Source organism: Pecten maximus, chromosome 2, assembly GCF_902652985.1.
Source record: "Pecten maximus chromosome 2, xPecMax1.1, whole genome shotgun sequence".
NCBI lineage: Eukaryota > Metazoa > Mollusca > Bivalvia > Pectinida > Pectinidae > Pecten > Pecten maximus.
Window position 1 is genome coordinate 30541242 of NC_047016.1, and position 144179 is coordinate 30685420.

General features: G+C 34.5%; 1 protein-coding gene across 1 annotated transcript; it reads left to right on the top strand.

Moving 5' to 3' along the window:
• Positions 1-16539: 16539 nt before the first annotated feature.
• LOC117321764 (homeobox protein Hox-D9-like) lies at positions 16540-81770 on the top strand. The gene is made up of 2 exons (XM_033876282.1): positions 16540-17473; positions 78686-81770. Exons 1-2 carry the CDS (start codon positions 17002-17004, stop codon positions 78979-78981), a joined length of 768 nt encoding a protein of 255 aa, XP_033732173.1. The 5' UTR covers positions 16540-17001; the 3' UTR covers positions 78982-81770.
• The last annotated feature ends 62409 nt before the right edge of the window (positions 81771-144179 follow it).

The window sequence follows — 144179 nt, forward strand, 5'->3', positions numbered from 1 at the left end:
TGGACTTTCTACTTTTTTTATTCTAATGACAATATTCAGAACCATCATTGTCCATTGCCATCAACCTTTTACTATACTGCCCTAGTTGGGAACACTTTTGTCCGTATATGATGAAATCTTTTGTCTCTAGCCCTTATTGGGAACAAGTGCCTTCGTATCTGTGTTGGCTGTTTGTCTTCTCTTTTGTTTCTAACCTAAGTGCCCTGGTTACAATACATGTATATTTTACATTTTTCCTTTTCGAAATTTTATTATTCATATAATTGATATGAATTTTGTCCATTTTTTCCTGTTACGTACTTTTCGACTGTTCCTGCAATCTCAGAATTATATGTATAAATTGCTAAAAAGTAGCTCGTTAAAAAGATCTTTGACTAATTTAAAGTGATACGAGAAAGTTAAGTTCAATAAACCTGAAATAAACCTTAGTTTCCATTGTAGGTTTAATCAATAATCAGAATTATGTATACATCATTGATGATATAAATAGACTATTCGTGAATACTTATCTTCAACGGAATATTATTGCTTTATTGGATTGGTTCTTACTCAAGATACTTGCAAAAGTATAGCAACCTTGTTAAAATTCTAGTCATTCAATTAACTGAGAAGTACGTCTAATGACATGTATCCATCGCTATCTTACAAAGAATTCAAAGTACAACATCAAAGTTGAAGCTATCTAACAAAATATATTTAACAGAACAATATTTAATTTAGGTGAAAGATCCTCAAACGAAGCGCATAGTGCTGATTTAATTCCATTTGATCTGGTACTGACGATTCCACGAAGGGATGGGAACCTGATACACATCATTGTACAATATTCATTAGATTTACAGCGTAACAAAGTATCTCTCGGTCTTTTTAACCTACATCTAAGGCATGTCGTAATAAAATCAATATTTTATTATCTTTAAAAATCTATTACACATGCGTTTTAAAAAGAATTTTAAATAAACACCTAATATCGAATACTTAGAAAACAAAACTATACCTCTCTTTAGATTTTATTATCAATAATTCCATACAAAAAAACTTTTCTGTCCATTATCAAGAGCAAATTCGTTTGATTTTTTAATAAGACCAAATTAAAACTATTATTAATTTTTGATTAATTAACGGAGGTATGTATTTTAGAATTTGCATTTCAAATGTATTTTACTGTGAATATCTAGTGTTTGTTGTTATATTTTGAGATTATTCAAACGCAAAAAGCAAGATTATATTTTTACATAAATATTGTATGCTCTGTCATTAGTACAAGTACTAATTGCAGTTTAATTGTTAAAAAGATAATGTCGCTAAGATTGATTGTATCAAAAGAAATCTAAGTTTTTTTCACAGGTACTAGATCAACAAATATCTAACAAAAAACAACAAACTATACTAGTAATATTAAAATGTAGGCGATAGCATATTTTGATTTTAAAAAGGGGGAGGGGTTACTACACTACTCAACGTTCAATTGGAATATTTGTAGATACAATGTAGGAAACTTAACATTCCGTTAAAGTAAAGATGACGATAATAATATATAATATATCAGTATTTAGTATACAATGCAGATTAATAATCACTTGTAACATTAAAACATATCATGATCATCACCGAATTTTCAATGTAACAAATAACTCAACTTTCAAAATTAGATGTACATGTAGGTTTTTACTTTATAACAAGCATGTTTTTGCATTGTTTTCTGAATAGTTTGTGTAGACAGAATAAAAAGTTATGGAGTATAATATCTCACTGGGACAACGTTTACATGCATTGCTATCAATATAAACCGAGTAACCATATTTGCAGTTTTAAAAAAACTTTAACATCAGTCCAAATGATTTTTTTTCGAGTTGGACGATGGGGCATAGATCAGAACTATTTTCTGCCGATATAATTTTACCTTATGCAGATGAATCTGGTCTAAGACCCATCAAAAAGCACACCAGAACATTTTCTAACTAGTCACAATGGGAAAGAAGTCTTTCATTAATATTTAAGGTATTTATTATACGATAAACACTGCTCATTTGTGTTTTTATATTCAATGTGAGAGGAATTAAATAAAAACCCGGCTTTCTGTTTCTATATTAAAATGAGATTCAAATATATTCCATAAAAGTATTAAAAATGCAACAACTGTTCAATAATTGATAACCGCCAATTTGTACGTTTGTGTTAAACTACAAAGATCCGTGTAATTAATATACTACTATAATATTAATTGTGTCGTTATGTCATAAATCAAGCTACAAACGGAAAGCTGTAACCTGCGCAAATGCCACCAAAGTGTCAGAAGAAAGAAGAACAATAGAATTCAAAGACAAAGCATTCCAGTAAAGTCTAGATAATCGGCCCATTTGTATTGCAGTCAATAGACTGACATGTAGCATTTAAATCGTTCTTTAGATTAACATAAAGTAATATCTAGGGTTTTCACTCATTATAATGTTTTGACGTATTGTCGTATTACAGAAGTTGTTGACCATGCTTTATGGAATGTGTATTGATAAATGCATTGTCGTCATTCATATTAATTTATTGTCGATTAATAAAGTGTCAAATGTGTAATTGTCTGCATGAATTAAGTCACATATGTAATCATTGGTTGATGAAACAGCAAATAACCAAAACAATACCGAGAGACCTCCCAAATACCGTGCTCTCGACCAAAATATTTACTCAAATTAAACCATAGTATAGTTCATAGATTATCAATATAACGGTCTGATTCCTAACTCCTATATTGGTAATTGGAGCCACGCGTCTTAACATAATTACATGTCATTGTTGTAGTTTACTTGAAATCATGTATTACAGCATTTTCTCTTCATCTGAAACCCTATCAACATAGAACAATCGATTTACATCATATGATTGGTCAAATGTGTCCCTTTACCGCGTACAAGTCTTTATGGATTCCAAATTAACTACATAAGATTAATGCAATTTATGAAATGTGTCTTGTACATTAACTTGGCGGATAGATTGTAATTCAATTATGTTAAGTTAACGCCTTTCCACTTCCGAATCGACAACTATACACCTGCCCTGTCATATATATGATATTCTTCTTGTGCGAATCTGCCTGATTGAGTTCTTTTACGGCTCAAACATCAAAGCTGTTTCCAATTCCCCTCCTCCTGGTTGTTAAGGTTTAATCTGATAAATGGGGTTTCATACGTAATATTTGGTCATGTAAATCAGTAAAACTGTTTACTTATCTTCTTTAAAAGCTGCGCCTTCCCTGCCGAGCATCTGCACCACTTACCAGTATCTATTATAGCTCGTGTGTACTATGCATATTATTATGATATTTTGTGAAGCAATAAAATTAGGATATATGACATAGCGATATTTGTCATCTGTTGAACACTTTTTGTACTCAATCAGGGTAATATTCAATTTAGGTTTACAATGCAGGCTCCATCACCGATATCAATCGTACCTTTGAAAGTGCAAACACAGATTCAGAAGAGAAGATACCTTTCAGAGCCAAACGTGAAGGATTGCTTTATGTCGTATTTAATGCTCTTTCCGAAATACCACACACATGCAAGCTGAATATAAGAAAAGTTTTATTTCCGGTAGGGTCTACAGAATACAACAAACACAACCCACAGTGTGACGACTGTGCTTTTTACCGCTCCAAGTTTGATCAACTTAAAGTCCTGGAATACATTGTGTGTAGTAACGTTAATCACACCAATTATCAAATGTTAATTTTAAAATCTTCTTTAATAACATTCATAGTAACTAGCGCTTTTATTGTTTTAAGAAAAAAAAACTGTGTTGGCTGAAACATCACCAAGCAACCCACAATCGGCATTGCAATGTATACAAACAAAACTTTCTACGGATTTGTGCAAACAATCCTTCGAATGAGTTCCTGACTTTTTACCCCTTTGATGTCCACGAGTTTACCAAATATAATCAAGGGAAAAGGCTTGGACTGAACACGGCCGCGATTATTTCCTCTTAACTCTATGTATGTAATGATATGTGAAATAACATCGTATAAAATGCATGGTGTAGATGATTAAATAAAAGTAAGGAGTTCCTCTTTTGGATTTTCAATCATTTCGTTATGGCATCAATACAATAATGTGTGTCCTTCCAACGATAATGTTTATTTAACTTCAGTTATTTTTGTTGTTGCATTAGATACCATAGCAACAAATTGTAATTATCAAACTACAACTCAAATGTTAGGTTGACAACAAATGTTGTAAATGTCGATCCTATATCCTGCACGTGAACTAAATATAGCACATTTGCCTACTATGTTACAATGCAATTTGAATATTACAAATGTTCTTAATCTTTCGTGGGATTGGATGTTATTTGGTATTCTTTCAGCTATTAAAATGCGTCATAACTCGTAACGAAGTGATATCACATGTACGCGAAGATGTATATTCAAATATTCCTATATTGCCCAGTACATGGGATATAACCTTTGCATAGCTGCCATTGTGAACCTCCATTCTTTCTTTTCAGTCACGTGTATGCCTTCTCTCTGTGTCATTTTGTTCGCCTTTCTGGCCTGCCAATTGTATTCTTGATTCTGTGACGCTTTGTATCCCATTTAAGCACATAATGGTACCTATACTATATCTATAGTTATGTCGGCCTTAACTGAATATCTACATTCGGGAGTGGTCAACGTTGTCCTTTTCACTTTGCATTGACAAAATAAGAACATATATTTCTTGGTCGCAGATATAGCCAAACAAAACCTTAATTATGACTAAATCAGATTCCAACGAATAGGAAGTTTTACATTCATAACTAACTACGACATGATAACATTGACGTCATGACATTTAATAAGGTAGTGCACCAGACAGCTCACTCGCCTGCTGCCAGTTAGATGGAGTTTTGATTCGAAAAGTTGCCGGGTGACCTGCTCGATCTTTTCGTTTTCTCGTTTCTCCGATTTCATCCCAAATTTGACCTCTTGACATTGCCTCCTGAACTATCAAGTATGATAAACGTTTTATATGGTTGCTTTTAATATCACGTATTCCTGATTGATCCTCTTTTTTTACCAGTTTCTTCCACTGTATCCTGGATAGGCAGTGCCATACATACCAGGGTAAATCGCCCGTGGGCTTCTTTACAACCAGACGTTTGTATACTTATACTAATTTCTTTCCTTTTTTTTTTCTTTTTTTTAAGCTCTAGAAATTGTATATTGCTATCATGTACATATGACTTTTTCCACAACTAATGTCTATAGGATTCCGTGTTTCAAGAGTTTCACGCCAACATAGTTTCCAGAATTTGACAAAATAGATGGTTTGAAAGTGATGACAGAGGTGATAATGCTGACGATCCTTACTTCAAGTCGTTGGTATTTATGTAACATTCCTTTGTTTTAATCGGCGAAGAGTTTGCTTGAATGGTGCTGTATGACGCACTTTAACTCGATTTCGGCTCCACTTTATCTAACTCTGAATTTGTATTGAAAGGAGCTAATATCTCGTGTCTATTCTACAAGGTTTTGTTTATATTGTTTCTAGCATTATTTTGTGGCGCATTCTTGATGACATTAACACTTTTGTATAGAGCATTACTATATAGCTGTTTTACTAAAATTAAAGTTATAAGTATTAATTTTACTCTGACTTATTGTATATTAACTATAACATCAAAGGGACAACTTTAACTGGATATCTTCTTAATAAACCAGACAGTCTGATATACTACACGAAATATATTGTTACAATGTCTTCCCTTTGTCAATACTGCATTAGTGCAATACTGTAACCTACACTTAAATGCGTTTAATGGCTTAGTTTTAAATCAAATTAATGAAAAATACGACGGTGGAGTTGTGACTCCAAAAAAACCGACAAAGGATACCGACCTTATACAGAACCATTACTCAAATCAATATGCAGAAACAGATATTAACATGGAGACTCATGGAAAAGTGCAAGTAGGTTAAGACCAGGTTCTCCAATAAAGTAAGCGTCTTCTGTTTTATCTACGACATCCCTAATACAACTCTAGATCCGGGTTAATTCACAATCTCAAAATGAGGATTACAGTGGTAACAATCAAACCTCACTAAGCATTTTAACAAGTATAACACGCGTCTGACCTCACGTCGCATAAAGAAAATTGTATAATCCGATGAAGGAATTTGTTCAAAAAAAGAGATTCATAATTAATAACAGGTTTTTTTATAGAGCCTATATATTATTGGGTATCTATTGTCCGTTGATGAATTTAAGTCGTACTTATATATCAATTATTTTTAATTTGAAAATGAAATGAAACTTAATGGAAACAGTACAAATTTGCAACAAACCCTGATAAATCGTAATATGATACCGTCAGAAAGGAGAAAACACTTAAAATGGCAGTTCATTGATCGAGTAAATGACGCTTGCTGTCATTATCAATATTTAATTGTTTCTTAATAGTTTAAAGTCCATTTACGTGTAGTATTGCACATACATGTTTGTCTGTCCCTCCAAGTAAACAGTTCAAAACAAAACCCGATGAAACTCAGTTTTGTACCTTCTCAATATTTTCTCTCGTGTTTATGATTGCTTTAATAAGGTCGTTTTCTGAAACGCCATAAATATCTATTACATTAAAATACTCTTGTGTTTGCAATAAAGATGCATTTAGATCAGACTGACTGTAAGAAAAATACTATTTACATAGATAATTGAAGTTTTCGTGTAACAATCTTTTAAATTCTGAGGTTTAACTTTACATTTTTATTATGTGTAAAGTTAAGTATCTAGATTGACTACTACCAAAACCTAAAGGAAAAAGATTTTATCTCAAACTTAAAGGGTTAATAGTATATTATATTATATACGCTTCTGTAAGCGTTTAACAGCTACTGGTTAGTGGACTTGTGAGGAATTTAGTTTTAAATGAATATCCATGTCAAGTTTGTATTTTGCGCCTAGAAATACGATATAAAACACCATGCCAAACACATACACAAGCATTATAATTATGTTTAAACATGTAAATAATCTAAATATGTATTTTCATAAATAATAAAATAATTTTCAAATTATAAAACAATACTTTTCTCAGTGAAATTAAATAAGTTCCGTTGTATAAAAAGATTTTGAATACTTTTAAATATTTGACCAACATTTGTATTGTACCTACTTATGAATTGTTTCATCTAATTTTCTATGCATTAAACGAACATCTGGTTCGGTAGCGTTCTGTGTCTCAACATTGGTTAATTTTATGGCAGATTTGTCAACTTTTCAATTATCAAATCGAGAATACTCTAATCAAATGTTAATATGATACTGAGGCACAGTGACACCACTTGTGATTCCCAGTCAAATGCATTAAAATCAAGCTCTATATGACGTTACGTTTATAATCATGATGTTGATTTCCGATTATTTTTACTTTATGTGTGGTGATCACTTTCAAATACAAAGAACATGTATCCTTATTTAGGAAAAGAAACTGATCTTTTACGTTTTATATTTCACAGTTGAATATTAATGAAGAATGATTTGGCATCTTAACGTAGAAGATAGATATAGCTGATCATATCCGAAGTCTTTGAATTATATTTTGATTGGAGGGCTTTCGAATAGTATCATTGGAGGTTGTTCGTAGTGACGAATATGAACTCCCGTGATGACAACTCACGGAACTGGTATATTGGAAAACCACCTTAAGATAAAAGCCAAATCCTTACATTGTCTCCAAAAGTTTGGCGATACTTTTATTTAAAATTTCGTATAAAGGCCTGATAAAATTAAACGTTGAAGCAAATATATTCTGACTGGTACATACCATCATTATCGAGTAAATTTATATAAATGCTATTCACCATGTGACTACAATTCTTATAAGTTATAGCTTCTTCAACAGATGCAGAAATTCGGATGCATTGCAATAATATATGTTAATTTAATTTATTTGAACCCATGCGGATCGGCTTGACTGTCAAATAATTTTGAAGTATTTGTTGAAATTTGTATGGTGTTGCATATTCTATAAGTTCAGCTTTATAAATCAAGCTATGATTAAGCAACTGCTTTTCCGTGTGTTTGTGGTATTTCATGTAGATTTCAACATTGTTCTGAAGCGGAGATATCCCTTATAATCTAAAAATTAGTTTACTCCAATCACAATATCCTCCCAGAATTTCAAGATGCAGTCATGAAATAAAAGCTCCCAAAAAGACAAATTAACGAGTGAAGTCATAGCCCGAAGTATAACATTAAGACTTATTAATAATATGCAATAGTTAGTAAAATGATATCCCATATCATGTTTTTGTATTATAATGACATCTGATATGACGTCATACCTAGAATTTTAGAATGCGATCCCCTGACGACATACACAAAATAGTTATTCTAACTCTCAAAAGGAGACTTAAATATCACATTACAAACCTCTTACATTAGTATGTATGGGAGTGTTTTGTATTTGGTATATATTTAATATGTATTTATGATGTCACCAAATTCGTCGTAGGTAACTGAGGAGAGGAAGGTTGATACCACGTGATATCACAATACCTTACTTGTATATATTGCATCCGCTTGGTTTCAATTGTTTTAGTATTTAATTACACAATACAGATTATGTGATCACGATGATTAATATCATCCCCGTTATATCGTTTTAATTTGTTAAGGCGATCAATATTTTCCAAAATTTCATTCTAGATCAAGACAATTTGACCGTTGGCTTTTCAGGAAAGTTCTAGAAGGATGACAAACTGTAAAGTTTAATAAATGTATTTCAATCATATACTTAACGATTAATAAATTCATATTAAAATGCGATATTTGCATGTTTATGTATTTCAATCATATACTTAACGATTAATAAATTCATATTAAAATGCAATATTTGCATGTTTATGTATTTTAATCATATACTTAACGATTAATAAATTCATATTAAAATGCGATATTTGCATGTGTGTGTATTTTAATCATATACTTAACGATTCATAAATTCATATTGAAATGCGATATTTGCATGTGTATGTATTTTTCTCGGCACATTGAATATGTCATTTTGTCTCAATTTCGTATGTTAACATTATAATTACGTCATGTAATCAAGCAATCGATTAGCATGGCGTGTTTGGTATTTTATTACAATTCAAACCTCCGTCGAATGATCCGAAACATCGTTACATTTAATCAATTATTATATATGATTTCATTGGAATTTGCTTCTTCGCTGTTGAAGATTGCTAGGTTTTGCTTCTAGCAGCAAACCTATTAAGGAATGAATATTTATGAACAATCAGTCGGTCTTAGTCATAACATGATACTTTGTACCAGTATAACATGGTACTGCATAACATGCAAGTATCCTCTCTACCCGTCTACCTTGTAAAAGTTCCGTGATACCGGCATCAATAATGTATTAACCTTAACTTGCATTTGAAGCAAAAATAGATGTTTAAAGGAAAATTAATATTGTAAAATAATATACATAATTGAAAGGGATTATTCTTCATATTGTATGTTTGAATTAAACGAAATATTTGGACATACGGATCAGACGAAATTCTAAAATGTAGATTTTACTAATTATATATGTGTTATTGTTTAATAATCTTTCTTTGTTTTATGGTAATAAGAATTTCATAGATATGTCATTCTGTTGGATGCTTATAAGTTAATTGTATATTAGTTATATTTTAAAAATCTTATATATATTCGTTTTACTATTTTAGACGGTTTGATAGTGAAATATAATAACAAAGTATCTATGATTTGAAACAGCCTATCTTCTTTTGCATAAGTTAGCTTAACCCGATATACATTTCGTAAAATGTATATGGGATATAGCAATGTTTTACAGGAAAATACAAAATAACGCCGTGATATGATTAAAATATCCCATTCTTATTATCTAATTAACTTTTATATGTCATGTACTCATTTTAGATATATCTTGATGTGTTTATCATGTGATTATTACAAGATCATGATTGAAGTAAGAATGGATATTGGTTCAACAATGCAATTTTTTCATAGTGCCTATGTAAATTTCATGAGGTTTGCTGTGAACTAATTTGGATAGATGTATGAAGTTTGCCCAAATCTCAATAACTTGTTTAAAATTAGTATTATCATTATCGTGTCATAGCTGACAACAAGGAAAAATTAATGAATTCATGTATATAGCAATAGCTTTATAAATGTTGAAGCTTTACTCTAGTTTCGTATTCCTTTAGTTCCGCCTTATCAACTAAATAGCAATACTCGTCAGAAGAATCTACCAACAACATTAATCTATACTGGCTTCAGTTAAAGATGGAAGTCATATAGCTAATAGGTGCTCTATTTCGATATTGCTTGAGCATCTCTTTTAGGCAATAGACATTCGATCAAACCGAGGAAACATTACCTTTACTGAAATATTACTGAAATATGACTAATGAAATATAATGTAAATCTCTATTCGAAATAAAAATGTATTAAAGCTAACAACACTGCAAGTAAACTGCTACTTCCATAGATCTCTGACGGTGAATCCTGTTGCAGTGTATCTTCACAAGTATCACAACAAGATGTAAAAAGCCGTTAATTAGTAGTTCTAGTGTAATTAACTGTCTTCTAAAGACTCACGGATATGCATTAGTTCATGGCCTTGAGTATTGATCATGTTTCAAACGTAAATTCTGTTTGAATAATATTTCAAGAAACTGATTCCCTCTTTTGCAAACAATATAAAAGGATCATTTATATTATTTATATTAGTTAAACATGACCAGGAGGTATCAACAGATCTGTCTTTACTTGGTTAGCTTGATATAATTAAGTGGTATTGGACATTCATCTTTTGACTCAAATCACTCACCTTGGATAAAATTCCACACAGTTCAAATGGACACCATTTTGAAAACCAACACGAATAAGATTGAAAGACGTGTTCACTTTCAGATCTCCAAATCAATGTAAATTTCTCCATTTTCCTTTAGATTTCATTATACTTTTTATAATATCGTCGTGTGTGGTTCGAGTTTCTTTTTTAAACTTAATCCTAATAAAACCGCAAAGATAGTATTGAATTTGTGAGACAACGAAGGAGGGCGAGCATGATATGAGGGTGATTGCAGCCGAACATTAAATGCAAGCATTAAGATAAAAATGTCCTACCTGAAATTCTAAATTGATAATATGCACATTTCAGTATAACATAAAAAGCCTTTAAGAATATCACTTTGCAAAATTTATCGTCGATGGCCTCCTCGTGTAACGGTGATCTGTATAAATAAATACAATAGCCGTTAAGTATACTTTTAAATATTTCTGAAGTGATCATCCCGACACTGTATGATAGTATCCAGATTTTAACTTTCCTTGAATATTGCAAGATTTATGTAGTAGCTCCATAGATACTATATATCTATGTATTTAAATATATATAACTGAGCACCTACCATTATTTACACCAATTTAAACACATACTTTTTGTTAGTTACATTTAATTCTGTAACAAATAAACAATAGAAACAATTGGTAACTAGAATTAAGGATTTATTTAGATCTCGCAAAACTGTGTTGATTGTTGATACCGAGATGTGGGGAGGATGCTGCTGAATTTCAAAACGTATAACACATCATTCTATTCGAAATTAATCTGAGTTAATAAAGAGACGAATCATTTTCTTATACTAAATCAAGACATCAACTCCAAAAACAAAAAGATATAACGAATTTATTTTATCCACAATTACCATTTCACAATTTTTAGAAATATAATTACAAACGTACAGTTTCTTAAATATTTAGTAGCACTGACATCTTAAGTTTTAATAACCTTTCTTTGCATATACAACAACATAATTTATATCAAAAATGTTAAACATTTATAAATTTGAAATGATTATAATTTTCGGAAAAGATAATGTGCAGATTATATCGTCGTTAAATTATAAAAACCATCAATTCGTACGGAATATCTTAATGATAGTAGCTAGTTAAAGAGCATATTTTAATGGTCAAGAATAAAGTAATGCTAACATAAAAGATTATATAACTCTCAGTATGTCTTGAGAAACTAATTATGGCAGTGAACAATAAAATTCACCAGTTATTAATGCCGACACTTGTAATTAAAATTGATAAATATGCTAGTCTAGTTTGCTAACTGAACAGCCATAATTTCTTCGAAAAATGATTATTTATATGAATTAAGTTGGTACGAATACCAATTAATATTACTTTTTCTGCTGGAAATTCTATGAAATGTGACATATAATATATATACATTGTATAAGATGTCTTTGCAACGTTGTTAGGTTGTACATGTACACATCACATTAGGATAAAGTAACATTAGCATATTATTATGATTGCTGGCATGCGGGCTATAATTTAAATATGACAACTTATGTGACATTTATTGTATTTGCATATTAATATTTCCCTTGTTTTAGAGATATGAATATACTATCAATTTAAATTGCTTTCAGTGGTATATATATCTATGATATCCGTCGATGTTACGTTGAAATGATATGTTTATAAAACAGTAGCAATAGAATGAATACGTTTAAAACAGTTAATACTACAATACAATAAGTACAATAAAAGATTGGATTTATATTAAGGCGACATTAAAATCTACTATGCATATTTAATTGATTTATATCTTTTCAGTGTTAAGTCATTTTGACGATATTAATATTAATATTTATTTTAATATAAGTAAAATATAGTGTGCATATACATTTTTTGGATTTTTCTTGAATAATTATATCAATTTAAGTGTCGCTTTTGACAACACTTCAACACTTGTAGAATATTATATCTTCATTAATTAAAAGGCAACGCATTGCAAACAGCTTCATCCATTTCATTTGTACAGTTGAAAATTATCTGCATTAGGTTTCATATTGTTTATAAAACCAATACTGTTCGAGAAAGATTCACACGATGTGTGTGGATTCAAATCCTTTTAAGGTAATGTCTTTTAAGAATTGACTATTCTAATATATTCACATTTAATGTCCTTCTAGTATTTCCATATCTGCACTTTTTTCTAGATATTAGTATTCAGTATCTTGTTTTGATAATATCGACTGTTATTTCTCTATGGCCACCCAAGTGTAAGATAACTTACACAATGCGAGGTAAAGATGTTTCAATGTTCAATGGCCTATCAACGCACTGTATCTTTTTAGGGTTAAACTATAAAGTACCTCATTTTAGTTTAATTTGTGCTCCAACTTTTGTCTACGGTCTCCGACATAGAGGAGCGGAATACGAAGATATAAACTATACGTGTGTTAATCAGATGTTTAACATGATTTTAGTTTGGGAATAAAACAACTTATTTTGTTCGTCAACTTCGCTTTATTATCTTATTTTTGTTTTGTTTGTGTTATAACATTTTAGTTTTGAATTATCAAAGGATTTTGTTCTTTATTTGCTCATGAAATCCTAAAATTTATAAATAATATCATAAACACAAATTTAAGGATTGCAATACGCGAGAAGTTTTATGATGTCTATATTATTTAGATAATTTAGAAATAATGATAGCTCTTGAATATATATTCAGCTTTAAAAAGTAATTTTCAAATTGTGAAATTGTTTGTAATAACAATTTGGTATATTTTCTTCTATTTTTTAGCTGCATTCTGAATAGATATTTACCATCGGAGAAATACATGTTTTGTTCACAATAATCATAACAAATTTTACATCAACACATTATTGCCATTTAGGAGAATGCTAATTTTGTGTATTTCATTTTCGTATTGGTTTCCTTGTTAAAAGATGTAACAGATCGATAATACTTACACAAATAAAATTATATGTCCATGTATTTTATTGTCCATAACTTGAGTTTTTGTGAGATTCCGTTATCGAAATATCAGTTTAAGGCCAAATATGATATTATTTAGTGTTACTAGTTATATATCAACACTGCAAACTACCTATTTACTTGATATCCGACATCATTCTGTTGCGGTGAACAGTAGGCAGAAAGAATATATCTATAATAGTAATTTGGTATTTATAACGAAAGGATCCCCAGCACACACGGGCAGTGATATGATTCCATATTATAACATACTATCATAGCACGAGAAGAAACCGAATACTTATAGCCAGGGTTTCTGATTGATTACCCTCAGCTTTAACGACTCTCCCTGTTGTACTGTAATTCATTAACCATAGTTAAACTGATCAGGAAAATTTAGGCAGACAATGAGTGAACTATATTTGTATGTATTACCGACAGATTAACCCACAATACCTACCATAAAGGAAGTATATGGCTAATGGCACTGTCCACAAAACTAATGTAAACTATTAAAACATATCGCGGGGAAGGAAACTGAAATTAAGTGTAATAACGAAAACATGACGTATGATAACAAATAAACATTCTTTAATCAAACAAAAAATAGTACTCACTGTTTTACTAGTATATGTTTATATAAACATCACTGAACAACGTATACAAAGCACCGTGTGATTAAAGACAATTAGTAAAATTAATTTAAAATAATCAAGAACGATATTTCTATGTTGAAGATATAAGATATACCTTAAAACTACCCGTTACCTATATATTCTATTTCTATATCATCTTATACAACCACCTAAGGAAAACAATATATAACCTGACGACAAATGTCAACATTTGTATTCTATTATAATATACTACTTATGATATTTCTTTTGTTTCGTCTATCAATCGTTACTCTAACAAGTGATAAAGCAAAGAGAGCGGCAATTTTAACCAAAGATACATAATTTAAATTAGTTAATTAAATATCAGACAGCATTACAACCTGACCGATTTTGTATCAAGTTTGTATCAATTTCTACGTATTTTCTCTCGCGTCATATCATTCAAACAATATGAGGTATAACATCAAAGTAGTGTTTAATTTTGAAGAGTTAATGCGCAGACATAATGTTATAAGGGGCCACCCAAGAACCAATACGATCTGTGAGGGTGCACGAGAGGAAGCAGATAAGTTAATAATAAAACAAATAGATTAGTATAGATTTAAATATTAAATTGATTTTGACATGTTTTGTTCTTGGACGGAAAGAATTGAAGCTATTAAAATAGATAACATTTTAATTGGATAAAGGAAAATATCTATTTATTTACCAACGTTTTGCTATAAATTATCATTTAAAATTTCTCTTAGCTAAAATACTGATGACGGCTTATATAAAAATTATTTTTTAGGGTTTCGGTATATTTTGAAAACAAAAGTAAGATAATGATTTTATAATTTTGTATTAAAACTTATCATAATTTCAGACATAAATCTGTCTTTCATAACAAAAAGGCTTCTTAAAATAGTCTTTTAAATCATATATACCAAAAGTAGTTAATTATAATGTCACATTGAATTAATAAGTTATTTTAAAATATTATCTGAGAAAACGTGATCAAAATAGTCAATCGTGCTGATGTCTCAAATTCTTTCTAGCTGTAATATATTGACAAAGAATTATCGATTAATTTTTAGATATCTTATATTTCTGGTTTGGTGTCCGTTATGTGTTATGTTTTATATACATACTTCACATATTGTATTTCTTTATTACCGTTTGTGTATGGATCTATACAAACCTCGAGATAATATATGTAGCGATGGTGTACCAGTTATTTTGCGATAAAAACTACTACAGATCTGTTCCCTATAATCCATCGAATTGCGACATTGATGACAAACAGTTCAGTATCGTATTGCCACTCTATGACTTTTTATTAGTCACAAAATAAAATTCATCATGCAATGTCTGCAAAGCTCTGTTCATCTCCCGTGATCCTATATACAAACGTAGTCTGCTAGTATTTACTTAAATAAAGAATGTATAACACTAGTCAGTAGCAATTAGCATGGTTCGCTCTTATCTGGGCACCGGCCGGCATGAAAATCTATCTCAGAACCTTCATAAAGTGTCTACAGTACAAGAATTTTGCAGCAGTGTATACAACTTAAAGCCCTTTACTGGTACATAAAATCTAAATAAGAAATATCCCTCTGTCATCCTGAGTAAAAGTCAGTGATTAAAATAGTAATGATCCGACAAGTTCCTTTGAAGATAAAACAACATTTTCTTTTTTCCACAAAAATTAATTTCTTCTACAACGAGAAAAGAGCACTTTCTTCCTTAACACTCAGTAAAAGGGAAGACCGGTAAATCTTAAGGGGTAGTCTCACCTCCAACACGGTTAGTATGGCAACAACACCAATATCTTAGGTCCGGACGCATTTGTGGTTGTTCAGAAGCACTTGTGGAAAATTATCAAATTGAAAGAAAGCTTGAGTATCCGTACGTCTCTACAGAATTGTTTTCAGTGGCAGTAGGTGGTCTGCCTCGGAGCTGATGTATCGAATTTTAAATTAGCCGCTCAAATAGATTTATAATAGAAAAACAAAAGCAATTTAGCTATTCAGTGTGTTATATCTTCAACTGGATGGTTGTTTTTTCCTAGTTTTATGCACGAGCAAGCTAGCGAATCAGTGTTGCGTGACGACAGCGGGAGCCGTACGGTGACCTGACTGGGCCTACCTAGAGCACAGTCGACATACGCCATCACTCCGCATTCATAGGGACCAATCAATTGATCGCCTGCTATCGATGTGTAGTTATTATTTTAATGAGTTGGTTTGACAAAAAGAAACGGACCGATAGGCACTATCTATGTCGTCCCCACGGTTGGCTGGTGGAATACCTCAGTCGCTCCACGATCACAGGATACTGAGGAGGGAAAGTTACATTGGTGGTAACTGTTGATGTAGCGAGCACACAGTTAGTAGTTGTGAGACAAGCAAGCAGAAGCGGAATTGAGAAAAGCAATAGAATTTTACGGTCGGTAGTGAAAGAGCTATCAGACGTCACAGATATCTAACGCCGTTACATTGTGTAGTGGCAGCATTAAGTGTAGAGCAAGTTATTCTCTACAACATTGATATTAAGACTATCACAACTACATATAATCACACGGAGATATTACAGCACGTGTGGACGAACTATGGCAGCGATGAACCCATATGCTTTTCGTGGGTGGCACTTGCCTTCTTATGCGGACGGGGCCAACTGCGACCGTAACTACCACATGTATGGATCCTGGCCCCACTCGGGGTACTTTCCACCCGGGTCTATGTACTCACTACAGACAGACACACCCAAACAACACGGAAATGCCGACTGGAAATTGCAATCTATCTGCACCACATCGTCGGAAGGTACGTCCCCTCGTGATCCATCGTTAATGAAGTCTGGCTATGAAAGTTTGATTTATAAAGCTTCGAGTAACAGGAATGAATGTGAAAATTCATGTCGCGAGGACCCTCAAAGGAGTTGTTGTGCAATTTCGTGCACGTGCAACAGTCATCAGCGTTTGAACGTGCTAGACAATAGCTGGCGGGGTTCAGAGGTACCCTCAGCCTTGGACCTTAACAAAGCGTCATCAGTTACAGCATACCCCTCGTTTTGCCAAAGAGGTAAGGGATAAAACGATGACAGGTTATCATATAGACCTCTCACCTGTCTGTAAACACTTTCCTGTCATTACATAACTCGTCAACAATAAACAAACTAAACATATCTAATAACAAATATAAAAATTTCAAAACACTAACTTTTTACGACCACAGGTAAACTTTGTTTTAACGTTGGTAAATATTTATGATTTAAATCAAAGTGATGTATAAGCATACGTATCACTCATTGTGAGAAAAAATTATTTTGAAATCATATAAATCTCGTTAACTCGTCAATCATTAATGATACATATCGAAATAGGAAACAATAATATTATTTCTAATCTTCCATGTCGCTTTCCTTGTATTAGATGTTAAATCTATATTATGTTAGGCGCAGTATCATGCAGATAAGTTATTACCTCATTAAACTTACCTTTAAATTCTAGTTATCAAAAACTTATAATAAAAATTTAAGAACAGATTAAATTATTTTATTATATTCAGATATTCCACAATTCTAGAAGATATCAATTCGGTGAAAATGGTTTATACCAATGGCAAATAACTCAAATGGAACATTTAGCAAAAAAAAGATTCATTTCTGTTCGTGTTATAGTCTGATATAGCTCATATATTTCAATAGTAATGGACTCTCTCAAATTGTATCAATGGTATATACTAGTCAAACGCATGCCTCACGCAACACTGTAAGGTAACACCGCATCATATATTGATGATGAAACTGCTAGGAACAGGAAAGACAATACCCTAAATGATGCTGAAGATAAAATTTGTATTAAATGGAAATCGTTATTTCTAGTTTAATGACCAAAGCTCACATGGATTAACAAAACATTACCGTCGCCATCTATTCCACGGAAGACTGGCGGTTTTCATCTCTTCCGTATGTTAATTTTATTTTACTAAGATATTTTGACTAATATATTGATACGTGTTATCAGTGGAAGGCAAACTTTTTCATAGCTGCTCAGTAAAGATAAAGATTATAAACCCTTTGAAGATTTTTACCACTCTGTGATATATTCTAATGATATCACACAGCTCATAACTGTTTCGTTAAATGTATTTCAGTTTCCGTTCATACAAAAACATTGTGGTACTGTAATTTTCCTTTTCATTACGACACAAAAAAAGTCACATCAATATAAATTTCTTTTTTACCCTTTTAAAAGCTAATGCTATTTTTTATTTCTAGTTTGACGACTATTTATGTTACATAAATGAATAAAGGAAGTATAGAGTAAAACAGACAGGATATGTAGGCACAGCTCTAAGTCTGTTTTATCATTTAAGTTGCTATGTCCTCTGAATGTGCTGTCTGACTAGTACAGGGATTTGTAATATCTGATAAGTTTGACGGAGACGTATTGAGAGATTTCACTGATTCAGTGTCGCGACATTCATCTGGGAGAACGATAACAGTTAATTGTCAATGCCCATAGGTAGAAATGTTTCTCTGCTACTTTAAAGGTAAATCCAACAGTGAACATTTCACTTAGCTCTCAGTTCTTTACGCATAAACAGACATGGGATGTAAGATGTTTAAACGTATTCTAGATAATAATGATTTATGGAAAAATTAAAACATGAATGGCAATTCACACCATTTGGAGTAAAGTAAAAAAAAAGTTTTGATCAGAAGATTTCCCCCTCAAAACGTTAACATATAAATAGTAATTCAGACGCGGTAACCGTAGCGTTGTATAGAAAAGGTAGCGAAAAATTGACATAATGGAAAAGTCGATAACGAAAAATTTAACTCCACATTTATATATTTCATTGATATCGGCGCTAATGTATCAAACATGAGGTTATATCTTCTATTTTGAATGACAGTATAGTACCTACCTCTCTAAGTAGTATTTGTGGTCTATTTACAATATCTTTATTGTTATGTTGTAGGCAGTAGATGTCTAAATATTTAATACACTATAGTATTGGCATAAAACATAATAGTGGTTTTAGTTTAATTTCTCTATGAAACCGAGTACTGAATAAAACTCTTATGGCATCCCTACCAGTCAAAGGGAGATAATTTGTGATGTTCCTCCCTCTGGGCGGAGCATTATGTTATATATATGCTTAGAGGGAAGTGTATTATTGAAAGAAAATGTTCTTAAAATTAAATCTTGACTGAAGACTTGAATTTCGAAACTAGAATGTTCGTGTTCAATTGTGATTAGGATAAATTAATCAATAGAAGAGTATATATGAAGGAAAACATTGAAAATAATTGCATCATTACCTATAAGAAAAACATTATATAAAAACAGTTTATACCTATTAATGCTTAAAATATGGATGTACAAGGTGTACACAAAATGTATCATATGCAATACATTTTACTTTATCATTGAGTGTATACTAAGTCATTTATATTTCAAAAAATAGTTAATACATCATCACAAATGTAAATTACATGATAAGCAAAAGCCTTAGAATATGTATACAGAGGAAACTATAAAACAAAATGTTCCACGTGTTCATGGAATATGCATCTGTTGCTAAAGCAACACCTTGATTACCTTTTACACGGTAATAATATTATATACGAATGTATAACGCACTCCGAAAGGCGACTCGAAGTCTACATTCTGTATATTGTGTTTGATCTTGTACAGATGTCAATTTAACAGAATTTCAATTGATATGAGGAGTTTAAGTATACACTAGATTCACCACTGAGTCGTGGACTTCATATCTCACACATTGTTTCGTAGTTTGTTGGGTTTTTTTTATAAAACACAGTTAAGTCATAATTTAGAGGTAACTATATATAATGTACACAAATAATATATATGTTTAGGTTACATTCATAGAGTAAACTCTTGCTGTTCATGGTGAAATCAAATCCCTGACCGTTAAAAATATATTGTCAATATTATATCAAATAAATACTCCGTAAATCAAATTTCATTTATTATTCACATTCTGAACTTATTATGTCTGCCATTGTTTACTTGTATTTTTTGCTAGTCAATGAAATGAAAAACCGGCAATTATAAAAATTAAAATCTTTATTGATAAATTTAAATGCACGGCAAATTACTATGTCATAATAAGTGCCAGCATAACAGAGTTTATCAGTTTTGAATAATGATAAACACTTTCGTTATACAATTTATCCTTCTTAACGATAATACGACTTAAGCATTATTTATAAATCAAATTTAGTAAATTTATACTTATAATAAGATATCATAATTATAATACTTTTGATTAAATTTAGAGATAATAAAACATCCTAATCATAATATTAACGCAAAACAGATTATTTGCCACAGGTCGTTTTTTTATCCGGATATCTGAAAGTAACTTATAATGTTTAGGTATACCTGAATATTTATTGTTAAAAGATATAAAAAAAATAAAGCGTAAAATGAGATAAAGTATCTAAGTTTAAATGGATACATTATCTACGAAGTAAAGCGACATCTGATAAGTAATACTTTATATTTTGGAATGATATACATTGTGGCGTTAATACGAAAACAGGAACGGAGTCAATATGATAAGATATGTATATACAATAATATGGATGACTAATTCTTAGAGATTCTCTTTGTTCAAACAATAGTATTAGCATGTTTTATTGTTATATAGTCCTGTACTTAGTGGTTTCTACCGATGATAACCACAACAGCGGGTCCTAATTCTTCGTGCTAATTTATCGATGACACGTGTTTGGTTAGTTAGTGTAAAAACAAAGGCTTGCAATGATAAATGTACATTAATCTCCCTATAAATCTTCGTTATAGATACGTCTAATGTCAAAGGTCGACTCAATCTAAGATGTGTTTAGCATTAGAAATAACAAAATTATACCTGTTCTCAGTAAAGTGTATGATAGATTTATACATCATGTTTATATATATATGTCCTTACATTTGGAAGACATACTTCATTATGTAAACAATATAACTGGATATACAACAATATATAAGCAATGCATACGTATGTAATAGATGTGTGTATCTGCTGCCGATTGTGTTTTATAGAAAAGTATTCTTATTTCATATGAAGTATAGTATAAAATTAGCTCGATGACAACAGCGTGTCGGCCATGGCTGATACCTGCTATAATATTCTCAGGTAAGACCTGATGGCCGGACCACCCACGTGTGCTATTTTATTATCATACGGAATACAATTATAGTAAGACTTTGACTTACAAAAATATCTACATATTCCCATTTGTAAGATAAAGTCAGCCAGACGACTAAGTTAATTATATTTGTGTTGATAATCATAACACTATGGCTATGGAATAAGCATTCCATCGTTACTTTTATTATTACTGGTATAAAAAATATATAGTTAAGGACATTGAAAAATATAGCACATCACAATGATGGATTGGTCAGCTTCAAGTTGCTCTGTGGTAATAGAAATTTATTTTTTTTGTTTAAGTTGATCGTTTCAATTTGATCTACATGGAAAAAGGATTAAAAGTTTTTTAACGAACACAACAATTACATATTCATTTCAATTAAAGTATATTTCTTGGATTTGATAAAGATTGAACATAAACTGAATACAAGTTTTTCACTTGCATAATTTTATTCCGTATTAATGTCTTTTAATTTTCCTTGTATTCGTAACGAAACGTGTTTTACATTTAAATAGTATCTGGTAATGAATACGATAAAAAAAATAAATTGCTACTTGTCTTGTCTTTATAACATGTATATGCATGCATTATGAAATAAAAAAACAAGTAGCGATGTGAATATTTTATGTAAATAAATCAATCATTTTGATTTGAGTTTAAAAGGATTTAATTGTTATAGCACATAAGTGATGCTAGATAAGAAAGCATTCTATTAAATATCTTTTTACATATGCATGAACTAAGAACGTTAACATAAGCTATATATTGATACATTTCTTTCTAATCTAAATATATCCAATTGACTTTAATAAGTTATCTAAATTATTAGTATCAAACAGGTTTATTTATCAAGGCAAGAAAATTATTTTTGTACATAGATTCAACGTATGAAATACGTTTCTTTGCAAAATATAAACAATACATTTTCAAATAATTCAGAGTTTGCTAACATAAAATGCCGTGTGTATTTTCGGCGATATCTAACAAAGCGTTAACATCCTACGGCTAGCTACATTTCCGTACCAAAACAAGACTGAATGATTGATTCGTGTAATGTCCCTTAGCCTCAAGATATAGCTACAACAATCGAGTCACATGCATTGAATATGAATTTAACCAGCTCTAAATGTAATTAGTATTAACCGTTGTCTGTTGTTAATCTCAGAAGTAACGTGATGCCACACACATACCAAGCACCAAGCCTTACTGGGCATGTGTGTATGTGTTCCCATCATACCACACGCATTCTCATATAAAATCACTGACTTTTTTACGACAAAATGGTCGTTTTATATGATCCCCGATCGTCACAAGAGTTCCCTCGAGTAGATACCGTCGTACATTCATATAACGACTATTAACCACCAACAGTTCTTTTAAGCTTCTCGGCACTATCGATTTTCTCTCTTCGTAAACAGAACGTGACTTCTACTTTTTTAAGACACAAATTAAGCGTATTGTTTCTGTTCCCTTTGATCTTTGGTGTAATTTTGATAACATTTTGACATTTAAATTATCATATTTTGGTATTAGTTTCGGCAAGAAAGTCTTATGAAGCATTATAATCACCATGTAATTTTACAGTATATGCAGTTAGAATCAACATGTATCTATTAATAGTTTAATTCAAATCATAACACAATGAAACATTAACAATACTTAATAATATAAAATATTATTGAGATGTATCCGCCAACAAAGATAAAAAAATGTTATATACCGGACAGTCTAGTAGAATGATCTTAAACTAAGGCTATAATGAAGGTTTAGGTATACAGTGCTAATAATCTTTATTTACAAAACATTTTATATATACATCTATTTAATACTGGTACAAAAGAGGAATATTGATTTTAATATATTTATCGTGTTTCCTTTACTACAATTTAATACGTGTGTTTAATAAGTATTCTTTTCCATTAGTACTTTAAACTGAAAGAGATTTATTTTATTACAGTGCGAAATATTGATTATGTTTGGTTTAGAAATTATTACAACAAAACAATACCATATGCTTCCTCGTTTATAAAAAAATATTTACACACACACGTAGACAGAAAATAAAAAACAGCGTAAAACAGAATTACTAAAGCGTTTATTACCATGGTATCATTTTGTGATCTATATATACTTACTGTGTGGTCAGTTAATGTGTTGTGGCCAGTGGGAGCGAGTCTGTTTATCGGACCACTAAATAAATGTGAGTTTCGTGGGAGGTGTTTATCTATCGACTACCTTCCATTAGACAATTTTTGGACTAAATAAGAGCAATTACAAAATAAAAAAAAAATGCGTTTACATATCGTTCTAAATATAGATTTTGCATATCGCTGTTGAACAGGTATTCCATCTTTCAAATGTGATTTATTGCAAATTGAAAACTTCATAAACAGAATAAGATACATTAAGTTAGCAGTATTCTTTATATATAAACATCAATTAATTGATAATATGTTGGTAAATGTCAAATATCTAATAATATGAAAAAAGACAGTTTATAAGAAAAACGCTTACAATTCTTAGATATTCTTCTATAGAAACGTTAACACACAAGGCATTACAGAAAGATACACATTAAATAGATAGTAGATAGTTATTATAATATTCATAAATCAAATATTGACCCGATATCACCAGATTTCGAATGTTAGATATCACCATCGTAAAATACTATAAACCAAACATTCTACCGATATCCGCAGTTGAAATTTTCCGAAATAATTACATAGTAAATAAGATATCGAGCCCGTTATATTTGTATAGAAGAACCCTCCAGTAAGTAGAATAACACGATTTATTGCATTGATTACTTTGAATCTAAAAATATTGTGATTACCTAATAACTAGCTATTGGCTTTTTTATCGATTCAGTTTAATTCTAATCGTATATTTTAATAAAAAGGTGATTGCAAATATATTCTCAGATGTAAAAAGAAATGGCATTGATGCTTTTGAAACTTAATACATGTTATACTTTTTTTAATCCATTATCTGTGAAAATTATTTTGATTATTTCTCTAACAGATAAAATCGAAATTTAGAGTCTTGTGTTCATTTCTATCAATTTATCGTTAAAGCTAATCAAAAGAAATACAATAGTTTTGATGTTGTATGACTTCGGACTATAAATTATCAGCGTTCAACCCGTGTGTATTGAGCTCGCACACATCGAAGTGGTTCCCAGCAAGGCCACACACGCCTCCATGGACTCTGATTTTACAAATTTTGCACAAGATGTAAACTCTCTTTCGGCATCTTATCTGCACATAATGTCGCCTGCGTGATGGACACAATCAATGTTCCTTGTTTATCACACGAGACAGCTAAAGACGACGAAGCTTTGATCGTTTTCCCGCGGAAATTATGCACAAGGATTACAAATAAATCGACCAAGTGAATATGGAAACACGGATGTGTTAGTTTTGTCAAGTTGTTGTTGAAGATTGTCTTCGTTGGCTTTGTGTCGTTTTCCAGTATGTTCTTTAAAGCAATTCTCTTCTTTAGATTTGAATATATTTAAATCGAAATCAGTTAATAGAGCAAACTGCTTTAGTACGTATATACAATAGATTTTCTCCAAAATACATTTATTTGCAAAAGATAACATGCAATGTGATTTCAGTAACTACTTATCATTAAAAAATTACATCAACACAAATCTGTTTACATAACGAAAATAATGACATTGACATACAAAATAATCGTTTAAGTTTGCTCTTCGTCTGCCTATGGCGGAAGCCATTGATTATTGACTTATATTATTAATTGTGGTAATAAATGACTCGTACGCCTCATCGCGATGCAATATGATTTTGCTTATGGCATCGCATGGTTTCCATACAAATCCTCCTGTGATATAGTTTGTGGAATGACGATTGCTCACGAATCCAATAGCTATATCGCTAAAGAAAAGCTACATTAATATTTCATTGCAATATCTTTAGACTAATAATTATTCCCAATCTTATTAAATCAAGTACTTAAGTTGAAATCTTATATTTCCTGTTCTTAATGAGTTGTGTAAATAGCACCTCTTTGAATCCATAGTTTATGTTGTCTCTTGCAGATGACAATTAATCAATATTATTTTTCTTAAAGCATGCCTTTCTTTAATTCAAGAATTTATAGTTTGAATAATCATACTTCAAAGACATAATTTAAAAAATCTTTATATTTTCAATACAGAAATATCATACTAGAAAGAGGGAAATGTCCATACATAACTTATCTAAAGGCTAAATCTGTAATGCGTTAATATGTTTTGTTTGTTTGTTGTTTTTTTAACGAAATTTTCGTTGAATATTTAATGTACAAAAGGACACCAATGTACTTTTTCTTTGTTGAATTGTGTTTTGATACATATTCGCGATAAAAGGGACCTTCTGAAATACAAATCTAAGAAATAAGATATTACCATTGCAGATACCGAAAAAGCATTGATATATAACCTTACCACAAACTTATGTTTAAATAATTATTCTGGATGAGTAATAAAATTTAGTGTCATCATTTATAACGCCTGTAGTAACGTGCGCGAACATGATCAGCAAATCATTGTGAAAACATTTATTAAATGGCATGTATGAACATGATAAGTAGGTCATTTATAATAATATGTTTTGATAGTTTCCTTCGTTATTTTATTTAATAAGTAAGTAATTCGGTACATGTATCTTAAGAAATTATTTGCTTTAACCAAATTTGTGAAGTTTTTCAATATAAACTTAAATGTTATTCATGATGAATCCTTGTATCTTGAATTAATATTGTGTCAAAATAAAGCAGGTTAGCATCAAACATTGTCGTAGTTTAATAATCGGTTCGAATTGTTAGCAGTAAGAGAAAATGAATGTGTTAGAGGTTATAACACAGAATATTGTTATTGAAATTAGAAAGTTCTTACTGAAATAGGAAGTTCACGATTCTAATTATTTTATACCATGTGTGAATATATTGTTTGATGTTTTACTCATAAGAGGGATTAATAATTTAGAATGGATTACACCGGCAAGAAACCGTTTTGTTTATGACTTTTGAGTATCACATCGAGTCTTAATAATTCGCTTTATTTATAGCTGGTTTTGACATTAACCCTTTCCGATAGTTATGTACCCATCCAAATCGATATGTCAATACTGATATCACACCTGAAATTATAAATAAAAAAATAATGATTTATCATATAACGACTAATTGATATATAGTTCTATACATCAGGTTTTTATACCTACAATAAGTTCTGCTTTACGGCTAAATAGATTTATGGTATTGTATAACACTTGTGTAATGTTATCAATCTACCAATCGTGTTGGTAGTGTATAACCAACATAAGCTCTCTTGGTCATACAATAAGACGCTAATCAGATGTTTTCTGTTATCTCAAGGAGCAAATATTAATAAAATCCTAAAATCGCACAACAACAAACCATTAAGTGCTGCATCTTACATAAAGCGAGCATTTACTGCAACCAGAAGAGATAAAGTTTAACTTAAAACATATCTTTACAATGCATGGAACCTGTTTTCAGGTTTATCTTACAGATAATACATTTGCAAAGCAAAATAGTTTAATTAATACTTTTTTCAGATGTAGAAATACTTCCTGAAGGATAAGCCCTGTACACATTGGCTAAAACTCACATGAAGATAGCAAGTGGTAAAGATAAAGAGTATAATTAGCTTAGGGCACTGGTGTAAAAATAGTACATTGTTCTAGGAACAGATTTATCTTTGGATGTGTTTTGTTTTTTCGCCAATGAAAGTCATGATGAATCATGTTGATAACAACACACCAGCAATGTATATTATTAATTAATTGCAATGTTAGTTATTTCATTATGAATATGACATCTCGTTTTGAAGAAACGACGACAAAATTATATGAAATATATTAGCAATCATGATAATATATAAAATTTCATATAGCATGCAGCTTCTCAATAGCTGTAAGCATATAAAATATAATATTCATTTCAACAGCCCTATATTATATATATATATTAGTTTGACATTCATTAGTCTCAAATCTAAGAAAAATTTCGATCACACGAAATATATATATATATATAATAGCTGATCATATAAATCAAAGAATACCGACGTAATAACGAGACCATAACTCGATCTCAAAACGTACAGGAAGAATAAGACCGTGTGTTCCGCAAAAGTAAGCGACGTCTGCTTTATAATATTCATCCCAATACATTATTTTTTCTATTCCAAAATAAAAAGTTTTGAAATATAAAGCTTATCACATATAGCCTTTAACAGGTTAGTACATGAAATTGACTAGTCCTTTATACATAATATATAAAGCTGATAACGTTCAACTCAAGTCAAATATATAAATATCTGTAGCTGATCAGATTGAATTCAAATGCCGTGTAAATAACAGACAGAGTATATACAGCTACCCTTATGAAACTCAACTTACGGAAGTATTACTTACACAATACACATTATCTCGAAATTGTCATAAATTGTACGTCACAAAACATCAGGCTCGCAGGTATACAGCAACTATCAAACACAGAACTAAAACGGTTAGTACATCAAGTCACTACATAAAACATTTAACCATTTTACAACAAAGACGCAGAAAAGTGAGCTCATTCTAAAGTTCATTTATCTGAGAATGTTTGTGCTTCAACTTTTCAGTGAAATCAGAACATACCATGTTTATATGTTAATACATGTTTTCCTACAAACATGAGTTGATCAAAAAAGGGATGAGAATATATTTTTAATTTTCGTGTTAGAAACCATTCCATTCTGGAGTATATAATATTTTTGAGATATTAGCATGAATTGTTATATGAAAGGAAACATCTTTTAACGTTAGCACTTAGGTTAATTAGTTAACAATCAAATCATGGACTTTTGTTAAGTTTGTTATATTGTTTATTTATTGTTTGAAAGCAAAATCTAAATTAAGTTTACAAATGTGTCCAATAAAGATGTGTTTTTATTTAAAATTTAACATTTTTTTAATTATATCTGACTTGATACTAAGATACTGCCATAGATCTTATTACCCAATCCAAAGGTATTATCATAAATAATGCTAATAAGATGGTACTCACATATGGTGCTTGCGTAAAGAACTACAGTACACAAAAAATAGGTGTGTCACCCAGTCATTGCCTTCTTTACCCATCTCTATTGCCTGAATTATCCCAAATTATGTGTTCCGTCTCTGCACTTTGAAGTATGATCAGGATATGCTGCCAAAAAAACCAGAAACCAATTTTAGATGAAAACATGTTTTGATGCTTCTCTCATTGATCTCTTAATCAAAAGCGTTGAAATGCATTAAATCTCTTAATGGTGTTTATTTTATACGTTCGGAAACAATACAATTCTTTAAACTTCCCGATCAAGTAAAGCGAAGATTTTAATTACCGATTGAAATGAACCCTGAAACGGTAATCAACAATGTAATTAATTGCAAAAATGTATTATGTTTGCATTTCGAATTCTTCATGAAGCTTTCGGCTTTAATTTAGGACTATTTTGAGACTTATAGAGTGCGTTCTTCATGGTATATTTATTTAATTATTCATGAAAAATGAAAGCAAGGAATACGTATAAAGAATATTTAATAGGGACATGTATTTATTAACAGTAATAAAAACTGATAATGGTACACGTTCATGTAAATTACCTCATTCTACCATGTTGCTTCTCCAATTAACTAAATCCGTGTAGTGTAATTGTGATGTTGATTTCATTGTCTTCTGATGTCCGTGATTTTTAACATTAAAGGTACTAAGCTTAGTGTATACAGGGATGTTTGATTAGTATATACTGTATATATATATGTCCAACGTAACGTAAATAGTGGGTTGATATATAGCTCGAATTTACTTATCAACCTAAAATACATTTTGATATCTGGTCTTTTTCTAATCTTGTATTTCTTCAAGGATCTTCATACAGATTTTAAGTTCCTGTTTTGCCATCGTTTCATCGGTTTGAGCTAGAATTATGCTGTTTTATACATAGGTGAACATTTGTATTTAATGACAATTTGTTTGCCTTTAACATTACTCTTTTAAAAGAGAAAATAACGTATCAGATACTTTTGACAAAATGTCGGAAAATCTTCACTAGCGATAAATATAAACATTCCCGCTGTCTTCGATTCAATGTTCTGCGACACAATTAACTTTTTTTCATATGAATTACATGTAGATCAATGTTGATAAGGAGTACACTTGGAGTTCATACAAATATGTTATATTGCGATTTAAAAGATTTAAAAGATTTATTAATGACAGTCGAGTCATACCTTTGATCTTACGTATTTATGAATAACGTTTGGAATACCTTTTCGGGTTGTCGCACAGTGCTGAATCAGTGACTGTCTCACAATACTGAATGAGTGACTATTTGTCACAATACTGAATGAGTGACTATTTGTCACAATACAATATTGTCACAATACTGAATTAGTGGTTGTACATCACAGTACTGAATTAGTGGTTGTATATCACAGTACTGAATTAGTGGTTGTATATCACAGTGCTGAATTAGAGGCTGTATACATTTATCTCAGTACTGAATTAGTGAATATGTCTTACAGTACTGAATTGGTGTTTGTATATCACTGTACTGAATTAGAGGCTGTATATCTCAATACTGAATTAGTGGTTGTATATCACAGTACTGAATTAGTGGTTGTATATCACAGTACTGAATTAGTTGTTGTATATAACAGTACTGAATTAGTGGTTGTATATCACAGTACTGAATTAGTGGTTGTATATAACAGTACTGAATTAGTGGTTGTATATCTCAGTACTGAATTAGTGAATATGTCTTACAGTACTGAATTAGTGGTTGTATATCTCAGTACTGAATTAGTGGTTGTATATCACAGTACTGAATTAGTGGTGGTATATCACAGTGCTGAATTAGAGGCTGTATATCTCAGTACTGAATTAGTGGTTGTATATCTCAGTACTGAATTAGTGAATATGTCTTACAGTACTGAATTAGTGGTTGTATATCTCAGTACTGAATTAGTGGTTGTATATCTCAGTACTGAATTAGTGGTTGTATATCTCAGTACTGAATTAGTGAATATGTCTTACAGTACTGAATTAGTGGTTGTATATCTCAGTACTGAATTAGTGGTTGTATATCTCAGTACTGAATTAGTGGTTGTATATCTCAGTACTGAATTAGTGAATATGTCTTACAGTACTGAATTAGTGGTTGTATATCTCAGTACTGAATTAGTGGTTGTATATTACAGTACTGAATTGGTGGCTGTATATCACTGTACTGAATTAGTGGTTGTATATCACTGTACTGAATTGGTGGTTGTATATCTCAGTACTGAATTAGTGAATATGTCTTACAGTACTGAATTAGTGGTTGTATATCTCAGTACTGAATTAGTGGTTGTATATCTCAGTACTGAATTAGTGGTTGTATATCTCAGTACTGAATTAGTGAATATGTCTTACAGTACTGAATTAGTGGTTGTATATCTCAGTACTGAATTAGTGGTTGTATATTACAGTACTGAATTGGTGGTTGTATATCACTGTACTGAATTAGTGGTTGTATATCACAGTACTGAATTGGTGGTTGTATATCACTGTACTGAATTAGAGGCTGCATATCTCAGTACTGAATTAGTGGTTGTATATTACAGTACTGAATTGGTGGTTGTATATCACTGTACTGAATTAGAGGCTTTATATCTCAGTACTGAATTAGTGGTTGTATATTACAGAACTAAATTGGTGGTTGTATATCACTGTACTGAATTAGAGGCTGTATATCTCAGTACTGAATTAGTGGTTGTATATTACAGTACTGAATTAGTGGTTGTATATCACAGTGCTGAATTAGAGGCTGTATATCTCAGTACTGAATTAGTGGTTGTATATCTCAGTACTGAATTAGTGGTTGTATATCTCAGTACTGAATTAGTGGTTGTATATCACTACTGAATTAGTGGTTGTATATCTCAGTACTGAATTAGTGGTTGTATATTACAGTACTGAATTAGTGGTTGTATATCACTGTACTGAATTAGAGGCTGTATCACTCATTACTGAATTAATGTCTTAAAGTCTTACAGTACTTAATCAGTGGGTGTATCTTACAGAACTAAATTATTGGCATTGCCTTACTATACTGAATTAGTCGCATAACCTAAATACACTGAATTATTGGCATGATCCAACTATAATGAACTAGTGGCATTGTCTGACTATACTGAACTAGTGGCATTGTCTGACTATACTGAACTAGTCCCATTACATAACTACGCTGAATTATTGGCATGATCCAGCTATACTGAACTAGTGGCATTGTCTGACTATACTGAAATAGTCCCATTACATAACTACGCTGAATTATTGGCATGACCTAACTACGCTGAATTATTGGCATGATTCAACTATACTGAACTAGTGGCATTGTCTGACTAAACTGAATTACTGGTTATGAAGAACTGACTTATTATTTGTTTCTGACAGTAAAAAGATATGTCCTAATTAATAGCTGTCTGTGGCAATGACGGAAATGTCATTATACGTCGCTGCAGGCTTGTTTTAATTACCCTTGTAAAACACATCCAGACCTCCAAATTTAGAGTACAACTATAATGCATTTTAAACGTCAATGTACATGTATAAATCCGAGAATTAGATAGGACTTCTCGCGACTAAATCGGACACTATCATCTGTGACGATAGAAAACACAGCAGCGCCCCCTATCTTTTTGGTGTTTCTTTACAAGCGGTCTGATACATGCCTTTGCCATATGTTCAGTCCGTATAGTTTTAACCGTTATCGTGTGTTAATGGGCTAGCCTAATATGATGTAGGACAGGACTGACTTCGTTTGTAATATTCTGTATCAGATCCCTTCTAAGCCCTAGGGTGCCATTTACTAGGGAGATGATTATTTGAAATTGTCTCTTTCATTTCTAACTAACGAGACAAGATGGCGGGATTTCTAACTGTAATTTTACAGGTAGCACATGCTGTCTGGGGTAGGATGTTTGAATGTTTCAATGTCATACAAAATTTCGACGGAGGACTTTATTGTAAGATTAAACCCATTGTGCAGATTCGTAAAAACTGTACGAGCTGTTAAAACTGGTTTGTTGCTTTCCTTTCTCACCCGTTCATTTGGAAATACGACTGTGATTAGCATGGTAATTAACTTGATATATTTATTTTACATATGAAACACATATACATAATGCAGGTGTCGTTCTGCATGCAATATTATGTCAATATATAGTTGTATATAGAACAGCTATACAAAGTGATATTGTTATTCAAATTCTAACAAATATCAAATTAGTTGAAAGGTAGCAGGCGGTAATTAATTTGTTTTTTTTTCTGGTTTACTGACGACTATTGAGATACGGATGACAGGTAGCAACTGAGTTAGGATTACCAGTCTCATAGGAGCCTCTGTCTAAACATTAAATGTAGACATAGAACGGTGTCTTATGTCCAATATCCATATGTTGTAGGTCTTAAAGAGTCAAACACCTCCCAGTTTAGGCGTCCGTAGATACGACAATGAAGGGCTATAATTGTTGTAGACTGCCCGTGGTAAACAAGCCACTTATCCAGACATGGAAACGGTTCTGCGTTCTCTGTAATCCTTCATTTTTCAAAAACACCAGAACAGCTTGATTTATAATGGCATTGAAGAAAACTTAAGTTTCTGATAAATGTTAATGAAACAATCTGATGAAGCGCTGGCTATATCACGTAAACTTAGTGATGTCGTCTGCTGTTACTACGGAATGTGAAATCATCATGGCGCGTTTTAAATTACATCGCACTTTTAGCCTGGATCAAGGTTCAGGCATGTCCTTAACTGCACAAATAGCTTTTAAAAATAATAAAACAGCATTATAAAAACAAAAACTCCGCGGTATATGCAATTTTCAAATGCTATGTTATCATTTTAAGAAAGTCACAGAAAAGCATGTTTGACTCCGAGATATTCAGCGTAGATTTTCTTACGAAAACAATTCATACAAGATATAAGCCTATCATGACAATCGTTTACTGTATTTTTTAATTTGTAATTGAGGATTATACTTATATAACAGACGTATATTGTTGCAAAAATGAGGATGGGAACTAACATTAAATTACATACAGTCAGACAGATCTTATTTCAATGAGATATTACACTGCATTGTCAAACCTCAATGAGATATTACACTGCACTGTCAAACTTCAATGAGATATTACACTGCACTGTCAACCCTCAATGAGATATTACACTGCACTGTCAAACCTCAATGAGATAGTACACTGCATTGTCAAACCTCAATGAGATATTACACTGCACTGTCAAACCTCAATGAGATATTACACTGCACTGTCAAACCTCAATGAGATATTACGCTGCATTGTCAAACCTCAATGAGATATTTCACTTCATTGTCAAACCTCAATGAGATATTGCACTGCATTGTCAAACCTCAATGAGATATTACACTGCACTGTCAAACCTGAACGAGATATATTCCAATGCATTGTCAAACCAAAAATGTCATGATGGTAACTTATTCGTAGTGTCATCTTTCACGCCACTGCCAATATAAGAATAACAATCCTATGTGATCGTATTAGTTGTTAAGGCTAGTGGGCGATAACACAAATATTTTGAGGGGCATAACTTTAATATATCAATAATAATATATTGTATAACTAATTATATATTATATTACTAATTAATAATTATATATTATATTTAATTACACAATAAAAAGAAAAGCAGGTTGCAGACAATGCCTCTAAGACATTCTGACTAAGTTATAAGTATATGGCACAAAACAATCTACCGCAGTATGAAGCATAAAAACGCGATGTATGTAATAATTTGGGAAATTAATTACAGATAATGCCGAAACAAACAGTCTTCTGTTGATAATGCCAAAGGCAATCCTAGTATGTTGAACCCATGACTTCACTTACTATATAGTATCTACTAATAATTAAAGCAGTGTGATTTTGCTATTCCGAGGGTGTGAATCTCTTAACCAATAAACGCATGCTATATGACAAACACGTAAATGATCAGATAAAGGACATTTCTCACTGTCTATAAGGAAAGTAAACATTACGTAAGTGTAGTTTTGTGGTTAGGCAGACCGCTCCTCGCCTGAGTGTATTTATAACCCAGGAAGATTTCTTACTCATCCCTACAGTAGTCAAGCAATGTAGTATATCGATATCTTCAAACTACAAACATTTACTGTGTTCAACAAGGCATGCAAATGATTAACAAATAAATTAGGGTAGATTTTGTTTTGGATATTAAAATGTTCAATAACCATGTCGCTGGTTTATCTAAATTGATCCTCGTAAAGATCATTCTCTGTGAAGCATACAACACTAAAAGCTTCCAATCCCCTTCAAGTTGCCAATATTTCATACGTGCTTAGCTAATTGTGGAAATGTTTTAAGTATATATTAAAAATTATTATATTACTCCCTCTGAATATGTATTCTTTGTCAAGACGCTCACTGAAAATAGTAACATAACCGATTTCGTCACTTAGCAGTTGTTTTCTACACAGAAGACATTGTTGTAGCTATTCTAAACAATTCCCAATCTATCTAAAGGTTCGCACGTTGAGCTATTTGACGAGCTGACAAACACTACACTGGGACTAAACATTTTCACGGTGACTCTAGACTTACTGAAGAGACCATTACTCTACAGCAATGACTTGTTTAAGACACTTCTATTGTATGAAAACAGAACGTTAGAAAACATTTTCTGAAGACGCTAACATTTTACGGAAACGTCAGTGGTCTGAAGACTAATATTTTATGAATACAACACTCTCTAGCGACACTACATTTACTGAAGACCCTTCCATTTTGCAACAACCGCCACATTTTCCGAAGAGGCATTTTCAGCGAAAAATAGGTACTTTTTACATCCCCACACTTCTATGTACAACCACATCACACTTTCTGAAGATTTTAAATATTTCCAGCGCTACCATTTCACAACTCATACACTTAGTGGAGATACTGTTTTACGACAACACTACTGAATGAACGAGAAGCCCTTGTTGTACTAAAGGAACTTATATTACTGTATAAATACATCTACTGACGGGTACCTGACCACAGCAATTTCATGTGACGGTGATACCTACCTGGGCGCTTTGTTACCTATTTATTTCATCACACTTGAGATAAAGATCAGCATCTTATGACAACAAGATCACTTTAATGCTAGACCGACGTTGCGACCCGACTATACATTACAGAATCACCGAAGCGAGTTTAAATATATTGCTCTCGGGACGTAGCTAAACGGGCTGTATTTATGCGCATTTAATAGAAAAGCTCCATCTTAAGGAGTTTAAATGTAAACGGTTATGGCTTCTAATTGTTTCTAAGTAGTCAATAAACTTTTTTTCCTTTTGACATAGTTCGACGTTTTTCATTTTGAATTGTCGGATTAAGAAATTGCTTGAATAGCTAGTTATGACCATATTATACAAACGACATTCACAAATATCAAAAGAGCTTGTTTTTAATAAACATTGACAGCTGAAATTTTAATGGCTGTTTTTTTCTGAATATGATTTCATATCCTGATGAGCGATAATCTTATGAGTTCACACTCGGATGAGTCTCATGAGTCAATATGATGAGTTAATATTAAAATGAGTTCATAATCCGATTAGTTAATAATATCCTTGAGTTATTATTCTGAGGTGTTAGTAGTGTAATGAGTAAATATGTGAGTAGATATTCCTGAGTTGATCAAATATTTTATGCTTTTTCTGATGGGCTAACACCTTGACGAGTTGATATTCCCATGAGTCAATATCCTGGTTAATATAATGAGGAGTTGAGTTAATATTTTGATGAGTGAATGTTCTCATGAATTAATATTCTGATGAGTTAATATGTTTATGAGTACATGAGTACTTTGAATGATTTATGAAGTCGTTTAACCTCAATAATCATTCGACAAAAGAGTCTTTGTCGATTGTCTCCGATTACCTCCTTAGATCAACCGTCAATGTATAATTCTGCCCACCTAAAATAGAGATGTGACAATATTTACCATGCATTTTTAATGATTTGACACTTCCTCTGTGAATGAGCCGTCATGCTTACCCTCGGAGGCGTCAGAAGTCGTGTAGTCTCGTGCCGGTGCTATTTTGATTCTTTTGGGAAAATGCATATTTGATCACGTATCATAAGTGACATTACATGATATTTTAAATGCGCAAGACAGACAGAAAAGGTCCTGTCTTTGTTGGTATGTCAATAACGCATTGACCTTGATCTTTTGTCCAAAGAGAGTGCATGAAAGAAGTGAAGCTTATAACACCAAAAACGTTTGACATTTGAAAATTGATAATTTCGACTTCGAGTAATAAATAATAAAGTAGAATTAATATATGCTAGTTGATGAGGGACAAAATAATATATTGAGCCAATTCACACTGATCAATTCTAATCTTGAAACCATGGCCATTGATTGTGTTGAATTCAAACTTCGTGATACACCGGTCGGTTTTACCCTCGAACTCTTACTCATTGTTTAGGGTAGAAAACCTTTTATCACGTACACATTACAATTCACCCCTGAGCCAATGTACACGGGCCAACATCTTGTTGTAAATGGTGACCTATGTTTAGCTTCTCTGTAGTTCCTTGACCTCTGACCTTGACGATATCAGTACACACTTCCGGGGGATCCCATCTTATTTACGTTATCAGATCTCGGGTGAAGGGACCTTACCTCGCTGTTATCGAGTGAATGTCTATAAACCACATTTATGTCTGGCCATCGTCTCGACTTCATAAACATCCCCAGGGCCACTGGTCATTAAATCGTCACTTTACATCTCTGGACAACATAATTCTTGACCACAACTTCTGACCATCGCCCCTTGATCTTTGTCCACAACGTTGACCACTGTCATGCCTGGTTAGAGTGCACAAAGTGGACATAACGTAAGGAGTAGATAAGATTATTATCTAGTTAAAACTGTCCCAGTCTTAGCCAGTCTCTCCTGTAAGATTTAGATAAAAATATGTTCATTAACCTCATCTACTTCATATTCATATAAATGTTTGATACATGTTACTAGTTCAAATACTGACATCACGCCTAGCTGTATCAAATGTATCTCTATATATACACATTACCTGAAATGGGTTTTGATGCAAGAAAGTACATATTCAGTGATAAAATCACAAAGTTTTTATTTTTTCATTTATATTTTTTTAATTTGCCCCCTCATTACATATATACAATTACATATCGGTAAATGGGTGTTTTTATTAACAGAGGTTGATTTCTTAATGTCCAATTAAGAAAAGATTTATCATTCTCCATCTCGTAATGCTACAAAAACACGAAAATTACCCACATCTCATTGATACTGCATTTAAATTTATTGCGCTATAGAAGCACCAAATTACATTTATGACGTAGATAACGCGGTTTCTTGTACTCTTAAATTATTTAAACAGACCTTGTCAAAAATCTTTAGAGTGAGACGAATATGTTGGTGTGCGACGCTTAGCGCACGTTCGTTTCACGACTGGGATTTATGGCAGAATAGACATATTCTAAACATGCATAATGCATGTAGGTTTTTTTTAGCAAGGTTAACGACATGGGATTTAATATAGAACGACTAAATAACACACCTTTAGGGACCGACATCGGGAATTTAAACCATAACTAAACTATCATTATATCATCGAGATATTTCAGGAAATTTCTCATACGCTCGTTCCGTTCTGACTACGGTATTATGTGATATGAAGTTGTGTGTAGCTTATCCAGGGTATGGTGAACAGTCAGGTTTAAAGGGTAATATTGTGAAGCGTAGTGAAGTTTGAATGAAAGATGCTGTACTATACGGGGTCATCGTGTACAAACTTGATGAGCAGTGAAATATATATAAATGTCATCAAAATTTACGTGTGGCATAGGGATCACATTATTATTGGTTAAAATCTTAGTTGTGGTTCGATTTATCAATAACCGTTATCTTTTGATGGAAATTCATTTCACTTTTTTCTTCGTTAAAGATTTGTCCTCAAATAAATGTACTTAAAACCTTTTTTTCTCACGCTTCAATTGTTCTTCTTTGTCGTTTCAGTCAAATTGTGATTCCCTAAGGCTAGATACCGTATCTATATATACAAGTTTGTCTATATCGCCAGGATATATAGTCGGTAGATCCATGCGTAAAATTAAGCGATGAAAAGATTACGATTTTCTGTGTGACTCGATCACATTGACGCTTGTGCCACCGTGTTTGTGACGTTCTGGCCGATGAAGTAAAGTGATACTCGTACAGGTTAAAATGACGAAAATATAGAAAAAAAAAAGTATTTAATGTTTTTCTAATGGAAATTTAAGCTTAAAATATGCAAGCTGAGGGATATTTAAAATCTTGAACTGCACATGTTACATATAACCTTTTATCGTGCACATCCGACTTCGGAGATATATAACGAAACGAAATGTTGACACTTTTTTTAGTTTAGTCAGGAGAAATGAATGAACCACTTTGTATGCAGATGTTCTTGGCAAATCGTTATTGTGCCACGTTATTTAAAGTCTATTATTGACACGATATCAAAACTTGTGATATCTTCATTTGATATTTCCTTTATTACTTCCGGTTCTTTTCACGTGTATCGTTACAATGGACGATGTGTCAACGACGTCTTTATCATCAATGATCATCTCTGTCCTCACTATCCGAATAGATACCTTACCGCTCCATCTGGGGGAAATAATGTGAGAATAAGGTCTTACAAATGCGTATGACCATTTATATATATATAAACTCCCTGTAATATTGCGTGTGTGTGTGTGGGAGGGGGGGGGGGGGGTATACGACGTATTAGGCAGGCAGATTGTTGTTGTTTGTAAGGTGTTTGATAATAATATTTAATAGAACGGTTTTAAAGAGAACTTCAACGATTATAAAGATGTTGATAGAAGAAAGAGTCTACAAAACCAGTCTAGGTCACAAACGTCCCCCGATGTCCTAAGGACGCCCTTCATCCACGAATATTGACTTCGAGTGTCATCTACGCGGAGAACTATTTATGGTGGTTCTTCAACGTTGATTATGGATGTCAATCGTTAACATGCTAATAATTCAAATAAAAAGGCATATGTATGACAGCTTTGTCTGAATGTATGAATAAGATCGTTATCAATCGCCCAGGGGACAGTTTCAGAATATGCAAACATATGTATGCACCATTAAAAAAAAAATGCTATAATTTAAATTTTGGTTTTTGTTGTGGCGAACAGAACAACGAATGGATACCCTTCTCTGCCATTCCTGCTAAGCTTCTAACCACTCCATATTTCATGAACTTTGACGTTTATTAAATGATTGCCAGAAAGATAACAATTTAATAACTAACATTTTATAAAACATTCTAGATTACGATGGGATAATTCTAATATCAAAGTGTATTTATTTCTGGTGATCTACATCCGGATTATAGATCACAATGATTCAAATTCACAAATAAAATACACAAAACAAATGACGCGATGGTTTTGGCTTTGAAAATAGGAATAATCAATGCTGACATTTCTTCAGATAAATTTATGATAGGTTGAGATGTCGTGATATTATGTATAACTTTGATTTAAACATATTTATTGCGATGCAATTATTAACCAAACGGCAAGGGCACATGCTATGTTCAACATTCCAAATGGCCTCTCTATAATACATTTTGTATGACAATTCGGACTTTTTTCAGAACATAGAATGAAACAAGAACCATTTGCGTTAAGTTGAACAAGTGCGTCGTCGTCGAGTTCTGCTAACATCTCTGACCTGCTTCTACCCTTCTGTTGTCCCTCTGTCCTTCCGTCTATCTTCTTCATTGTTAAGCAAACACTCGGAGATCTGACTACTCTCGGCCATGTTCCTTGCTATCATGACGTCATTCTGATGGCGGGAGGGGTCATTGAGTTGACCTCATACACCACAGCTATGGTAATTATTACGATTATGCCTTTCATCCTTCTGTACGAACACTCGGTCTGTGTGTGATCCACACGTACCACACGAGCATTCGTCCAGAATGTCGTATTAACAGGTATATCGTCTTTGATAATGCAGTAAAACTATTCCACCACCCACAATGTCACGTTATTTACGGTATTAATGTGTAATTGAAACAATAAGGAATTATGCAGATTTTTACAATATGCATCTTTGGAAACGGCAAATAACAAATGTTTCCCGTTCTATAAAATCGAGTTTTGTTAAGAAGAATATCGGTACGATATATGTATTAGTTTATCATTTTTATGACATCCAATTTCATTTTTTTTTTTTTTTTTGAGAAGTTACCAATACCTGTGTGCATGAATATCTTTCGGACTGTATACAGTATCTATGCTGTATTGTAGCTGTATTTAGCAGTGCGATAATTTCGATAGACGATTATCTTAATTTGGTACTAGGAAATTTACATGATGCTGTAAATAGACCTAGCGATATTGGCAATAGGGGCTGATTTAAGGTGCTTTTAATGAAGAATTGATCCGGGTGTTTATTGTCACAAGCATTATGTAAAATATATATGTACACGTATATAAAAAAAATGAAAACACAAAACCGACATGTTTAGAAGTGACATAGACTTTGGGGAAACCCCACAAAACTTAATCAAGAATTACCATAGATAAGAGAGGAAGATTATTTATATATTTAATGTTCAATACGTTATTGATAGGTAAATTCCAAAGGTAATCGTACATGTTATTCCACGTGACAAATAAACACATAATTATCAATAAAGTCCATGTAGTTGTTTACGATGTCGACTCTATCTGGGACAAACTGTTTTCAACAATACCTTGACCTTTACGCTCGTGACATTGGCTCAGTCATCCTCAGTTGACGGAGAAACCCTATACCCCTCACGTGAAATTAAAACACTTCTTAACAAATCAAAACTGTCAACATTATCATTGAATATATCTCCTAAAAGCATATTTACATTAAAATATGGCATTATGTTGTTTTTTTCTGATGTATGAAATGTACTTATTAACTCAAGCAGGTGTCTATCTATCATATTATTGAATGAGGTAGGCCTAGCTTACATCAACACTATACTCCCCACCTTCTTTTGGCGATATTGTAGTTGGTATTGATCTACATTACAAAATACCTTACATTGATCCCTTTGACCCCATTTTAATTCGTAGTTAACCTTTTTATCAACCCCTAACTTTACGTAAGGGATTGTGCAGCTAAATAGTTTGAAAACTTGGGATCCCTAGAGTTAGACAAAGGAATAGACGAAAATTATAAAACTCTATTTTATTCATATCTTTATGTATATATTCCAAAAATCAGAGACAGGTCATACATGCACCGAGACTAAACCCAATGTCCCAATGATCTCAACATGTAACAACCAGGTGTGAAAAGCTCGCTAACGCCAAACCTTTAAGATACATGTATACACTTCTGTGTACAGTTTGATAACGTTATATAACTGTATGACTACAAGAATGGCCTGGCTTACCGAGACGGTTTCTACATTCCCCAGTATGAGACGTGATATCGCCATCTCACATTTCTTAACTCGACGTGATCGCTTCAATTAATAGTTGTTGTTTTTTTACACTCCTTGAAATTCTTCCTTATTGTCAGTCAAATCGCTTGTACATGTACACAGAACGCCTCCGATGTTATGACTTTGCAAAATTTAAACGTTTAACTGAATATATGTTAGTAGATAAAGTTTTTATAAAAGATTAACGTTGAACAAACAAAAATATTTAATAAAAAAAATAAAATATGATTCAGATACCGTATTTTAGCATGAAGAATTTAGATGTGTCTGGACATGCATTACACTCGCAGGTAGATCTACATATATCTTTTCAGATTTATACACCTCTAGCTCGGTTGTATGTCTGTTTAAAATACGTTATTGTGAGGGTGTTTCTATTTATGTAAAGATATCATATGTCAGGAGGGATAGAGGTGATATTGGATTGTTACGCCGACTACTCGATCGTGTTGGGTTTTTTTCCAGGGAGGTAACTCTCTAAGAAATGCATAACCACATGATACATTCATCATCATGTCCTGATTTCTGGATACTATATAATGAGACACAGATTCACCTTTGCATGTTAAAAATGTCGTTATGTGTAAATGCTGTCGGTTATTTTCACTTTCGGTAATCTAGCATCAATCAATATTTGATATAATAGTAATGCACGGTGTAGGTAATTGTAGGTGAATAGCAAGACAAACCACTGATTTCCATCTCCGGGCAAAGTTGATCAGTATAGTACTAAATCCCATTTACCTGATAAAACACATACATGTTACGTCCCGTTTATCTTTATAACATCCTAGCATGCGTTGTCCGATTTTACTTTTATTATATATATATACCAGTATCCAGGTCTCGCCTATCTAATCATGTAAAGATTTTCTATAAGACTACTTAAAATACTCTACCAACTACATCTAATTCAGCTTCAAACTACGTCTAATTCAGCTACAAACTACGTCTAATTCACAAGTGAAAAAAACTGAGTTCAATTACCCTGATAGACATGTAGACTTTGTGGACCACCAGGTACGATATCATGTAATTAATGGCGCGTTAAATGCAATTGTTTGATGTGACGGCCCCGGGGTCTGACTCGCGCGGCGGATACCTGGCTGATCATAGTCGCTACTCTTTTACTCATTGTTTAGCTAGACTTCCGGGACTGTTAAGCGCACCCCTGACTCCGATTGGTACTCGAATCAAGATGGTACCGATGGTTGACGCAGTATTTTTCTAATATAGTGTCTTTTTTTTATCTATCAGTCAAAAGTTTGATGGCTGCAGGAACAAACTCTATCAAGATCTTGCTTAGATATTAATTGTCTCGTTTATAGAGTAATAAACATGGTTGTTGTGAGTTTGTGTGCCTCGGTAAATTGTAAAAAAAAAAATAACTTTCTGTATGTAAACATGGCCTTGGGAATAATTACATAATCTCCAGGTGATATACTTCTGACAATACGTGTGTGTACTATACTCTATTTCCATAAAAATGTCATGCACAGAAATTATATATAAAAAAATCAACTAATGCATCCGGCTTTTATCTGAATAAAATAAATTTGTCAATTATCATTTTAAAGGAAATCTTGAATTTAGACTTGCAAATTTTTAAAATTGTCACTGAAGTCATCTTTCAATTCCACAAAATTTCCATTATATGTAAAATACCTAATAATCTCTTTTGCAAAAATCTATAAATATTCCTACTTCATTTTTTGCAGGGCTCTTTCTCAAGATCTTCATTAAGATTGCTCTGCTCATTATCTATTTATTTATTTATTATTCATTTCATATCAACGTAAAGCTGAACAAGTTCTATAAAACTATAAAATAAAATGAAAGTTTTAAAATTTTATTCCAAATTTAATGTAAAGAAAAATGTCAAACGTTGATTCAACAATTAGTTCTTATACATATAGATCGTACTGTATGTTTCGAAGGCCTGGGTATTCTACAGAAGATTTTTATAGAAGAGTTGTGAACTTTTCTATCATAAGATCACAGTTAAATTGTATACAACTAGTGTGTTGACAGTGACATAAAAACTTACGACAAGCAGACTTCATTTGATATACTGAATGATAAATTGTCTGTAAAAGAATTTGAGATACAAATTAGGAGAAAATTAATTTTAAAAAACTATACTTGCATTCTAAAGCCAAACAAAAATGCAAATTAACACGCATGTTTTAAATTCCTATAAAATCATTAAGACAGCTGTAATAGACTATAAGGGCGTGTATAGGGATTACTTCCGGTGTCTCTTCCTTTTGTGGTATGATGGGTAGTGTTGCGTGGCCATTGCGGTTGCGCGTGCAGATCATGTGACCTGTTATTACGGGTACGAACGCGTGATGTGGTTGCAGATAAAACTGTTACTAGGGCTTAACGCACCACTCCATGTTACCAGGGAACAAATCGATGTGGTATAGATTTCATTCATTATAAATATTTTTTACTAATAATTAAACAGATATCGTATGAAGATGTAAGATAACTACAAATGCATGTATGGATAACTAGGTACACGAGGATAGCGATCATACAACGACGATGAAAATTTGCATTAATTACATTATAATGATTAATATACAAGCAAAGTAATAGGAATCCCGTCGTAAGTTGTAAATAGTGTCTGATATCGGCGGTAACTGTAGAAATGTACACAAATCCACAGTCCACACATGTTTGAAATCTGTTCCAAGTCCATGTGGGAGTAAGTGTAGACAGCGATGAGGGTGATGCAAACAGCGATGAGGATAATGTAAACAGTGATGGGGGTAATGTAAACAGCGATGAGTGTAATGTAAACAGCGATGAGTTTAATGTATACAGCGATGAGTTTAATGTATACAGCGATGAGTTTAATGCAAATAGCTATGAGTCAAATGTTAACAGCAGCGATTTAAATGTATACAGCGATAAGTGTAATGTAAATACCGATACGTGTAATATATACAGCGATAAGTGTAATGTATACACCGACAAGTGTAATGATAGCGATGAGTGTAATGTAAATACCGATACGTGTAATATATACAGCGATAAGTGTAATGTATACACCGACAAGTGTAATGATAGCGATGAGTGTAATGTAAATACCGATACGTGTAATATATACAGCTATAAGTGTAATGTATACACCGACAAGTGTAATGATAGCGATGAGTGTAATGTAAATACCGATACGTGTAATATATACAGCTATAAGTGTAATGTATACACCGACAAGTGTAATGATAGCGATGAGTGTAATGTAAATACCGATACGTGTAATATATACAGCTATAAGTGTAATGTATACACCGACAAGTGTAATGATAGCGATGAGTGTAATGTAAATACTGATACGTGTAATATATACAGCGATAAGTGTAATGTATACAGCAACAAGTGTAATGATAGCGATGAGTGTAATGTAAATACCGATACGTGTTATATAGACAGCTATAAGTGTAATGTATACAGCAACAAGTGTAATGATAGCGATGCGTGTAATTTCACACAGTGATGAGTGTAATGTATATAACGATGAATGTACATTTAGTATTGTATACAGCGATGAGTGGATGATATGTGTATTTATATATACAGTGATGAAAGCAATACAAACAGCGATGAGTGTAATGTAAACTGCGATGTGTATTTATATATAAAGTGATGAGAGCAATACAAACAGCGATGAGTGTAATGTTGACTGCGATGTGTATTTATATATAAAGTGATGAGAGCAATACAAACAGCGATGAGTGTAATGTAAACTGCGATGTGTATTTATATATAAAGTGATGAGAGAAATACAAACAGCGATGAGACAAACATGTGGAGTAATAAGAGCTCTACAGAATGTACAGTACGGTATACTGTATATCTAACACTAAGATTGACACTGTTGCACACAGCGTTTACCATCCTTATCGATCCCGTATACAGCTAATGGGTTTTAGATTGGGTAACCTGAATAAAGGAATAGGACTTAACAGTCGAGGACTGGAAACATCCTAAATCTAACACGGAACAGACATCATATCGTCATGTAAATATAACACAATAAGCCAACCAACGATACCTCTAACCAAAGTCTTCAGACCTAACCTCTAACCAAAGTCTTCATGTATATATAACACCTAACCTCATCAACCTAACCTCTAACAAATGTCTCCATGTAAATATATAGAGGATATTGAATGGTTTCCCGTTTAATATAACATATATTTCACGAGTATGACAGAATATCGATATTTTCACGAGTGCGAAGCACGAGTGAAAAATATCGAAATATTCTGTCATACGAGTCATACAGTGTCAAAAAGTGCGGGAATCAGTATTGACGTCATCTCTTTGTGACGTTACTCCTAGTCAACTTGACGGCGCCATTTTGAAAGGCTTGATCAACGCAATATTTAAGCGTTTTCTGCTGTTATAGGAGAATCTGTGCATGAATAGCTAGCGTCAAATGAGTATTTTGTCAAAAACTAGTCTGAAAATTTCAGAAATACAGCAAAATAACCAATTTATCTACCTCCGCTTCGATTGGAAAAATTGCCAAGTTTCAACGAGGTGAATCCGCTCTGATTGGTCAAAAACACAAAACTTATATTTTCACTGCAAAATCTTATATTTTCACTGCTCATCGCTGCAGTGAAAATATACGTTTTATTAGTTTGATAAATTTATATATTTCACTGGCAAAAATGCAATAAAACACATTACCTCACCAACCTAACCTCTAACAAAAGTCTCCATGTAAATATAATACAATAAGCCAACCAACTTTACCTCTAACCAAAGTCTTCAGACCTAACCTCTAACAGAAGTCTCCATTTAAATACAATACACGTATTCCAACTGTCTAACTTCTAACTAAAGTCTCCATGTAAATATAACACAATAAGCCAACCAACTTTACCTCTGACCAAAGTCTTCAGACCTAACCTCTAACAAAAGTCTCCATTTAAATACAATACACGTATTCCAACTGTCACTTGTTAGCCTAGCCTATAACCAAAGTATCTACTTAAATGCAACACACATGCCTCACCAGCCTAACCTCAAACCAAAGTATCCATGTAAATATAACACACTTTCTCACCAGCCTAACCTGTTACCAATGTCTTCATTTCCGTTATAACCAAAAGAACCCTGCAAAGTGGTTTTATAATCAATCTTATCAGTCTTTCACTATCTAATGTATACACTGTGTATGTAAAAAGATTGTCTATAGTCACGTGATTATCAGAGTAACCAAGGGAAATACAGGCACTGTCGAGCGAGAAACATTTTCGCGGTCACGTGTCATGTTTATATAATCTCGTTAAGTAAGATTATGAAAGTCTCATTTTTAATGCGGCATGAACTGATAAAAGAAAGACGAATTAAAGCCCCGTACCTTGAAACAATGAAATAATCTCTCAAAAGTGAATCCCACAAGTAGTGCATATCATATGGATTTAAACTGGGCATTGCTTCTCAGGACGTAACACATATTTATAGTAACATCTATGAGGGGAAAACTTTCTAAAATATTGCAATTTACGAAAATTAATTGGAAGGGCTTTTGTGAATAATCAATACATACTATGTGAGATTGAGTAAGACAGGCACCATTACAACCAGTCGTGTTCATTAAAACTCCCCCGACTTCGTATTCAGGTTTCAAAAAATGTATAATATTTCAATTTCTTAATCAAAACTGGTGAAAACGAGAAACTGAGGAGAGACATAAAAAAACCGTCACAATGGGTAACCATTTTTTTTATGAAATTCGTGTTCAGGATAGCATTGCGATCGTAAACGTCGGCGAGGTGATACTAATTACTCAGTACGTGTATCAGTGGTGACAAACAGCGACAAGAATATCGCCATGCGTCTCATTGTTAATGAAAAATAAATGGTTTTAATATGATATTTCAAAACATATGGAAACTTCCATTGAAGATTGTGGAAGATAGTGTGGTATATTTCAATCATGGAAAGGCAGAAATGACGCGGTCAAATGTCGACATGCTATCGAGTAGCCGATTCCTTACAAACCAGAGGACAGGTGATCCGACAAATGTCGTTTGGTAGCGCATATTGTATGTGGGATGAGTCGTAACTTGGGGTATCCGGAAATGTTTCAGTCAATTTTCCATAGCCCCGACAGAACATAAAGGTTTTATGTATATGATAGTGTACATAGTCCGCCATTTCGTATCAGTAACTGATTAATGGGTTATATAGGCTATGTGGTGATGAACACGAACAGTTCACGCTCGTTACTCGTATCACGTGATTGCTATATCTGGTATGAGGTAGCCACCATCTACCTCACTGGAAAACTTAAATGATGCCTGTAGTATGCCATCCATGGCAATGAGAGTAAAGAGACTTGTCCGAGGACACAACCACGATAGTAAAGACTTGTCCGTTTCTCAGTTTCCCGAGATACAAAAACCGCCATATGTAGGGCCCGTCAAACCGCTCACCTCGGGTCTCCAATCGCGGCCCCGTCTAGATCTTGACGGTTGCTACTGTTCAACTCAATAATTTACTGCATGTTATTACTAGTGACTCCATCCACTCACTTGCTCATTTGAAGTTCAAATGATGTGAAATTTATATCAAATGAAAGTTTGAAGCTTTCGCTACCTGAACAGTGATGCTATTTATAGGTGTAACGGTAAATAAGAGCACAAAGGTACTCGAAAGACAGTAACCCTGACATTTACAGTGGACGAGGACACCCCCTCCCTAGCCTTTTTACCTGTAGTCCAGTAGGTGTGTGTTTTTGTTTTTCAAGACTTCACACATTTCTCTTTATCATCGTATAAAGGAAGTGCCTATTCTACGTTAGAGACTTGGTTCAGGGAGAAACGGCTGATTTAGTTGTGTTAGTCCTCTAAAAACCATTAACGAATCAATACTCTACCCGTAGACTGACAGAAAGAACCCAAAACAGGTTCAAATAGTAAATCAAATGAATGTATAGTTTCCATTGGACTCAAACCATGGACTAGAGCATTAGTCCGGCGCTCTGTCGATGGAGAGAAGGGCGCTCTCTGTAAGCGAATTATAATGCTAGTCTAGATGGTTCAGTAGAGGGACAAAAATGATGTATTTTAGTGACCTATCAGTCAAATAATGACGTTTACAATACTATGACATGTACATCGTGGTGGGTACAACGACTCAACTATCGAACAATGCCTATTTTTTTCACTTATCAGTTTTGAAATGAAACAAAAATTTGTTAATGAGGCCGATTCATTACGATGTGAGCGGTGAATTTTCTCATCAGTGATGGCGCCTAGCGGTGACACAGACTGTCAGACCCTCCTGTCACTATGAGAGGGTCACAGCCATAACGTACATCTTAGTAACGGTGAGGGTCAAAGGTCACATTCTGGTTCACCTGCATTATGACAACTGGCTGCTTACGTAGTTTTACATTACATGCATATTTTGAGCCGACTTCCGTAAATTATAGGTATTTTATGATAAATATGCAAATGAATAATACAATAGTATCAGGGAGCTGTTTTAGAAGCAGATAACATTCATTGTGTAGTCATTGAGATACTTCAAACTGTCGCCGAGAAAAAAAACCTCTTATTTGGAAAGAAAATCGATCAGAAAATCGATCGATAACATGAGTGCATGACTAAATAGAACTCTTCTCTATTGCAATAGTTTTTTAATGGATAACATTTTTTTATTGATGACAATAGTTTTTTTAATGGAATTGATATTATCTATAATATATTCTTTTTTATTCATTTTTTTGTGTTAAATCAATCATTCATACCATGTTAATGAAGCTCATTATGAATTTTCAACAATAAAAACTTTAAAATTCAGTGATAGTAATATGGAAGTATTCTATTGTGAAAACAATAAAAAGAGAGGTGATTGGATAAGAATGCTTTATGCACAAATTCTCTAACTTTACCTATGTTTAATTGCCGTAATAATAATAACAACTAAGAAATAATATATGACGTCACCAGTCCTTGACCTCCCAATCCGACGCGTCATCAATCCCTGCCCACTCAGATACAGCTGTCAGACTGGTCTAGGTATATTCTATTTAAAAATAAATAAAAAGTAATACCATGTTAGGTCAAACGTTATAAGCTTGACAATAAGGGAAGGTCAAAGTTCATACGTAGGTTTGGTTTAAAGTACACATTAGCGCTTGCATAAATTACATCTGAAATTAATTTCTTTTTTATGACGCTGTCGTGTGTGGTCTGCTTTTGTTTTAACAGTTGTGGTGAATCTCGAGGCGAGGCACATTTCAAGAAAACAATAATTATGTACATGAAAACCTGCAACACTTCCATCGCTCATCCGGGCACCTAGCCACGGAATCGTTACTCAATTTTCATCGTGGCAGCACGGATGAATTAAGATTAAAACAGTGTTTAGACGGTTGTTTGATTTTCTGTTTCGATAGTTTAGGTCCGCTCATAGCAAATCAAGGCATCTTTAATAGTCGTTCGTCATTATCTGTAAAGTGCGTTTTGTAGTCAGTCGTTGAAAGATCAATGTAGATTTCCATCTTTTCGCAGAGATGTTGGACCCCATCCTGGTGTGTATGTAGAGTGATAAAATGTAACGAACGGAATTATTCAGCTATAAAACCATACATATGTTGGAAATAATGACTTATTGTCACAGATCACACGAGGACTAATGTCTTTCGTTGATTTCAGCAATTAAAAAGTTTGTTTTTCACTTTCTCCCAAATTTCTATAATTTGTCCCTAACAAATTGAATTGTTTATCCGAATTAATACGTAGGGAATGTTAATATAGACCAAATCTGAGCAAGGCTTTTAATAGTATCAACTTACGAATCAAGCAAACTCCAAAAGGTGTCCTGTGCCTTACAAAACGGTGGACCCAATGTCTGTTCCGGTCTCACATACTTGTTGAATGATGGATGGTTCACGACTCACCCCCAATGACTTTATGGCTTGTCATGAGCATAAAAAACTAACAACTCTGATAAAGGTACAAAATCTATCAATTATAGACAGCCTGTGATCGATGGCCAATACGTGGGAGGCGGCAATTCGGTCCGGACCTAATTTTACTTGTGTACAGTACATTTCCGGATTGGGATCTGTTTTTTGCTTTACCACTATAGCTATTGTGTTCGGCTCGGTAATAAATAATTCCGGATTTTTTCAAATAATTAAATCTATATCATTATTTATTCTTCCGGTTACATTTTCCACATTTGATTATTCTGAATTCACCACAAAATTCAACCTTTTCGTGAATACGTGTTGGAAATGAAAACGTACACTTTGTCTAAACTAAGTTTTGGTGAACAGTAGAGACGGCGATGGTGCGAAGCTGTGATGGCCCGGAGCGACCTGTGTGACAGTGTCCGTCTGCTGGTTTTGTATGTAGTACACTAGTCGTCCCCATATAACCCAACTCAGTCATCTATAAACAAATAATCAGCTTGTCATCTCAAGAAAAAAATCTGTCGTCAATGGGCGATATCTAACGTCCTTGTCGTCGAGAGTACAAACGAGGACAATTTTGATGGGGCCACCTCAGAGTAACACACAATTTCCTAAACGTGTGTCTGTGACTTGGGTATTGTAGAATGGACGGTCATACTCTCCGAATACTTTTTCACTTCAGTTTAAATGATGCGATAAGATTTTGATTTTATAAGAAATCACATCATTTATAAACGCACGTCTAATATTCGATAAAATGCTCTTGCATGATACATCTTGTAATGCAATGTTACGTGCGATAGTTATTACACATAAAATATCTACTCCAGCCGGCTCTGTCCTCTGGCAGTCCCGATGCCACCCATGCACACTCGATATTTCGTGAATTATGTTATTTATTTTAATGAAAACTATTTCAATCTATCGGCCGACTCCCTCAGGACACGATCCCTCTGTGTGTTCGGGAGGAACTCGTTTCTTGTTCTAGTCCATAGGGAGTTGATTCACGTGACAAGCAGGTAGATACTAACAACCGGAGCCACGTCGGGTCTTTCTGTGAAAATCCGGAGCTGTGTGCTCGATAGCTTCAAAGGAAATCATACCTGGCAGTTTGACGAAATCAACAAACTCCAGCAATTGTAATTTTAATTACGAGAAGATTATAGAACTGGGCTGATATTTGATGTGTATTTCAGGACTTATCATGTATATCGCCATGTTAAGTGTCTGGATGAACCACTCGCTATCACCAACAGTAAACAAAGAGACCGATAACATTTTAAAATCAGTAAGTAGACATAAATTCAAACAAAATTACAGCCAATTAGTCCCAAGACCTCGGCATATATACCCCTGAATAAATGTTACATTTTAATTCCTTCCATTTGAACACTTTAATTATAGGAAATCACATATAACAAAGTAAACTGATATTGAATTGATTTTATTTATTTTCAATTTAAAATTCAGAGTAAATTTAAACAGCCTCATTTCAAAGGGAATTCTTTTCTTCTTTGTTCATTCTCTGAATCAATTTATCAACAGTAGTGTTTGTGCCAAAACCTAATTCATCGGGACACGAGAGTAGACGAGATCCCTACTGCTGGTCTCTATGGAAACAATACAGATGCGGAGATTGATATACATATGTTGTGGTTGGTCAATTTTTCTTCGTAACTAATGTTTTATAAATCTTTGCATAGCCAATGAAACCCTTTTTCGGTGATATGTACATTGTTCAGAAAATTTTCTCCGAATTAATCGCTCTAATAATGATGTCTTTCAATCGGATCATTTTTTTTATTTTCTACAAAAAAAAACAACATTTAATTCAGAATGTGGCTTAGATAATTGGTTCATTTTGAAAATAATTTTAACTTGTAAATTGGATTACTGTTCAGCGATCCGGAATATCATATATCGTCTCTGCAATCCGTACAGCACGGGATGTTGAAATGATATGATCTTTTAATTAAACACAGACTACATGTCTTAGATCAATCATCCAGGTTAATATACCACTTCATGGGATCTAGATTGATGTTCTGTGTCTGATCCAAATAAACATATCACCATAACAGAGGCGGGGGGGGGGGGGGGGGGGGGGGCATTAAGATGATAACCCTCTCAGGTGAAAAATGACATTTTTCGTGTAATTACAGATGCATGTCAAACATTTCTCTCGTTGGGAGGTCACAGATATTTAGCTGTATATTACGTATAGTACAGATGTTAGACTTTTATTACTACCACTGTTAATGAGATATACCTCCGCCTATTTCTTAGATCGACATGCCTCAAGTACAATGTCTATCTATATCTGGACTATATGCCTTATCATCACTTGTTACTCGTTATACTATGTCAATGTGTAAGCATGCATGATGAATGATTGCCAAATGGCTATGAGCAAGTAGACCAACCTGTTTTATTTTCCGCATATGCTTTTGCATAATTGTTGTGTACATTTTGCCGTAAGAAATAAACTAATGTGCATGAAAGATAATCAAAAAAACAAATCTACAAATGTATCCATTGATGTAAATAACATTTCAGTATTGACGGTATCAAATTTATTATATCTTGTATCATGTGTTTGTGCGTTTCCCATAGCTGACTAAATCCTCGACCACACTTCCGGTCTGGCAGACTCAGGTCGACACATTCTCAATATCATAGGATTAGATTCCAAATAAAACGAAACGCACCTCGATTAGATATTTAATCTCAACAAAGAGTTAAAGGTTATCCTAAGAAGATAAAATTCGAATTCATTTGTCGGATAGTCCAGTCTCTTTAAAACATTATGCATGTCGATTTAGGTTCAAAGTCTTCATAAAATCAGGCGAGGAATATAAAAAACGAATACGTATTAAACGGAGAAAGAGGGGACACTATTTCGTACTGGGAGTCCGCACGGGACACGGGCTTTGAAGTCAACCAGTTTACACCTCAACATACAAAACTCACCACCAATAAAATCACCATTCAGATTTAAGGGCAAACTGTCTGATCATTTTAACACTTTGAAAGTTTTTGTTGTTGAAAACCCGCCATTAAGACATAAAAATATCGTTAACTGTGCACTAAGATCCATGGAGGGAGTCGATCCTGTTCCGAACGGCGCCGATTATAGTGAGGCCACTACAGGAAATACACTCGCTAAAACCGACAATTTAACTTTTATTTTTGACCATAAAACGTCCTGGATCTACATCAAATAAAAGCTTGGCATTTATCCACCGTCGGTTATGTTGTGAGTACATAGTAAAGTAGGGTGCGTTAACCGACGCTTTGAATTACTAGTCTGCGCCATTGTAACAAATTAGCCGTACCGTTATATACATATCGACTTGTGGTGTTATACTATGTAAAATGATTATCAGACATTGTAGGACTGTCATTCTGACCTCGAACCAGTGTCAACCTGCATTCAATGCATACAATATTTACCAGGCTTGTCCTAATCATGGTTATATTATAACTTCATTGTTTTACGCAACAATAGTTTTTAATTATTAAGAAAAAAAAGCATCATTTGAATTTACAAATAGGTTAATACGCGTACGTAATGAAAAACAGAACACAACTGACAATGGAAGTATTCCTTTAACGAATTTCCGGTTCAGTTTTAATTAATTTTCCACACATATTTAATCATTTACATATATTCAATTCAAACTTTTAAGCAATTTATTGTCAAAATGACAAGCCTCAAACACAAAGCAGCTGTTGAGAATTGTATATACGATTACCTAACATTTCATGGTCTTAAAACAATAAAAAGAATTCAATTTTAATTTGTTGAATAAACATTGTTTTTTTCCGTAATAATGATAGTGATTATAATTATACAATTAAAGCCATGCTGAGCTGGATTATTTTAACATTCAAATGAGAAAACTATGTAGATGTATGAATTTGAATACTAAATGAAAATGCATATTCATGACCTGTAAAAAGATAATGACCAATCAAATTACAATGCTAAGTTATGGAATATGTTATATTATATTTTCACTTTCTCATGTATATGAATATATATGTACTTGAATGAAAAAAACTATACCGCCGCTTCCATGACAAAACATAGCTGTATTCCGCGTTATATGTTACATGTGTGATTAACAACAATAAATTGGCTTTAAACTAACTGTATAAGTATTAATACTGGAATTTGACGTTGCTTTTTCAATATAATTTCACATTATTTTTTGTACCCGTCATTTCAATCAGTTTTGCCTGGGACGCTCTGATATGAATTGATATTATCCTTTTTTTTATAAATTCACATTTTTTTTTTTCATTTGATATTATTTCTGGGAACATCAATTAACAGAAGCTGTATCTGGGTATCAGATTTACATGCAGCCGAGCGAGTGTTTTCCATTCCAATTATATAACTCCATGTCTGAATTATATATAACACATATCTGTAAGAGGAGAAATTAATAGCATACTACTTAGCATATAATGTGAATTAAACGTGTTAAAGACTGCGGATTTAATGTGAAACTTATCCGGCTATTAATGGTTCACCGTCGACCATAGTACAGACAGACGGAAGGACGGACGGACAACACAAGGGTAAGGTCGCATTCATAAATTTGAAATGCCACGTTATGACCTCGATGTAATTATGAAAACATCCGTTTCCTCCAGACAAGACGGCTTCAACTTATATCCCGAGATCCCCGAATTTGCATACGATATCCATTTATCGTCTTGCTTTTTGTGTATTTAAATAAATGTCTGATAACGAGATGTGCCCTCAAGTGTTAAATAGATCATTTTCTGAAAGGAACGACGAGAGTGAGGGATAGACATTGTATAAAAATGAGTATCAGTATTAATCGCGAACTAAAAGAAGAGATGAAAAGTTAGCAAATGGAGAGAAAGAAGAAATTAAAAGAGACAGAACATGAGTAAGATGAAAACAAGCGAAAAGACACAGCTAAGAGAGAAACTGATTAAGATAGAGGGAATAATAAAGATGGAAAGAAGAAATTAAAAGGGACAGAACATGAGTAAGATGAAAACAAGCGAAAAGACACAGCTAAGAGAGAAACTGATTAAGATAGAGGGAATAATAAAGATGGAAAGAAGAAATAGCAGGGGAGTGAAAACAATATTAAGATAATGGGTGTAAGAAAAGGAGAAAGAAGAAATAGAAGGGGAATTACTTAGTGTGAAGACATTATTAAGATAGAAAGGGAAAATAAAAAAATGAAGGGAAGAAACAGAAGGAGGATTACTTAGGAGAGAACTGATTCAGATAGAGAATGAAAAATATGGAGGGAAGAAACAGAAGGAGGAGTACCTAGAGCGAACTGATTCAGATAGAGAGAGAGAGAGAGAGAGAGAGATTGAAAAATATGGAAGAAAGAAATAGAAGAAGCATTACGTAGAGAGAACTGATTCAGATAGGGAGGGATATTGAATAAGATGGAGAGAAGAAATAGAATGGGAATGATAAATGAGTAAGATAGAGAGAGGGAATGAGAAAATGGGAAGAAGAAAGAGAAAATCGAAGAAAGAAAAAGAGAGAAGTAATGAGTAAGAGTATTGGACATAAGAGGAGGAAAAATCAACCACTTTTCGTCTGGAGCGTGATTAAGAACCACATACAAACTTGTTTGATTAGGATGACGGGGAAATGGGGAAAAATACATAAGTTTCAAATAAACTTCCAGATGTTTCCCTATAAGGACGATACCTTTCCTATACAGCATGTGTTGTCAAAATACATTCATTAATTATATATGCAAAAACCTCTTAGTGATGATAAAGGTACAAAGGTGCGCTGTATTGATTGGCCTGTTGTCCCTCCAGGTAACACTCCGGTACTAAGATAGATCTGACAAGGCCATTAGGGTCTATCCCTCTTACACGTAACACCACGACCAAAAAACATTTATCATTGATTCCATTGGGTTCGTATATGTAAATGAGATATCTTTAAAGAACATCAAATCCATTTTATATATTAAATGTGACTTTTACTACTATTTCGTAAATTAAGTCATTATGGACATTTTCTCGTACCAGCTAACATCGATCCGTCAATGTAAATAATATCTACTGTTAAACAGTGATGCGGAAGTAAATTACAATTACAGGAATGTATGTTTAGTGTTTTGGGTTTAAAAATGAGGAAGATAAATGTAATCTCGCTAATGCTGTGTCGTTTGATAATGTAAACAACTACCAAAGGCAAGGGCGTTTGTTTGCTACATTATGATTTGTTTGTATTATTCGTTCGTTCGTGGGGTTCGTTCGTCACAAATTTCTTTCTTTCTATATCTTGTTTGCTTGGGCCAGGCCGGGTCATATAGGGAGGGTGTATATTCTTTGGCCGACTGTAAGTTCCTAAATACTATATATTTATCAAAATGAAACAGTCATGCTAGGATGTAGAAAATTCCGACACAGATTGCCTCTACATCCATATTGTATGACTGATTCCTAACAAACATAACGATTAGTGTTGTTTGCTTTCATAACAGTATCGTATCATTGAATAATAAAACAGAGTAATACCAACGGATGGTAGCAGTTCTCGTATCACATTAACGCGTTATGGTTTAACCGTATTTACTACACACATCGCGTTTATCCCACTCCGCAGTTAAAGTTTTTGATCTTCGGGAAACCTTGAATTTCATTTGTAAATCCATTCCGATTCCGTTTAACTTGTGTTTTAGTATACCAAGTGTTGCCGTGGTAACCTATACCACTATAAAAACACAAAGATACAATCAAATAAAAACATACTGTTAACAGTGAGTCCCAGTTACGTTATGTGAGGAAAAAACTTGACGATACAAGCATATCACGGATAGCTCAACACCTCGTGAAATCAAGCGTCTATATAACAGCATCAAACGCTAGGAAGACGCTCTCGAGTACCTCCATATTACGAGGGCAGGGACACGAAAGTGTTAATGAGAAGTCAGCTACTGATAGGCTATTATCATACATCCACAACAACATGCAAATTGAATTGTTGGCCTTTAGGTCATCGCCATCAGTGTCTGTTACATCAACGGAAGTAGGTAAAAGAAACTAAATCAAAATTTCGGGATCAGATGACGGTGTTCTAGGGTGTACGGAATTAGACGGATGTTGTTCAACTGTTGATCCACTTGAAAGATAATTTAGAAGAGAGGCGATAATACAGCATACAGTGTTAGTTAAACAGATGTGTGTGTTGTGGGTGGTAGTGTCGAGAGCACGTGTACGTACGTACTTAAATGCACGTGGTATTTTGAGATGCGCGTGGACGTGCTCACCTCTACATATACCATGTTGTATCGTGTGAAGCACGTGTGCTGTACTCACTACAGCACGATCCTGATAGTATAATTCATGTTCTTGTAAGATGCAAATTCAAATTCGCAGTTGTACTCACTACAATACATGATACTACCTAGCATGTTGGTTTTTGAAGACGACGCGGGGCAATGGGCATCGTCACGTGAATAGGTCGCGTGACGTACCCTGCTGACGTGACGTACCCTATTCACATACTGAGTAGAGACGATGTTATCCGAGAATACGTAACGTTTTGGCGCAAACATATTTACTCATTGTATTGGCCACTTTCCTGCCTTTTATAACTTAATCAACAAACACGAGTTCGGCAGATGATGGATAATAATCCATATATATTTTTTATGACGATTTATTCTGAATGTAGATATTTTAGGCTCTCCCGGATACCACACGTTGTACCTCTAACCGACGCCGGAAACTGTTTAATAATTCAAATATAACACTCACTCAAAGAACTTTGTTTCAGCATTTTCAAAAAAAAGCATTTCCAACGGCAAATATTACTGCAAACAACACATCTGACTTCTAATACGCGTTTGGAATATTTGTGCAGCAATAAACGGTGTAATGCCCCTTTAAATATGAATCTTTAAATGAACACGATCGTTACACAATACCATAAAACTAGATACAGCTTAAAATGTCGGGAAAAAAATCAACCACAAAATCTTAATAGCATTTTAATATGTTTCAATACAAAACAAGTTAAAATTTTAACCTACTACAAACATTTAAACTATTCTAACCGTTAAACATTTCACCTGATTTAATATTGTATCCATTCGGATGTGACAGCTTTGTAAAATGTTTTAATAGAAAAAGCCAGTAGTTCCCTGTCCAGCCCATTTGTACAATTGTGTGGAGCCATTCTGTATGAGACAAGTCGTAAATAGAAAGTCTATCTGGGTCCTGTCAAACCTCCTTCCCATTAGCTTGAATAGCACCACACGGTGTTGACGGCTCGGGTCTTCAGGGGGGCTGGGACCATGCAGAAAATTAATGGCTCTTATTACCTCCATGAAACAACGTTACGCCGGTCTTTTGTTAAGTAATAAACACCATCCACTTGGCGTGGCAGTCCTTGATCTATTGGGCACATCCTAAATAAATACACGGACTCGATGACAAGCATTCCGGCGCGGGCGTGAAGTTCTATACTCCTATGTAGAAAAGGTTGCTACCTGTTTGACCAGCAGTTCAAATTTGGTATCACAACAGACGGATACATTTTCACTGAATTGTGAAGTCTCATCTCGTTGACTATTTTTAATTAGAATGTGATTTATTCTAATTCATAAATCTTGTCCTCTTTTTGTATAATTTTTCATTTATACGTAGGCCGTCTGGAGCCAATGGGGAATCTAGATAAATGTAACCCACTCTTCTTTGTCTTGCAACCGTGTATCTATATAAAGTTACAAATAGTTTTAAAATGGGTACCGGCGAAAAATATCCGGATACTTAAATCATCAGTGATAGCTAAATCAGTTTATTGTTTCTTCAGATTACGACATGGGTGGTCAATAATTAGCATATTCCGGACTGGAGTCATTATGTCGCCTCTTACGTCTTGTATATTATAATAGCGATAGTGCCTCTCTAGAATTATTTGTAATTTATAGCTGGAATCTAGGAATAAATTGTCGCTTTGGCTTGGGTGGCAATATTTGCATACTTTTCAGCCTCCGGCCCTGTTTCGTAAATTACACTACGAATACTACTTCCGTAGACAAAACTTAACGGTCTGGTCTTTAGATTTATCACATAAGACCACATATAACTTACCTTGATAGCTAAGGGCCGAAATATCTACATTTATAACGTTATGAATAACTAATGCGATCGGCATAAACACGTAGGTGTTAAAATTAACAGTTATATATACATATATACATACACATACATTTGCATAGCTGGAGCAAGTGTTGACCCTTTAATGTCGTTCTTTTACTTACAGTTGCATTTTAAAGCTAATATCCTTAAACATTTGTCAGATTTGAAGGATGAGTTCTCGACCCAAGAGGTTTTAAATTATTCTCAATGTTCCTAAAAAAAACCTCGACTGTTCTATATGTAAGCATTTTCTTTAATTCTACCAATCTAATGTAAACTCTACACACACAAAATTGAGATGTATCTTCATACAGCCCACTTGAATTCTTTTTTCATGCCAACTCTAATTTATTGTCTTCGCAACCATCATCTTTATCAACATAAATTATCTGCTGTTCAGGATTGCAATTCTCGCGTGGGTCTAAATATAACGGAAAATTGAAATACCCAGAGGACGCCAATATGATTGAGTTGGAAACATAAATTTAAATTCTGTTTAATAAACATTTGTATCTCTGTACTTATATGGTAATGCTTTTTCTTTTTTTTTTCTATCTTCTGTTTCATCATTTTGAAAATGCCATTTGCGTTTCCGATTTACTTATATACACCTAACCGCCGTGCACTTGTAAACGTCCCGTACATGTATTTATATATATAAAGTCTACATTGTTAGACTGTTTTTTCCATTAATTGCTGGCTTTAACACACGGGCACTAGATTATTGTATTAGTGATAATGGACTTTAATGTTTCATATGTGTAAACGCATTGAAATGTAACGAGTTTGTTATCTCCCCTGTCTACCCGGCATTCCTCACTCACGTGACAGACGCGCGCATGCTGACGAATGTAATCAAGGCTGATTCCGTGTTTCTCGTGTTTAACCGTAATCAATAGATAAGTCCATTGTTCCGACCCGATAAGTCTACAACTGTCATTAAGTTTCCATAACTTCTAGGTAGTCATGTTTCTTTATCAGACTCACCAGACGATGACAAACAAAAACAGATATCGGGTAATATTCGCACCTGAATCACGTGACCGGAACGGCATGATATCTTATGACAAATTAATCATTATAAATGTCATTTATGACATCACATTGAAAAGTTCTCACGGAGATGATCTTGTATTTGAAATATTGTAATTTAATAAAGGAAATGAAAAGCTATAGTTTTAAATGCATTGAATCCATAATTGCGATGGAACTAAACCAATGCTATACACGCCATTTTTAATGAAGGTTAGTTGACGTCTAGAACGAATTACGACTTCCATAAAGAATTTAGAATGCAAGAATTAATTTTTAAAAGCCGGAGGAGACAGCCGTCATGGATTACACATTTGGAATATTGGATAACTGGTATTTCGTAAATATGAATCGAAGTATATAAAATACCTTTATACTTAAGATCTTGATATCTGTTTTTTAGATCATTAACGAAATTCCATATTTTTTGTCCATTTGTGCTATTTGTACATGTTTTTGTGTAGTGCCATCTCCGTTCTAAAACTCAATAAGTCCTTTTGTAATACCTTCTCTATGATTTTAGAAGTACAAATAAAACTGAGCTTTATAAAGTTAGTCTTTAGCATATGTCGGATTCAAAGTTTCAAACTAGGGGAGATATTCTAGTTTTAGAAATCAGCCAAGCAATTCTTAAAACAAAAACTTAAGGTTTGGTTTGGTTTATTTTGTTTGACGTCCTATTAACTGCTAAGGTCATTTAAGGACGACCTCACATGCGTGCGGCCGGAACTTTTGCCGATTTATAGTGCTACCTCACTGAAGCATACTGCCGAAGACAACCAGCAGGACACCCCATCCGGTCACATTCAATTCATTTATTGACTTTAGGTCTATGACCCATCAGTACATAAATTAATATACATGTATTTATATATGTATATATATATATATGAATACAACATGTATTATAATAAAATTACAAAACGTAATTGACTTATTATAATTAAATACGGAAACCGATTAACCGACATATGTACTATATTATGAGGAATATCAATCAACCATATTGTCTACTGGCAACATCAGCAAAAAAATACATTGTAATCCACTTAATCTTACAAGGGCTGCGCCCAATCACAGAATTGATACTAATTATAATACACTGTTACAGAATAAGGATTCTAGGAGAACTTTTATAACAGTCAGTCAGAGAGACATGGAAAAAAAGTATCAGATAATACCATTTGGTAAACACGACAGACGGACACCGGGAGGTTCAACAATGTATAAGCACACTATTATGCAATAACGTGTTACATCAAAACTCAACCCCTACACAAACCGAGTATATTTACACAATTCTGCAACTAAAAGCTTCTTTGATAAATCTTCCTAGCAAATTCAATTCTTTAAGACTATTTGTGTTCAGTAATTCTATTACTTTGAAGACTGAAGGTTTTTTCCAAAAATATTTCTTTATATATTTTCCTCTAAGAGTTGAATATTTTTGACATACGAGTAAAAAATGAAATTCATCCTCAACTTCTAAAGAATTACAGTTAATGCAATACCTATGACACCTGGGAATATTCCTATACCTTCCTGATTCTATAGCTAGATTGTGTGCTGAAAGTCTCAATTTTGTTATCATTTTTCTCAATTGACTTGGTAATGATTTGGTGAGGTAGAATTGCAGTGTTACTTTATTAACCATATGTTTGTATAGATCACATTTACTCGACATATGTAATGAGTTAAACAATGTCTGAGAGGCCTGGTCATTAATTCTTTCTTTTATAATAGGCATATAAACAAAATCAGAAGGTAACTGACGTAACCATATATATCCAAATCCAAGTTCAAATAATTTGTGCTTCACATGCAAGAGCCAATTCTGTTTTGGATTCTCTTTCTCAATTTCCATGTAGAGCAAGTTGTAAGCCTCTCTTAGTATACAATTATCAGAATTCAACAATTTAAACCAAAATTTTAACATTCTATTAAGTTGCATATTCTTCAGTGGGAGTCGCCCAAGTTCGATATAAATCATAGCGTTACAGGTAGATTTTTTAACGCCCAGTAAGTTTTTACAAAATTCTAAATGTACCTTTTCAACTTCCAAAGCATTATGAGTACTCCATACTTCACAGGCATAGCAAAGAATACTGCTAATATAAGTATCAAACAAATGCAACATAGTTTTTATATTTAAGTTCAAATTATTACACTTTGAACGTAGGGCAAAAAGAGCTTTACGACCTTGTTCGGCTAAATGCTTAGACATAAAGTTAAATTTATTATTAAACTTAAGAAGAAATCCTTAATAACAGAACTGGTCTACCACTGAGATATTTATACCGTTATATGTCCATGTTTCGTTATCTTTGACTTTACCGCCCTTCCGAAAAACTACGATTTTTGTTTTATCTGTATTAACTGTCATTTTCCATTTATCTGAGTAAGACCTTAAATTATCCAAAAGGCTTTGCAATCCCTCGACTGATTCGGAAATCAGTACAAGATCATCTGCATACAACAGGAGAAAGAGACTCAGTTCTCCGAAATCGTAACTTGGGGCCTCGTTTTCAATAAAGTAGTTTTCAAAATCATTAATGAACAGGGAAAAAAGTAATGGTGATAACATTTCCCCTTGAAATAAACCGACCTCATTTGAGAAGAAATCTGAGCATTTCCCGTTTAGCAAGACACATGATTTTACTGAATTATATAGAGATTTCACTGTTTTTAAGAAATTACCCCGTATACCCAATTTAGAAATTTTATACCACAGGCTTACTCTGTCTACATAGTCGAATGCTTTCCGAAAATCAACAAAACAGCAATAAAGGCGTTTTTTCTTTGAAAGCGTTTTTGTAATTATAGTTTGCAACGCAAATATAGCATCGATAGTACTAACCCCTGGTCGGAAATCAAATTGTGCATCCGTTAAAAGATCGTAAGTTATACAAATATACCCATCAATCTCTTGTTTAGAATAGAGGTAAACAATTTGCAAAGACAACTTATAAGACTGATGCCACGGAAATTATTGGGATCTGAACGATCACCTTTCTTATGTACCGGTACCACTACATTATACTGACAACGGACGAACCAGTCGTCCCACTCCAAATATGCTGAGCGCTAAGCCAGGAGTACGACTTCCATTTTTAAAGACTCTGGTATGTCTCGGCTAGGGGACAGAACCCAAAGCCTTCCTCACAGCGGCGAACGCTCAACCAAAGGCCAAAAGTGAGGCACTGTCAAGGGAGACATTAGGAAGAAGAAAGTTGTTCAGAAAGAAGAGAAAAGATAAGATCCCAAATTTAGTCGCCTCCTACGATCATGCAATGGGGGCAGCAGGTACAATTAGGATTTTTGTTTGTTTTTGTTTAACGTCCTATTAACAGCCAGGGTCATTTAAGGACGTGCCAGGTTTTGGAGGTGGAGGAAAGCCGGAGTACCCGGAGAAAAACCACCGGCCTGCGGTCAGTACCTGGCAACTGCCCCACGTAGGTTTCGAACTCGCAACCCAGTGTACAATTAGGACTGGTGGCCAGTCTACGTAGACTTGGCATCTACAAATGAACTCGATATTCAGGAATTGCTTTCCAAACTTGTTCTGGTCATTTACCGAAAAATACAAAGAAACTGTTTTGCAGATTTAACAGTGCTGAAAGTTGCTGTTTTACCGAGTAAAACTGTTATTGAAGCCGTAATTTCACTGTGGAAAAGTCTCCATGAAGCTGTTGTTTTACCATGTAAAACTTAAAGTCAGCATTTTACATTGTAACAAATGTATAAAAATCGCTGTAATCAAATATAAACGGTGTCGAAGTCGTAGTTTTCCATTGTTTTAAAATCACTGTTACACTGTATAACACAAGGCAACGTTAAGATGTTTTCAATAGGTCGGAATTGACCCACGTGAGGTTACAAAGACGTTATGAAGTTGTCACGGCGTTCACAACACTACTCAACTAATGACTCGCCGGTGTGGTCCACATGTCACATGACAGAGATAACTGGGGCTCTCGTGGGTTTCAGCTCTGAAACTCAAAATTCAGTTTTAACTTTCGTTTTGCTTGAATCCTTGGTTTCTTTGAAGATATCAACTGATATTATGTCACAAAGACAGCCACACATTGTGTACTGCACGTCATAGGTCTTTAAACTCGAACTCGTATGTAAAAGTGCTAGAAGATGGTTAGACACACTGGTGACATACATCCAATGTGTACTTTTGTTTGATAGACTCCTTTCATGCTTTCCTGAATGTTGAAAAAGTGATGAAATCAAAACTTCGATCTAACAGTCACCATGCGGGACTTCCCATAAACTCTTACCTCCAAAGTCACTAAATATGGACGTTTGCCCATGACAGATGCTAGATCAGCGACACGCTTTAAACGACAGCTACAAATCAGAGATAAGCCGATGGTGTCGATAGTTGCTGCATCTGCAGGTGCAGTAAGCTGGGACAAGCGTCGGTGCGACTCAGATTGCGATTCTCTATAAAACTTTGTCATAAAATAGTTGGGTAACATAGGATGCGATGAATTCTGAATACATGATGCAAAAGTCTGTATTTAATTGTTGTTAGTTTGTTACGCTCTCTATAACTGTTCGTGTATACAGTTTAAATTATATGTAATGTATTCTGTACGTATTGTCAATGAAGCCGTATTTTCGTATTCGTGAATAGAATAAAAAAAATAGAACGGGTTTGTATCGGTCGTTCCGTTGATTATATTTTGAACGAGATTCAAAAAAAAAATACACTTGAAATTCGACAGTACATCTGAATTTTAAATTATTCAAATATCATATCAAAGTTAAAGATTTAAAGTAATCTTCAGAGATAGGAGAGGAATCGACGGTCATTAGAAATGTTTCAGGGGAAATTACTATTATCAACAAATATCAGAAAATAATCGTGTGTCTACTCCTATATTGGTGTGAACTCTGTCGACCTTTAGACGACTTAAAATCAAATCTAAAAAACATAAATCATTTTAATCCCAATGGCAAATCAGACATATGTATATATAACAGAGAAATAAAAAAAAAAAAGTAAAAGTCAGTGTCTGCAACAGCTCAATGGGCTCCTTTATCCAATCTAAATTGTCTTTTTAATTGAAGCAATAAATCTGGATGGTAGTGAAATATAATATTTCCGACAGGTTTCATAAACATTTTTAAAAAATGATGATAAATGTAAAAATTGTCAATTTGCAAAGAAACTATCGATGAATGAATTAAAGCTTTCCCACGCAGATAAAAAAAACACGTAAAAGTGACATTTAATTGGATTTTGTGATCGCTATTTCACTATCAGATTAAAAAGGTTGATGACGAACTTAAAATAAGGTCGATTGTTAATTTATAATGAGAACTACGAAGGGTAAAATGAAAGTTATTTTTCAGTGCTCTTTCTATCATATCAGTACATATCAGTGAATACCTGAATATTCAAATCACGCATTATGGACACATTTACATTAGAAATAAGATGTATTAATATATATATCATTACACGAGAAGATGAAGCGATTCAATGACATATTAAAGGAAGTACAGACGATTTGTAATTCGTGACTAAAGTCATTACCGTAACAGTCTATCTCATATTTCATCTTAATTTAATTCGTGCAGAAAACAGTTGTATTTCTCGTTAATTAGAAGTGTGTTATCTCCCTTTATGAGTCATCCGTCATCCCGCCCACTTTTGCAAATTAGACACTGTACCTGTAATTTTAAGTAATTTTCTAATTGTTTTTACCTTCAATAAAAAAAATCCTGTCAAACTGTTTTCAATTCAAATCACACGACGCTTATACTTTAGATTTTTAAAATAAAGTTTGAAATTTATTTAAATATTGAACAAATTCAAGTTATGACTGGTTTGGTTTCTGTGGTGATTGTAATACTAACATACCACATTTTGGACTTGTTAAATGTTTGTACGTATTAAATGCAGTTTTTGAAACAGTCTCATTTAAAACTGTCGTACAAGTAATTGTACTTATTGAGTGACACACGCTAACATATCGCCATAATTAAATTTAATGACTGAATAAGCTTCAAGCCATCGTTATTGTACTTATTGAGTTACACAAGCTTATAACTTATCTGAATTGTATCTTTTGGCTGAAATAAGCTTTGAACTCTTTTTGATATAATACTTATTGGGCGACAAAGTTTATAAATCAACGAAATTTTACCTATTGGCTGAAATAAGTGTTAAACTCGTCATAATATTACTTATGAGTGACACAAGCTAAGAAATCGTTTTAATTGACCGTTTTAAATACCGATACCATAATGAACTTTATACTTTAATAAAACACCAGAAAGACACTTATAAATTCTTAATGTATTTATTGAAATATACAAGGATTTAAATCGCCTTCACTGTACTCATTAACTGAGAGCTTATAAATCCTCGTAATTTTAGATATGAACTTAAACGTAATCGAGACTTGTACTTGGAAACCTACAATTACGAAACAAGTTATACCATTTTAAACCTACATTTACATATATATTAATGCAATATTCTCCCCGTAATTTGTTTTCATTAAACTTTGTTAGAATTAAATATAAATGTTTGAACTTACTACAGAAGTAAACAGGTTTGTACAGGCAATCATGATACGTAGGGTGTATATATCAGGCCAGCCTTCTGTAATACGTAGACAGCGATATTACGTGTCTCGGGTACAGGGTACCCCCTGGACGTCACGTGACATAAACTGGCTACATACTCTCTACCCCAACACAACAACTCCCTAGACGTGATCAAATGGATTAGACGAATTGGAGTGAAGACATTAACACGACTCTGCTAAAACTTATACATCACCGAAAACACAGGGGAAAATAAGTCATGTGAAAACTCCCCCGGGACGTACATTTTATATTGATATTAAGTCTAGAGGCATTATACTTTTTCCATTATAGGAAACGGAATTTCATTGATATATCTATTTTTTCAATGAATTTATTTAAACAGAAATTATTACTTATTATCATCTAATGGTATTTATAAATATAGAAACGTTCAATGATTTAACAAGTCATTCTAACTTCCTTCAAGTATACGAATGTTGATATATTGAATTAATCAGTCAGTTGTCAGGAAACTTCAATTTTCTAAATTAACCATCTGTGTATGCTATTGACCTTTTATATCGGTCTATCCGTTGATTAGCTGTGTACGATCCCAGAACTCTGACGTGTACATGCGGGACATCTAAAGGCTTCGACTATCGTTACGACTAGTTAACGCCAACGATTTAGCGGGTCCAATCCTTTATATCGCCGTTTTACGACGTCAGTGCTCTTATCTGCAGTAAGACGATATTTTGGGGTTAAGGAAGTGTTTCAACCCAACAGACATGGAAGTTATTTGATCTGAAATCAATCTGACGCTAAAATTCCTACAGCCGCGAACAAACTACTGATAATAGAAAAGGTGGCTAATGAAATAAAATTAGCTTTACTTTATGACAGATTTGATAGAGCTAGAACAACAGTTTCGTATCGATCGAAACAGGTATATTTACAGATCGGCCAGTGTGTCAGGTGAATTAATTAACAGGGGTGTACATATCGTCACGGTTATATTGCAGATTGGAGTAGAGAGACGGGTAGACGGAAGAGAGGATTGGGAGAATGGGGAAATTATTGAGGAAAGGGCGGGATGGAGGAAGGTACTTTGTTAAGGAAGAGACTCGCGAAAAGGGGTAGGGGGTGGAGAATGAAACGAAAAAGTAGATAGAAATAGGTGAAATTCATGAACAACGTAAATTGAACCTACTTTAAGATATACATCTGTATACATTCTGTGTGTGGCTATAGTCTCTAGTTGACCAGTTAATGATAAAACAGTTACCGCCATTAAATTGATTTCCACGCGCCCTCTAGGGTGTGCTTACACTAACGTTTCACCGCGTTTTTTATTCATATACCAAATAGTCGCCATTACTTTGCATCATTGACCACAAAGGTCACGTCAACCAATCAGCCGTAAAGAAGTTACACTCGGAATACTGCCGATAGTATAACATATAGAGAGAGTGAAAATAGACTCCTGATTAATTAAAACATAGAGACTAGATATTGTTTCACGGCAGCAAAGAGTTGAAGGATACTATTGTGCGATACTGTATATAATAAAATAAAACTTGGAACAATCTAATGTCGTTAACGCCAGATAATTGTAAATTTCTTGCAGGGAAAATGTACATGTTCGACCAAACATGCAAAAGTTTGCATCATTTCAATTTCTTCTTTATAAAATAAGATGAAACACACTAGATTTAAAACACTCACGCACATAATTTGAAGATGTCTTAATGAATTAGGTTATTAAAACATAACATTTCAATATTTTTTTCTCAGGAAATGTCCATATCAGTGTCAAACAATATCGAGGTTCAATAATGTGCATAACACACTAAAATGTTTAACAAATACCAGATACAATGACAAAAAGGATGATTTAAAATGGATTTCTATCTTTTTAAGTTTAATTTTCAATATCAAAATTAGTATCACAGAATGATAAACATTAAATCACCAGACTTTCAAAATCAGCATGTTGATTGTGGTAAATATTTATGTATATAATTGAAATTAAATAAATAAGGTGTGAAAATGTGGCCAAGTTAATTTTGCACTTGCATATAGATTTGACAGATAACTCTTCAATAAAAAAGACTGATATCATTTCCGGTTTATCAAGGAAAATGCTAATAATCTTTCCTGGTGACGTTTCAAGGCAAAGAATTTTAAGTTAATATGGGTCTCAAAAACGTTTGAATATCAGGTATAGTCTACTAATTGCTCTAAAACAGTAACAATTGGTAGTTTCCAACAAAGAGAATTATAACAATTGTTCAATATTTAATATTTTTGTTTTCCTGATAAGATTTATGAAATATTCACTATTATTAGTTTCTCGCACTGTTTGGAGCGAATCTGTCGTCAAGGTTGACATCTGGCGGCGTTTGATTTCGATAACAATCATCACACATGTTGTACGCTAAAAACTTACCATTTTAGGAAACATAACATCACTTATTTATCGGTTATGAAGCTTGACAATCTAATTATAAATTGCCATCTGATACCAAAGATTATAACATATTCCATTGTATACACATTTTTAATTCACCAATAACTCATGTCACTGATGTTGACGTCATACACCGTAGAATACAATTGACGCATGCGCATTATCTGTTCATCTGTGGTCGGGTTCAGACTCCTTATCGGCTCCCACTCTTATAAAATAATACCGAGTTTTCTTAATTCAAATAAGAAAATGTAATAATTATATCAAGGTTTGAGTGACGTACGTAAAAGATAACTTACATATGAAATCCTATTACTTGTAGTGCATTGTCAAATATTTAGATAACGTCGTTGAAAAATATCATTTCTTCAGACATTATATATCATAACTAAATTCTCCTACAAACCAGATCAAAAACTAATTGAAGATAATTAATTTCATGATGTTTAACATTTCATAATTATCAAAACTGTCTTCCATTGAGAAATTGAATTTTGTATTATGGAGAGGACATTGTTAAGTTCTGATAACTTGCTTACGATCCTTTTGTGTAATATATATGTAATAAAAATTGATTTAAATTTGATTTGAATTAAAATTCGAATATTTCCAATTAATCTGTGAAAATTTTTACATCTGAGATAATACACGTATCCTTTTGAAATGCTGTTCCGAATATGGATGTATTAAAGAAAATTGTTTTTGAGCATTGTAGAGTATATGAATTTCTGTCCTGAAATATTAATGTATTTTCGTTTTCAATCTTTAAAAATGGGGCTGAGGAAGTTTCATACTTTATATTGATAAAGAAATACAATGTAAAGAAATATTTGGAAACAAAATCTAATTTATATATTTTTTAGTTTTACAAGTAATCGTGTTAAAATCTAATAAATCTGGTTGATTTATTGCCTCGTACTGAAGGCAAACATCCGAGTTCATTCCGAACGGTAAACAAAGCTTGATTCGTGGGCACATCATACTGTATTGCATAGCAATAACTTGTTTCTCTTTATTTTCTTCAAATTTTACAAAGATATCAAAATCTGGGCACACAGTCTGAGATTATTCAGTAGATTTTATGTTGTTTGTTCAGGGGATTTCAATTGACATCCGCCAATCTCGTTTTCTTTCATCATATGGGTGTGCTGTTCCATGTTGCGCTCGTAAAATCTCGCGGTTATTCGTCACCTGGGTGATCTGTACGAGACCACAGCTGACAGGACTAATTTCACGTCATATCGAAACATATCTCCATGCTTTAGAAAATTCGTTTGATTAACAGATAGATCTTGGTTTAAAATGAAAGGAACAACCTATCTTAGCCTGACGAAGAAGAGTATAAACAAACACTAAACAGCCTTAGAACGTGGGCCTCTGATTTGTCAGAATTTGATCTTATAATTTAACAACATGCTAAGTTAATGCTCCGAGAAAGCCCCGGGAATTTATGGGCCTGGTTTTACGACGGTTCACGTTTCGTTTCTCATCTGTGATCAAGCTTGCCGTGAAATTAGCCAGTGGATCATTCTATTTCTTATACAATGACAGAAGAAAGCAAAAGTATTTTTATGGTCTTCCCAAAAGTGGTATCAATTGTAGGTCTATTTTCATAGGAAAAGTAAACTTGCTTTATCTTAGAATAAGTTTGGTGTTTTTACACCTTAAACATAGTCTATTCACAAAAGCTGACAAAGATACTTAGGATATGAAACGTTTAAGGACAAATGATAAAAATAAATTTGAAAGGGACGTACATTCCTTACCCAGCATGCTTCTACGTAAAGGTCACTAAATTGTATTTAGATGGACACTGGCCAAAATCAGTCATTGACTTTCTAACCGGTGTTTATAATTTCCTATATATATTTATATCAAACCAACAATTTTGGTTAAGAAAATTCTTTATCGGTTAATGAATGCTTTGTGGAAATATTGCTCTTAGCTTTGATATTTGAATCGATCAGTTCATTCTCATTACTATTACTCGGGACTTAAGCAAGGCTACTTAATTAATCAGTATATTTATAAGTAGAAACTTTTCTGAAATATCTACATTGGAGTTATAGGGAATCGGGCGGGGAACTGAGACAATAGATTTTCGCCTCCTGGTAGAATTCCAACTGATTCTCTTCGACACGGTTATCTGAAACTTGATCTGAATATCTTCTTTTGTCAAACAATGGAAATTATTCATAGACCAAATGGACTTATGCACAGATTCCCAACTCTGTTTATCTATGTAGTATACAGACAGTGCATAAATAGACCGTGTAGAAGTTAAGTATCATCTGAAGATGAAGTATTTCCCCTTGATTTTTTAATTTTATTTGTTTCTTTTTTTATTTATTTATTTATTTGTTTCATTCAAGATTTCAAGGTTTGTGTATTCATTCAGTCAATCTTAAAGTGTGATACAAGAGGTTATTTTACAAAGTAGATATTGGAACATGGCTGACAAAGTTATAACATACACGCTATATAGTGATTTGGTAAGAGATAAATACAGAATCATACCCTATGGAGTAAATCAGGTTGTACAAATAAACAATACTGATAACTCAATTAACTAAAACTTTCAACCTTTTTCTAGAAATTGATCACATATTTGTGTACTACAAGAATGTAGCACTAGATACAACTTTTATCCAGAAAGTTCAAACCGGATCACGTGTTAAGTATTGAAACAAAATTCACAATTTTCAGTTGTGTACTGCAACTAACAATGATGAAATAATGATCTTTATCCTCTTGATCGAGTCGACACTGCTGCCATCTACCAGCTGGGGGTACTACACCGGGGAGAACCGCCTAGAGGCTTCTTATAGCGTCCACGGGTTATGTTTCTTTACCCGATAAAGTCGACTTAACCGTTCCCCTCGTACAACAGCCCGAAAGTCACTGTAACTAGACTGGGTGTAATATTTATCACAGACATAAACATAAAATACCTAAAACATCTCTGATGCTTCAACATTTGTCTTATAAAATGAAATAATTTTCGTTGAATATGAAAAATATCACAATAAAATAAATAAATAAATAAATAATTAAATAAATGAATAAATAGATAAATAAATAAATAAAATCATAATTTCACATTTAACAATAGAAAAGAAGGTATTTTGGAGATATATGTATTTTTAGACATAATAGTGCACGATATTTATTTTACGTCACAAATAACCCACATAAAAATATTTATATATTTGTATAAAAAAATATATGAAATATATTGCTATAGTCCATGGTTCTTTGACACTTTGTACCAATTCATTTTCTTCCAATTTTTGAAATCTACGTCAAAATATAAAAAAAAAAAAACTACTTTAATCCATCAAAAATGTTGGATTTTTTTACCTTTAGTATAAAACTGCCTTTATTAACAACTTTCTGTCATGTGCTACATATTTCCCTCGATAGAACGTCAAACCTTCTTTATAATGACACCATTTCTCAGGTGCTAATATAACAATTTTTTCACCTGAGTGTAGTAGTGTCAAATGTCAGTTGATAAAGATCTTTCTACTCTTATGATATTTATGATCATTCACTTTATCCCGAGAGGCTGATAGGTACTAAATAGTATACTTGTACATGTATACAGTTGTCAGTGCATCAGATTGCTAAATATTTTATTGCTTCATACATATACAATGTAGCTAACCAGAGAAAAAAACAACATTTTCGTGGTATCTCGATAAACGGACCACACAAGGCGCCAGGTAACAAACTCTCGCAATCAATAAAAAGTATCTGAATTTATTTTTATTCAAAGTACGCCTAGCGCACCTCGCAGGCAAACACTTGTCCGACAAAAAAAATGAGAAAAGGCAGTAATCTAAAAACTGAATCAAACCCCGGACCTAGATTAGAATGTATCTGGCTTACTTTTTACACCAAAGGATCATTGGTTAAAACACAGTCAAAAATTACTAAAAATTGTTCGCGTGGACAAAGCTATTTCATATATTGATATGGAAGATCAGTTATGTAGTTGTCATAGGATAAAAAGAGTGATGAAATTGAAATTTCTTAAGTCAAAGCAAGCATAAATAAAAACACAGGGTATGTATTAATTTGCCGACGATCGCATATAAAGTTTACAATGCCTATATACTATGGAGAAAAAACTCGAATCAGTGTATACCAATAATCCACGGTTGAGTGAATTTAGATATGACAAATGCCCATCTATTTTCATAGAAGAGTAATGAGCGATATAAGATCATTTATGTAAATTTCAATTAACGAAATAGTATCAGATGTCAATTATTGTTGTATTGATTAGCTGGAAAATTTCCTTAAATACTGTCACAAAAATACTAATACAATTAATAAATATGTATTTTATCAATTAAAAGTTGATGTGTCGAGGAGCGTAAATCAAACTTGATTAACTTTTTTTCTGATAAACACTCGAAGCTACCTGATTGTGATTTACAAACCCCTCAGCTTTTGTGTCAATAACATTTAACAAACACTTAACATTGGTATCCTTTAGTGTTCTGCCATCCTGCATAGGACAACAAGAACAAGGGCGTGACTTATTTTGATAAAATTTGACAGTTAAAGTCGTGTACAGACTGTTCACTACCCCAACTTTGTGTCATATTCAGTTAAAATAAACACTAACCATGCCTCCCTAACGATGGGTTATTTTCTGTTTGTTTAGAACATTGTTAAACCTAAAACGGTTTTAATGTGTTCAAACGGTCAATTAATACAAACAATTATATGTGTCGTTCCGGAATACCCGTGACTGAAGTCGTTCCGTAGTTACACACCCCAGACCGTATCCGGTTACCGTAGGGACGCCCATATCTGCCATCAAATATTAACAAAGAAAAGTATCAATAATTCTACGTGATCTCTGCTCTGTACGTTGGTCACGATACAACGGCAGACTTCCTGGCTCTTCGTCCCTCTGCGTACCGTTTCTAATTTTGTGTTTTTTCCCTGTTTTCGTTTCACTAGTGAACTTTTATTTCTTATCTTCAGAAAAAAAGTTCTGTCGTCTGAATGTGTGGACATGATCTAAAACAGTTTTATAAATGATTAATGAACTTGTTCTAGTCTTTCTGTTCTGATGTGTATTCACCGTTTCCCCTCATCTTACTATGACAACTAGTACACTGCTACAACTATCCGTACACTGCTACAATTAGTCAGTGCTAATCCATACACTGCTACAATTAGTTATTTGTAATCCGTACATTACTACAACTAGTCAGTGGTAATCCGTACATTACTACAACTAGTCAGTGGTATTCCGTACATTACTACAACTAGTCAGTGGTAATCCGTACATTACTACAACTAGTCAGTGGTAATCCGTACATTACTACAACTAGTCAGTGGTAATCCGTACATTACTACAACTAGTCAGTGGTAATCCGTACATTACTATAACTAGTCAGTTGTATTCCGTACATTACTACAACTAGTCAGTTGTAATCCGTACATTACTACAACTAGTCAGTTGTAATCCGTACATTACTACAACCAGTCAGTTGTAATCCGTACATTACTACAACCAGTCAGTTGTAATCCGTACATTACTACAACTAGTCAGTGGTAATCCGTACATTACTACAACTAGTCAGTGGTAATCCGTACATTACTACAACTAGTCAGTTGTATTCCGTACATTACTACAACTAGTCAGTTGTAATCCGTACATTACTACAACTAGTCAGTGGTATTCCGTACATTACTACAACTAGTCAGTGGTAATCCGTACATTACTACAACTAGTCAGTGGTAATCCGTACATTACTATAACTAGTCAGTTGTATTCCGTACATTACTACAACTAGTCAGTTGTAATCCGTACATTACTACAACTAGTCAGTTGTAATCCGTACATTACTACAACTAGTCAGTTGTATTCCGTACATTACTACAACTAGTCAGTTGTAATCCGTACATTACTACAACTAGTCAGTGGTAACCGTACATTACTACAACTAGTTAGTTATAATCAGTTGTAATCCGTACACTGCTACATTACTACACAAAACTTGCATTAACGGGTTATTTATGACGACATTGAAAATAATGACGAGGTTTAGGCAAATACTGATAATACTTGGGTACAGTGTACATGGAGGAGTCTTAAACTGAAAGTTACACGGACTGGACAGGACTTATCGTGAGATCTCGTAACACTGAAGTTAACTACTTTATTTTACGGCACTAAACTTGGAAAACGAACGTATAAACAAGTTAAAACCCTTCTGTTAGTGTTTGTCATTATAACAATTCTCCTTTTTATATATTTGTTGAAGCATACGACATGTGTTACATCCAGCAACACGCATGTGCTAATACAGATGAAGCTATTTACTCTAAGATAAACTTCATTACATATTTATGTAGATTTTTACGGATATTGTCACGTTTTTCTGTCAAAACTGATTGTTTGGAAGTTGTTAAGTGTTAGTATCGGACCCTGATCTAACTATCTATCCAATCAAATAAATTCATCGCTAAGATAAGGACTAAATGAGATCATATGTGTAGGCATTTGTGGTCAACAGGCGCGAAAAACGCAATCTCTCCATTGAAACACCTTCATTAAATGTTTTGGAAATGTAACAATTTCCTTTTGATCAGTTCTCTCATCTTGTTATCTCCTTTCTTTAAATAAAATACACAAACAATTCGTGTTAAAGGGTAAAAAACACAATTGGACTTTAATTTTCCCATCAGGTCAGATACAATTGTTTAATGACTGATGTGGTAGCGGAACGTGATAGGGGCCACAGATAGGGGAATCTTTGTATATCGACATTTTAAACTTTTAGAAAAATGAAATGGAAGGATTTATAGAATGGCAGTTGTTGATCTAAAATATACTATTTTTTAAAGAGATCATTTCGTCAATTCAATTCGTTTTTACTTCACACTAGAAAACAGACCAACACAATTTCTAACCCAAAGAAATTTGAATTTAACAATAATATCAGTTAAGATCGTCTGCAGTTGATTTGTTTAAAAAAAACGGATATTGCACCTTAGGAGGCCCTTCCTGAACACCTACCTAGGGAATCGAGGGCAGAACAAAAGATAACAATGTTCGTCAAAATGGATTTAACCATGACTTTCAAGTATTCTGTCTATAGAACTAATTAAATAGGCGAAATCAAAGACGCAAGTTGTAGCCGGTTGATGATTTTAATCTACTTTTGACCTTGGACTAGGAATATCAGCGTGATGATCTACGTGATATTTCTAGTTTGTGTATCGAATACAAATGTTACATTAGGGCATCACTGAATCTGATTGACTATACTGCCACTTACTAAAACACCAATCACTCAAAAATTAAAAACAAAAATCCATAATAAAAGTAAGAAGATAAGGAGGACTAAAAGATTCGTTGTCAGTATCATTTTAAGTTATAATCTGATCGACGAATCATATTCGGACAAATTACTTTAATGTCTCTAAATGAACCCATCTTCATCAAAGTATGGGATGTTCCACAGCGGCACTATGGGGAGGAGGAGGATGAATGGGGGTCCTGGCTGTGTTCATTGGGCCGTGTCTGGATTGGATTGTAGCGGAACGTTTGTTGACAGACTCTAGATCTTCGTCTGGCATCAGACCTCCCCTCCCTCGGGTACACTGCTCGTGTAGACCGCCCAACCCTCGGGAATACTCCTAACACGTATATGTTGTCTTTGATAATGTTTTTAATGAAAACTACAGTTATCCTGTAAACAGAGTGATTCCCACAGAAAATGATTCGTCTGTAATCGTTGGTGACTGAGCAGATCCACGAAGAGAAACGAGAGTTTAAGAGATGGTTACTTGCAATTAGATGTTCCATCTTGTATAACTGGTGTCGATATGCCATGGTTATAGATGCGCGCGTGTACGTCGATCAAGGTCTATATAACGTTTTATCCTTTACAGGAGTAACATTTCAGATACAAGCGTCACTGTAACGCATACCTCCCTCAGGTCCATCCCCGCCAGAATATTATCCATGCAGAGAAACAATAATATCTAGAATGTCGACGAGTCAGTTTCAATTGGGCTAAGATATAGAAAGACTGGCTTCCTCTTCCATGTTATTTCTACCATCAAATGTCATGTATTTATCTTTTTCATATCAATGTAAATGTATTTTAGTTAACAAAACCGTGCACTCTTATACTATCTATGATCATTCCTTATTTTTAATTTATCTTTGCTGTCGTGATAACTATAATGTATGCGTGCTTTATATATGCTTAATAGTCTGTTTGATTACCATCAATAAAAAATTCTCCCATTTGTATTTTCCAGAAATGCAGCAAATTCACCTACCATCTACGACACTGGCTCCAACCACAGTTACACTAAGGAAACGACGGAGGCCATACTCAAAATTTCAAATAGCAGAACTCGAAAGAGAATACAACAACTCTACGTATATTTCAAAGTCTAGAAGATGGGAACTATCACAGCTCATAAACTTGTCTGAACGACAGATCAAAATATGGTTCCAAAACAGAAGGATTAAAGCAAAAAAAGTGCAAAAAAGAGAAGATTCTCCCGGAAAACCACAAGGACCATGTATGGGCCAACAAATGGCCCAATGAGATTACTCGTTACATTAAACAACATTTCATCGTCAACCAATGAAAACATTTGTCTCTCAGTTGTGACCAATCGATGTGTTGTCGTCACGTGACATAATAGACACACGACGTGAGATGTGACGTAATCTTATTGCTAGCGTGACGTCATGAGGACATGTCTCATTTTCGCACATCAACATAATAATGGTCCCACATTGACAAGAACAATCATGAAGAGTGTTCACACGAGCACTGTCCCCGGACAATTAAATTGTCACCAAATCATAAGTAATGGCTTACTTGAAAAGCAAGTTTAGAACGAGGTATTCTCTCTGTCGAGTGGTCACGTGGCCACAAAATGACGTGCTCCTGTCACGTGGCTAGAAATATCTTGAAAGAAACCAGCTTTACTGGACGTGACTGGTTGATAAGTATATGGCGACTAATGATTGACAGTGTTGTCACTTGTCTTAACCAATGACAGACGATGTTACTGTGCCTATTGCTATGGTTTGTACTCTAGATAGAAGTTTCCGCTACAAGTTATAATTTCACGGTTGATCATCATATCATGAATTTCATATCCCTAGATCTACATGATTAGACATACCGGACGCTATTTTACCTCAGATGCGCATGTATTTGTTTATCATGACTAGGTATTTGATGACGTCATCGTGGAGTATAGTTTGTTTCCCCGGAAGTGACATCACTGTTTGGATTAGATGTTCCCCGGTAATGTTCGATTGCCTGGTTGTCTGTCTTGTCAATGTATTGTATGTTCATTTTGTTAATTTCTGTGTTTACGGAGATATTCGTACATTATTTAGTATATACCTGTTAGAATGTTTTAGATTCAATTATGTAAGGAATGTGTTGGCGCTCGTTAGCTTTAACCCGGGGTGATATCAAAGTAATAATCACCCTCTTATCTCACACAGAAAAAAAACGGAAATCAAAATGAAGGCCGAACAATACTAATACCATCTGAAGTTTGTACTAAGAATTAACACAATTTTAGATACTGCCCGACTGATACTAAGTATTCTGTCAAGGCTTACATTTTTCAGACAGAAACAAAACTATGACTTTCAAACTTTAAAATAATAGATGAAATGACAAAAATAACAAGGGAAAAAAAGAGAAATGAATGTCAGTGATTAAAATTGAGACTTTTTGATGTTAATCACTTAAAATTAATATTGTGTCAAGGTTTCTGCGTTAATAGATGCGCTTATTAGACAGTATTTTGTAGAAAAAGGGAGTGTGTGTTTTCTGTAGCATACATGGCTAACTGGAGTCTCTTTGTTCACAGTTTGACGATTAATAAAGATAATATCTAAATTGTATTACCCTTTAGGCTAGTGTCCGACGATACAGGTCATTTTAGATAAAATTCAAACTACTGAACAGACTATCTTCTCTTCAACGCTACGGTGGTCTCTACAACAGAACCATCTGATTCTCATAATAGGTGTAACTTCTCTCAATTGTCCACTAAATTATAATCATTTCTTTTTTTGACGATATCGATAAAATTGAACTTTAAGTGATATTGATATTCAGATATATATTGCTTATAGGTCCAACTACCAAACTTAATTTTGTATATGACAAACAATTTATTGGATAATTTCCTAGTTAACCATTTTTGAATTTATAAACTTTTATCTGTAGTTTTTGAAATAACCACTGTCTTGTCGGAATTACAAAATCTAGCAGCGACTTAAGAACATGTTCTTATCCCTCTAAATCATATTCTAATTAAAGATTATAATTCTCAAAAGTTAATTGAAATTTTAAATTATTTTAATGACTAATGATAAGAAATAAGTTCCTTGGTCTGAAACAGTGTATGAACTGCAGAAATCTACTTCTAGAATATTAAAGAAAATACAATAATTAAGATCAGTGAAAAAATTGGGATAAAAATAAATTTTTGACCTCGATGTAATGTATATACTTAAGCTAATTTCATTAACGAAATACCACAATAGCGATATGGATGCCGCGATTGACTGTTATCGATATCCGACCACGTGACAGCCACAAACACAATTAATGTTAAAACCGTATATATTGTCATTTCTACATTTGTTAAATAGTTCATCAATTTATTTATTACATATACTTAATACGATATATTAAGTCTTGGGCAACAAATCCGTCTTGATAAATATAAAGAACTATATAGATTAAATTAATTGTTCAGTTTGAATTTTCATCTATAGTATTCCTCTGAAATTATTTTCAAAGATAATATATAAATTGAATACCCTATAAATCTCTACTGCGTGAAGCAATATGTAATACAATTTTTCAACAACGTAAAACAAAATCAAACAAAAAATAGTTATCGTTATTGACAAAAATACACTGTAGGCTACATCTTTTTCAAACATTTGTTTGACTCGGACTATCAACCAATTATAAAAACCATAGACTCGACATAATTTAATAGCTTAAAGACTAGGGCCGATAGATATAGTTCGTAAGTTTAATATTTACACTCAGTGGTTTTATTTCTGAGAAAAAGCCATAGACTGTAATAGTTAACAGTGAATTAGTTATTCAATAGAGTATCAAATTAATTCGTCAAATGTATTCATAAGACATATGCATGTGATGTTCATAGCTTTGTGAACAGAAAAATGAAGTATAGATATGAATGTATGAATGAAAGTGTATACTATAGAGTAAATTATGTATCCCTTAAAGTGCTATTCTACATCTCAGAGTAGAGATGTGACGTCATTTGTGTATTAAATACGAACCATTTGAAATGATAAATAAAGTGTATACATGAAGGGCGATTTGGTTTGTTATATGACTTAGTGGCTAGACGATGTGTAATGAGGCAAGGCCTATTGCTTCACAGGAATTCATATTAAAGAAACTATTTTAATTTCAATGATTATTGCACCAAAAATGATGTTCAATCTTTTAAAGTGTAAAATGCATGTCACACAGGCGACGCCACAGTAAAAAGATATGAATTATATTGATCTTGAAAATCCCATCGCCATTAAACTCATTACATACTGTATGAGGGTGATACGAAGCCTTCTCTGTGGTATTAGTAACATGTCTGATGGCGATGCTGGACGGGTACCAGACTAATAGCATTAATCGTTAGAGTTAGTACGTATAGAACAATTTCAAAAACACATCACCTCAGATAAACACAAACTAATTGGGTCAACATATATACAGAGAAACCAACACGTTTCCTGGTTCTATTGTTCAAGGAACAAGAAACTGAAAAAGAACGAGAAAGGAGAAATGAAATGGAAGGACGAGCAAGTATTTCAGACTTTTTTTTAGAATAAATAACGACGAATGAGAAATGGAATAAAGAAACAAGCATTTCAGACACCTATTTTATTAAATAAAGAAGGATGAATGAGAAATGGAATTAAAAAACAAGTTGTTCAGACACCGTTTTATTAAACAAAGGACGAGAAAAGAGAAATTAAATGAACGGACAAACCAGCATTTCAGACATCTTTTTTTCAAGTGACCTAGAACGAGGGAGGAGAAATGAAATGGACGAACGAGCTATGTCATCTATTTTACTAAACAAAGAACTATAAAGGAGAAAAAAAATGGACAACAAACAAGTCTTTCAGATATCTCTTTTACTAAGAAAAGAACGAGAAATGAAACAGAAGGACGAACAATATTTCAGACACCTATTTTACTAAGGAAAGAACGGTAAAGGAGAAATGAAATGGACGGACGAACAACATTTCAGACAGCGCTTCAATTGACTATAGAACGGGAAAGAGGAAAGGAAATGGAAAAGCAAACAAACGTTTCCAACATTTCTTTTACTAAACATAAAATTATTAATGAAAATGGCCGGACGAACAGCATTTTAGACAACTATTTTACTTTTAAAAAAAAAAAGAAAAAAAATCGAAAAATGAGAAATGAAATGGACGGTCGAACATCTTTTCAGAAAACTATTTTACTAAATAAAAAACGAGAAAGGGGAAATGAACTTGATGGCGAACATCATTTCAGCCATCTATTTTATAAAAAAAAAAAAAAGAACGAACAAACACCATTTCACTGAACAAAGAACGAGAAAGGAAATGGACCAACGAACTGCAAAGAACGGACGATGAACAGACGAGCTGGGTGCCCCAATACAATCGCTCTAGTAACAGAGAAGCAACCTATTTCTTCACTGATTATGAATTTAACATACGGTCCATTCATGTAACATATCATGTTACCGATATGTTACCGCCTAATGTATTTCTAAGTAATTTCTGTTGTTGAATAAGGCATTCGTTTGTTTCTTTGTTTCTGTGTTTATTTTTTTCGCTGCGTTTATCGGCCTGTGAACAGCCAGGTTCATTTTAGGGTTGGTTATCCTTGAAGTAGTTGGTGAATACTTCACTGAACAACATACTGGAGGCCCGTCGACTGTCATCCAGAGCAATTAGGGTAAAGTGTCTTGCCCAAGGACACAACTACTACAGCACAGACCCGGTAATTAAGGCAACATGGGTACTGCCAATGAAGTTGTTATGAAACATAGACATTCTATCGGACCCTATGGACAGTGATGGCTACAGAATCACAAAAACTGGTACAGATATGTAACGTTCAGAAATGTTAACCATACTCATGGAAGGTTAATATTAATGTAATGCGATTTGATATCAAATGGCTCAGAGAGGTTCCGAAGCCAAACAAAAGACATCGAGGACAGGTATAAGAAGGTGATTTTTTTAAAGAGATTATTTTTTTCATCCTTCAAAATTCAATGCATCAAAATGTTTTAATTGTGAAACAACAATGAATTAACACCGAACGTCGGAGAAAGAGAAATGTTCGAACACAGAAATCAAAAACAACAAAACTCAAACTAATGTTTGGAAGATGACTATTGGAGCTAAATAGACACTCAAAGGGACGGAAACACAAAACACATTTTCATTTTACTTCTTCATAAAAGGAAAAGACCAACAGAAGCAAATATCTTGCTTTAAGCAAAGAGTAAGCTGGAAAAGAGAAAAAAATCAAGAGTTGCAACCAACCGAGGAAGCAGGTTAAGTTTGGTCTATTAAATGTCTCATAAACAGAAGACGATAGCTGAAACACTAGAGGGGTCCACATTGGGCGCCTCTGGCAAAGGGCAGCGGGATACGGCTGACATTTTCTTCCCCAGAACGCCCCGCCCACACCGATGACCACCTTGCATTACTGAAGTGTCTTAGAATGACAACAAACTATATAATTCAGTTATTAAAAATCTTTAAGTAAAAACACGTATCTAAGTGAAAAATATTCTTATTTGGTATAATTTTATAGGTTAACAATTAAAGGCTAATGCAAAAATCACATCAGTGATAGGGGATATTATGTGTTGTATCATTAATTATTATAACAATAGGCCGAATATACCTTTGTGCTACAAACAGAAAAAAAATGCATGATGCTGTAGTACCAGTTAATAACAATGGTATAATAAGCGTGACACAATAGCCGAGCAACCAGGAGATGGATTGATGAAACACTTGTGTGGTTAATTATATCATGTGCTATGCAATTGCAATACTTTCTTATAACAAGTGTGCTACTTTTAGTATTTTTATGATTATTTTAATTTTAGTATAAATCCCTACAAACAAAAATCGCCATCTATCAATCAACAAGCATTCTGAAACTTCCATAATTATTATTATTATTATCATTTTAGAATCACGCAGGTAATTATGCCTAACATGGACATTGGCTACAGAGGCAACAAATCTTAATCCCGAAAACGCTTAGACACGCAGACCGCTGTGTAGACAATGGAAGGGAGACAATGTATTATCACTCTGTGGGGCGGTGATAATTGTTACATGAACAGGACGGATGAAGCAGTAATTGAACACTTTAAACATCAAGTCTATATGAATACTCCGCTCCTGTTATGTTCATTGTGTAATACCGATTCAGAATACCAAGTTCAAACCGCAGCCACCTTAAAACCTTGAAACCTTGTGAAGCCACTTAAACAATAAAGATTAATTATTTATGCATACATTGTACAGGTAAACCAAACCAACGACATTCATATGAGATATAAAGGATTTCAAACATTCTGGTATCTCGTCCTTGAACTGTTTATAAATCTTTAACTGCAGCATGCTGCGATAGTAAGGAAATCAACATCACTGTCCTTCCAACCCCATTATTTATAGAAGATGTGCTGCTATAATTGGCATAAACAAGGAAAACAATCGTTTTAAATGCGAACGCGGTATTGGAGAAAAATGTGACCTTCAATAATGACTCTAAAGTGAAACTAAAATCCATGAACAGCGAAGAACAATACCTAAACTACTGATGAACGGTAATCAAATCTCATTATAATCTCAAGACTTAGAATAACAAACTGTTATTAGACCTGACAGGTTTATATAGACACGCCCACATGTTGTAATGTAGACAAATATCACGAACAATGAGCATGGACCTGTATCATGGCGACCTCGTTTTAAGATTCTGCAGGGATATTATACAGCTGTTTCGTCCTTCTAGGACTCTTCAGTGATGTCAGGGACATCATACAGCTACTTCGTCCCTCTAGGACTCGTCACTGCTGTCAGGGACATCATACAGCTACTTCGTCCCTCTAGGACTCGTCACTACTGTTGGGGACATCATACAGCTACTTCGTCCCTCTAGGACTCGTCAGTGATGTCAGGGACATCATACAGCTACTTCGTCCCTCTAGGACTCGTCAGTGCTGTTAGGGACATCATATAGCTGTTTCGTCCCTCTAGGACTCGTCACTGCTGTTGGGGACATCATACAGCTACTTCGTCCCTCTAGGACTCGTCAGTGCTGTTAGGGACATCATATAGCTGTTTCGTCCTTCTAGGACTTGTCCGTGATCTTAGGTACATCATGCAACTGTTTCGTCCTAAATACATGTATAATACGTCCACACATAATGACAAGATATACCATGTCCACATCTAATGACTAAATATACTAACTTTATATGTATTCCAGGCGAAGCTAATCCTAAACTAATAATTTTGACAGGCCGATTTTGATAGTTATGCCAATTGTTTCGTGAAACCTCTGTATACCAACATCTGTTGTTCGGTAAAGTAGGAAAGAGAATACAGAGACTATCTGGCAGAAACTAGAAGCCATAAATTGACCGGCAGTGTATTGAAGTATGACGCCAATTATTATAAACAGGAAGCCTAAATATTGGAATATACCGATTTGACCCGATCGTATCGCAGTGACATTAACCAAGTCCGAGGCTATACAGGGCGAACACAGGAACGTGTTAATCTATACAGGGCGAATACAGGAACGTATTACCAGCTGTCGACGGAAATCGTTCGAATTGAACCTGTCCTGGATAACGACAAACATGTGTAAAGGGTGACAATATATTATCTGATAAAACGAAACCATTATAACATATATATAATTACATAGAAACAGATGTTGACGTTTAGATGTACTATAAGTGACCTTACAACAAAGATCAGTTCCCAATGGAAAACACTGCAATAAAATAGGGGATTTTTATTTAAAACAAATAATTCAAAATTGACTTTGTAGATTCCAAAAATGTTTATCAGACTCCGTGGGCTTTGTTTGGAATTTATGACACTTTCATTTCAAATAACGGGATGGAAATAGTGACCAATACAGGACCTAAACCATGTTTAATTCTATATTACAGCATCTACATAATGTTTTGTTTATTTGTTCTCAACATATAGCATTTCAAATGTCAGCAAGACTCCTCCAGAAAATGTTGATTATCTATTAATGGTATTAATGTGTATGCAAATCAGGTTATTTAACATTTTCATATAAAAACAGTTTTATTGTTCAAGCCAATTATCTTATAATTTTATCTATAATTTACTAATATACGCGTACATACGACGCGTATACCGATGCATGAGCCATCACAGAATTTCCACCATACATCACACAAGTTCCACCATACATCACACAAGTTCCACCATACATCACAGACGCTCCACCATACAACAGACGCTCCACCATACATCACTGACGCTCCACCATACATCACAGAAGTTCCACCATACATCACACAAGTTCCACCATACATCACACAAGTTCCACCATACATCACATATGTTCCACCATACATCACAGAAGTTCCACCATACATCACATATGTTCCACCATACATCGCACAAGTTCCACCATACAGTTCCACCATACATCACACAAGTTCCACCATACAGTTCCACCATACATCACACAAGTTCCACCATACATCACACAAGTTCCACCATACATCACACAAGTTCCACCATACAGTTCCACCATACATCACACAAGTTCCACCATACAGTTCCACCATACATCACACAAGTTCCACCATACATCACAGAAGTTCCCCCGTACATCACAGACGCTCCACCATACAACAGACGCTCCACCATACATCACTGACGCTCCACCATACATCACACAAGTTCCGCCATACATCACACAAGTTCCACCATACATCACACAAGTTCCATCATACATCACAGAATTTCCACCATACATCACACAAGTTCCACCATACAGTTCCACCATACATCACAGAAGTTCCACCATACAGTTCCACCATACATCACAGAAGTTCCACCATACATCACATATGTTCCACCATACATCACACCAGTTCCACCATACATCATAGAAGTTCCACCATACATCACACGAGTTCCACCATACATCACACAAGTTCCACCATACAGTTCCACCATACATCACACAAGTTCCACCATACAGTTCCACCATACATCACAGAAGTTCCACCATACAGTTCCACCATACATCACACAAGTTCCACCATACATCACACAAGTTCCACCATACATCACACAAGTTCCATCATACATCACACAAGTTCCACCATACATCACACAAGTTCCATCATACATCACATATGTTCCACCATACATCACACAAGTTCCACCATACATCACACAAGTTCCATCATACATCACACAAGTTCCACCATACATCACACAAGTTCCACCATACAGTTCCACCATACATCACATATGTTCCACCATACAGTTCCACCATACATCACACAAGTTCCACCATACATCACACAAGTTCCACCATACATCACACAAGTTCCACCATACATCACACAAGTTCCACCATACATCACCCAAGTTCCACCATACATCACACAAGCTCCACCATACAGTGTCCACCATACATCACACGAGTTCCACCATACAATTCCACCATACATCACACAAGTTCACCATACAGTTCCACCATACATCACATATGTTCCACCATACATCACACAAGTTCCACCATACAGTTCCACCATACATCACACAAGTTCCACCATACATCACACAAGTTCCACCATACAGTTCCACCATACATCACACTAGTTCCACCATACATCACACTAGTTCCACCATACAGTTCCACCATACATCACACTAGTTCCACCATACATCACACTAGTTCCACCATACATCACACTAGTTCCACCATACAGTTCCACCATACATCACACAAGTTCCATCACACTAGTTCCACCATACAGTTCCACCATACATCACACAAGTTCCACCATACATCACCCAAGTTCCATCACACTAGTTCCACCATACAGTTCCACCATACATCACACTAGTTCCACCATACAGTTCCACCATACATCACACAAGTTCCACCATACATCACAAAGGTCATCCATACAGTTCCACCATACATCACAGAAGTTCCACCATACATCACACGAGTTCCACCATACATCACCCAAGTTCCATCACACTAGTTCCACCATACAGTTCCACCATACATCACACTAGTTCCACCATACAGTTCCACCATACATCACACAAGTTCCACCATACATCACACAAGTTCCACCATACAGTTCCACCATACATCACACAAGTTCCACCATACATCACACAAGTTCCACCATACAGTTCCACCATACATCACACAAGTTCCACCATACAGTTCCACCATACATCACACAAGTTCCACCATACATCACACAAGTTCCACCATACAGTTCCACCATACATCACACAAGTTCCACCATACATCACACAAGTTCCACCATACATCACACAAGTTCCACCATACAGTTCCACCATACATCACACAAGTTCCACCATACATCACACAAGTTCCACCATACAGTTCCACCATACATCACACAAGTTCCACCATACATCACACAAGTTCCACCATACATCACACAAGTTCCACCATACAGTTCCACCATACATCACACAAGTTCCACCATACAGTTCCACCATACATCACACAAGTTCCACCATACATCACACAAGTTCCACCATACAGTTCCACCATACATCACACAAGTTCCACCATACAGTTCCACCATACAGTTCCACCATACATCACACAAGTTCCACCATACAGTTCCACCATACATCACACAAGTTCCACCATACATCACACAAGTTCCACCATACATCACACAAGTTCCACCATACATCACACAAGTTCCACCATACAGTTCCACCATACAGTTCCACCATACATCACACAAGTTCCACCATACATCACACTAGTTCCACCATACAGTTCCACCATACATCACACAAGTTCCACCATACATCACACAAGTTCCACCATACATCACACAAGTTCCACCATACATCACACAAGTTCCACCATACAGTTCCACCATACATCACACAAGTTCCACCATACAGTTCCACCATACATCACACAAGTTCCACCATACATCACACAAGTTCCACCATACATCACACAAGTTCCACCATACATCACACAAGTTCCACCATACAGTTCCACCATACAGTTCCACCATACATCACACAAGTTCCACCATACATCACACTAGTTCCACCATACAGTTCCACCATACATCACACAAGTTCCACCATACATCACACAAGTTCCACCATACATCACACAAGTTCCACCATACATCACACAAGTTCCACCATACATCACAAAGGTCATCCAAGACATGTATAGGTTGATGTCAATCAGTGATTCAGTATAGTAACCCTAGTTCCGTATTTACTTTAGTTTGTAATAAATCCCATTCATTAAATTTTCGTCTCTCCAACTACCATAAAATCAGTTGATTTACAAACCGTTACGTATCATTCGTGTCCGGATAAATCGGTCATTCTGACCTATAAACTCGCACTTAACCAAAGATTCTGGACTTGTGGCTCTACACTGTAGGAAAACTGTGGTATGGAAATCTTTCCATAGATGATATTTCAGTGGCAATATTTATTAGAACATGTGTTTTATATGATCGATGATCTACACACCGGAAATGACGATAACTTACGGGTGTCACGTGTTGTTCAGGAAGCGCTTAACCTTCCGGAACACCTGTGTCCACCTTTTTAATGGATATTTTTACTTTTTGTTTGTTTTTTGGGTTTCTTTGTGATTGATTATTTTCCTCTGTTGTACCTTTGCAGCAACATTTATGATACTGCACATTATTATCATTATTATCATTTTCCTTTTTTCGCTGTTATTTTAAAACCCTTCAAAGTGCCGCTTTAATGTTTCGACAGATAAGAATAAACAAAATATGTTTTATTTACCTTGCATGTGTCATTGTATCCATTTGTATGTTACGATGTAAAATTACGTTATCAACATACACGCTCGGAAACAGCGCTAGATGTTTCAAACAATAGCTGATCAACAAGGTAGACCAACCCAAACAGCGATGAAGTATGACACGTGCAACGAATGTGAAAGCATTGATGCAAAATAATTTCAACTGATAACAAAATTACTTAAAATAGAATGTATTAACTGAATATTGAAAATGTTATCAGTAAGCAAAATATGAAACCAAAATTTAAAAATAAGATTGTAATGATAATGATAAAGTGCAAAGCATTAGTAATAATATGGAACATATTGAATAACCGTAACACGTCATCGATGGATTATGGACAAGAGATGAAATTATTTTACTGATTTAAACTGAAAGCCTACGATATCGTTTTCATTGCAGGTATTAATTAACATTAGATAATTACAAAAATTAGGAGAACATTATAATACAACAATATCCTATGATGATCCCGTTATTAAACGACAAACATACAAGTGTAAACACCATCTACTGAAAAATTCCTGATATAAATAATTATTTTTCTCTATTTTGAATGGATATCAAATACATTGTAGTACCTTTTATTTCACATTCTAGAATAATACTGCAAATCAAAGCAATAGACCTGTTCCATTTACGTCATAACATATTTCTACATTAAGGAATGTTAAACTACCTTAAAAGTACTTTCAACACCCTAATTTCAAAAAGGGTAAAACTGACAACTTATATATGCATTTATATCATCTGAACAATTTTCCAGTTAATCACTATATACATCATTAATGCATGCATACCTTAATTAAGTAGACAGGTCTATTATACAGCATTGATTTGCTAGATTGTCACTAACACGCAAGACTTTCAAAGGCGATGATACAAAATAAAACAACAGCTGGGTACCATACTGGACAGAGATATCGATCTATACCGTTTGGATAAACTGTCTTACCACAAAACCTCGGGTCAGAAAGTCATTGATTACTTACGAAGTTAGTGATTTGTCTCTCTAACCTTCAAGCAAGAAAATATATATTGAAATTCTTAGATTGGTCCAGATTTGATTTTCTAAACTTAACTCAAGTTGACGATGATAAGTTCTGTTATTACTTATGTTAGGCTGGTCCCGACATTCAGTAATATTATAGATATCATGTAGATGAAGATATGGAAGTTTAACAGAGTAGATTTAATTTTGTCTTTTAAGAAACCTTTGCTACATAGTATAATGATAGTAGGACAAGGAGTTTCGGAATGTTAAGCGTCTTCTGCTTTATCGACGACAACCGCCATATAAATCTAGGTCAAAATCCAGGTTACGTCACATTCTCAAATGACAATGTATGAGGTACTGCAACATTGAATCATGGGTAATACCAACTCACATGCGTCTGCATTTGGTTAATAAATCTATTTATTGAAACATAATTAGCCCGTACTCCTACTATATGAACAAGGTGTAACACTTGAAGATCTACAATGCATCGACTGTTAAACTGAAGTAGGCTATCTATCTTAGAGCTGTTTTAAAAGGGAAATTGGTCGACAATTATAGTAAATTAATGTTTACAAAGCCGTCGTCCAATCAGATTGCCCGTTGCAAAACCGCTTTAGAATATAGCCATTTTCTGTCTCACAGTCGATGCATCGTTGGCTATCACGACCGCTTTTGGTCCATTTTTTTCATCTTAAAATCATTGTCACACGACAAAAGAATAACATGCGTTGATGTTTAAGGATCCTTAACCAAGGTACTTTGCTTAAGTTTGTGTGCGTTTGATATTTTAGTCGGATTGAACTTAAAATAAAAGTGGATCGAAGCTCACCCCCACTTCCGACTTTCCACGCGTTACACTTTATAGCAGTAGAGGCTGAATTGTTATTTTTGTCTATAAACACTTACAAGATGCAGACTCCTGTGATCAAATTTTAAAAACGACGATAGTTGTTTGGATATATTAAGAGAATCGTTCCTCATTCATATCGTTCCTCTGCTAATATTTCGGGGTTCGTTTTTCTTATCAAAGCATTATTGTTATATATTGTGAATTTAATATATATATATATCTAGTTTAAGAGTTTTAGTGTAACATGTATTAAAATTTCTAAATGTAAGCTAATATTTGCTGTTCAGTAGGTAGGTTAATTTACATGAAAATATATATCATGTGGATTCAGAGAGCGAGTATTGGTTATAGCATTGAGATGGTACGAGAACGATATGAAAAAGATGATGATAATTCTAACAGCCATGCCAGGTTTTTGAGGTAAAATAATATGTGGTCATACGTTGTGACCTAATAGAAATTTTAATGCAGTCTTACATGCCGTGGGACCAATAGATGTTTTATTGACACAAGTGTGAACTGAGCGTCGTAGATTGGTAGTTCCATTCCCGTAACTGGAAACACTTATACATTCTACTCCTCTAGCATTGTTCCTATTTACTGTAAACCACTTAAATTTCGCGAATACTTTATTTCGCGAGCTTACCTCTTCAGACATATCCGCGAATGCATGTGTTCGCGAACGCCGATGACTATAATTTCGTGAATGATGATGATGATGACCCCTAAATCAGTACACTAACTAAATAGATTGGTCGCCATGTAAAGGTGTTTCATGCAAATAATATCCAAGGATCTGAAATTGCGATAGGCTATCCTCGCGTAAACGTATTAACGCGAAAATAAATACCACGCGAAATATAAGTGATTTACAGTAAATATAAATAATACATCTTAATTTGCATGAATGCAAAACGTTGTTACATGCTAATGATATTTTAATTTTACTCTCTCGTTCATATTCTACGGAAGACGCCTGTCCTTTGTCCTTCCGGAACATTTGGTTCTACTCTCCTTGTACTTTTCCAAAGGTCTGCAATCTACATTTTGTACATATTTTGCCCTCGTTTTATTATGCTAGAATTACGATATCATTGACATGTTTGTATTACTTGTTTTTACTTCTCTTCCGTTAAGACGTATTTGTCCAGTCTTATATTTTTTTGGTATTTATGTTGTAACTGACACGTATGTAACTAAGCATGTGGGTGGTACACATGTTACTCCTTAATTATATGCAATGTCGTATCAGCTTTGTCTGTCGTATGGTCATTTATTTTAAAGAGTAATACTTATGGGAAGCGAAACTGACATTACAAACACCACAAATATCGTGTGTCCACCTAGAACGAGATCGTACATGACCTCAGATAAAAGTTATACGTTTGACATTGAAAGTGTTCTCATCTCACAAAAATGTATGTAAAAACAACTGCATTTAAGTTATATCTTGTCAAATAAACAATATTTCTCCTTTCATGATCTGTTATAGAGTTTGCTGTTCAGACATACCGGCAACCACTAACCACAATTTCGGGGGAATCATGCTAAACTAAAAATGGCCATATGTACTTTAAAACAATCAAGGAAAAATAAACAGGTGGTTCGTTTCAGAAACATCACTCTAAATTTTGATTTACAGCTATAACGATTCAATAATGCATAGATTAATTTAGCATTTATTTGATTATAAACATTAAATGCTATAGGCTTTAACAATATAATTTTTAATGTGGCACCCTGCTTTGATATATATTGCTCATCTGACTGCACCGCTAGTATTAAACGTGACGTTACTGCCTCGGCCTAAGCTATAAAGCAAACGTATCGGGGGGCGCATGACTCTGACATAATTCTCGTACAGGTAAACCGTTAATTAGCGTGATTAATACATATTGCTATATTTATGACCTGGTAAACATGCGTCTTTCGTCTACTTAACATGGCTTGTAATTATAAAACATTTAGTTGAAACCCGTAAAAAGTGGTGATGAATATATGTATGGAGTTAGTTTTTTGTTTCATAATAGTCCTTCCTTGGGTAAATTTTAGGTGTAATTGAGGAACGGTACAAGTATTTCAAAAGTATCGTCAATGTATTTTAAAAGAGGTTAAGTTGATTAGTTCGTTATGATAGCAGCAACTCTGTAGTAGTTCAGGTAGCATTTATCAGTCAAAGACGTGTTTTAGTCTTCAAATTACGGTCTGCCATTTAGTCATCTCGAGATCATTATTATACAGGCAGTCACCACATGTGGTACCGGACAGAGAACACAGAGATTCGTATAATCCACTGAGTTTCAAAATTAATTACTGTGTAGTATTAATCACATTTGTAACAATTAAAACATGTTTTCCACTATATAGATGCAAAACTGTCAATCGATGTTTTATCACTGTCACTAAACACAAATATATCTTATATTTTACACTTGTACAGTATTGCCTTCTCTTCAATCCCCCTTTAAAGCATATAACAGTGACCCTACAACATTGTTATAACTTTAAAACGTTAAAAAAATAGGGAAAACAAAATCAAAAAGTTTGATGACGATCATTTTATGAAGTTGTTGTTTCTTTTATCATCGTTTTATTTTTTTAGAGTGAGAATCACAGCTTTGTTTAAACGACAGCATTCTTTTGTTGTTCTTGTTACGGTAATCACTCCTGGAGTGAAGTTATATAATTAGCCTCATCACGTGGTTTACGGAGTTCTAGCATTGCTTGTCTAAGAGGGCTAGTGCAATAATTTTCTGATACTATTGTCTCATTTGCAACGTTCGAGCTAAGATCATACAAGCTGATGTTGGATATGGGTAGTATGTACATGTATTATCTATTTTTATGGCATTGTTATTTTGATTTACATCTGAATTCTTGTTGAAGATTTCAAATTGCATCTTTTTAAGATGTTTTAGACAATATTTTGTAGATATTTTTGCATATGTATACAAATGTTAAATCGATTTAATATATATATAACATTTCAACTTTGATTTAATCATAGTGTTAATGATTTTTTTCCATGTTTACTTTTATATTCTGATTTGATTAATTCGTTTTACATTCTTTCGCAAATTACCAAAGAACTTTACTTCGTTTGGCCTTTATATTCTAATTTAAACCAAAAGCATTTGAAAAGTATGAAGCTGATAGAAACAGTTTATTGCAATGTGTTTGGTTGAGACGTTTGCTTTTGATTCACCAATTGACAATTAAATTAATTACATAATGGTTTCTGAATCATTCTATCATTGATAAAGTGATAAATTTCCCTAATTCAAATATGTTTCCCGATATATATTTTTTTCTGAAAGATTTCAGCATTTCAATTTTGTAAAACCTATTTTGATTGGTTGCATTCCTACCACGTGATGTAATATCTTGCATGTCCTGACACAATGTGCGCGGTTCATGAATCAAAGCTCTGAATGTGTAAGTGATGTAGCATTATCTGCTATCAGTCATAACATCATGTACTTGGTCTCTTTCATGTGTATTTTACCGTACCACCGCCTCGTTAATGGTAGTCGGTCTTTGCAGGTGGCGCTCAGGTAAGGGACATAGTTGCCACACGAACAACAGAAAATCTTAAAACAGATCGTCTCCGGTGGCTGTGTGTCGTTTGATCATTCTACAATTCAATCATACCTAGAAAAATCAGGCTTGCCAGTGTCACCGCGATATATCTTGGAAATAGATTAAATGCGACCAGATCTTATCTCAAATCTTCAAATAAGCCTACTTCAAACTTCATAACAGCTTACCTATTGATGTTGTGTTAATTTGATTTATTGGCAAGTATAGATTTGTTTTTATATTTTATGTTTGGTAAAAAGCTATAGCCACAAATAATTAATTTTTGACTCCTTTTATTTCTGTGTAGATTAACACGTGTTATAATGTATCTATATTGCGTTTATGCTCTAATAATAACATTATTGTTAATGATTAGGATTAACTATGAAATCTTCTTTGAAATGAATTAGGTTGTGTACATTAATACATTTTTTTGGAGATTCTTCGTCATTTATTCCCTATTTTATAGCTTTATCACAATAATGAAATAGAGGTTTATATAGATTTCTAATTTCATATTCATGATGTCTACGTAGGCATTTAGTTGTAGTCAAACCTAGCATATGCTTATCAGATACAACTAGCCTATTAAATCATCCATACCCTGACAGTCAACTGTTAACTTTGCGTTAGAGGGAAAATCTCATAACTCAAACATCGCCTGACTTACTTGGATGACTATGCAACTGATTCGCTCGAAGTTTGTTGAAACAAGGACAAATAAGTCATTTCTTTTCTTTTTTTTGTTTACATTACCTTGGTTGTCCATTAAACTTCGATTTTCTAATTATGAACTTGCCTATTCTTGATAGTAATGTTTATGACTCTGTGTTATAACACTACATTGTGTATTGATTCTGTTATAACACTACATTGTGTGTTGACTCTGTGTTATAACATTATTGTGTGTTGACTCTGTGTTTTAACACTACATTGTGTGTTGACTCTGTGTTATAACACTACATTGTGTGTTGACTCTGTTATACCACTACATTGTGTGTTGACTCTATGTTATAACATTATTGTGTGTTGACTCTGTGTTATAACATTACATTGTGTGTTGACTCTGTGTTATAACATTATTGTGTGTTGACCCTGTGTTATAACATTACATTGTGTGTTGACTCTGTTATACCATTACATTGTGGGTTGACTCTGTGTTATAACACTACATTGTGTGTTGACTCTGTGTTATAACACTACATCGTGTGTTGACTCTGTGTTATAACATTACATTGTGTGTTGACTCTGTATTATAACATTACATTGTGTGTTGACTCTGTGTTATAACACTACATTGTGTGTTTACTCTGTGTTATAACATTATTGTGTGTTGACTCTGTGTTATAACATCACATTGTGGGTTGACTCTGTGTTATAACACTACATTGTGTGTTGACTATGTGTTATAACATTACATTGTGTGTTGACTCTGTGTTATAACACTACATTGTGTGTTGACTCTGTGTTATAACATTATTGTGTGTTGACTGTGTTATAACACTACATTGTGTGTTGACTCTGTTATACCACTACATTGTGTGTTGACTCTGTGTTATAACACTACGTTGTGTGTTGACACTGTGTTATAACACTACATTGTGTGTTGACTCTGTTATACCACTACATTGTGTGTTGACTCTGTTATACCACTACATTGTGTGTTTACTCTGTGTTATAATACTACGTTGTGTGTTGACTCTGTGTTATAACACTACATTGTATGTTGACTCTGTTATAACACTACATTGTGTGTTGACTCTGTGTTATAACACTACATTGTGTGTTGACTCTGTGTTATAACATTATTGTGTGTTGACTGTGTTATAACACTACATTGTGTGTTGACTGTGTTATAACATTACATTGTGTGTTGACTGTGTTATAACACTACATTGTGTGTTGACTCTGTTATAACACTACGTTATGTGTTGACTCTGTTATAACACTACATTGTGTGTTGACTCTGTGTTATAACACTACATTGTATGTTGACTCTGTTATAACACTACGTGATGTGTTGACTCTAATATAACACTACGTTATGTGTTGACTCTGTTATAACACTACATTATGTGTTGACTCCGTGTTATAACATTATTGTGTGTGGACTCTGTTTTATAACATTACATTGTGTGTTGACTCTGTGTAATAACATTACATTGTTGGTTGACTATGTGTTATAACACTACATTGTGTGTTGACACTGTGTTATAACATTACATTGTGTGTTGACTCTGTGTTATAACACTACATTGTGTGTTGACTGTGTAATAACACTACACTGTTTGTTGACTCTGTGTAATAACACTACATTGTGTGTTGACTCTGTGTTATAACATTATTGTGTGTTGACTCTATGTTATAACACTACCTTGTTTGTGGGCTCTGTGTTATAACATTACATTGTGTGTTGTCTATGTGTTATAACATTACATTGTGTGTTGACTCTGTGTTATAACACTACGTTATGTGTTGACTCTGTGTTATAACATTACATCGTGTGTTGACTGTGTAATAACACTACATTGTGTGTTGACTCTGTGTTATAACATTACATTGTGTGTTGACTCTGTGTTATAACACTACATTGTGTGTTGACACAAACTGTGTTATGTTGTAGTCTTTTGTTGCCGTGTCGTATCCTACTTCTGGGTATAAGACGTTATTTTATAATATAATGATGCCGAACATATTCTGCCTCACACAAACTATTCCTAAACAAAAAACAGACGAAAATAACAATTAACAATAAACGTGATCCAAGATGATATTGGCGATAATGACATTTCTCTTAAATTAACAAGAGAAAAATGCGTTTCACAGAGCATGCATTTCAAAGAGGCATTGCATTGTCTCACATGATTGGTTGTTTGGAGTTCATTTGCTTCTATAGTGTCGTTTACTCCAGTATTACAATTTGGAACGAAACGTCTACTCAGAGTTACTTTTTATCGGCAATATGACACACAATTCCAGAAAAAAATTGCATGTCTGTGTTGTATTTTTGGCAAGGTCTTATCTGTTAGGATCATTAGCGCAGGCACCTCTTCTCATAGCAAGTGACAAAATCAAATTTGTCCAAAGATTACCTCAGAGAGATCAAAATACAAGATACAAAAGGCGTAATAGCAAAACATTGAGACATGAAATGACTTCCTTGTAACATGAAATTGAAAGCAACAGATACCAGTGTTTTTGATGCACAATCCAGACGGAAGGCCTCAGTCACGTGGTTTCTGAACTGAATATAATTTGCATGACAAAACATCCGTCGTAATAGTACAGTCAATACAATCAATGTTGTAGTCTGATTGGCATACGATATTTCAGTAGAGAAAATAAACACTTGAAGTATGTGTGGAGTCTAAAATATTGTAGATCACACCTTATCAAAATTACCAAACATTATACCGTACTGTATACTTATATTGAGAGTAGGAACTGTATATATAGTGAATGATCCTCAATGGACAATTCAACAACAAAACAATACAATTTTATCTCAGTGATATCTGATGCCGCACACAGCTCACAAACTTTACGATGTTAGTGGTAAGTGATAGGTGGGGTATACGAAAGGCTGCCATTGAATTGATTCTTGTCCTCCTCCAATGGAATAAGCATGTCATATACTCTCTCCCCTTCGTCTTTTGTTATTACAAACGAGGAGGTATGCCATATGGGAGTATCAGTAATCCTTATAAGGCAATTATCATATTCGCCTAACATATGGATGAAAGTGAAAAACTTGTAATAACTGATTATTTTTAGATAAATTTTATGCCACCCTGCTAGACTCTGCGTATCACGCCATCTAGAAATGCATGTGCAGCTTGCATTTGTGCATAGAGATCTAAATCACTTAATTCTTATCAAATAATATCTAGCTTGATTGACATTTACAATACATTTTGTTGGCGAATAAAATATCTTCATATACGAATAGGCTAGCTTCAACCAACCAATTATGATAATTACTTCAATTTGTCTTTCGACAGCATGGTAACCAAATACCGTTATGCTTAAATCAATAAATAAAATTTAATTTATTTGATTTGATGCTCCTACAAATTGTACTTTTTAAATAGAGTTTTTATTGAAAATTGATGAAGTTCCGATACCAGTGGAGTACAACATTATGACTGACACTTCCACCAAGCCACTTTCTGTACCACGTGGGTACCACGTGACGCTCTCCATTCCAATAACGTTAATCATTTATGTTGTGTAATTTGATATTTTTTTCAATATATTTTGCCGTGATTAAGAACGGAAATAAGAAGGACAGTTATGTTTACATGTTTTTATAAAATAAAGGATGTTAAAGCTATATATAAATAACGTTTTACCACGGTAAACATTTTCCTTTTGTCACATTTTACCGATATCCTGTACTTATCTTTTCACTATACCTTATTTTGCTTTGTCATGTTTTACTGGTATTCTGACTTATCTTTATTACCTTACCATAATGTTTTACTAGGAATACAAACGTTCCCTTTACTTTTTTATAAGGGTAATAAATCTTTTTCTATCGTAAATTACCAGGTAAGTAAACTATTTTGAATTGGAATAAAACGCCTAACTTTTCCTCCAATGTGCTTTTCGTCACATGCACTTTTCCAAAGATATAAACATATTTCGGCCGTATTTCATCAGGGTATCGACCAATTTTATCTCTGTATACCTGAGATATAAATCTATGTTTACCGCTTTTACAAATGTTACAACCTGTTCTATCACATTTTACACGTGTTGTGAACATGTTTTTAAAGACCTGTTTCTTACACACCCTTTCCATGATACTTATATGTATCATAAATCACTTTCTGACACATCTTATCAGTGTTAAGTTATTTTGTAAGCTTACTCTCTCACACTTATCCGTGTTACATCTATACTTTTTGTAAGCTTATTTCTGCAATATCTGACCCGTAAATTCACATGTCTGTGCTGTTTGAGCCAATCATGAATCATAATCTTAGAGTATATTTCTTGTGTATTGACAATGCAAATACGAATTGAAGAAATTATCCTCGTCATTTAATACCTGTTTTCTTTTCGATTAAATTATCACATGAAAACGTAGTAACCATGTGACTGTAGATATGGTGAGGTGACAAAACGTTTGACCTTTCTGAACTAGGTATTGATTTGATTTCCATTGTCTATTTAGTGCAGGCGTAGCTGTAATCAATTCTTTGAGTATATCTGTTTCTAGTGTACTTCGTAGGTACTTGAATTAGCACGTACCTTTAATTAAGACAATTTGTTTGATATACGGATGTCCTTGTAATAACATGATTAAATAAAAGTAGTTAAAGAGACAAAGGGCTCAAGCTGATCAAAAGACATTTTAAACAATAAACTTAATTTAAGTACTGAGAAATGTACTGAATAAGGACGATTTCCTGTGAAGCATCAACTACATAACACATTGCACGTTACTTACATAATCCTCGTGAAGGTCATGCAATATTGGTAATCACTTAACATTGGCGGGGGGCTGAAGGGAGATGTTCACGATTTAGAAATAAAAATCGGTTCAGTGCCTATATTCACATTTATTGGCGTTCATTATTAGTATAATTCAGTTTTTGCTGTATAGACAATGCGTAAATATACTTTTATATATATTGGTATATAGAAAAATGATGGCAAAACTCTTCAAAAATAGATACATTTCCATATAATATTGCTATTCACATAAACTATTGATAGTAAAACATGTACACTGTATATAGGAATGCTATTATCATTTTATTAAACTCTATTAAATTTGAAACTCGATCAAATCATGGCTTAAAAAAATATCAAAATTCTGAGTTCTGGAAATCAAACCGTCCATAACATTTAAGAGCAAATGTTTATTAAAAAAATCACCAAAATAGTAATTTTAGACAAAATCCTGAAATACGAATCGCTAGAAAAACGTTTGTATGAAATGGTTTACATTACAAAATGATATTTATCAATGTCAAATTGCAAATCTCAGACATAATCATACATACAAGCTGTTTGTATGGGCCCAGGCCAATTAACGTTGTTTATGAGACTAGAATCGTACGCACCGCAGCTAAATCATCAGTAAAAACCCCTGCATGTGGCATACAGACGTATTTATCAGCATTAAAAAATAATGAAAAGACATTTTTTCTTTAACTTATTGTTTCGTCTAAACAAAGAGAACACCAATTTCCTGAGTGTCTCTTTCTTCTTTAACAGTCTTAAAAGACTAAAATGTTTATGGTCTTTTTTTTAATATGATACCACTACAATAAACACAAAATAGTGTTTACATAGTTGCAGTCAAATGCTCTTAATTTGATATATTTGGTTATAGACGAAAGTCAAATAAATAAACTTGATACTGTTACTTCTGGGGGGACATCAGTTTGACATCTCAAATATTTGCCTGTTTGGTCATTTTTCCAATTACAGTTTTTTATGTGGATGTGCATTAAAAAGGGGGACTTGTGTTGAATTTTTTCTAGAAAGCCTATAAACTAGTTGTGACCAGAGAGGCCAACAATAGGAGAGAGCAAATAGGAGTGTAAAACAAAAGATTCCAAAGAGTTGTAATGGCTGTCCGAGGGTCATTTTTTCATATTGATACTTTAGATTTATCAGCCACGTGTTGGTTTTATTAACAACACATATATCCCTGAATAGATACTAGTTGTTTGGTAGTGTCTGGCCCTAGCTCCCAAGCTTATTCATGGCCTTGATGTCCTAGATTTAAACAAAATGTGATGAGTGATACAGATGGTGCTGAAAACGTTCACCTTTCTAAACTCTCTTGGCTCTTCTTGTATACTTGTATACTTTGATACCGATTAGTCGGTTATCTGTTGTCACATGGCTTTATGTTTATGACAGCAGAGTACCGTTTTGAATGTTAAACTTTGAAAATGTTTACATAAATCAACGCGATAATTTTAATTGATATAATAAATTCTACACATTATACAACAGACACAGACAGCACGATTAGATATGAATGCAGTACTAAAATTTTCATAAAGCTATCTATTGAGACTTGCTGTTGTACATATACATGATATGCATAAGTTGAAAATGATGTTGTTAAAGTTAGGTACTATTGATGGTTACGGACGAATTCATCCAAGTCTTCTGTATGTTTTTATTTGAAGATCTTGTGTGTATCCATGTGTGTAAAAACCTATATAACATTAAAAGTATCATTTGAAATAAAATGTCTCTTTTAAAAGTAAAGTATTTAATCTTTACTAATAAAATGCTTCGTTTCCTCTAGCTCGAGGTGTGTGGCATCAATAACGTATGCGTATCATTCCTAAATAATTAATGATCAATATCTAAAAGTTCAATGGTAACATGTGTTTATAAAATTACGTCTGAACTGATACTAATATACTGTGTTAAACGGCTATCATATCTATATTGTTTCTATGGCAGGTGTCGCTGATGAATTAGAAGACGTTTATTCATCCGGATCGCCTGGTCTTATTATCCTACTTTTTAAGGTTCGCCATTCAATTAATATTTTCATTTGTTGGTATTTTTTGTTGTGTTTATATAAAACATTCCTTACATATTTGTTGTGTTTATATAAAGCATTCCCTATATATTTTTTGTGTTTATATAAAACATTCCTTACATTTTTGTTATGTTTATATAAAGCATTCCCTACCTATTTGTTGTGTATATAAAGCATTCCCTACATATTTGTTGTTTTTATAAAACATTCCCTACATATTTGTTGTGTTTATATAAAACATTCCTTACATATTTGTTGTGTATATAAAGCATTCCCTACATATTTGTTGTGTTTATATAAAGCATTCCCTACCTATTTGTTGTGTATATAAAACATTCCCTACATATTTGTTGTGTTTTTATAAAACATTCCCTACATATTTGTTGTGTTTATATAAAACATTCCTTACATATTTGTTGTGTATATAAAGCATTCCCTACATATTTGTTGTGTTTGTATGGAAGGGGCGTCTTTTTCAAACTACTGATTTTAGATTAAATAAACATTGGTTTACGATTCCAATTTATGATACAAGTGATGGTACTGTACTAGTACAAGTCTTTTGAAAATTTGCAACTTAGCATCAAACCAATGAAAATATCTTAGGTTCGGGTAAGGATGTGAAATTATATTACTTAATATGAAGTTGTTATTTTTAGCAAAAACTCTCGTATAAGTCCTTTCTAACACCTTTTGTGATATTATACAGCTTTGTTCATGCGATTGATTAAAGTTTATAGTACTGGAACACTGAACTTCATCATGAGGTATACGATATGTGGGCCAGTCGAGGAGCATATAGAAATACAGTGAATATTTGTTTTAAACGAAGTAATTAATAATATATGTGACTTTTAAAATCCGCTTTACCAAATTACGATTTCCATGCTCAATGTTGTTAAAGTGTTGGTGTTATACCTGCGATACCTCACAATCACTAAGCACAGAAACATCAAGGACACATCTCTCGACTTTCACTTGACTTCTGACTTCTCAATTACATCAGGATAATAGCATCTCGTATTAAATGTTATGGAACATTTAAATTGACGGTAATTTCTAAAGCAAACGATTCAGTCGACAGATGATTAAAAGTTTAAGGCAAAAGATAGCATCGTGTTTAAGATTTTTAACGAGAGCGATGTTAAATTAACTTTAAGATGTTAGTCTGACTAACAAACCAAAGAGGAATTTCGGAAGGAGTTCATCAACTATTCGGCAGTCGATATGAGATGTCGTAGCGATAGCTATGACACAATTTGTCAAACAAAGCCAATGAACGAAAAGAGGTCTCGTTTATCAACCATAGTCAAAAATTAAAAATTCTTCTCTTCCATTTCTCAGAGCAAAGCATCTATAATGATGATAAGAACTTCTTCCGGAACTGAAAAGACAAGGATGCGATATGACATTGACATGGAAGAATCTTGAAAATGTATCTCTTGTAACTTGTCAAAATTAGTGATGGTTCATTATATGTCTGCCTTAAAATCACATGCAATGGGTTTAAAACTGTTTTACTGTCTTCTTCACAGTTGATTTCGCACGCATGTCTTCTTTCTGTAGTCTAATTCAAGTACCACGTCATATTTTACAATATGTGACAACATGCTATAATGAGTAAATTGCCCCGTGCCACCGGAAGTTCTTACTCCATGGCGTTAATGACCAATCACCTGTCGGCAAGATGCCCTTGGATTCTTCATTTAAATCCTTATATCTTTCTATCATTCTTCTTGGAAATCTTTGAAATATCGTTAATTGTAAACAATGGCATTTGTTATTTCTTGTTTTCATATGAATATAAGGATGTCTAATACCTTTTGTAAAAGGAAACATTTCTAGGGCAATATTTATGACTAACCTCGGTGTTTAGACCTGAAACACAAACAACAAAAACAAAATACAATATGCATTTATTTAAAAACGACCTCTTTTATCACCACTCTGTTTGTTTGATAAGTCTCAGCTAGTTCTCATTCCTAATAAAATTTTAATTGTATTTTTAGGGGGGATTCCTTTTGTTTTCGTATTTTCGTATGTCGCTTTTAATCCTTTTTACGTCTTGTGACATAGCGGTATAAACCTTCATTTTACATGCTATAGGCGTTTTTGCTTTCCAAAACAGTAACATATCTGGTTATATCGTTTAAGTACAACCGGTTTTTTTTCAGCAAAACCTACATGGTTGTAACTAATGGCATCGTAATAGGCCGACTTCATTAACAAGGACCATATTTATTCATTAAAAATCTAAGATCCTTTGACATGTTGGACTGTCGTTAATGATTGTATTGCCCATTCTACAGGCTTTAAAATTCATCTTTTCCTCATTAGTGAATGCATGTTTCACACCTTTCGTCAAAACAAATATCAGCTCAGTTCTTTAATTTTTATGTATTTAACCATATCAACCTATATCTAAGGTATTAAAAATCGCCAGATGTCAACCAAACGTTGAGATGTGTGCAGCTCTGAAAAGCAATAAGGTACTGTCTATATCAAGTTTAAACTATAAATTCATATGAAATTATGTATGACTTTCATTTCCCATGACTTGACACGCATTATGCAAACAATTACATATATATTAAATAATTAAATCGCAATATTTTTAATGTCTATGTACCACTTTTTATCACGAATTATTTCGATTTTAGAGATAATTTCTGCGAAATAAACGAATAAAATAGAAATATTACTTATAAAAGAAAGGCACCTGTGGAAAAATGCTTTATATCGTTTCAATTTGCAAACAAAAAAGATTAAGCATTTACTTGATGTCTTTGTGTGGTAAACAAAACGATAGCAGCAGCAATCTTGTGATTCCAATTACACTGTAACATCAACACCTTTAAATAATTCGAGACAATATTTTTGTTTTCAAAATTAAAATCAAGACATCATTATATTGAAAGGGACGTCAATATTGACACGTTATTTTTATTTTCGAAACGACTCTTATAACCTACCAACGATTTCAATACAGCTCATCATGATTATCTCTGCCAGATTATTCCTAGAAAGGCCCCCAGACTAATCAGCACATGCTTGTTGAACCACCCAGACACTAGATGAGTCAGCAGCAGATTCACTATAACAATAGATTATGAAGACGTTTCCAAAACGTAAAATGGGTTGTATAACTATTATCCCAGAGATATCCATAATGGTTACTATGGTATCCCAGATATCTCAATAATGGTTACTTTGTTATCAAAGAGACATCCATAGTGGTAACTTTGTTATCTTAGAGATATCCATAGTGGTAACTTGTTATCTTAGAGACATCCATAGTGGTAACTTGTTATCTTAGATATATCCATAGTGGTAACTTGTTATCTTAGAGATATCCATAGTGGTAACTTGTTATCTTAGAGACATCCATAGTGGTAACTTGTTATCTTAGAGATATCCATAGTGGTAACTTGTTATCAAAGAGAAAACCATAATGGTTACTATGGTATCCCAGATATATCAATAATGGTTACTTTGTTAACTGAGAATTATCCATAATGGTTACTTTGGTAACAAACAGACATTCATGGTGGTTACTTTGTTATCAGAGAAACATCCATTATGGTTACTTTGTTATCCAAGAGACATCCATAATGGCTACTTTGTTAGCAGAGATATCCAAAGTGGTTGCTATGTTATCCGAGAGAGATCCATAGTGATTACTTTGTTATCCGAAAGATATCCATAGTGGTTGCCATTTTACCAGAGACATGTCCATAGTGGTTGATATGTTACCAGAGACATGTCCATAGTGGTTGATATGTTACCAGAGACATGTCCATAGTGGTTGATATGTTACCAAAGACATGTCCACAGTGGTTGATATGTTACCAGAGACATGTCCATAGTGGTTGATATGTTACCAGAGACATGTCCATAGTGGTTGATATGTTACCAGAGACATGTCCACAGTGGTTGCCATTTTACCAGAGACATGTCCACAGTGGTTGCCATTTTACCAGAGACATGTCCATAGTGGTTGATATGTTACCAGAGACATGCCCACAGTGGTTGCCATTTTACCAGAGACATGTCCATAGTGGTTGATATGTTACCAGAGACATGTCCACAGTGGTTGATATGTTACCAGAGACATGTCCATACGGGTTGATATGTTACCAGAGACATGTCCATAGTGGTTGATATGTTACTAGAGACATGTCCACAGTGGTTGCCATTTTACCAGAGACATGTCCATAGTGGTTGATATGTTACCAGAGACATGTCCATAGTGGTTGATATGTTACCAGAGACATGTCCATAGTGGTTGATATGTTACCAGAGACATGTCCATAGTGGTTGCCATTTTACCAGAGACATGTCCTTACCGATTGCTATGTTACCTAATTCATGTTAGTGGTGGTTGCTATGTTACCCCAGACATGTCCGCAGTGGTTGCTGTGATACCCTTAACACTTATGAATATAGCAGTATATTATCAAGTATGTATACATTTAATAAAATAACATCATACATTCAGATAAATCTGCAACCTGCTTTTTTAGTTTATTCTGTCGCTAGTTAATATGAAATATGCATTTTCGCGTCTTTCAGTTCAACTGGGCCCGTATTCATTAAGCCATACCTATGTTCAAATACTCATTTGTGCTTAAACTCAAATTATATTGATAATAAATCTGATATCTGAATTGATATTTTTCAATGATGTAAAAGGATTTTCGAAAAGGCTTCAAATAAGATATCATTTTCGATGTTTAGGTTCTCTTGAATTACTATGTAATGATTTAAGCGAATTGAAGTTAGTTACACAGATTTGATACTTAAGTATGAGAATGGTTTTATGAATACAACTATATCGTGGCTCTGCGATGATTAGATTACAGTTTAACTCGAACGACAACTATCATGCAGAAAAAATACATTGATGATCATAATTGTTTCATGATCAATACTTCGATCGACAGCAGTAAATTTGATTGGAAAATATGTCAACAATAATGACAACCGATACGTATTATTATGAAATGTGAAACCCTTCTCACTTAGTATATCCTTCATATTTGGAAATCTGGAAGACAGACTAATTTCGTAATTGTTTTGTTATTAAATTAACTCTTTAGACGCCTGTTTCATCAACGTTCCTTAAATTAAGAAATTCACTTATTTTATTATTCCATGGGAAAGCATTGCAGAATTTAAGTGGAACACAAATTAAGGAACACTTCATAAAGTCTGTAATGATGTCTTATCCGACATTTCAAGTGAAGTTATGTTCTTAAGTTAAGGAATATTAATGATAAGTGGCACCAATAACATTGTTGATGAAAGCATGGTTAATGATACTTCAATTCACACTGAGTAAATATAATTGATTTCTTCATGACCGACACTGATTTTTCAATGTCTACCAAGATAAGAGAAAATTACAAGGTCTTTCTTGAACTTCAGGCAAGACACCATTACGATTGAGTATCGGGGAGAATATGCTCGCCAACGCATTCATTCCGATTTTGAAATAAGATTTGATTCTTTGTGCATTGCGAAAATCTCCGTTAGTAATCGATCTGGAATATTTAAGTATAACACATCTCTGTAATTTTAGATGCTGAATTTGCAGAAGAAGGACTATTTTGAATGTACAAGTACACGATTGTAGATACCTTTATCTAAAATTATATTTCGATTGTCAAAGCTAAGAAGTAATCAGATACAATGATGTTGACATGCTAAATACCGTGATTTTCAGAATTTCTTTGAAACTTTTGATTCTTGTTTTAAACAGAATTCAATAATGCAATTTGCAGGTAAATCCCCAGTTCTAATATCAGTCTACGTCAAATAACAGTAAGAATATAATTTAATTACTTTTCAATTTAAATTCTATAACATAAACACAAAGTTCCTATTTATCATAGCAATCCCTAGTTACAAATGTGGATTTGCACAACAGACATAAAGACAAGAAATCAGAACATTTACATATGAATTTATACAGTATAAAATGAAGACTATATCAAAATGAACCATACACCTGTCTAGTCCTACATGACTTGTCTTTGCCGTGAGGACCCAAAGTGTAGAGATCCAGATGCTACTAAAATGATATTCCTTTGTAAAACAAAATGGTGTACATGAACATTGTTAGTAGGATGTCTACCTCCTGCTATCATTAGATACCTGTTTTAACCTTACTGCTTTTAATTTACGCCATAAGTTATATATAGCAATAATAAGACATCAAGAATAAAGGTTTTGCTCCTATGTGCGTTATCATGATGATATTAGTTTTGTTTTTATTCAGGTTGAGCGACATCAAGAATAAAGGTTGTGTTCCTAAGCGCGTTATCATGATGATATTAGTTTTGTTTTTATTCAGCTTGAACGAAGTAAAACTAATATTTTTATCTATTGTTTGTAAAAAAAAATTCTCGTTCAATGAATATCATTGTTTCAATTAAATTAACGATAATTTACATGAGGACAAGCTTAGTTTGAATTATATCATTATATATACACAGAAAAAACACTGGTGTTACCTCAGCTGTGAAGCTTAAAATTACCTGATTTGATATCAAAAGAATGAATTACAATGAATCCCTGTATGGTAATTTGGGAATAGATATCATTTCTTGCGGTAAAACTTCGACGATTTACAACATATCCTATTCTCTGAAAATACATATAGCTTCATTCATAAAATCATGCATGGCCGTGATCCCTTTACACTTGTAATAAAATCTCTCCTGCTTCATAAGTTTCTACTTTTAAGATGTGATACTCTGATAAAGATTATACAAAAGGCTTTAACAAGGATTTCAATGACAACGCGACCAACAAATCTTCTCTTGGTTCGGGGGATGTCGCTGTGACTTCACTTGAATTTTACCACAATATCTATCTAGACATACACAAAAACGGATAACTTGGTGAGATTTATTTAAGGATTAACCTCAATTATTTTTTTCTGTTATACAGTCATAACAGAAAAAAACTGGAGTGTACTCTAAATAAACTGCGAAGCGGTTTATGAAGAGAGTACACTCCAGTTTTTTTATGTTATGACTGTATAACAGAAAAAATAATTAATGTTAATTCTTATAATCTAATTTCGTCTTATACACACCAAGATATTTCGCTTTCTTTGGCGAACTCTTTTCTGTGATAAATTATTACGCAACGTCATCAGCCAATCAAAAATGACGTTACATTTCGCAACGTCAAAAATTTTGTTATGGAGGTATAACAAAATTATTTCAGCCAATGAAAATGTGTGTTTCATACAAAACTAAATAAAGGTATATTTACCATTGTATGGCACTGCCACTATATAACCCTACCAATTCAGTTGCGAGTTCGCCAGCTTATGAACTGCCAACTGAAATTTGAATTTGAAAATTAAAAAAAAAATCGCACGACAAATAAAAAATCGCAGATGGTAAATATAAGCATTGAACGGCTTTCAGTTGGCATTCATAGTCAATATGAATGCCAACTGAAAGCCGCTCAATGCTTAAATATATCCATGTACTATACACATTCAATATTCATACAAAAACAATTTAAACTGTGCAATTTTTGTTTAATCATTTTTAAATTACATATCAAAACACATTTAAGGATGAAATGTTGTTAATTGAATCTTAATTATCAAATGTAAATCAAATAAACCGAAACGGCAACAGAATAAAAAAAATATTCTATATGGATCCTAAATTAACTGTTTGAAACGAATGTGTATTTGATGTTTTCCCAATTCATGTTAAGTACATCGTTGGAGATAATTATTGTTATACAGCGGTGTTCCAATTAAATATGCTCCAATACTCTGCAACTAGAGTTATGTGCAATACACAATACTGTATAGTTTTTAATATCACAGGCTAATAGTGTGCGGTTATCGCATTGCGAACTTCCATACATGTGTATGTATTTATAATTCAGATTTCAAATTTAACATTTTCTCATTGTTTTTAACTAAAGTTCTTTGTATAATCTAAGCATTTCTGACAAATATTCCCCTTAATACACAATACATGTTTTTTTTAATCTAAGAACGCAGCAAGATATCATTCATTGTATAAATATTCGATGGGTTTATATTTTCGCGCCATTTTTAATAAATGCGGATATAGCGAAATTGACCCCCCGCCAATATTACCAAGTATACAGTAAAAGGTTTTGCTTCTGATTCTGATTGTGATATCACAGGTAAAGTGGTTTACACATTGTTACGATCAATTATTTTCCACTTACCTTATATCAACCCTGGTCAATCACATGCATTCAATAGTAAATGGAGTTATGATTCACAGTTTGTGTTACAACAACGAACATCATTGATACCATGTAATAACCGTAACTTAACAAAATGAAATTGTATATAGATTTGTGATGCTGACAAAAACCTTAGATTGGCAATAAATTCTTGTAAGTGAAACTTTTGAATAAATATTTAATTGAAAATTTAAAAGCAGATAAAATTTCAAGATATACATTGTATATTGACATATTAGTTGTATGCCGTTTTCTTTCCTGTAAGAAATGACTGATGATAAACAAATATCTTAACAATGATAAATTTTATGAAAAATATTTTATTTGAAACGTGGATATTATTAAAACCAGACAGACGTAAAATATAGCATGTTACTTATCTTATACAACACGTGAATGAGTGATGAAAATGAATATACAATTACAGTAATTCCCAAAAATAAATAGTTGTTAATGGAATAACACCATACAAAGCATTAAATTTTCTTGGATAATGTTAAAAAACAAAACCATTTTCACGTCATATTTTGTGAGCATTCTGTAAAGAAAAAAAAATGCTGGACCATACAAAGCACTCTTTATTGCTATCTTTGCTTTCATAAATAAAAACAAAACCGACGCCATACATAGACAGTTGGTAAAAGAATATATAGGTGATCGATGTCCATTAATATTTAACAATAAAATCAAAAGTTTATTTCATGTTCTGATAGAGATGACCTTATCAAACGTTACCTTTTGTCATACTGCTGGAAAAAAAGTTTTATTATATCTAACTTTGCCATCATTCAAACATCTTTTTATTTGTACATTTAGATTTCTCTTTCAGAAATAAAATTCTACCAATTCAAAACACTATCTTAATGGTAAACTCATATGACGTTTCTGATGCGGCGCTGTCGATCTGATACCTAGATGAACTACAGACGTAATGAGATGGTTTTCATTGATAGTAATGTGGGGTAGAAATTACAAGTCACACGTTTGTGAGTGTCATCTTGCTTATTATTCCACTCTCGTCTTGTGGTACAATGGTGGACTCGCTTTGAATACAGTGATAACACCTAGCTGTTTCAAATCATCATCGCAAATGGCATGATTATTATCTTATACATCAGAATTTTCGGTTTATGTAAAAGAGATATTACAAATCTACCGCATAGCATCAAACGTGAAGAAAGCGTTTTCAAGCCCTTTGATGAATATTTAACCAAGTAACTGTATCGTTTAGTAAAGCAATGGCGATGTTTTCATTACTTATTTCAGTTTTTGCATAGAGATTTTTTAAACAGTAATGTGATGTTTATTTTTCTGATTGGGAACCGATATTAAACAACATCGTCATTATCAACTCAAATGACAATGCGTGTGTGTTTATCTAATTCATATCAATCTTCTTTTTGACACCGCATTTCAATAAAATAAATATATGCTTCTTTTCAATCAAATATACAATAAAATATAATAATCCTACACGTTTTTGAACATGGCAAAAGATAATTAAACCTTTCTTACGAGTTAAATTATTCGGCGACACATTAAAATGTTAATCTGCGGATGCCATATTTCAATAAATTTCGTAATTTTATAATTTCTTTTCGTCTACGAGACTGGAAATTTTGACTTTAATATTTTAATGGTCACGTGATTTGTTTTCTCATAGATATATATGTATAATGCATTTCTAGAATGTTCTTGCTTTTTACACTTGGAACCATACATTTATATTCATATAACATAAGTCTTTGTACGTATGGCTAGCACGATATTCCCGAGATGATTATTGCATGGAAAGGAAACAAATGAAGTATATTTACGATAGAAATAAAACAAATCTGATATTGAGACCATGAAGAAATGAAATGCATCCAGTATAACAATTAATTACATTTTACAAACTACATAAGAAAATTGGAAAACAATTTATTTCATCAACATATCAACATTGTAGATAATTATACAATGTATTATTCAATTTCTATCTTTTTTAATATTCGTATAGATGCCATCATTAACGATGGATTTCTGAAAAGTTCTATAAAGGAAACATCATCAAACTTAATTCAATAGGACAAATAAACATTTAAACACTGCAAGAAAGAGAAATCCGTCTCATTTCTTTGCTGAACAAAACATAACACTCTTCATTAATTATTTTTTTAAATACTTCTTTATATCAACATTTGTTCATTTTTTTTTTCTGAAAATCCGACGCAAAATAAATATATCCTTAATTATAGAAAGGGTTTTCATAAAGAAATGATCAAATAACAATGAAAACAAACATTTTTTATTACAGCTTCATCATATAAGAAATTGTTCAATTACATCAACTGACTTCACAAGATGAAACTCAATACTAGTTTGCATTAATCATAAGTGGATCACTGTTCGCGCGTGTGTGTTCGTGCCTACTGTGTTTTATTATAGTTTCCACGTCACACATGCATTGTTCAAGCAAAACATGGTGTCTGTGGACCAATTACGAATGCTGTGTTTCTCTAGGGAGTCTACGAGATATCATTTTTCTGTAGGATTGTCTCTGCGAGCTTCAACGTCAGCTTACAAGTCAAACATATTTTTGACAATACAACATGATAAATAACAAAGCATTTATCGGGCTTAATAATTCATTAACAATACATGAGAGTAGATGTTTAACCTTTGTTATTATCAATAAAGTCTAAATTGAAAAGTAATTATCTTTGGCCAATTTAACTGTTGTTTAATTATAGATAAATTGAGATAAGTAGTGTTTTTAGATAGTTTGTGATAATATTTATTGAACCCGCCATACCTTTATCTATATTGAAAGTTGATGTCTTGATAGCACATAAAGTGTACCCCACTTAAATATTGGATGAGATCAAAGAGTTATCGCCTGCCCTCCTTTGACCATATTTCTTGGTTTCTGTAATTTGGTATCCGCAATCATTATCACCATATAACTTGTTTTGGACACATCTTTCCCATTCGTGGATAAATTGTCTGCTGTATGATAAGGCCAACATATCGGCCACATAATGTCCATTTCCTGGTTTATGTGTTAAGTATCAAAGGGCCGGTAACAAAGCAAACCAATCCGTGCCATATCCTACATCTCGATATACTTCTCCCCCTCGCGATCCAATAAATGACTCGTATATTTGCCTTTCTTCTGAATGAATGTCAGTAGAATAGAGATACTGAGATAATGAATGAGCATTAAGATCACTAAATAGAACACATTTTCACATTTGCGTTATATTTTAATGATTTTAAGTAATGTTCATGCTTCCGTCAAATAAGACTTTTATGTATTATAATAAAATATATCCTTTAGCTAATATTTAGTCCTAATATTACTGTTATCGCTTTTCTGCTTTTATTTGGATAGTTGTAAAATACAAATAACTCGGGCACTAAAATAAAAGGAAGTGCTACTTCTGTACATAATATCCGCCGGGGGCGTGTTGGGCCATGATGCTCATACAGCTTAACACATAACCAACACATTTTTCAAGTATATCTTTGTTTCTGGTTTTATTTAGATAGTCATTGTCGTTCGATGGGATTCAACACTTTGATTTTTTCATAAGGACAGGTATCTTTTTATGAACATATATCAGGATTCGGCAGATATTGCATGTCAGTACAATTCATTACAATTCTTTATTATGTATTATATTAGTAACTGAAATCCCTATCACCATAAATTGTAATAGTGTGCTGTATCGACACCAAACAAATTGATTTTTCTTTATTTGATATTATAAAATTATAATCTTCATTGTCAAATAGTGCTTTATAAAATATAGTGTAGTCTCTTGGCTTGGTTCCGTTAAAGATGAGATGTTTTTATGTATTAAAGAAGAGAATACATTTTATGGCTAATTTCAGTTTTATTATCAATATTTTGTATCAAAATTTCCGTTGGATAGTTTTAATGTTTAAGTTTATTTGTATGAATACCAAACGGACCACCCACATAATATGTACAGGTATCTCAGAATAGAAAGGAACTCTACTAATATCTTATTTTAAGTGTTTGAAATTTACAAAGACCAATTTGAAGGAGAACATATAAATAATTATGATATTTGTCAGTATGCTCCAACATTTAAGTATCAACCATGATGTCGTATCGTAATTTCCGGCTAAATCATGACCATTGCATCTGTTGGTTCGAGAAAATGTTCCGGTATAATTAGTCGTCTAACCTTTTACTGGGGTGTGTCGTTATGTGCTATATGATGTGCCGTTTAATATCGACAGGAGGTTCTCAACAGATATGATGATTATTTGTTGTACTGTTTATTTATATTCATTTTTCTTACAGATTTCTTCTTCTTTTTTTATTATTTGAAAAGTGATGTAGGCGTTTCATGAAAGGTATTTATTTAATTTATTTTCTATTAAGTTTTGTCATAAGAGAGCATTATAGGAGTCGAGACAAAATCTAGGAAATTTAGGATATCTTTATTCAGTTATTTATTTATTTATTTATTCATTTACTTATCTATTCATTTATTTATTCAGCTATCTATTTATTAATGGGTGTATTTATCGCAGAAAAGTCCATTGTTACCAGGTTCCAGATGGTATACTGTACACAGGACTAATAGATAAATAGTATTATCATTTCCGATGTTTCGATTTCCACCTGAGTACGCGTGTCCTTGTTGATTTATTTATTTAAATTAGTTTTAAAAAATATAAACCGGTAAAAACTCTAAAAACTTTATCTTACAGAAAATTAATTACTGGATCATTTCAAATGATACATATCAATCTTATTCAGATGAATTATTTATATTAACAGTGAGTATTGAATATTACTCTGATTCAGGTCTTGATTATTTTCCAATCAAAGGAAATTATCAATAATGTATCATGTTTTTTTTCATATCTGTGCTATATATTCGCCTAGCTAGAATCCTCTATAGGTGACCTAACTCATCAATTAAGTAGTTGAATTTATTTTGAAATAAAAAATAATTGTGTTGACATTTTTATATGAGGAGTGGAAAAACAGTTGGATTGGTTCGAAGAATTTGTATCAAAGATTTATTCAGACGGCTGGATATCACATGCTATTTAATCAAAACCGAAAATTTTCTTGCGATAGATTTTTAACAGTGACTCATCGATAGATAGTTTGCGGAGATTGCTTTACATCTTCAGTAAATTGTATGTATTCACTTATTTAGTAAATGTTATTCGCTCAATCAGCTGTATGTCACAAAGCAGTAGCTTACGTGAAGAAAACGTAGAAAATACCAATATTAGGACATGGTGTCGAAGCAGCCATTAAGAAAAGGATCTTGAACTGACATTTTTAAAAGAACATAGCCTAGATAGAAATGGCTTTCGTATTAAACAAACGATTCTTTGAAGATCCAAACGATCGCCTTACTTTCCGGGTAGAATTTGAGGTGAATATTCAGATTCATAAATTGGCAATGAAATTTTATCTGATCTCGTCCCCTAGAAACAGTTGATATGCCACTTGTGTAAAAACGTAATGAAAGCCTTGGCCTCAGGGTGATGAAAATTAAGAGAAAAGGACTCCTAAACCAAGATATGCCTACAAGCTCGTAGCTATCTAAACAGGGGAATTAGTTTTAATATACAAAGTCACTATTGACAGTTTCTTAGTTATAGACCAATTTATGGGCTTTACATCTTAAGGAGAAATTAAGTCTTTAATGTTCCGGAATATGTAAGCTAAAGCATCACAACGCTTGAAGCTACACGTGTATTGTGAAGATTGTAAACAATGCTAATCACTACTGTTTCATCCTCGATATTTAAAAAGAATAAACACACGATGTACTAGCTTATATAAAGATAAGTGGGGATATTTAAATCTGTATTAAATCTTAGTACAGGGAAATCAAACATGCTTTAGTTTTACTCGGTGTTGCATTAAATTAAAATAAAACGTGCAAGTTTTTAAACAATTTAAATTGAGGTCAGCATATCCTAACTAAATAGTGTGATAACAATTAGGTCTAATGAGTAGAGAATTGAACACTATTGTATACAACATTGTCAAGCATTGCAATTTAAAAAAATCTAATATAAGATACTTTCCTGATATTTTCACAAATCATACCGGATGGTAGTCAATACTTGTATACGAGACCTAAACAAATATTCTTTATATATCTTTATATAATTATCTTGCCAACCAGTTAAAATACATTGTATCGTTTATTTGATTGGTCAATCACATGTCGTGTTTTAGTGTGATGTCACGATCTACTTTATATCACCATTAATGTATATATAATATTGTATTATCCCAGATCATTTTATAATACTAACAATTCCTCACATTAATGGTAATTATACAGTTTTCTCAAATTTCAATGATAAATAATACTTTCCTCAAATTTCAATGGTAAATTCATATTTTTCTCAAATTTCAATGTTAATACATACTTTCCTCAAATTTCAATAGTAAATATATAGTTTCGTTTAGACAATACTCGTATGGTTTCAGCTATGGATGTTTGAGACAATATACAATTCATTAATTTTGAGCTCAGAATAAAACCCGCGTGTTCAGGGATCATTAAATGAAGATTCAGGGTCCCAAGTTTTGTCCCTAATGGTATATAAGACAACAGATTTTCATATTTCAAATATAATAAAATCTGTAAATTTTGAACATCCCACTTTGCGTATACCATTTCTGTGTTAATTGTTGTTTTGATGTATGATGGCGAAACGAAATAACCCTTACGACAAGACAGAGTTATCTCTTCAACCATTAAAATAAATATTATTAATGATATTTCATTCTCATTAAGAAACTATTATGTCTATGACTGTCTGTATTCTACAGAAAATGTATCTGTCTCCCTATATTTAGTTCTGAATACGCAGCCAACGAGCGGAGCACTGCCTTACATTGCTTGTTACTGCTATAAGATATCCATGGATGGAATGGCCACTATGTTTGGTAATATAAGAGTCAGAAATAATGCGAAACAAATCAGTCTTTCTAAACGAGATATAATTGTAGTTCATAGACGAGGAATCCAACCGTAAATACATGTTTAAAGACATTGATATTCTCCAGGAACAAAACGGTGTCCACAAACTATATGGCATTAATTCGTCCTCTCTTGGCACCACGTACATTACTAAAGGAACCACTTGTCCTGACCATCTCGGCTGGAGTTTCCTTGGTGCTGATGATATGGCACAAATTCGGCTCTTTGAACATCTTATTATTTTAATGAAAGCCGAGTTCACCAAGTAGAGATTTATTACAATACAAAAGCACCTAATGTATTTGACTCCTACGTTTTATTTAAATCTTTTTCTCCCAATTTTTTCATCTAAAAGCAAACGCTGCAACATGATTTACAAGAACATAAACCTATTATCAATATACACCCTCGTCTTGCATTGTTACATAAAGAGTTAGTTTGGGGCGTGTTCACCAGCGATAAAGTTTGGTCTGTGATGTATATTCACGATATCAAACAATATCTTTAAACAAACGTAGCACGCAACAAAAAATAACTCACGGGTAGATTATGCCTGCTATCCAGCAGATTTGTCCAGTCCTAGTGACAGGGGTGGGCTTAATGGTATTCACGATAGCTTCCTATGAAGGAGAAAAAGCATTGAGAAATATTTGCCATCACATTGGATTAAAATGTCAATATACTAATGACATTCTAGGAAGACTCTAACATGCAGCGACAAACCAGACTATATTAATGAAATTCTGGGACGACTATGCTATGGGCCACGCTACATATTAGATTATTTCTGCCCGATCTATAACACTAAATATAACTAGTAACTTGAGATTCTAAATAAAATATATATCACTCTGTATAATAGATCTACGTTCGTCAGGCAAAAATCTACTTTTGCATTTTTTCTGCAAATAACATGACATAAGTAATTTGTAGTTGGATTAGGCTTCTTTTAAAACTTAACTCTGTTAAGCATTATAGATTGTTTTCGAAAGACGAAGATAATTTCATCATGTGTTTGTATGGCAACGAATACGTTTAATTAGTCGGTTAAGGGTGATCGTGAAGCTTATTAAGGAATGTAATAAATGCAGATGATATATCGTTGGCTAAATTAATGAAATTTGCTTTATTTGTCGATCTCATATTTCTTTATTTACTCGAAACAAATGACACTACAGTTTATTATATTACAGAGTTACAATATGTACCGCTTTCTACTTCATTGTATTTAAAAAAAATGTCACAATTTGTTATCATTATTACCAGTACCACAACCCCATTCTCTCATGAAGAACTTGCAATTACTTATATAAACTGACATGGCGGGCATTTTATGACAGAAATATTTTACTTTTTCTTAATATTGATATCATATTATTGTACATGGGTACCCGTGTATATACTCCCATATATATATATATATATCTACCCTGTTAGCTTTACAATAACATATATATCTACCCTGTTAGCTTTACAATAACACATATATATCTACCCTGTTATATTTACAATAGCATATATATCTACCCTGTTATATTTACAATAACATATATATCTACTCTGTTATATTTACAATAACATATATATCTACCCTGTTAGCTTTACAATAACATATATATCTACTCTGTTATATTTACAATAACACATATATCTACCCTGTTATATTTACAATAACACACATATCTACCCTGTTATATTTACAATAACACATATATCTACCCTGTTATATTTACAATAACATATATATCTACCCTGTTATATTTACAATAACATATATATCTACCCTGTCAGCTTTACAATAACATATATATCTACCCTGTTATATTTACAATAACATATATATCTACCCTGTTATATTTACAATAACATATATATCTACCCTGTTATATTTACAATAACACACATATCTACCCTGTTATATTTACAATAACATATATATCTACCCTGTTATATTTACAATAACATATATATCTACCCTGTTATATTTACAATAACATATATATCTACCCTGTTATATTTACAATAACACACATATCTACCCTGTTATATTTACAATAACACACATATCTACCCTGTTATATTTACAATAACATATATATATACCCTGTTATATTTACAATAACATATATATCTACCCTGTTATATTTACAATAACATATATATCTACCCTGTCAGCTTTACAATAACATATATATCTACCCTGTTATATTTACAATAACATATATATCTACCCTGTTATATTTACAATAGCATATATATCTACCCTGTTATATTTACAATAGCATATATATCTACCCTGTCAGCTTTACAATAACATATATATCTACCCTGTTATATTTACAATAACACATATATCTACCCTGTTATATTTACAATAACATATATATCTACCCTGTTATATTTACAATAACATATATATCTACCCTGTTATATTTACAATAACACACATATCTACCCTGTTATATTTACAATAACACATATATCTACCCTGTTATATTTACAATAACACACATATCTACCCTGTTATATTTACAATAACATATATATCTACCCTGTTATATTTACAATAACATATATATCTACCCTGTTATATTTACAATAACATATATATCTACCCTGTTATATTTACAATAACACACATATCTACCCTGTTATATTTACAATAACACATATATCTACCCTGTTATATTTACAATAACACACATATCTACCCTGTTATATTTACAATAACACATATATCTACCCTGTTATATTTACAATAACATATATATCTATCCTGTTATATTTACAATAACATATATATCTACCCTGTTATATTTACAATAACATATATATCTACCCTGTTATATTTACAATAACATATATATCTACCCTGTTATATTTACAATAACATATATATCTACCCTGTTATATTTACAATAACATATATATCTACCCTGTTATATTTACAATAACACATATATCTACCCGGTTATATTTACAATAACATATATATCTACCCTGTTATATTTACAATAACATATATATCTATCCTGTTATATTTACAATAACATATATATCTACCCTGTTATATTTACAATAACATACATATCTACCCTGTTATATTTACAATAACATATATATCTACCCTGTTATATTTACAATAACACACATATCTACCCTGTTATATTTACAATTACATGTTAATCTAGCATGATTATTATATAAGTTGTCTACCCTACTATCTACATGTATTGTGTGTGTATAGGAGTTTATTCAGATATCACTATCATAAAGTCCTTTTGACCTGATAAAGACTATTATACATGAATAATTCAAAAAAATTAAGGTTATAATGGATTATAAACAAATTTCCATGTTGCCTGTTAAAACCATTAAAATGAACTTTGTATTAGCATTTACAGTTAATGAAAGTGTTACTTAACATAGCTAAACATACAAGTCTATCAGCTCGCCAGGTTTATTAAATATGCGACGTTAAACATAATTTCTTGTATTTTGTATTGTATATCCTTTACTTGAGGGGCGCATGAAAGCAAAAGGCATAGATGATATATCGGTATTAGGCAATAAATAGAAAATAATAGAATATTCTACTATATCCCCTAAAGACGAAATCAACAAAACATTAGACGTTAATGACTGTATGAATGTTTTAATGCTTGAGTTATGGGGTACCATGTGGTAATATTTTGACGTTCATGACTCATGAAATAATAACGATAAATGAAACAATTATTAAATGGTTTATTCAAATATAAAATAAAGTATGTTTTTTTATAATCTTTTATTTTCGATCCTAGTATAATGATAAATAAGTATTCAAAATTTGCTTTCTATCGCCAATTCTAAAACTTTACTAAAGACAATTAATTTTTGATTGCTTTCTTCCAGGTCGTTAAGGAAACAATATAACACAATCATTCATGGTGATGAGTGATCTTGTCCTTGTAACAGAGCCTCTGGTGTGAATTATTCAGATAGAACTGTGTTCATTTCACTTTTTACATCCCTCTGAAAATACAAAAGAGTGAAAATATATTAGTCGTGCATTGTATTTTTGTTCTTTGTGTGGGCTTTTGAAAACTTCATGCAACCTTGTTATCTCCCAGTTATCGTCACGTATCAGTAGAAAAAGACAAAAAAGCTACTGACAACATTGTCATCGTTACATGTTGAAATAGATTATAAAGATACATTACACATACAAGTGCTGAAAGTCACATGATTCTTACCCACAACATGAAACTGCATGTAATTCCTATTTATGTGATTTTAATGTCTTTCCGTCTAACTGAGCGACTCCCCTGTCGGTGTTGGTGGTCGAGACTTCCCAGGTACGTATCCACACAGAACAGGCCTCACGGCGCCTGACACAAAGGTGCGTTCCTATCAGTTTTATAGACCTGAAAGGAGATAGTGAAATTGAACACTCTATTAGCTAACATCACAAGCGATTACATATATGGGCATCCGTGACCTAATTAGTGTTGCCATGGTACCAGACCTGTGTACGTCATTAGATGTGGATTTCAAAAGTAGATATACATTGTAGATTCACTTCACACAGTCACATTTAATCAGCTTATATGTCACTACCGACCTTTTTTAAGTTAAATTACAACTTCTGGAATCAAGACCAATATTGTAAATTGTGGGACTTGGATTTACAGCTGATAGGTGACACTAAGTGAATCGGTTTTATTTAAATACTGTGTATCAATTTAAATTAAATACGTCCTTGTATATGCAGTTATAGGCTTTGGTGTTTTTGTTTAACGTCCTATTAACAGCCAGGGTCATTTAAGGACGTGCAAGGTCTAAGAGTTGGAGGAAAGCCGGAGTACCTGGAGAAAAACCACCGGCCTACGGTCAGTACCTGGCAACTGCCCTATGTGGGTTTCGAACTCGCGTTCCAGAGGTGGAGGGCTAATGATAAAGTGTCGGGACACCTTAACCACTCAGCCACCACGGTCCCGCTGGCAGTTATAGGCAGAAATATATATTTATATATATATCTAAATGGAGTATAACCTCTAGTGCATATTAAAATTGGTCTTTGACCAAACTATGATCGATAAAACCCAATATATAGGCGTTTGTAAACATGTGACACATGGTAGTTTCTCATACATCTCATTGGAGAAAAGAACTGTACATTAGTTTCTTACTATACTGAATGCTGACGTCTATGTATCTTATATGGTAGGTGATACATCCAATAAGTATTCAATAGCTCATAAATATAGATACAATAAATGTTGTCGTCTTGATTGATTTAAGCTATAAACACTATCCATGAATATTAGTAAATGTCATTAGAAAAAAACAACAACTTAACAACTGTGCACTATTCGTATTGCTAGACAAATCAGCAGGTGTCTGATCATTCCAGGATCCAGTAATGTTAGTGTTCAAACAACATTAAATTTCAATTTTTCAGGACAGTATGATTATTTGTCAATGCTGTAAAATGAATATAGATAAAAAATAGTCTGCACCTCGACACAAACAGGGAGAATGCTAAGTACACCACACGTTGAATCTAAAATTACTCACACAGACTCCTCTTCCCAAGAGCAATATCATAATGATCAAACCAGTAATCACAATGTCAAGCGTGTTATTGTTCTATTAGATAAACTATCAGTCACAACAACTGATAGTACCAGGTAACAACACATAGCTGTACAATAATACTGTACCTTTACAATGGACTATTGTTTCCAGATACATTATTTATAAAACTAAATATCCATTATATTGTTTCCACTTTATCCACGTTAATATATTTGTTAAAGTGATATTTTATATTGTTTTTGCGCAGGACGTTTAGAATAAATTCACTCCAGGATTTCCGTATCTCCTTTAGTCACAATAATGATTCCTAATTGTTTTCAAATATATCATGACCAGTCAATCACAATTCAAGTTATTGATGACAAGTCAAGCACACATCAAGTTATATCTGATATGATATCTACCTCTGACGAAATATCACCTTATATCTGTCTTGGTTTCGGAAATATATATCAATTACAAAGGTATTGCAGAGTCCAACAGAAATACTGACAGGTTAATTTCGCTCAAAAGTGTTACCTGGATTAGAAATAGACAGGTGTTACAAATGATAACAAAGCTGCGGCACTGTTTAATTACTTGATGTTCGCACACGTTTCCATACTTACATCAGAATATATTTCAACTAATCCTGGAGATTGAATGACTAAGGTTAGATTACTACTTAAACAATTAATCAATCGTCTGTTACGTCACCCACTCATCAGACTAGTGTGTTTTAGAGCATTCTCGTTACCTACACTGAATGAATCTCGTATAAATAATAAAACTGCTAGACATATAATGCCATTGTCTTATATATAATGCATTGTGACCGACAACAGTATCTGGTCGATAACACAATATTAGCACATCTGGGGGTGGTATCCTTGTTTGTAAAAAAAAAAATGAGACAAACGACAGACTGTCCGACGGACTGACGACGGACAGACAATTACTTAGTTGCACACAGTGATCATAGTTAGCCACCACAGAAGAATTAGTGCAAAATATGTATGAGAAGAGACATGAGACTACAGCTTAATGTATTTTGGTTGGAGATTATCTGTATTGTGTGAAAATGAGGCTGCAGACTGTGTTAGTTGACGCCTATCTGTCACACCTTTCTGAGCAGCAACTATGAGAACTCTTCTGTCTTTAAAATTTTAATGCCCTTCCCTATTGTTTGTGACCTACTAACAGGTAGGTACTGTGCCTGCTGTCGTGACAGGAGGTCATCAGGAGCACTTCCCAAGGTCATGCCAGTTCTACCAGGCGACAATTTGGATAATGGTTAACGGGAACTGGGTAACATACATAAACACGTATATCTGATTAATAACGAGTGGTGTTTTACGAAGCGTAAGGCCGTGGTCACTCTATATACTTATGGCGGAGTGATTTAACGATAGCGCGTGTGGATCGAAATAACGAGAAGTCTGAGTCCTGTTACATTCACTGTATAAGTGACCCTGGCAATCATAGTTCGGCCGTTACATTCACGCATGTTGTATTTCAGAGGATATACAGAATTAAATAAACAATGTTGTGTATGTCTTCTTTCTAGAATCACGTTTGTCTATTTGTAATCCTCAAAATATGTTTTGGTACAAGAATACTGAAGTTATTGTTCAAAACTTAACAAACGTCTTTCTGTTACTTTGTACATGTTTATATAACGTCATCCTGTCACTATATACCTGTGTGTACCACGTCATCCTGTCACTATATATCTTTGTGGACAACGTCATCCTGTTACTATATACATGTGTGTACAACGTCATCCTGTTACTATATACCTGTGTACAACGTCATCCTGTCACTATATACCTGTGTGTACCACGTCATCCTGTCACTATATACCTTTGTGTACAACGTCATCCTGTTACTATATACATGTGTGTACAACGTCATCCTGTTACTATATACCTGTGTACAACGTCATCCTGTTACTATATACCTGTGTGTACAACGTCATCCTGTTACTATATACCTGTGAACAACGTCATCCTATTACTATATACATGTGTGTACAACGTCATCCTATTACTATATACCTGTGTACAACGTCATCCTGTTACTATATACCTGTGTGTACAACGTTATCCTGTTACTATATACATGTATATACAACGTCATCCTGTTACTATATACCTGTGTACAGCGTCATCCTGTTACTATATACCTGTGTACAACGTCATCCTGTTACTATATACCTGTGTACAACGTCATCCTGTTACTATATACCTGTGTGTACAACGTCATCCTGTTACTATATACCTGTGAACAACGTCATCCTATTACTATATACATGTATATGCAACGTCATCCTGTTACTATATAACTGTGAACAACGTCATCCTGTTACTATATACCTGTGTACAACGTCATCCTGTTACTATATACCTGTGTACAACGTCATCCTGTTACTATATACCTATGTACAACGTCATCCTGTTACTATATACCTATGTACAACGTCATCATGTTACTATATACCTGTGTACAGCCTCATCCTGTTACTATATACATGTGTGTACAACGTCATCCTGTTACTATATACCTATGTACAACGTCATCCTGTTACTATATACCTATGTACAACGTCATCCTGTTACTATATACCTGTGTGTACAACGTCATCCTGTTACTATATAACTGTGAACAACGTCATCCTGTTACTATATAACTGTGAACAACGTCATCCTGTTACTATATACCTATGTAAAACGTCATCCTGTTACTATATAACTGTGAACAACGTCATCCTGTTACTATATACCTGTGTACAACGTCATCCTGTTACTATATACCTGTGTGTACAACGTCATCCTGTTACTATATAACTGTGAACAACGTCATCCTGTTACTATATAACTGTGAACAACGTCATCCTGTTACTATATACCTGTGTACAACGTCATCCTATTACTATATACCTGTGTAAAACGTCATCCTGTTACTATATACATGTGTGTACAACGTCATCCTGTTACTATATAGATGTGTGTACAACGTTATCCTGTTACTATATACCTATGTACAACGTCATCCTGTTACTATATACCTGTGTACAACGTCATCCTGTTACTATATACCTGTGTGTACAACGTCATCCTGTTACTATATAACTGTGAACAACGTCATCCTGTTACTATATAACTGTGAACAACGTCATCCTATTACTATATACCTGTGTAGAACGTCATCCTGTTACTATATACATGTGTGTACAACGTCATCCTGTTACTATATACCTGTGTACAACGTCATCCTGTTACTATATACCTGTGTACAACGTCATCCTATTACTATATACCTGTGTACAACGTCATCCTATTACTATATACCTGTGTACATCGTCATCCTGTTACTATATGCCTGTGTACAACGTCATCCTGTTACTATATACATGTGTGTACAACGTCATCCTGTTACTATATACCTGTGTGTACAACGTCATCCTGTTACTATATACCTGTGTACAACGTCATCCTATTACTATATACCTGTGTACAACGTCATCCTATTACTATATACCTGTGTACATCGTCATCCTGTTACTATATGCCTGTGTACAACGTCATCCTGTTACTATATACATGTGTGTACAACGTCATCCTGTTACTATATACCTGTGTGTACAACGTCATCCTGTTACTATATACCTGTGTGTACAACGTCATCCTGTTACTATATACCTGTGTGTACAACGTCATCCTGTTACTATATACCTGTGTGTACAACGTCATCCTGTTACTATATACCTGTGTACAACGTCATCCTGTTACTATATACCTGTGTACAACGTCATCCTGTTACTATATACCTGTGTACAACGTCATCCTGTTACTATATACCTATGTACAACGTCATCCTGTTACTATATACCTGTGAACAACGTCATCCTGTTACTATATACATTGATATTTACATTCTGTGTGTTGATTCTTTATATGAATATACCATGTGAAAACCATAAATATTTGACCATGAAAACACTATGAATACAGTATGAAAACATCGTTTCACGTGCTTATTTTCCACTCATAACAACAGTTAAATATCAATACGCCTGAAAAATAGTCCCAGTTTCATTTCCGGAAATTGGGGTTTTCTTTGGCTTATATTCTCATAAAATAATTCTACTTTAACACGAATTATTGTATTTTATGTAATTTGGTGCATTTTTGTTTTGAATAAAAAGCAAAACAAAAATCAAAAACAAAAACAAAAACAAAATCGTCTGGAAATTGCGGAGCGGAAGGACATGGTAATGATGGTGCATTGGTGGGATCACCGGCTGTTCTATTAATTTAGCAACTTTTCGTTTATACAAAATGTAGTTATCAAAAGTTAAACATCTAAAAATGACTCTGTTCTTTATGGGTTTTTCCCCCAACTCATCCTAATGTAAATATACGAATTGAATAGATTTTTCTCCGTTTTTGGGGAACAAATCCATTCAATCCCTATATATGTACAACGTCATCCTGTTACTATATATATATATATATGTGACGTCATTATGTTACTTTAGACACATCTTTTCATTCTGTAATGCATTTGCCTATATGTCATTAGTAAACCAAGTTGCAGCTATGAGACTGTATACTTCAATTTACCGTGATTCGGTCAGTGTAGGAATACAGCTCCGTGTGCTATAGGTAAATTTAAGCCACCATAAGAAAAAAACTAAAAGTTATGACAGTAAAATTTTATTCTAAAAAATGTAGTCATCACAAAATTACTATAAGCGCTATTCTTGATCTATACGAAATTACCAAATTGTCGACGTTGTCACACTTACAGGGGTTCGTATGAGAACGTTTAGACCTGCAAGACACGGCAACTTTAAAAGTCCAGCATTTGTAAAAAAAACAAAAACAAAAAAAAAACAAATCGAGAGGATTAGGATTTTATTGTCGTGTCATTCACTGATGCCTTCCTTACTCCAAAATCAAGCCCCTGTGAAGTTAAACATCGTCTGTTAAGTTAGCAATACTGATTTTACCAGTTAGACTGGAATCTGTTTCGAAAAAATATCCTTGGAATAGTTTTCCCCTACTGTCAATACGACTTTCATTTAGAATTTATTAGAAGAGCTGATATCAACAAACGTATACAAAATATAAAATAATCCAAATTCGTGCAAAAATTATTGTATGTGTTTGCTATTACTACCGATTTGAGGGACTATATCATTTCTTCTGGAAATTTCGGCTGTTGTGGTATTTGAACATGATGACGTTAGTGATATGGCAAGCAGCAAATTTAAACGCATCATGAGCTGCAGTAAATGAAAAATAGATATGTGATGAATCAGTATTGAACAGTTAACAAATAATATAATACAGTCGATATGAATACAATTTAGGTGACAGATAATATTTCATGTCGCCCTAACGGTATACAACGTAATCATGTTAATAAGTAAATACATATACAACGTCATCATGTTACTAAATACATGTATATACAACGTTGTCCTGTTACTTTATACATGTTGATACAACGTCTTTCAATAACATTTCATTTTAATTAAATTAATTTTAAAATTACTTGTACATTTCGGAAATTACTATGATATGTAATTGACGTTCAAAAGACACACGAAGGGATGGACATTAAAATTTGAAATAAATATATTCAGCAAATGCTAAAAAGTGAATTGAATGTCAAATTTCATTACTAATATTGAGTTATTTCGTTCTTCTCAGCCTCGTCAGTGATACTAATGGCAATAAAATATGGAAATTCAAAACAAAGCTCGAGAAAACCAAAATAAAGCTATACAATTGATGATCGTTTCTTGCTTTTGATGATTGAATTCGTTAACAGCATGAGATCAGTAAGTATCGAGGGCCACTATTAATATGAACAAAGATCAAAATATCTTTTGTTGATTTGCTTACAGTACGCTATGAAAACGAGTCTTCAGTAATAATATCAGGATGTACATGTCCAGTGATATGTACAGTTATGCGATGTGCTATTTCATGATGTGATTATATAGTACACGTCGTTAAGGTCGTTAAGAACAAAGCACAGAAGGACAGAGCAGTGATGAAGGAAGGGAAAACACAGCTAAGAAAGGAAAGATTAAATATCTCAAGTGTTACAATGGAACCTGATGTTCTATTTTGGGGTCATTGTACATTAAATAGAGGACAGATCCCCGATTCTTTAGGGACCTATTTTTAGTCGCCCTCTACGATCAACATTCAATGGGGATTCCTAGGCTCTCCAATGTCCCCTGATCACAAGACAAATGGGGAATTACACCCGGCCATGCGGTAGACACCACGCCTCTAATTCCAGGCAGCGAGATGCTGCAAAGGTTGTAGTTATGTGATAAAATATTATATTATTACAATGATTTGCTGTAGCGCTCTTTTATTGATGTTTAATGACAGTCCATTACATTAGTAACTGAATTAATTGATTTTATATATTAACGAGACGTCATATGATATCAATAAACGAGTTTAATGTTTCATGAATATCAGTGTTAGACTATATTTATCCTAGAACTCGAGCACATGTTTATGGATAGATTTACAATGTTTCTCTACATTGCAGCTGATTTCTAGAAAGTTAATGATATTACATTTTTAGAAAAAATGACATATTCTACTCCGAAGAGAAACATATTAACATTCCGTTATATTCATCACAACAATCACCATAGGATATGCATATCGGTAATTGTCTTCGTTCATTTAAATGCATTTATGAAAATATCCATATTACATATTAAATAAAACTGCTGCACCCAATGAAGTGTAATTTTCAATTGGACGAAATTCTTCCGCATTCTCAGAAAACGTCGAAAAACTATTTCTACAGTAACTACTATAAATAACCGTCCGAACATCGCTCACCCGATACAAGGACGATACTATGGGGAGATTCAAGTCATTGCTAAACAGGTTCACTTGATAAAGTTTCCATATTTAGTGATTAACGTGTTTATTTTCATTATGTAATCGGTAAAATTAAGTGTAATAGTTATCCATTCATCCGTTAACATGGTGCAATGACCTAGCATCGCGTTCACATATGTTTTATTCAATCGAAAGTTCGTTTAGAATGTCGAGGAGGACACTGAACCCATATTGTAATGAATTGCACCAATTTCCATTAAATACGTATGTGTGTGTATACACCGGTATATAATAAAACAGGCTTTGAACAATTTTTTCTCTCTCTTTACACTTTCGGATGTATGTAACCATGCAGTTTATTAGACGCCATTCTGTCATGTTATTCTTGTTGATATACATTATGTAAACGCATGGTTTAACGACGGCGATTAAATCTCCTCGTATGAGGACTGATGCCAATGGGACACCAAAACAGGAAAGAAAAAAGAAGACATGGAAAATAGAGAGAGAAAAAAAACAGAAAATGCAGGAAAGTACTTCATCTTCGCTTGTCATCTTTTTTTTTCTTTTTTTTTAAATCTTCAATAAATATTGTATATTGAACCCCCAGTGAATGCCAAATGTTCTGTCTAACCGTGGAATATAAAACGAACCGGCTTTCACAATGTACTTAACGCTGTACAGTATATCTATTAATCTAAAATACATTCCCTTCATCGACAACTTCAAATTATCTGAATGAGCTTTTAATCGCTATCAATTGTTACCTCTATTTCAAGTGCTGTTCTTTATGAGTTTATAATTATTCAAATGCGCTTTTCTTTATGATGTTTTGAGTTTGGCTTTGTTTTTGATATAACAATTTGAAGCGTTATAACAGTTTGTTAAACTAACATATTCTCTTTGAGATATAATTATCAGTAATGACCCTACACCTGTGGGGTAATGAGGTGTGGCGTGAATTATTTCGGCATTATCGAACAAATCGTCATAATCGGATTATAATTACCTTGATAACATGGCGCTTTTGAGCTGGTAATGAGTAGTTGATGTTCGGGAAGCGTAGTGTTTTGAAGCCATGTTTTAACGTTTTCTATCAAAATAGATTCTGTTGTTATTAAGTTGCTTAGTTTATTCATGGAGAGTGCTAGATTATTCACGCCAGTCCATCAGTTTATGAGTTAATATTTATGGTGCCATAATGCTCTAGATTATATGGAAAGCCGTATGGGACCCCCGACTCCGTTCAAGATTTTTTACTAAGAAATAATTACACTTGCAAGTAAAATGAAAAGCCGTGCAAGATTGGCGTACCGTTGAAGATATGCCGTGTAAGATTGGCGTACCGTTGAAGATATGCCGTGTAAGATTTTGATTATGTAATCATAGTTGTATATTATAAGGAACAGTATAATCAGAGGCAGACTTTGTTGTGGTTGATGACACAATGTTACAATACAGACTGGGACATTAGTTTCTTCCACATTATTTCGTACTGAATTATCTAATTCATAAATAAATTATAATATCTAACTATGACAATACCAAAAACTTAAACCAACAGTAGTGCATCGTATTGAATTTCACTCTGTAATTTTGTGACTTTTTTTTATTGTTAAAATCATGTTGATTTAAATGCTTTAATTATCATACATAAATCTTTCTAAAACTTCTACACCAAAACAATCAAGAATGAATAAGTCATTTTAGAATTAATCGAGTTTTATCTAAAATTGGTATTCGTTATAAACTGTCAGTCATTATACAACATTTGTTTTTATTATTGTTTGCGTTAGTGATGGCCTCTGAGCGTCCGGTGGTTTTCCTCCGGGTACTCCGTCTTTCCTCCACCTCCAAAACCTGGCACGTCCTTAAATGATTCTGGCTGTTAATAGGACGTTAAACAAAATAAACCAAACCAAATTACATTCGTAATATGGACATGTTTTGAAAATAATTGTTATTTTAATTAAACAAGATCTTAATTTCCGAAAGTATTTTTTTCCTCGGTAAACTCAACCACGCAAACCAAAGTCAAATTGTCACAGTCATAACTATGTCGCCATAGACTTTATATAAATATAAATTAAATAAAGCATTCATTTTCGTCATAATCATCACTTTTAAATATATGTTGGGAGAACTATGGCTGGGAATACATAGTTAGAGACACTCTCAACTACCATCAACCCGACACACATCATTCCATCTCTATGAATATTTATGAGACAACATTATATAATTACAGTACATTCACTTAAATACGTTTGCGTTTAATTTTTTTAAATTTTTTTTTTTTCAAATAATCCGTTTCCGCCCAAAGCATTGATAAATGACAGACTACAAATGTTTGGATGTGACGTAGGTTTGTTAATTATCCGGAAATTAAAGTCACAGAATTTTATTATCTGCCTTGAATGCTGAGCAGTGTTACATAATTGTATGTGTGAAAAAACTACTTGTTTCCCCCATACTAAAGTTCAATGGTCGCCAGCTTTAAAGTACATATCACATTACATTGTATTTGAATACTAAACATAATTTCTTGGTTGTCAATTACTGGTCGCTGTGTATTAGCTATTCTTTAAGTACAACCAATCGGCAGTTTTCTATACTAAGTACTACGTATAGTCGTGAATCACCAAGAAAATAAATCAAATATATATCATACAGTAACGTACTAATTCCATAATAATTCCTCATTTTCAAAAATGTTTGGTGCGGCATGCAAAGACGGTTTCAATTGTGTTTCATGCGTGGAGGCGTGCCGTTCCAGGAGCCCTGGCTTTTATGAAGTTCAATTTACCAATCCTTTCGGTTTGGCGTCTCCATGGCTCCCGTTAGTAACCCTCTCATATTCTGTTCATGATTATAAGTTGGCACGTCCTCTGTCCCACTTTTCTATTTGTGATTTTTAATTGGCAGGTTGTCTGTCCCTCTATTCTGTTTGTGATTTTTAATTGGCGGGTTGTCTGTCCCTCTATTCTGTTTGTGATTTTTAATTGGCGGGTTGTCTGTCCCTCTATTCTGTTTGTGCTTTTTAATTGGCAGGTTGTCTGTCCCTCTATTCTGTTTGTGATTTTTAATTGGCAGGTTGTCTGTCCCTCTATTCTGTTTGTGATTTTTAATTGGCGGGTTGTCTGTCCCTCTATTCTGTTTGTGATTTTTAATTGGCGGGTTGTCTGTCCCTCTATTCTGTTTGTGATTTTTAATTGGCAGGTTGTCTGTCCCTCTATTCTGTTTGTGATTTTTAATTGGCAGGTTGTCTGTCCCTCTATTCTGTTTGTGATTTTTAATTGGCAGGTTGTCTGTCCATCTATTCTGTTTGTGATTTTTAATTGGCAGGTTGTCTGTCCCTCTATTCTGTAGGTGATTTTTAATTGGCAGGTTGTCTGTACCTCTATTATGTAGGTGATTTTTAATTGGCAGGTTGTCTGTCCCTCTATTCTGTTTGTGATTTTTAATTGGCAGGTTGTCTGTCCTTCTATTCTGTTTGTGATTTTTAATTGGCAGGTTGTCTGTCCCTCTATTCTGTTTGTGATTTTTAATTGGCAGGTTCTCTGTCCCTCTATTCTGTTTGTGATTTTTAATTGGCGGGTTGTCTGTCCCTCTATTTGTTTGTGATTTTTAATTGGCAGGTTGTCTGTCCCTCTATTTGTTTGTGATTTTTAATTGGCACGTTGTCTGTCCCTCTATTCTGTTTGTGATTTTTAATTGGCACAATCTCTGCCCCTCTATTCTGTAGGTGATTTTTGATTGGCAGGTTGTCTGTCCCTCTATTCTGTTTGTGATTTTAAGTTGGTACGTTATGTGCCCCTCTTTTCTGATTCCAACATCTGTACAAAGAAAAAGAAAACAAACCATCAAACAATAAAAAAAAAAAAAAAAATAAAGCAAAAAAAAAAAAAACCAAAAAAACCGAGTGATATCCATGGTTATACGACATTAAACATATCATAGTATTCTGTTTTAGAGCAATGTATCTGTAACTAAAACACTGACAGTGATATTCAAGCTAACTATTACTGTGTCGTAAATAGAAAAGCAACACTAAATCATCAAAAGTGATAGATATCTTGACATTTTGTATAGGAAAAGTGCAGGGTACCTCCTGCAGGTAGACAAAGCGCCGACTTGTTAGATTTCCCTGTCAGTGGTTTAACGTTCTACAATGCTAAATTTCTCAGTAACAAACCCGAACATAAAGTAAGCTATGACTTGTCTAATTACTGGAGTCCGTTTGTCACTCTCTTACATATTATCTTATATTAAGATACGACATACATCCATCGAAGGTAGTAAAATCAGAAATTAAATATAGAAAGATCGCAATCAAGGGAAGTTGAGAGGATGTGATACAGGAATCGGAATGTAAAATGTACTTAGGATCAAAGGCATGATAATTAGGATCAAATGTGTGAGAAAATGTAGAAATGTCAAAGTCAAAGATAAGGTCAAAGGTAGACACGTTAGGGTCATGGGGAAGGTCAAAGGTAGACATGTTATGGTCAAAGGTAGACACGTTAGGGTCATGGGGAAGGTCAAAGGTAGACACGTTAGGATCACGGGGAAGGTCAAAGGAAGACATGTTATGGTCAAAGGTAGACATGTTACGGTCATGGGGAAGGTCAAAGGTAGACACGTTAGGGTCATGGGGAAGGTCAAAGGTAGACACGTTAGGATCACGGGGAAGGTCAAAGGTAGACATGTTATGGTCAAAGGTAGACATGTTACGGTCAAAGGTAGACACGTTAAGGTCATGGGGAAGGTCAAAGGTAGACACGTTAGGATCATGGGGAAGGTCAAAGGTAGACATGTTATGGTCAAAGGTAGGCACGTTATGGTCAAAGGTAAGGTCAAAGGTAGGCACGTTAGGGTCATGGGTAAGGTCAAAGGTAGACATGTTATGGTCAAAGGTAGGCACGTTATGGTCAAAGGTAAGGTCAAAGGTAGGCACGTTAGGGTCATGGGTAAGGTCAAAGGTAGACACGTGATGGTCAAAGGCAGACACGTTAAGGTCATGGGTAAGGTAAAAGGTAGACACGTTAGGGTCAACGGTAAGGTCAAAGGCAGACACGTGATGGTCAAAGTTAAGGTCAAAGGCAGTCACGTTAGGGTCATACGAAAGGTCTTTCAAACAACGATAGAAAATCAAAAGTAGAATTGTTTTATATAGAATTAAGATCAAAAGTTATGAATGGTGTAATATCCAACAAAATATATCATGATAAAATTGGTGTGACGCGAAAATGAATAACAACCAGTATCTACAAGTATTGAACATAAATCTAGAACATACCACTGATTGGTCCTTCTGGGACTAGTTAGTGATGAGAACAAAACCGCTGATTGGTCCTTCTCGGACTAGCTAGTGATGAAAGGGACAACATGGCGCTGATAGGTCCTTCTTGGACTAGTTATTCATGAAAAGGACAACATATCGCTGATTGGTCCTTCTTGGGCTAGTTAGTCATGAAAATGGTCAAAGGTAGAATACTAAATTTACTGATCGATTGGTCATGATCAAACGTCTGCTTTCTTCGATGCGATTCTTTCGCCCTCTGGTAAGTTCTGGTGTGCCCATCTTTGGAGTCGAACAGCTCCCGGAATGAATCTGGCGTGGTTTACAGCTCCCGGGATGGATCTGACGTGGTTTACAGCTCCCGGGATGGATCTGACGTGAGTCTACTGATGTGGTTAAAAGCTCCCGGGATGCATCTGACGTGGTTAAAACCTCCCGGAATAGATCTGACGTGGTTAAAAGCTCCCGGGATATATCTGACGTGATTGAATGCTCCCGGAATGGATCTGACGTGGTTTACACCTCCCGGGATAGATCTGACGTGGTTTACACCTCCCGTTATAGATCTGACCCGGTTTAAACCTTCCGGGATGGATCTGACGTGGTTTACAGCTCCCGGGTTGGATCTGACATGATTTACAGCTCCCGGGATGGATCTGACGTGGTTTACAGCTCCCGGGATGGATCTGGCGTGGTTTACAGCTCCCGGGATGGATCTGACGTGGTTAACAGCTCCCGGGTTGGATCTGACATGATTTACAGCTCCCGGGATGGATCTGACGTGGTTTACAGCTCCCGGGATGGATCTGGCGTGGTTTACAACTCCCGGGATGGATCTGACGTGGTTTACAGCTCCCGGGTTAGATCAGACGTAGTTTACAGCTCCCGGAATGGATCTGACGTGGTTTACAGCTCCCGGGATGAATCTGACGTGGTTTACAGCTCCCGGGATGTATCTGACGTGGTTTAAACCTTCCGGGATGGATCTGGCGTGGTTTACAGCTCCCGGGTTGGATCTGACATGATTTACAGCTCCCGGGATGGATCTGACGTGGTTTACAGCTCCCGGGATGGATCTGGCGTGGTTTACAGCTCCCGGGATGGATCTGACGTGGTTTACAGCTCCCGGAATAGATCTGACGTAGTTTACAGCTCCCGGAATGGATCTGACGTGGTTTACAGCTCCCGGGATGGATCTGACGTGGTTTACAGCTCCCGGGATGGATCTGACGTGGTTTACACCTCCCGGAATCGATCTGGCGTGGTTTACACCTCCCGGAATGGATCTGACGTGGTTTACAGCTCCCGGAATGGATCTGACATGATTTACAGCTCCCGGGTTGGATCTGACATGATTTACAGCCCCCGGGATGAATCTGACGTGGTTTACAGCTCCCGGGATGGATCTGGCGTGGTTTACAGCTCCCGGGATGGATCTGACGTGGTTTACAGCTCCCGGGTTGGATCTGACATGATTTACAGCTCCCGGTAAAGATCTGACGTGGTTTACAGCTCCCGGGATGGATCTGGCGTGGTTTACAGCTCCCGGGATGGATCTGACGTGGTTTACAGCTCCCGGGTTAGATCTGACGTAGTTTACAGCTCCCGGAATGGATCTGACGTGGTTTACAGCTCCCGGGATGGATCTGACATGATTTACAGCTCCCGGGATGGATCTGACGTGGTTTACAGCTCCCTGGATGGATCTGACCCGGTTTAAACCTTCCGGGATGGATCTGGCGTGGTTTACAGCTCCCGGGTTGGATCTGACATGATTTACAGCTCCCGGGATGGATCTGACGTGGTTTACAGCTCCCGGGATGGATCTGACGTGGTTTACAGCTCCCGGAATGGATCTGACGTGGTTTACAGCTCCCGGGATGGATATGACGTGGTTTACCGCTCCCGGAATAGATCTGACGTAGTTTACAGCTCCCGGGATGGATCTGACGTGGTTTACAGCTCCCGGGTTGGATCTGACATGATTTACAGCTCCCGGGATGGATCTGGCGTGGTTTACAGCTCCCGGGATGGATCTGGCGTGGTTTACAGCTCCCGGGATGGATCTGACGTGGTTTACAGCTCCCGGGTTGGATCTGACATGATTTACAGCTCCCGGTAAAGATCTGACGTGGTTTACAGCTCCCGGGATGGATCTGGCGTGGTTTACAGCTCCCGGGTTAGATCTGACGTAGTTTACAGCTCCCGGAATGGATCTGACGTGGTTTACAGCTCCCGGGTTGGATCTGACATGATTTACAGCTCCCGGGATGGATCTGACGTGGTTTACAGCTCCCGGGATGGATCTGACCCGGTTTAAACCTTCCGGGATGGATCTGGCGTGGTTTACAGCTCCCGGGTTGGATCTGACATGATTTACAGCTCCCGGGATGGATCTGACGTGGTTTACAGCTCCCGGGATGGATCTGACGTGGTTTACAGCTCCCGGGATGGATCTGACGTGGTTTACAGCTCCCGGAATGGATTTGACGTGGTTTACAGCTCCCGGGATAGATATGACGTGGTTTACCGCTCCCGGAATAGATCTGACGTAGTTTACAGCTCCCGGGATGAATCTGACGTGGTTTACGCATCCGGGTATAGATATGACGTGGTTTACAGCTCCCGGGATGGATCTGACGTGGTTTACAGCTCCCGGGATGGATCTGACGTGGTTTACAGCTCCCGGGATGGATATGACGTGGTTTACCGCTCCCGGGATGGATCTGGCGTGGTTTACAGCTCCCGGGATGGATCTGACGTGGTTTACAGCTCCCGGGTTGGATCTGACATGATTTACAGCTCCCGGTAAAGATCTGACGTGGTTTACAGCTCCCGGGATGGATCTGGCGTGGTTTACAGCTCCCGGGTTGGATCTGACATGATTTACAGCTCCCGGGATGGATCTGGCGTGGTTTACAGCTCCCGGAATGGATCTGGCGTGGTTTACAGCTCCCGGGTTGGATCTGACATGATTTACAGCTCCCGGGATGGATCTGACGTGGTTTACAGCTCCCGGGATGGATATGACGTGGTTTACCGCTCCCGGGATGGATCTGGCGTGGTTTACAGCTCCCGGGATGGATCTGGCGTGGTTTACAGCTCCCGGGATGGATCTGACGTGGTTTACAGCTCCCGGGTTAGATCTGACGTAGTTTACAGCTCCCGGAATGGATCTGACGTGGTTTACAGCTCCCGGGTTGGATCTGACATGATTTACAGCTCCCGGGATGGATCTGACGTGGTTTACAGCTCCCGGGATGGATCTGACCCGGTTTAAACCTTCCGGGATGGATCTGGCGTTGTTTACAGCTCCCGGGTTGGATCTGACATGATTTACAGCTCCCGGGATGGATCTGACGTGGTTTACAGCTCCCGGGATGGATCTGACGTGGTTTACAGCTCCCGGGATGGATCTGACGTGGTTTACAGCTCCCGGGATGGATCTGACGTGGTTTACAGCTCCCGGAATGGATTTGACGTGGTTTACAGCTCCCGGGATAGATATGACGTGGTTTACCGCTCCCGGAATAGATCTGACGTAGTTTACAGCTCCCGGAATGAATCTGACGTGGTTTACGCATCCGGGTATAGATATGACGTGGTTTACAGCTCCCGGGATGGATCTGACGTGGTTTACAGCTCCCGGGATGGATCTGACGTGGTTTACAGCTCCCGGGATGGATATGACGTGGTTTACCGCTCCCGGGATGGATCTGGCGTGGTTTACAGCTCCCGGGATGGATCTGACGTGGTTTACAGCTCCCGGGTTGGATCTGACATGATTTACAGCTCCCGGTAAAGATCTGACGTGGTTTACAGCTCCCGGGATGGATCTGGCGTGGTTTACAGCTCCCGGGATGGATCTGACGTGGTTTACAGCTCCCGGGTTAGATCTGACGTAGTTTACAGCTCCCGGAATGGATCTGACGTGGTTTACAGCTCCCGGGTTGGATCTGACATGATTTACAGCTCCCGGGATGGATCTGACGTGGTTTACAGCTCCCTGGATGGATCTGACCCGGTTTAAACCTTCCGGGATAGATCTGGCGTGGTTTACAGCTCCCGGGTTGGATCTGACATGATTTACAGCTCCCGGGATGGATCTGACGTGGTTTACAGCTCCCGGGATGGGTCTGACGTGGTTTACAGCTCCCGGGTTGGATATGACGTGGTTTACAGCTCCCGGAATGGATCTGACGTGGTTTACAGCTCCCGGGATGGATATGACGTGGTTTACCGCTCCCGGAATAGATCTGACGTAGTTTGCAGCTCCCGGGATGGATCTGACGTGGTTTACAGCTCCCGGGTTGGATCTGACATGATTTACAGCTCCCGGGATGGATCTGGCGTGGTTTACAGCTCCCGGAATGGATCTGGCGTGGTTTACAGCTCCCGGGTTGGATCTGACATGATTTACAGCTCCCGGAATGGATCTGACGTGGTTTACAGCTCCCGGAATGGATCTGACATGATTTACAGCTCCCGGGATGGATCTGGCGTGGTTTACAGCTCCCGGGATGGATCTGGCGTGGTTTACAGCTCCCGGGATGGATCTGGCGTGGTTTACAGCTCCCGGGTTGGATCTGACATGATTTACAGCTCCCGGTAAAGATCTGACGTGGTTTACAGCTCCCGGGATGGATCTGGCGTGGTTTACAGCTCCCGGGATGGATCTGACGTGGTTTACAGCTCCCGGGTTAGATCTGACGTAGTTTACAGCTCCCGGAATGGATCTGACGTGGTTTACAGCTCCCGGGTTGGATCTGACATGATTTACAGCTCCCGGGATGGATCTGACGTGGTTTACAGCTCTCGGGATGGATCTGACCCGGTTTAAACCTTCCGGGATGGATCTGGCGTGGTTTACAGCTCCCGGGTTGGATCTGACATTATTTACAGCTCCCGGGATGGATCTGACGTGGTTTACAGCTCCCGGGATGGATCTGACGTGGTTTACAGCTCCCGGGATGGATCTGACGTGGTTTACAGCTCCCGGAATGGATTTGACGTGGTTTACAGCTCCCGGGATAGATATGACGTGGTTTACCGCTCCCGGAATAGATCTGACGTAGTTTACAGCTCCCGGGATGGATCTGACGTGGTTTACGCATCCGGGTATAGATATGACGTGGTTTACAGCTCCCGGGATGGATCTGACGTGGTTTACAGCTCCCGGAATGGATCTGACATGGTTAAAAGCTCCCGGGATGGATCCGACATGGTTTACAGCTCCGGGTATAGATATGACGTGGCGTACAGCTCCCGGGATGGATCTGACGTGGTTTACAGCTCCCGGATTGGATCTGACATGGTTAAAAGCTCCCGGGATGGATCTGACGTGGTTTACAGCTCCCGGGATGGATCTGGCGTGGTTTACAGCTCCCGGGTTGGATATGACGTGGTTTACAGCTCCCGGGTTAGATCTGTCATGGTTTACAGCTCCCGGAATGGATCTGACGTGGTTTACAGCTTCCGGGATGGATCTGACGTGGTTTACAGCTCCCGGGATGGATCTGGCGTGGTTTACAGCTCCCGGGTTGGATATGACGTGGTTTACAGCTCCCGGAATGGATCTGACGTGGTTTACAGCTCCCGGGATGGATATGACGTGGTTTACCGCTCCCGGAATAGATCTGACGTAGTTTACAGCTCCCGGGATGGATCTGACGTGGTTTACAGCTCCCGGGTTAGATCTGACATGATTTACAGCTCCCGGGATGGATCTGGCGTGGTTTACAGCTCCCGGGATGGATCTGGCGTGGTTTACAGCTCCCGGGATGGATCTGACGTGGTTTACAGCTCCCGGGTTGGATCTGACATGATTTACAGCTCCCGGTAAAGATCTGACGTGGTTTACAGCTCCCGGGATGGATCTGGCGTGGTTTACAGCTCCCGGGATGGATCTGACGTGGTTTACAGCTCCCGGGTTAGATCTGACGTAGTTTACAGCTCCCGGAATGGATCTGACGTGGTTTACAGCTCCCGGGTTGGATCTGACATGATTTACAGCTCCCGGGATGGATCTGACGTGGTTTACAGCTCCCTGGATGGATCTGACCCGGTTTAAACCTTCCGGGATAGATCTGGCGTGGTTTACAGCTCCCGGGTTGGATCTGACATGATTTACAGCTCCCGGGATGGATCTGACGTGGTTTACAGCTCCCGGGATGGATCTGACGTGGTTTACAGCTCCCGGGTTGGATATGACGTGGTTTACAGCTCCCGGAATGGATCTGACGTGGTTTACAGCTCCCGGGATGGATATGACGTGGTTTACCGCTCCCGGAATAGATCTGACGTAGTTTGCAGCTCCCGGGATGGATCTGACGTGGTTTACAGCTCCCGGGTTGGATCTGACATGATTTACAGCTCCCGGGATGGATCTGGCGTGGTTAACAGCTCCCGGGATGGATCTGGCGTGGTTTACAGCTCCCGGGATGGATCTGACGTGGTTTACAGCTCCCGGGTTGGATCTGACATGATTTACAGCTCCCGGTAAAGTTCTGACGTGGTTTACAGCTCCCGGGATGGATCTGGCGTGGTTTACAGCTCCCGGGATGGATCTGACGTGGTTTACAGCTCCCGGGTTAGATCTGACGTAGTTTACAGCTCCCGGAATGGATCTGACGTGGTTAACAGCTCCCGGGTTGGATCTGACATGATTTACAGCTCCCGGGATGGATCTGACGTGGTTTACAGCTCCCGGGATGGATCTGACCCGGTTTAAACCTTCCGGGATGGATCTGGCGTGGTTTACAGCTCCCGGGTTGGATCTGACATGATTTACAGCTCCCGGGATGGATCTGACGTGGTTTACAGCTCCCGGGATGGATCTGACGTGGTTTACAGCTCCCGGGATGGATCTGACGTGGTTTACAGCTCCCGGAATGGATTTGACGTGGTTTACAGCTCCCGGGATAGATATGACGTGGTTTACCGCTCCCGGAATAGATCTGACGTAGTTTACAGCTCCCGGGATGAATCTGACGTGGTTTACGCATCCGGGTATAGATATGACGTGGTTTACAGCTCTCGGGATGGATCTGACGTGGTTTACAGCTCCCGGAATGGATCTGACATGGTTAAAAGCTCCCGGGATGGATCCGACATGGTTTACAGCTCCGGGTATAGATATGACGTGGCGTACAGCTCCCGGGATGGATCTGACGTGGTTTACAGCTCCCGGATTGGATCTGACATGGTTAAAAGCTCCCGGGATGGATCTGACGTGGTTTACAGCTCCCGGGATGGATCTGGCGTGGTTTACAGCTCCCGGGTTGGATATGACGTGGTTTACAGCTCCCGGGTTAGATCTGTCATGGTTTACAGCTCCCGGAATGGATCTGACGTGGTTTACAGCTTCCGGGATGGATCTGACGTGGTTTACAGCTCCCGGGATGGATCTGGCGTGGTTTACAGCTCCCGGGTTGGATATGACGTGGTTTACAGCTCCCGGAATGGATCTGACGTGGTTTACAGCTCCCGGGATGGATCTGACGTGTTTTACAGCTCCCGGGATGGATCTGACGTGGTTTACAGCTCCCGGGATGGATCTGACATGGTTTACAGCTCCCGGAATGGATCTGGCGTGGTTTACAGCTCCCGGGATAGATCTGACGTGGTTTACAGCTCCCGGGATGGATCTGGCG

Excerpts from the sequence above, each read along its gene's own strand:
- LOC117321764 (XM_033876282.1), top strand. The coding sequence starts at position 17,002 with ATGGCAGCGATGAACCCATATGCTTTTCGTGGGTGGCACTTGCCTTCT. Across the intron at positions 17,474-78,685 it reads CCCCTCGTTTTGCCAAAGAG|AAATGCAGCAAATTCACCTA; the intron begins GTAAGGGATAAA and ends TGTATTTTCCAG.